The following is a 136,381-nucleotide window of genomic DNA, read 5'->3' as shown; positions in this document are numbered from 1 at the left end:
AGCCACAACGGCAAGTCCAAAATGTAACTCGTTTTACACCCACTTTCCTACATATTCATTCTCTCAACTGAAGGATTCTCTTTTCCCCAAAGGATACTAGAATAATATTCAAGAAGATAAATAAAGATTTCATAATCTGCAAGCATTTTTGTTCTAAGGTCTGCAGCTTATTTTCAAGCCTAGCAATCACATTGTTTAGTATAAAAAATCAGATTGTTTCATTTCAAAATGGACTATGATTTCATATTAACTTTTTTTTTTTGCATGTATGTTATATAATAGAGCATATTACCTCTGTTTGTGAACGCTCTCCTTCAGAGGGATTCTTTTAAGGAAATTTGGCCCCACATTTTTGTATAAGAAATTATACACATCAACGCTGATGCATGAAAGAGAAAAAGCAACTGGAGCCATTTCCATCAAAGGTTGCCTCATAACAGATAGATTTAAAGAATTCAACAAAGGGGCTTTAGGATTACTCATAAATATGAAATTTCTTAAACTGTAGGTTACTAAGGAAAACTGCAGTTTCCCCGGAGACCCTGAAGAATAGGATGAAACTTTTCTACAGGAAGGACCACCCTAGAAATCTCTTGAAGTATGCAATTATAGTGTTCTGTGTATCCCGCACTTAGACGTTTAGAAACTTCTACCAACAAACAGCGCACAGAATGAACCAGAGAATCAAAGAATACAACTATCAAAAGATTTGATTGCATCCTCCAATGAAGAGAGTGGAACGCACTCCAACTTTCCCACTAGGATGCTGACTTTCAACTTGGTACAAATGATAGACTTAATTTGGCAAGCATGGTTATCGGTTTGCAGTAGCCATGTTCAATCGTTGTATTTTTCCAGTGGACAGACTATACAAGTAATAGGCCAGAGAGTGTGGAAAGGGATAAAGAGGGAAGAGTTTCTTTCCTCTGACTGGAGAGGCTGTTGAGTTCTGGAAAATTCCCCAGCCATGAGGAAAGCACAGTTCTGGGGAATCACGCGCAAGAGCAAAGATAAACCCATCATCTCCGTGGGCCTCCAGGGATTTGCAGCTTGGCGAGGTTAGGAAATAGGGGATACATTTTGGAAAGATTGCAGTTAAGAAGAGGTTAAGTGGTTATGCTTTCTAACCTTTGGTATTGAAAATAGTAAGCTTTGTTTCTTTTTCAAAATGTACAGATGTGAAGAATCTCTTTTCTCAGTAATGTCTGATCAGTCATCTTCAATTATTTGGTGTATCAGTTGTTCAAGATGTGACTAAGGCAAAGATTCAGTGGAAATAGTATCTCTTATACACTGTGAATAGCACTGTATAGCAAGATTTATCTTAAGACCAGTTACGCCTGTGTATTAAGAGTGTGATCTTAGGCCTTCCCTAGTGGTCTCCCAGGTAAGGACTGGTGTTTTCAAAGCCATGGTTTAGGTTGGGGCCGTGGTGTGGGTTTGATCACTGGCCTGGGAACGCCAGCATGCTGCTGGCATGGCCAAAAAACAAAAGAAAAAGAAAGTAATCTTAAGCATAGAAGGAGGGGGAGGTTTGTGGATAATGACTGCAGCCCCACATATGGTAATGTGCAAAGAATGCAATAATTAACAAAAAATCAATAATATTATGATTTTCCCAGGCTGCATTCTTGATTGCAAATGCTGAAAACTGACAATATTAAGCAGGAAGGGAATTTACTGAAAGGACAGCTGACGGCACATAAAATTGAAGAAACAGCTGGAGAAAATGGAGCCAAGGACAATTTTACATCTAGGTGTATGGCCAAGATCACACTTCAGTAACAGGTTAGGATGCCGATGCTGGCTGTGATAGACACTCGCCATCATTCTATTAAGCTCGGACTGCCTCTGCATCTTGTGTCACTTTGTCATGACTCAACACCCCTGGTAGAAATGTCCAACTGGCTGAACTTTTTCATGTGCCTGGCTAAGATGAGATGAGAGAATGTCCACCCTCTGGAGCTTTTGTCTTTCTTTCTTTCGTCCTTTTAGGGCTGCACTCATGGCATATGGAGGTTCTTAGGCTAGGGGTCCAATTGGAGCTGTAGCCGCCTGCCTATGCCAAAGCCATAGCAACATGGGATCCAAGTCGAGTCGGCGACCTACACCTCAGCTCATGGCAATACCAGATCCTTAACCCACTGAGCAAGGCCAGGCATTGAACCCCTGTCCTCATGGATGCTAGTCCGGTTTGTTAACTGCTGAGCCACGACAGGAACTTTCTTTCTTTCTTTCTTTCTTTCTTTCTTTCTTTCTTTCTTTCTTTTCTGGCCACACCTGCAGCATATGAAAGTTCCCAGGCCAGGGATCGAACCCAAGCCACAGCATCGACCCAAGCCACTAAAGTGACAACACCAGGGTCTTAACCGCTGTGCCACAAGGGAACTCCCTGGGTATTGGTAGCGGGAGAAGAGGCTTGCCTCTGCCTATCTTTGGTAGGAAAGATTTTGCTGCCAGGCATCAAAGAACTACAAATGTCTAATATAGCCTGCCTCTTTGACTTCCTAATATTCTAATACATTCCTTTTTTATTAATGTACAATTGATTAACAGTGTTGTGCCAATTTCTGCTCATACTACATTCATTAACCATCTTTTCTTCTAAATCAAAAACAAATGTTTCCACCAAATGTAATGTTGCATTCGCTCAGCCATCTGAAAGCATGTCCCTTGACTTCAGGGGAACCAACCCAAGGTCTCATCATTCAGTGCCTCCACCTCTAAGGCTGTGTCTCCAGCTGTACTCCATTCCTTTTCCACTTCTCTTATAAGTCTGTCTTGATGTCCTGAACTCAGAATCAAAATGATAAAGTTCACCACCAATGTATACTAAGTACAGCACCGTGAGGGGAGAGAATGGGAGACTTGAAAAGTTAAATCTATTTCATATATTATAATAGAAACATAAGCACATATACAACTTTATGCATTGAGAAGCACAGATTGAGGTTGCAGACTTTCATTTCTACAACTACTCAGAAAGCTGTAGTTGGAATTTATGATCTTTTTTTTTATCTTCAGCAAGCATCTCTTTGCCAGGAAGGGGGAACCCAAACCTTCTTTCCTGAGGATTCTGAGCCATGGAAAGAAAGTCCTGCATGGATGAGGTAGAGTTTTCTTACATTTTCCCCTGGGACACGGCAGGCCTAGACTGTCCAAATGCCATTCACACCCGCCCCTCCCTGCTGCCACTGTGCATCAGCAGCACTATTTCTCTTTAAGAAACAAGATCAGTTACCTTAGTCAAAATTATAATCCCCCCTTTTTGGGGCCTGTTTATCCTTTAGCATGAGGATCCTGAAAAACTGGAAATTGGTAAGTGTTCCAATTCAGTGGAACAACTGTTGTGTCATCAAGTGAAAACGTACTTCCTTAGAGACAAGAGCCCAGAGCCCCAGGTACGGAAGTGAAATTTTGCCTGTGAGTCATTGAGATATAACTGTGAGCTATGTCATGTTTTCCCACTCTTGTTTTTAGATCCTTATACTCTGCTTATAAGATGCTTGATCAGCTTTCCTGGTAGAAGGCATGGCACTGCCTCCTAAGGAAGATAATTTGATGTGAGTTGGCAAGAAAGAATTAAACAGAGTATGTAAAGCAGGATAGTCAACTGATAATATGATTAGAAGATATATTTCCATTTTTCCTATAAAATATTTGCATGCATCCACGTGCATCCATTTCTTTTGCCTCTATTATAATTATTCTAATAGTTTCCTAAATTTGAGTTAAGTGAATGCTCCATCAACTACCCAGTCCTGGGAGATCTGTTGAGGTTTCTGAGGAACCAACACAAAGACTACACTGAATTCTGACCTCTCAGAACAGGGGGTGAGGGAAGGGCAGGAGCTAGGAGCCAAGGTCACTGGGAGTAGTGACCAGGCCAGTAGTGCCTGAGACTGGAGGATTCAATAGTGGAAGTGGGCAGAGAGGGTCTAAGACACTGACTGTGGAAGGCAGAGCAAGTTGGTGGACCACAGGCTGGATAGATCACGCAGGATGTGGGAGGGCCAGGAAGTGTGAGGAAACCCCGTTACCATAGACCAAGTAGAAACATTGCCACTTGGAGTTCCTGTCGTGGCGCAGTGGTTAACGTAATCCCACTAGGAACCATGAGGTTGAGGGTTCGGTCCCTGCCCTTGCTCAGTGGGTTAACGATCCGGCGTTGCCGTGAGCTGTGGTGTAGGTTGCAGACACTGCTCGGATCCCGTGTTGCTGTGGCTCTGGCGTAGGCTGATGGCTGCAGCTCCGATTCGACCCCTGGCCTGGGAACCTCCATGTGCCGCGGAGCGGCCCAAGAAATAGCAAAAAGACAAAAAAAAAAAAAAAAAAAAAAAAAAAAGAAACATTGCCGCTCATCTAGGAGTTGATTATGAAAATCAGGAAAATCCTTATGAAGACTGGAACCCACATAAGGTAGCCAGTGTGGTCCACCGAGGAAACAATTCTCTATCTTTGCCTAAATCAGAAACTAGTCCCAGGTGAAGAGCTGCTTAGGGTGGGTAGGTGAGTGCAATTAGCCAAACACCCAGGAGGCAAAAATGAAGCAAAGGAAAACCCAAAGCAGATCCTGGAGACAACAAATGAGCTTGATGGGGCACAGGCTAGAAAAGGCTGTTCAATATCCAGTTTCTTTCCTGTGGCAATGGTTTCTCCTCCACGGTTTAACCAGGCATGGAGCTGACCACTTGGAGAAACCAAATTTCTCAGCCTCCCTTGCCATTCAGTGCAACCATGGGACTAAATTCCACCCAACAGGATATTAGTGAAAGTGTTGGGTGTAACTTTAAGGGCACAGCCTTAAAAGGAAGCTGTTCAGAAATAGACTCCCAGACTCACAGACATAGAAGATAAACTTAGAGTTCCCAAAGGGGACAGGGAGATGTAGGATAAATTAAGAGTTTGGTATTAACAGATACACACCACTGTGTATAAGATAGATAACTAGCAAGGACCTGCTGTATAGCACAGGGAAGTATATTCCATATCTTATAATAACCTATAATGGAAAAGAAGCTGAAAAAGAATAGATATTTATATATATATGAGTGAATCACTTTGCTGTACACCTGAAACTAATACAACGTTGTAAATCGACTACAATTAAAAAAAAAAAAAAGCAGTTCGCCCTCTGTGGTAGGCAGAATAATAGCCCTCCCAAAATATTCACATCCTTGTCTCGGTAACCTGGGAGACTGTGTTACCTTACGTGGCACAGGGAAATTAGGGTTAAAGTCAAATTAAAGGGCTAATCTACTCAGGTGACCTGGCCATGGGGCAGGCAGCCTGGATTGTCCAGGTGGCCCCAATGTAATTAGAAAGGGTCATAAATGTGGAATAAGGAAGCGGAAGTGAGAGAGACGTCAGCCTGAGAAGGGCTTGGCTGACGGTGTCTTTGAAGCTGGAGGCTGAAGACCCTTGGAGCAAAGTGGGTCCTCGATGCTGAAAAGAAAAAAAAAAAAAAAAACACACAAGGAAAGGGAGTCTCCTCCACTGGTTCCAGAAAAGAACACAACATGGGACACCTCGATTTTAGCCCAGGGAGACCTGTGTCCCCCGACTTGGAACGCACAGAGCTGTAAGGTAAAGCTGTGTTGTTTTAAGCCGCTGTTTGTGGGGAGTGGTTACAGAAGCAATAGGAAGCACATACACCTTGCATTTGTTTTCGTTTTTGGTTTTTTCATTTTCATTTGGGCCAGAGTGTGGTGAGCCAGATGTAGCCATGGAAGTGAGGCTAACACGGGTGGAATAAGATGGATGCAGCACGGGTCCCTGGAGGACTGCACGGGTCAGGGTCCCAGCAGGAGACAAGGCTATGAGCTGGGAGTTTTATAATGGGTTATTGACAAAGATGTGGACAGGGTGGGGAAAGCCACAAAGGACATGCAGCCTCCTAGATCTAACACCAGGCAGGGGGGCTATCACCAGCCTTGGACAGGGGTGAGGGGAGAGGGGAGAGGGGGGAAACTACTAAGTGAAGACGGACTGTGAACGAGGGGCACTCAATTGGCCCTGTGATCTTTGGTTGAGGGATGCAGCCAGCTGTTGGCCCGCTACAGAGGGTCTTGGGGCATAAACACGCTGCTGTCATGCTTTTCCCCAGGACTGATCTCTTGCCAGTACTTCCTATTAGCCAAACCAAGGGATCAGGTTGATGGGCCCAGGTAGGTGAGCCTCCTGGGGCACAGTGGAGGCACAAGTCACCCTGGAAAGCTTCCATGACCTTGTGGAGGAAAGCTGTCTGTGCTGAACTGCTCTGGATTACCTGCTGGCTTGAACTTGCCCATGAGAGAAAAGCAAACCCCTCCTATTTATTTCACTCTGTTGGTCTCTATTTAAACAGCTGAACCATTATCCCCATTAGTGTCTTTGGGGTGCTAAGAGGACGCCACACTGCCCAGACTGCTCCAGCAGTCCCCTCTCTGCCCCATGCTATGGGAAAGGGGACCTAGGGGCAGGTGTTTAGTGCAAATCCTGGTTTGTTTCTACATGACCCTAGGCGATTCACAGCCCCTCTGAATCACAAGCCTTCATTTCCTTCAGCTGTAAAATAGCAATAAATATACCTGAGCCAGTTCACATGAAAGGGATTTAAGAAGAGTGAGGTGTTACTGAAATCCTTTAAGACACAATTAACACGTTTTATGTGTTACATCTGCATTTCCCCTCTGCCATTGCTCCTGGCTCCTGCAGAGTTGCCCTCCTGGCCCCTGTGAAATCCCAGTTGTTACCTCTTCACTAAATGGAATCTTCCTGAAAGGAAACCACTTTACCTGAAACCCTGCCCCACCCTCACCTGGCTCAAAGCCTTTCCTCTGAAGCTCTCTTATGTTGCCAACCATCTGATCTACCTTGTCTAACAAGATTGCAAGTTGCATGAAGACAGAGTAGGTCTTCAGCCACATCTGTGTCCCTAAGAGAACTTAGCACAGTGCAGAACAAGCTAAATATTTGTTCATTTACATACTACTTCCATAAACTGATGCCAAAGGGTTGGAAGTCAGGCAGTCCTTGGACCACTGCTAAAGTAGACAGCAATAGAAAACCAGCTCACCATATGGTTCCACTTTCTCAACACGTATTGGAGAAAATTCAAACCTTCACTCTTTGGAAGGGGAAAAAAAATGTCACAGCGGAATAGGATACCTAAGATGCAAGACGTCCTCTTCCTCATCTCTCCCCTCTCTCTAACCCACTCCAGAGCAGCTGTTGAAAATCCAGTCCAGGAGTTCCCACTGTGACTCAGCAGGTTAAGAACCGAACTAGTATCCATGAGGATGTGGGTTCGATCCCTGGTCTCGCTCAGTGGGTTAAGGATCTGGGATTGCTGTGAGCTATGGTGTAGGTTGCAGATGCAACGCAGATCCCACATTACTATGGCTGTGGTTTAGGCTGACAGCTGCAGCTCAGATGCGGAAAAAAGAAAATCCACTCTGCCCCCACTCAACTCCCCCAAGCCAAGGTCATGACACTTAGACTCTGATCTATTCCCTCCACTGGCCTCTCAAATCTAGTCTCTTCCCTCTGCTCTTGATCACTCTTGCTTTTCCCTGGCCACATAGGTTTATTTACAAGGCTTAGATAGGTTCCAAGTCACACGGCCATAAGTGAGGGTGAGCCACTCCCAAGTGGAAGGTCATGGCCTCCCAAAGGCATGGGCTCCGGCTCGGCTTCCTAGGCGGAGCCCACAGATGCCGGGTGGAAGTCAGCCTCTCCTCTTCATTCAATTAGGCTTTGTCTGGAAAAGGCAATTGCTCTAAGTGACGAAGCATAAAATGCTAGAGGACACACTTGAAAATATAACTATAAATACTGATGACTTAAAGGTTTCAATATATATACTTGAGATGTAGGCAACATTTATATAAACACAAATAGAATTTACTAGTGGGTTTCTCCTAAATCCTTAGTCATTAAACAAGTTAGTTAAATCAAACCCTCATATGGACAAATTCCTATCTCCCCACCCCTGTACACATGTGCCCACTCCTCTTCCCACCTTGCCAAGCCCCTCCCCAACCAAGCTTGAATAGAAATTTTTTCACTGACTTAATACTTCTAACTCAGCATTCTTTCCCAGCCCTGATTCTGGTGCTTCCGAAAAGTGAAGAATTGAAAATCTTGGACCAAATTTGTCCCAGGCTCTTTCCATTATAGGCTTTAAGGCTTTCAGTAAAGAGCTGCCTGCTTATGATTTAGCAGAAGACAGTCTGGTTTCTTTCATGTTTCCTGCCCTCAGCCCTAGTACTCTGTTTGCTCTGTTATGAGAGGATAAAAGAAGGAACGTATCTTTTTCTTTGCCTGCAATATAAAGCAGCTGAAGCGGAACTTAACACCTGCTCATCCGTCAGCACCTAGCTTTCCTATTCTAGAGGATAACTTGAACCTCTTTAACTTGATTCATTAAATGCTCTGAGTGGCCATTCTGGAAGGCTTCTACTGCTCTAGCAACATGCCTCTGATTCAGCCTGCCAACTGAATGAACTTTGTTACACGAAGCAAGTTTAACACAATCTATAGTAAACATATTAATCAAAATGCATTGAGTTCCTGAGCAGGGAAGTAAAGTGTTTTCTTCGTGGTCATGTAATTTATGATTTTTTTAATAGTTCTGATAAGTGTTTGATTTATGGTAATATCTGACCTAATTCCATATGCAACCATAGTTCTTGTTGATGATAAGCACCAAAGGGTAGGGGTAGTTAGTTAGCTGAACTTTCTCATATTCACTAGGTGGTAACAGATGAAGGGTATTGCCTCTCAAAGCTCACTGTAGTCACCCAACGTGGCACCAGAATTAAAATCTAATCTTGAATACTGGTACTTCCTTGCAGCAAAGACTTTGAAATATTTAGCCCACAAAACAGTCACAGTAGTGTAAAAAACAAAGCAAACCAAATATAAACAAACAAACAAATCCCAAACAGTAAAATCTACCAATGGCAGAGATTACCTCTGATGGGAAAAGATATAAAATAACTGTCAAAGGTACTAGATGCAGCTGGGCAAATTCTCAGAAACACATTGCAGGCATCTCTGGAGCTCTCGTACAGAATATTCTCTCTGATGCTGCCTCTTAGGAAAGAGGTTTAAGAAATGCAAAATGCAGGCACCTCGAGGTCCCATCCCCCCATTTTCTGGAGAATGAGGTTAACTTGGCTAGGGTCACACAGCAAGTTGGTAGAAATGCCAAGGCAGGTGTGAGAGGAGATAGATCCCTCTCTTTCACCCTCTCTTTCAAGATGACTTGCTCTTTTAACTGGTCTGAGTCTCTATTTAATGGACCATCAAATCCAGCAAAACATTTAATTAAAATGAACTAACTCATTTCTTTACATTAGTGGCTTCTCTTAGGAAGTAAATTTTTTTTTTTTTTTTTTTTTTTTTTTTTTTTTTTTGGCCAGCATGTTCAAGTTCCTGGGCCAGGGGATCCAATCCAAACCACAGCTGTGACCTATACCACAGCTGCAGCAACATCTGATCCCACTGTGCCTGGCCAGGGATCAAACCTGTACCTCAGCAGCAACCTAACCCACTGCAGAGACAATGCCTGATCCTTAACCCACTGCACCACAGAGGGAACTCTAGAAGTTTGGTATTTTTAAAAATGTTTTCATTACAGTTGAGTTACAATGTTCTATGAATTTCTGCTATACAGCAAAGTGACATGTTATACATACATTCTTTTTCTCATAATATCTTCCATTATTTTCCACCACAAGTGATTGGATATAGTTCCCTGTGCTATACAGCAAGAACTCATTGCTTATCCACTCCAACTGCAGTAGTTTGCATCTACTAACCCCAGACTCCCAGTCCATCCCATTCCCTCCTCCTCCTGGACAAACACAAGTCTGTTCTCTGTGATGTGATTTTGTTTCTGTTCTATAGATAGATATGCACCTTTTGGGGCGGGGGAGGGGGGGGCTGCCCAGAGCGGCATATGGAGTTCCCAGCCAGGGATCAGATCGAAGCCACAGTTGTGACATAAGCTGTAGCTATGACAACACTGGATCCTTAATCCACTTTGCCAGGCCAGGTATTGAGCCTGCATCCCAAGGCACCGCCAATCCCATTGCACCACAACGGAAACTCCTGTACCATATTTTAGATTCCACATATAAGTGATATTATATGGTATTTGTCTTTCTCTTTCTGACTTATTTCACTTAGTATGAGAATCTCTAATTGCATCCATGTTGCTGCAAATAACATTATTTTGTTCATTTTTATGGAAGAATAGTTTGGCCAGTGTGTATATGTACCATATCTTCTTAATCCATTCCTCTGTCAGTGGACATTTAGGTTGCTTCCCTGTCTTGGCTATTGTGAATACTGCTGTTATGAATATAAGGGTGCATTGTCTTTTTGAATTATAGTTTTGTCTGAAGATCTGCCCAGGAAGGGGATTGCCAGATCGTATGGTAGTTTGATACTTAGTTTTCTGAGGTACCTCCATACTGTTTTCCGTAGTGGTTGTACCAATTTACATTCCTACCAACAGTAAAGGAGGGTTCACTTTTCTCTACATCCTGTCCAGCATTTGTTATTTGCAGACTTATTAATGATAGCCATTCTGACCAGTGTGAGGTAGTACCTCATTGCAGTTTTGATCTGCATAGGAGGTTTTTTTAACATTAGTATCTCACAGTCTCTGCTTGAATGAAAAGAAAGGTCAAAGTCGCTAACCAAATAGAAATACTTTATCCTAGTGAACACAAATGTATGTGCTTTGGAGACTACTGTGTATTTTGAGAATAGCCACTACATAGCATATCTTTGTAGTTACTAAACACATTCAACTGAATTATTTTCAGCCCTCAAAACGTTCCATGTAGCTTTTTAAAGAATAGAACTATATTGTAACTTAGAAGTAGCAAGGGAGGCCAAATTTAGGTAAGAAGCCTTGTTTCACCTAAAATTTATTATCATATATATTTGATAAATTTGATTATGTAGGGGAAAGAAAATAAACCTAACTGCTAAAAGAAGCAGTTTGGGAGAATGAGTTCTATATGCTGCAAAAATTTCTAGGGCTCTGTAATAATCAAACAGCCATCCAGATCCTTACCTCTGTTAAAGAGAGTATGTAAAATTAGCACATGCTTTCTTTCCTGATGCTCCGTTAAGTTAATAAAAGTATCACCATACTGTGAACTTCCAGAAAGGAGTAGAAATGGAAGTTAAATGGATCCTGAACAATCCAGGCACCAAACTAGTGTTCACAGTTTCCAAGGGTTCATACCATGGGAAGAAATTCAAACCTTGGAGAAACTGTATAAACATTCCTTATCTAAAGATAAGCACTCGGGATCTTTATGGCCTTCAGGTTTGGCTTTGCTTTGGCCATTACGGCATTCTGACTCATCCAGGGAAGGCAAAATATGCATGAGAAAAAGAAATCAACCATTCAGGATTTAGGGACCAATTGCTTTTCTTGAGAAAGAGACAGTATAACATTTCTAGTGAAAAAATGTTTAAAAATCAATCTATTTAGATACACGCTTTACATTACAATTTTTCCTTTTTATTTGTTTTATTTGGCCAAGCCCAGGGCATGTGGAAGTTCCTGAGCCAGGGACTGAATCCATGCACAGCAGTGACCCAAGCTGCTACAGTGACAACACTGGATCTTTAACTGGCTATGTCACAAGAGAACTCCAATTTTTCCTTTTTAAGGTTCTAATTCTGTTCTTCACCAATTTAAACCACCATCATACATACTAAACAAATGCAGAAAGACATAGAAACTAAGTTTTCCCCTTAACAAACTCAGTTTTTTCAACCTATTTTGAGAGGCAAATAAAATACCCAGACAATTTTTAAAATTTTAAACTTTAACGTAAACACACTTCTCTAAGAAAAATTAACATTGTTTAAAATTTAAAAATGCTCTATTGCTAAAAAAATGTTAATGATGATTTGACCCTTCAGAAATTTGTAATCTTTTTGCAATAGTAACATCAAAAATTCCTGCTGTGGTGCAGTGGGTTGACTCTGACTGCAGTGGTTTGGGTTACTGCAAAGGTGTGGGTTTGATCCCGGGCCTGGTGCAGTGGGTTAAAGGATCCACCTTTGCCGCAGCTGTGGCTCAGATTCAATCCCTGGTCCGGGAACTTCCAGATGCTGCAAGGGCAGCCACACACAAAAAAAAAAAAAAAAAGAAAAAGAAAAGAAAAAAATCTCTGACCACAGATTACTATAAAAAAATATGAAAAGGTGTGATATATTGCAAGAATTACTAAAACTTGAGATAGAGACGCAAAGTGAAAAAATGCTATTGGAAAAAATGTTGATAAACTTAATGCAGTGTTGACACACTTTCACTTTGGGCGGGGCGGGGGGGGGAACCCCAGACAGTATCTGTGAAGCAGAATAAAGCAAAGTGTAATAAATGAGGTATGTCTGTAAATAAAAGCGGACCATTAGACGGACACTTGTATTTCAGTGTACAGTTTCTATGTAGACAAAAATAAATAGTTCTGAAGACAAAATGTAACATACCTAATGGTGTTAATAGCTTAAAATGCTTTAATATTTGAAAAAGGTAAAAAGTATATTCTAATAGTGCTCTTTGCCTACTGAAATATTTATATCCTCGTTGATAGTTCTGTGGTCATCAACATTATGGTGTTTGTGAGTCTTATGTCCATGAATTTTTCAGAAGAAATTTCTTTATTCCAATTTCTAATCAAGACTGAAAATGCCTTAAAAAATCAATACCTCAGAGTTCCCGTTGTGGCTCAGTGGTTAACGAATCCGACTAGGAACCATGAGGTTGCGGGTTCGATCCCTGGCCTTGCTCAGTGTGTTAAGGATCCTCGGTGTTGTCGTGAGCTGTGGTGTAGGTTGCAGATGCGGCTGGGATCCCACGTTGCTGTGGCTCTGGCGTAGGCCGGCGGCTACAGTTCCAATTCGACCCCTAGCCTGGGAACTTCCATATGCCGTGGGAGCGGCCCTAGAAATGGCAAAAAAAAAAAGGAAAAGAAAAAAATCAATACCTCATTTCAGTCAAATATCAGTGGCATCTGAGGTGTTTTCTTAACCTCCTATCAATTTTTTTCTTTCGCCTTTTTTGCTTGTTGTTTGTTTTTAGGGCTGCACCGTGGCATATGGAAGTTCCCAGGCTAGGGGTCGAATCAGAGCTATAGCTGCCGGTGTACACCACAGCCACAGCAACGCTGGTTCCTTAACCCACTGAGCGAGGCCAGGGATCGAACCTGCATCTTCATGGATGCTAGTCGTATGCATTAACCGTTGAGCCACGACAGGAACTCATTCTCATATCACTTCTGTCCCAAAGTCCAATCAAGTTCCTGGATATGCTTTCCCCTAGCTTCAAAGTTAACATCATACAGAGGAAAGCTACTATTATGAAAACTAAGATAATACTATTAACATGGGCAAAATAACATCCCCTGGATCACATTGGCAAAAAAACTAATAACTAAATTACAAAATGTATGTGGATTTGACCGTCTTTCCCCTATTGTCCTTTTTCATCTTCCAAGATCCAATCCAGAAACCTGCATTGCATTTTGTTGTCCTGTCTCCTTAGTTGCCTCTGGTTTGTGACTGTTACTGTCTTCAAGCTGCTTTAACAGAGACCTCAAATAACAGTGCTTTAACCAAAGAGTTTATTTGCTTTTCTCACAATAATCCAGGTATAAGCAGGTCCGTGTTAGATTGGTGACTTAATGGTGTTGGAAATTCAGTTCCTTCTCTTCTTTCACCTCCATCTCTAAGCTCTACTTTGTCTGCATGGTTCAGTGCTCACCACCACCATAGTTGCATTCCAGCAAGAGAGAATCCAAAAAAGGAAAGGGAATTCACAGCATGAGTTAAATGTTGCATGTATATTTTTGTGTATGTATTTTTCCTGTCACATACCATTGACCAGGACTTAAGCACCTGGCCACAGCTAACTACTAGGGAGTATGGGAAACCTCTAGCTATAATTTTAGGGCTTTAGGAGACCAAAACAAGGGGTCAAAATGAATCTCTAGTAAATTTACTTGCCCTGTGAGTTTTAAAATATTTTCTTTAGTAACGTTATAGTCATGACCTCATGGTTTTATTCATTTTTACATAACCTTCATCGCAGGTGGGAGGTGACAGACTTAAATGTAACACCAAATATATACACATGTGCTTGTGTGTTTTGGTAGGTAGGAAAAATCAACTTTTAACTGTGAACAGGGCTTACCATATTTCAATTAGAACATAAGAGCAAAGGAAGTGGTTTAACAAATGAATCGTGGCTGCTATAACAATGCATTCAAACTCAGACAAACCATAACACTTCCTGCTCTAGTTTCTGTCAAGTACCTACATATTTTAAGGGATATCCGCAAGCTTGATTTGCTTTTCCTCAGCCTCGGTGCTGAGAACACAGACCCTTTCCTTAGAGTCGTGAACACTGTCCAATATCTCCATCTAGACTGCAGAGTTTATTCAAGTCAACTTCACTTCTAAACAGTCATGTTTATACGCCCATAGGAAAGCAATTACTGGAAACTAGCTGAATTTTGAATTTTTAGAACAAAGGTTATCCATGAGGGAAATGGGAAAATATCAACTAATATTTGGGCCTGTATATACGGATAATTCCTGGGTGGCCCCTCTTTTTAATCTCTCGAGAAATATAAGATACATACACTTATTTTTCATAGTTGGAGCCTGCTTTTTCCTTCCATTATATGGTAGAAATAGACCCCATCTTTTTGAGGCTACTGTGAGTATTCCATTACAAGGGATCTAGCATAATTACCCAACTAATCCCTTAGGGGATGCCCACTTAGTCTCTTTCCAGTTCTTCTCTTACAACACTGTAAATATCTTTACATGCATAATTGGACATATTTTTCCAGAGTCAAAGTTACGTATATGTCAGATGTTAATAGAGATTGCAGATTGCCCTCCAGAAAGGCACCCTTTTACCTTCCCAACAGTCACTTACACTAGTGCCCACGTGAACTTGACTATAAGCGATGACATATGGCTCGAGGACATGAACCATCATGTCACCACCACCTTGCAGCTTCTCCCATGGTTGTGAAAGTGGAGTCATTTCTTGGCCATCCTCATGTAAGTTTATATTCTGCACGTTACAGTGCAGGGCAAGTTTATGTTGAGTGAATACTGTATCTTGATTAATCCTTCTTGTATCTAAATCACAGCAAACTGCTCACTTCTGCATATTTCCCATGGAATAAAATGGTACATACTATTTGCTCTTTTAAAGTACTCTTGTATATGGGCTATGACTCATTCTGGCTAAAGAACTACCTGGGAATGATGGCTTCCCCAGAAGGCACAGTGGACACGTGCCAGGCATTTATTGAATGAGTGCAGGCCACACAGAACCTGCGGAGGTCTGTGCTCAGTGCTGGGGAAAATTATAGGATGCTCTCAAAACACTTGAAATTTAGCACACACAGAATACATTCATGCACTAACCACTTACTTTCTTAACACTGATTATTACACACTTCTGATGTGCTCTGTGCCATGCTGGTGTTGCGGGTAAGGCAGTGAGTGGGACGGGGAATGTGTGGCCTCATACATGGCACATCTGTTCTAGAACAATCTAGAAAAACCCTCTCCAAAGGGTGTATGTCCAAGTACTGCACCTGGGCAGCGGAATTGAGAAATTTCCACAGGTGAAGTATCATCAGAGGTGGCATTTGAACATGTAAAAGCTGGCTTGACATAAAAGAGGGAGAAGACTTTGTAGGCAGAAGGAACTAGATGAGCCATAAAACGGGTTGGGCTTAGAGAATGGCAAGTATATCCAGACTAGAGCTTAGTAGGGGTGGGAGGCTGATAGGATGAGAAGGCAGAGATGAGATTATATAGGGGCCAGATTACAAAGAGCCTGCAGAGCATGCTAAGGCATCTGAACTCTGTACTCTTGTTACAGATAAGGAAATTGAGGCGCACAGCTGTGCGACTTCTAAGGTCCCAATTCAAGACCCTTGTAACATCATTCAGTAAACCCGCTAGTGACTAGAAACACTGAATTTTCATTCTATTTATCTTTGATCTTATAGTTCGAGATAAGACCCCCAATTTAGTCAACATTTATAGCATGCTTTAAAGTGTTACACCTAAGGAGTTCCCTGGTGGACTAGCAGTTAAGGATTCAGTGTTGTCACTGAGGAGACTTGGGTTATGGCCATGGCTCAGGTGGAATCCTGGCCAAGGGTATAGCCCCCCCCCAAAAAAATTATACTTTGATTATACTTCAGAAAAGACTTTGGGTTAGATCTGCTGTGTTTAATGATACCAGTTGTAGATAAATGCATTCTCCTTATTAAAAAAAGTTAAAACATTACAGATAACACAGATGGTCCCTTTAATTCCCATCCCAATACAATCCCTGTACTTTTCCTTCCCATTACCCACTATTATCCATGTGCTCTGCCTCCTTCTAGAACTTCATCATTGTCTATTCCTGTGCATATGTTTATGGAAAGAGACGTGTCATGTTTCTTAATCTTAGACCTTGTTGATCTTTACCAATAATGTACACATCTAAGACAACCCCAGCCTTCTCTAAATGGAGAATATATACTATGCGTACATAGCAGTGCTCGGCACCTGGTAAATGCTCAAGATACTTATAGAATGAGAGAGACTACCTTGCTAAGACTTAAGGTACTCATTAGGCAGAGGGAGTTGCCCATCAGAGGTCAACCAATGAATAGAGATTATCACCACCCGGATTAAAACATCCTCTGAGTAAAGGATTCCATTGTCATCCATAGTTCACAACTTCCAATTAGGATCACTAGGGAATCATTGAGTCCCAGAGGTTGATACAGCAGCCTTTTTTGAGCCATCTTGTAGGGCCAACGCATCCTACAACTGCTTTGTCTGGCAAACCGCCCAATAGGTGAGACAGCATCTAATCCTGGGGGGAGACCGAGTGCTGACTTGTTCCTGATGTGATAAAAATGCAGCCACAGCGCTCTGGGTGGGCTGGCCGTCCTAAAACTGATTAGCAGCCTTGGTGGCGGCAGCACAACCACCATAGAGAAAGCGATGCTCTTTCCAGAGGAGCAGGTTTATTCCTTTAGCAGGACTGAAGTATTGTGTGATTGCTTCAAGACAGCCGTGGCATTGTGGCTTGGGGAGGCAGGCAAGACCACAGCTCTCTGAGAGCAGCTCTTGACTATCAATTTGAAGACAGACCTTCTCCCAGGGTAAAAATGCTAGACTGAGAACCATCATCGGCTCCCAGGACAAGCCATGAATATCAGTAGAACATTTAACTTGCTAATTAAATCCAGTTTCCAGGATCACCCTATGTAATAATTAACAATCCAGAACTATGAGGTAGATTTGCAGGCAGAAAGCAAATAAGAATACTATGTCAAGCCTCTGGTATAAAGATACTGCCTGAACCTTGCCAGGTTCAATTATAGGTTAAATAAGAAGTGCTTTTTCATTCAAGAAGTGTTTCCTAAGGACCCACTATGAGCCCTGTAAGGGACTAGGAATGCATGGGGAAATGTAGCAAGGACGTCAGAGGCTCACTAGAAGTTGAATTTGCCCTTTTAAATGGAGAAAGACTCTGGATTAAAAAAAAAAAAAAAAAAAAAAAAAAAAAAAAAAACAGTGGAGATTCCTTTGTGGTACAGCAGAAACAAATCCAACTAGAAACCATGAGGTTTCGGGTTCAATCCCTGGCCTCACTCAGTGGGTTAAGGATCCAGTGTTGCATGAGTTGTGGTGTAGGTCGAAGACGTGGCTCGGATCTGGTGTCCCTGCAGCTGTGGCATAGCTACAGCCCCGATTAGACCCCTAGCCCGGGAATCTCCATATGCCTTGGGCGCAGCCCTCAAAAAGACAAAGACACACACACACACAAATAAAAATAGAGAATAAAGGAGGATTTAAACAACCATTGGAATATAGAAAGTCCATTTTTCGTCCTCTGGCTTATGCTGACTTTCAGTATCCTTAAAAAGGTGAGGGAAGCAACACCACCAGCTGAAATGCAACTTGTCAAATAACCGTTAAAATACGATTTTAGGTGGATTGTGGTAAGAGATGATCTTCCTCTAATTAAGGAGTCTTTCTAAAACTTAATAACCATCAACACTGAGTGTTAGTTACCTACTCAATTTGACATCTGTGACTTTCCTTTTTTTGAAAGGTCTTTCTTCCTTCCTTTCTTTCTTTCTTCCTTCCTTGTCTTTTCCAGGGCCGCCCCTGCAGCATATGGAGGTTCCCTGGCTACAGGAAGAATCAGAGCTGTAGCCGCCGGCCTACACCACAGTCACAGCAATGCCAGATCCAAGCTGCATCTGTGACCTACACCACCGCTCATGGCAATGCTGAATCCTTAACCCACTCAGCGAGGCCAGGGATCGAATCTGCATCCTCATGGATGCTAGTCAGATTTGTTTCCACTGAGCTCCCAGGAACTCCCATAGGTTACTCTCAATAAACTTTTTTTTTTTAAAGTAGTCTTAATATACATCAAATGTCAGGTGCTAGTGTGTTTAGTCTAAGTATCTTATGTAAAATATCTTAAATGTTTCTATAGTAAATTGTTATGGTTATTTCTTAACCTTCCAACTATACAAATAAAAATGTTTGAATATAAACTATTAGAGGTGACAAAAAACTGACCAGAGAAACAGACCAAAACACTCTTTGCTTTTGAGGGCCATGAATCTTAGTGCAAACTGGCAAGTATTTGTATTTTTTAATTCATAACTGTCCTCCTTTAAGTAGAGAACTCATGAATGAAAGTAAAGATAGGATACACCAGAAAAGTGAAAATTGGGCTCAGGACTAGTCTTCAAGTCTTTAGGTGTTTAATTGACTACTGCTGCTATGAATCTTTTTTTTTTTTTTTTTTCAGTGTGCTTATTTGTTTGTTTATTTATTTATTTTGTCTTTTGTCTTTCCAGGGCCCCACAAGTGGCATATGGAGGTTCCCAGGCTAGGGGTCTAATTCGAGCTATAATTGCCAGCCTGCACCACAGCCACAGCAACGCCAGATCCGAGATGCATCTTCCACCTACAACAAAGCTCATGGCAATGCGATCCTTGACCCACTGAGCGAGGCCAGGGATCTAACCCACAACCTCATGGTTCCTAGTTGGATTCGTTTCTGCTGCACCACAACAGGATCTCCTATGAATCTTATTTAAAAAAAAAAAAAATTTAAGAGCACTAGCCTTACCTCAGACATTAATCTCTCTTACTCATCTTTAAATGAGGTTAGCAACCAGACGCTAAAATCCACAAACAAAAAATAAACAGTGAACTGAGAGAGCTTGCCCCATCTAGGGTGTTTCTATGGCATCCCTATTAAATATAGATTAGAAATTTAAAAAAAAAAACCCAACATTGGAATTCATGGGCATAGATAGGAAGGCACTTGTTCCTACCCATCTCCCATTGGATCTAAACGATGATCCTGCTACCTTCTTGCAGGGGTGTGAAGCCTTGCAGAAAGCCCATGAAGAGGGGTGACGCCTTCTTCCACCTGTTTTAGTGACTGTCTTATATATTGACTTGGGTACTCTCTCACTGTGACAGTTCTTTTGAGATGTTTAAGAATAGAAAGATGAGGGAGTTCCCGTCGTGGCTCAGTGGTTAATGAATCCAACTAGGAACCATGAGGTTGAGAGTTCGATCCCTGGCTTTGCTCAGTGGGTTGAGGATCTGGCGTTGCCGTGAGCTGTGGTGTAAGTTGCAGATGCAGCTTGGATCCCTCATTGCTCTGGCTGTGGTGTAGGCCAGCGGCTATAGCTCCAATTTGACCCCTAGCCTGGGAACCTTCATATGCCACAGAAGCGGCCCAAGAAATTGCAAAAAGACAAGACAAAAGAAAAAAAAAAAAAGAATAGACAGATGACTATATTTTAAATCAGTTTTATTGGCATATAGGTGACTTACGGTGTTGTGTTGGTTTCAGGTGTGTGGCAAAGTGAATCAGCCATACTTATACATAGATAGCCATTCTTTTTCAGATTCTTTCTCCATATAGACCATCATGGAGTATTGAATAGATTTCTCTGACCTATAGGGTAGGTCCTTGTTCCTGATGGATTTTATGTATAGTAGGATGTATATGCCAGTCCCAGCCTCCCAATCTATCCTTCCCCTCAACGTTTCCCCTTTGGTAACCATAAGTTTTTGAAGTCAGTGAGTCTGTTTATGTTCTATAAGTTCATTTTTATCTTTTTTTTTTTTTAGATTCCATGTATTAATGACCTCATGATACTTGTCTTTGACTTATTTCACTTAATACAATAATCTCTAGGTCCATCTGTGTACTGCAAATGGCATGATTTTATTCTTTTTATGGCTGAGTAATATTCCACTATAAATATGTACCACACCTTCATCCATTTACTATCTTGTAAAGGGACATTGGGGTGCACGTACCCTTGTGAATGGTTTTCCCTGGCTATATGCCTAGAAGTGAGATTGCTGAGTCATAGAGTAGTTCCATATTTAGTTTTTTAAGGAACCTCCATACTGTTCTCCAGTGGTTGAACCAACCTACATTCCTACCAGCAGCGTAGGATGGTTGCCTTTTTTCCACACCCTCTCCAGCATTTATTATTTGTAGACTTTTTGAAGATGGCCATTCTGACTGGTGTGAGGTGGTATCTCTTAGTTTTGACTTGCATTTTTCTAACAATTAGTGATAATGAATATTTTTTATGTGTTTTTCAGCCATCTGTCTGCTTTGGAGAAATGTCTATTTAGATCTTCTACCCATTTTTTGATTGGGTTGGTTTTTTTTTTTTTTTTTTTTTTACAGTTAATTTCTCATTCATATTTATTTTACCTTCATGGGTTTGCAAGGATACTCTCTATATCTTCCTCATTCCTTTTTTTTTTGTTGTTGTTGTTGTTGTTGCTATTTCTTGGGCTGCTCCCGCGGCATATGGAGGTTCCCAGGCTAGGGGTTGAATCGGAGCTGTAGCCACCGGCCTACGCCAGAGCCACAGCAACCCGGATTGTTAACCCACTGAGCAAGGGCAGGGACCGAACCCGCAACCTCATGGTTCCTAGTCGGATTCGTTAACCACTGCGCCACGACGGGAACTCCCTGGTTTTTTAATATATGAAGTTTATGAGATGTTTCTACATTTTGGAGATTAATCCCTTGTCAGTTGTTTCATTTGTAAAGATTTTCTCTCATTGTGTAGGTTGTCTTTTTGTTTTTTTAAATGGTTTTATTTGCTGTACAGAAGCTTTTAATTTGGGCCTATTTGTTTGTTTTTATTTTCATTACTCTGGGAGGTGGATCCAAAAAGACATTTTTGCAGTTTATGTCAAAGAGTGTTCTGCCTATATTTTCCCCTAAGAGTTTTATAGTTTCTGGACTTACATTTATGTCTTCAATCATTTTGAGTTTATTTTTGTGCATGGTGTAAAAGAATGTTCAAATTTCATCCTTTTGCATGTAACTGTCCAGTTTTCCCAGGAGCACTTGTTGAAGAGACTGTCTTTTCTCCATCATATGTCGTTGGTTCTTTTGTCATAGATTAATTGACCTTTGGTGTGTGAGTTTATTTCTGGGCTTTCAATCCTAGTCCATGATTTATATTTCTGCTTTTGTGCCAGTACCATACTATTTGGATGACTGTAGCTTTGTAGTAAAATCTGAAGTCAGGGAGCCTGATTCCTCCAGTTTTATTTTTCTTTCTAAAGATCACTTCGGCTGTTCAAAGTCTTGGTGTGTTTCCGAACAAATTTTCAGTTTCTTTGTTCCAGTTCTGTGAAAAATGCCATTGACAGCTTGACAGGAATTGCACCAAAGCTGAATATTGATTCTTCTAATTCAAGATCTTGTTATTTATTTCCATCTGTGTCATCTTCAATTTCCTTCATCAGTGCCTTATATTTTTCAGAGCACAGTCTTTTGACTCTTTAGGTAGGTTTATCCCAAGGTATTTTATTCTCTTTGAATCCATGGTATTGGGTATTGTTTCCTTAATTTCTCTTGCTGATCTTTGATTGTTAGTGTATAGGAATACGAGAGATTTCTGTATATAAATTTTGTACTCAAACTTTACTGAATTCGTTGATGAGCTCTAACAGTTTTCTCGTAGTATCAGTAGGATTTTCTATGTCTAGTATCATGTGTCTGCCAACAATAGCTGTTTTACTTCTTCTTTTCCAATTTGGATTCCTTTTATTTCTTTTCCTTCTCTGACTGCTGTGGCTGGGACTTCCGAAACCATGTTGAATAAAAGTGGTGAGAGTGGAATTCCTTGTTTCTGATCTTAGTGGAAATGCTTTCAGCTTTTCACCATTGAGAATGATGTTAGCTGTGGGTTTGTCATATATAGCCTTTATTATACAGAGCTGGGTTCCCTCTATGCACACTTTCTGAAGAGTTTTTTTAGTCAAAAAGGGTGTTGAGTTTTGTCAAAAGCTTTTTCTGCTTCTATTGAGATGATCATAGGGGTTTTCTTCTTCCGTTTGTTAACGTGGTGTATCACACTGATTGATTTGCCGATATTGAAGAGTCCTCGCATCCCTGGGATAAATCCCACTTCATCATGGTGTACGATCCTTTTAATGTATTGTTGGATTCAGTTTGCTAATATTTTGGAATAATTTGTCCATTGCTGAAAGTGAGGTGTTAAAGTTCTCCACTATTGTGTTATTGTTGAGTTCTCCTTTTATGACTTACATATTGAGGTACTCCTATATTGGATGTGTATGTATTTACAATTGTTATATCTTCTTCTTGGATTGATCCATTGATCATTTTTTAATGTCCTTCTTTGTCTCTTATAACCTTCTTTATTTTAAGGTCTATTTTGTCTGATATATGCATTGCTACCCCAACTTTCTCTTGATTTCCATTTCCATGGACTATCTTCTTCCATCCCTTCACTTTTAGTCTGTATGTGTCCCTAGCTCTGAAGTGGGTCTCATGTAGACAGCATGTATACTGGTCTTGTTTTCATATCCATTCAGCCAATCTATTTTTTTTTAATTAAAGTACAGTCGATTTACAATGTTCTGTCAATTTCTGCTGCACAGCAAAGTGACTGAGTCATACATGTATACACATTCTTTTTTATATTATTTTTCATCATGGTCTGTCTCAGGAGATGAGATATATTTCCCTGTGTTATACAATAGGACCTTATTGTTTATGCATTCTACATGTAAGTGTTTGCATCTGCTAACCCCAAACTCTCTGTCCCTCCCACCCCCCTCCCTTTGGCCACCACAAGTCTGTTCTCTATGTCTGTGAGACTGTTACTGTTTTGTAGATAGGTTCATTTACGCCACATTTTATAGATTCCACATGTAAGTGATATCATATGGTATTTGTCTTCCTCTTTCTGACTTATTTCACTTGGTATGAGAATCTCTAGTTTCATCCATGTTGCTGCAAATAGCATTATTTCATTCTTATTAATGGCTGAGTAGTAGTCCATTATAGGTACCACATCTTCTTAATCCATTCATCTGTTGATGGAGATTTTGGTTGTTTCCATGTCTTGGGTATAGTGAATAGTGCTGCTCTGAACATAGGGGTGCATTATCTTTTTGAGTTACAGTTTTGTCTGGATATACACCCAGAGAGTGGTGTATTGCTGGGTCATATGGTAGTTCTATGTTTAGTTTTCTGAGGAACCTCCATACTGTTTTCCATAGTGGTTGTACAAATTTACATTCTCACTAACAGTGTAGGAGGATTCTCTTTTCTCCTCACCCTCTCCAGCATTCATTATTTGTAGACTTATTAATGATAGACAATCTGACTGGTATGAGGTGGTACCTCATTGCAATCTTGATTTGCATTTCTCTAATAATTAACAATGATGAGTATCTTTTCATGTGCATACTCAGCCAGTCTATATCTTTTGGTTGGAGCATTTAATCCATTTACATTCAAGGTAGTTATCAATATATATGTGGTTATTTCCGTTTTCTTAATTGTTTTGGATTTTTTTTTTTTTTAGTTGGGCTTTTTCCTTCCTTCTTCTTTCTTCTCTTTTCTTGTGATATGAAGACTATCTTTAGAGCTGTGTTCAAGTTGCTGTTTCTCTTTTTATGAGTATGTCTATTGTAGTTTTTTGGGTTTTTTTTGTTCCTATGAGTTTTTTTTTTTTTTTTTTTTGATGTAGCATTCTACATATATACAAAATTGTTTTAAGTTGCTAGTGGTCTCTTAATTTCAAATGCATTTTCATTTTTCTGCATTCATGCTCTCTTCTTAAGATTGCTGGTTTTGGAATTCCCATTGTGACTCAGTGGATTACAAAACTGACTAGTATCCATGAGGATGCAGGTTCGATCCCTGGCCTTGCTCAGTGGGGTAAGGATCTGGCATTGCCTTGAGCTATGGGGTAGGTTCCAGATGTGGCTCAGATCCCTCATTGATGTGGCTGTGGCATGGTCTGACAGCTGTAGTTTGAACCCTATCCTGGGAGCTTCCATATGCTGCAAGCGCAGCCCTAAAATTAAAAAAAAACCAAAAAAACAAAAAAACATTGCTGAGGTTTTTTGTTTTGTTTTTGTCTTTTGCTTTTTAGCGCCACACTCCCAGCATATGGAGGTTCCCAAGCAGGGGTCCATTTGGTGCTAGAGCTGCCAGCCTATGCCACAGCCACAGCAACATCAGATCTGAGCCACATCTGTGACCTACACCACCATGCCCGATCCTTAACCCACTGAGCAAGGCCAGGGATCGAACTAGCAACCTCATGGTTCCTAGTCAGATTTGTTTCTGCTGCACCATGACAGGAACTCCAAGATGGCTGTGTTGATATCATATTTGTATGTGGATAATTTCCTACTTTCATGTTTCAACCTAGTGAAGTTCCTTTGGCCTTTATTGTAAAGCTTGTTTGGTGGTGGTGAATTTTTTTAGCTTTTGCTTGTCTGTAAACCTTTTGATGTCTCCATCAAATCTGAATGAGAGCCTCACTGGGTAGAATATTCTTGGTTAAAGATTTTTCCCTTTCATCACTTTAAATATATCTTGCCATTCCCTTCTGGCCTGTAGAGTTTCTGCTGAAAAATCAGCTGATAACTTTAAGGGGGTTCCTTTATATGTTATTTGTTGCTTTTCCCTTGTTTCTTTTAATATTTTTTCTTTGTATCTAATTTTTGTCAGTTTGGTTAATATGTGTCTTGGCATGGTCCCGTTTGGATATATCCTGTATGGAACCCTGCACTTCCTCAACTCTAGTGTTTTCCATATTAGGAAAGTTTTCAACTATAATCTTTTCAAATATTTTCTCTGGCCCTTTCTCGCTCTCTCCTCCTTTTGGGACCCCTATGATGCAAATGTTGGTGTGTTTAATGTTGTCCCAGAGATGACAGATGACTATTTTTAAGACTATTGATAAAGAGCTGCCTGAACCAGTCAGAATCAACTAGAATTTATTGCAGTTAAAAAGATAAAAATCTCCCAGATCTCAGGCTAAAAACAACAAAGGTTTATAACTCTCTTAAACTACATATCCAGAAAAATTGATTGGCCAAGGTAATAACTTCTGGCTTCAGGCGTAGCTGGATCAAGATACTCCCAGGTGGTCCTTAGGGATCTGCCCTATTGCTTCCCTTAGTTCTGCTTTCCTCCATGTTTGTCCTGTTTCAAAAGAGCCTCTACCAGTTCCAAGCTGACATCCATATAACTTCATGTCTGGGGGGAGAGGTTTTCTTTTGTCCCATGAAAATCTCAGTAATTCCCACAAAAATCTCAAAAGTCACCCTAAATGGAAAATTTGAGTTGCATGCCCATCCTTGAACCAATTACTGAGAAGGAGGAGATGGAAATGCAAGGATTAGTCTGGAGCCCATGAAAGGATGCACCCTATCCAATGATGTATGCTGAACATGTGAAAGAACTATTCACCTCAAACCTAGGTGCTATTACCAGATAAAGGAATGTTAATATCAGCCCAAGCAGCAGTTTCTTTTGTAAGGTCCCGGGCTGAAAATACCTGACTCAGGCCCTGATGGTTTCCATTTTATACTACTGGTGATATTAATGACACGTGCTCTCTTAATGGTTATAATTAAGGGTTATTCAATTTTACATATCCAACAAGTAGATACTGAGTATGTACAATACACCAGAAATTGCCACCTTATGGGAATACAAATTCCTTAAAATACAGTCCTTGCCCTCAAAGAGCCCCTGAGAGGCAAGGACACTTAACACAGAAGTATAAATTTCTGGAGTTCCTGTCGTTGTGCAGTGGTTAACGAATCCGACTAGGATCCATGAGGTTGTGGGTTCAATCCCTGGCCTCGCTCAGTGGGTTAAGGATCCGGCGTTGCCGTGAGCTGTGGTGTAGGTTGTAGACGCGGCTCGGATCCCCTGTTGCTGTGGCTCTGGAGTAGGCTGGGGCTACAGCTCCGATTCAACCCCTAGCCTGGGAACCTCCATATGCCGCAGGAGTGGCCCTAGAAAAGGCAAAAAGACAAAAAAAAAAAAAAAAAAGGTATAAATTTCTACCTGACATAAAAGTATCTAGATAGTGTTGTGATTTTTGTCCTGAAGTTTACTGGTCATTGAATTTTTCCACATGGATTCTGAATCTCAAAGTATACTTCCATCTAATTTTCAAAACAACAAACACATGTTATTCATGAGAACAATGTTATGTAAAAAGCCAGGTTTTAAGACCTAACGATCAAAGCCTAGAATGTGAGGTCCTTGTTGTATCTTTGTCAACGCAAGATTTTAAATGAGACATACAGGTGTCATTCTAGACTTTAAAGGTGATCTTTAAAGCACTTCTTGGTTTGTTTGTTTGTTTTTTAATTTCCTCAAATGAAAATATGCCTCAGGGAGATAACTGTCACATATTCTTGGTGATGGAACAGCCAAAAGTTTGCAATCCCCTCTGCCATTCAGATGCTATAGGACTCTCCAGTGCAGACTGCCTTATGCTGAGGCCGATAATGCCAGGTAAGCACAGGTGGAGGACGAGAGACTCCTGTGGGCAGTAGTAAAGCATCCATGGGCTTCACTAATGGATTCATGCCTCCTAAACTTGTAACATCTTCAGAAGTCAGAGGGGAGTTCTCATTGTGGCTCAGTGGTTAACGAATCCGACTAGGAACCGTGAGGTTGCAGGTTCCATCCCTGGCCTCCCTCAGTGGGTTAAAGATCTGACGTTGCTGTGAGCTGTGGTGTAGGTTGCAGACACAGCTTGGATCCCATGTTGCTGGGGCTCTGGTGTAGGCCGGCGGCTACAGCTCTGGTTAGACCCTTAGCCTGGGAACCTCCATATGCCATGGGTGCGGCCCTAGAAAAGGCAAAAAGACAAAGAATAAATAAATAAAAAGTCAGAGGAATTGGTATAAAATCTAACAGAGAAAGAATTTGTTCATGGGTGAAATTTGGAAGTATTCCTAATATCAACTCAAGTCTGGTAATATAATTTTGTCTTTGGCAATTTGTTAGGTGAACGTGGACACTTAGAGGTCTTCAGATTTAAGAAAGTTTTTAAAACAGGGAGACTAGACTTTATTTACTTTGATTCCAGAAGCATTTATTGAGCACCTAAGATGTGTCCCACGTCACATCAGACAGCACTTATGCACAAAGGAATGTTACACAGCACTGGTCCGTGTCTCACTGTCTAAAGAAGGAAGATAAGGGCATAAACAAATAGTTAAACGATTATGTCACGGATGCTAAATAGTTTTACAAGGTGCTGGTAGACAGAGTTGGGGTGCAAAAAAGGGAGGAGAGGAAGTCATGTTTAAGTGGGGGCTTCAAAGATGCTCACTAAAAATACAAAAAAAAAACCCCCAAAAAAAACCCAAAACCCCACAAAGACACTAAGTGATGAGGTCACTGCAAGTGCAGCCCCCCAACCCCCAAAAAAGATACAAAGAAAATGTGTAGAGGGAAGAGGGAAAAGCTGGAGACAGACCCTTTGGGAGCACTAACGTGTAAGGGATCAGGGGATGGAAAGAGAAATGGAATAGGGGACGAGGTGGGGGGTGTCAGTCCTGTGGGAGAGTTTTTTAGTCCCAGGGAATTGTGTCCTGGGAGCCAAGGAAAAGTCTCAAGAAGGTGGAATCATGCGAAACCCATGCCAAAAAATGTTCAAATAGAATATCCATTGCGTGCGGCAGTTTGAGGGTTGAGCGTCGTTACTGAGACCAGTGGTGGAGATGGAAGCCTTCTGACACGGAGATGGAGGAGAAACCAGGAAGAAACCGAGTGAGTGCAGACTGTCCGCTCAAGAACCTGGGCTAGGAAGTCAAAGGGAGGAAAGGAGTAGATGTGCAGAATAAAGTGTTTGGGGTTCCCCCCTTAAGTTGGGGGAAATCAGCAGGTTTGCATGTGACAGCATTGCTCCCAGGAGGTGAGAGGAGGGCACAATTTTCAGGGCAGAAGTATAAGAAGAGTAGGAATAGAGACAGATAAATTCATAGATGGAGTGCTCAGAAGAAGAGTTATTAAACCCCACCAACCGTATCCTTGAATATATACACGTAAAAACAAAACCCTACACACCTGATTTTTCCAGCAGTGTTGTTTGCTACTGAAAGTGGAAAGGTAAGGAGAACAGGGATGTTAGAAGGGTGTTGAAGGCGCTTGTCCTCTAGGAGGAGAGGACTCCAGCCAGGGACAGACAGAATTGCCAAGCAGCTGCGACGGCTCTACTGCTGTGAGGTCAGAGGCTGGTCTCCCAGCAGAGGCCGCAGCGAACATTGCCTGCAATGTGTATGGATGAGAAACTGTAAGCAATGTTGGCCCGAGGTATCAAAAGTTCCACAGAGGGACAGACATTTGCCTGTGAATCTTTTTTAAAAAATTAAGTTTTGGAGTTCCCGTCGTGGCTCAGTGGTTAACGAATCCGTCTAGGAACGATGAGGTTGCAGGTTCAATCCCTGGCCTTGCTCAGCGGGTTAACGATCCGGCGTTGCCGTGAGCTGTGGTGTAGGTTGCAGACATGGCTCGGATCCCGAGTTGCTGTGGCTCTGGCGTAGGCTGGCGGCTACAGCTCCAACAGACCCCCTAGCCTGGGAACCTCCATATGCTGTGGGTGCCGCCCTAGAAACGACAAAAGGACAAAAAATAAAAAAAATAAAAAATAAAAAAATAAAAAATTCTGAAGACCCTCCATCAAAATCTTGGACCCTCACAAGAGCATTCAGTGCTCAGGGCTGCTGAGCCACAGCCCCAAGGAGCCTGAGCATTGGACGGAGGCAAAAATCTCCCCAGGTTGCAGCAGGGCAAGTGCTGATTAGGTGAATAATTAATATATCACCAAGACCTGAGGCTGCGGCCTCCCTCAGTGGAAACGATGAGATAAACTCAAAAAGCAGCTTACTCTATGGTCTAATGATTAAACTTCCTGGGCCCTATCTCATTACAGCTAAGTTAAATGCCTACCAACTGGCCACTTAAACCCTTCCCCCCGGGATGATTAATTAGAGAACAAAATCTCCTGACTGGATTAACAACTAACTATTCTCCCTTCTCAGAGGTGGGGGTTGGGGGGGGTACTTTTGTCCAGAGGACAAAATAGAGCTCAAGGTCTGATTCCATCCATTGCTAAGGCAGCAGAAGTGGGCTAATTCGCAGGAAGGGGGAATCACACCACCAGCCTTTCTTCCCTCTCCATCCCCCAGGAGCTGGGTCAGAGCGTATTTACCCCTTATTTAACTAGACAGATCAACCACATTGCTGCTGGAGACCCGTCCTTAGCGGACCCATCACCCACCTCACCATCTGTACACCGCGGAGTTCCTCTGGAGGATTTGCTAGACTGTGCTTCGTGGAGGAGTACATCTCACTAGAGACCTCCAGGTGAGCGGCTGAGCCCACCCTTTCATGGTGAGATGAGAAAAAGCATCACTACCAACAGTATCATTCGAGAAATTACCTGAATTGAAGCCATCTATCTGGATTGGGGTAAAAAGTAGATGGGTAATTCAATGCGGTGGCCACCTGGGTGGCAGGAGCTCCAGGCTCGTCCTAAGTTGGTGCGTAGCCGAGAGCACTTCCTTCGAATGAAGACATCAGATGTCGAGCTCAGCCTCAGCGATACCAGGCGTTTCGGGCTTCGCTTCTCAGGAACAAACCAGACAACCGGCTTTCTAAAGGGTTAACTGGCCTTGCCCGAGCGCTCAGAGAGAGTTTACAGCATTGGGCACCTTTACGTGACTCACTCCTTACAAATGTAAATGCACGAGCTCGCGGTAGGTCCGGACCAGCCCCCTCGCCCGTGAGCAGACACCTACCTCCCGGACCAGCCCGGACGCCTCCCGCCCCCAGCGCACTGCTCGGGACGCTCACCCGGAGGCAGCCTGCGCTGGGAATGGGAAGAGCCACAACCCCATCGCGTCCGCAGATGCAGCCTTAAAACAAAAGAGGTACGGGGGAGGGTGGGATCTGGACCTCACCCACTCCCCGCCAAGTAGGGGGCACCCGCCCCCTCCGCCCGGCTCCCGGTGTGCGCATGAGCAAAAGGCGCCTCCCTAGGTTCCTCCCAGGGCGAAACTTTCTAATTCCCTTCTTTGGGCTCCGGGGCTGCCAGGCGCCGGGAGAGCGCTCGTCCTGCCGGGTGAGCAGAACAAAGTGGCGGCTCGATTTTTCTCTTCCCACTCTCCCACCCCCTGCTTCCGTGGGAGCGGCAGGAAATGCGAGGGCCGCTCTCCTCTCTCTGAACATTTGCCTTTTTTCTCTCCACATCTCCAGAAAGGAAGACGGGGAAAAAGAGCCGGCGGCTCGGCGGCGGTGTCCTCCCCTCCTCTGCCGTGTCCCCTCGGTTGCAGGCACTGGACATGGGGCGGCTCCAGGTGTTCGCGCTGAGTTTCCTAGGTAATTCCGAGGAAGAGGTGGGGAGGGGGTGGTGGGCTTAGACGTGGAAGAAGAAAAACCAAGCGGTTGGACCCAGCTTCGTGGAAGCCGGGGGGATCAGGAGAGGGACTGGGTGGCAATTCTGCGCTGGAATTAAACAACAGCTCCCTCGGTGGTGGCCGAGGGCTGCGCGCGAGGATCTCGGGCGACCGACCGCTTCCCCAGGGGCTGTGCCCAGAGCTCCCGGTGCTCCCGCGGTCACTGATCTGTGCTTTGCACCTCTGGCCCTTTCTCGGTGGGTCTCTCCATTGCTGGGATCGTTCTCCATGGTGCGGAGGGCTCTCCAGGAGCCCATTTCCCGGAAAAGTGCCCAAGCTGAGCACAGACTAAGTAAGTCCTGGGAACAGATTGGGGCCATGTGGCTTTAATTAACCATCGCCGTTTGCCCCCGGATGGCGCCAGAAACAGCTGGACGGGGAGCTTCCCTGGAATGACGAATTGTTGAAGCCGATCCAAAGCCGCAGGGACTGTCCACTCATCCCTCGAGAAAGTGGCGTCACCGGCGAGCCCCAGCATCTCTCTTCCCCCGGCGAAGTGCCTGCAACCTCTGAGCGTGCACACACACACTAGCCCCTCCACTCATAAATTTCTGTGTGCGCAATTGCGCAGACACCGAGGATGCACAGGCTGCCAACCGCGTGCAGGCGTGTGGTGTTTGGCCATCTGCCTCCCTGAGCCCAGGTGCAGGCACCTCCAAGTGGCCGGTCTGCCCCTCCACCTTGTGTGGCTGATGCTGCTTCCCGGGACAGATCAGGGTGGGCGCGAGTGTGGGTGGGTTTCCAGGGACCAGTGCTGTCCACTGCTGGGCAAACCTGATGTTCGTTTGTTCTGTTTGGTTCTGTATCCTCCTGTCCACATCCTGCCTTCCCCGGCCTCGCTCATCTCTCCATTGTGTTTCTTTTCTGTGTATTCTGCGTTTTTCTGAATCTACTCTGTCCCCGCCCCTGCCTTTCCTATGGCTGGGACTCCCGCTCTCTGCTTGTGCCCTATGCTGTTGTCTGCCCCTTCCACAGCCCTATGCGGAGCCCAAGTGAGCGCTCAAGAACCCGAGTTCAGCTACGGCTGCGCGGAGGGCAGCTGCTACCCGGCCACCGGCGACCTTCTCATCGGCCGAGCGCAGAAGCTCTCGGTGACCTCGACCTGCGGGCTTCACAAGCCGGAGCCATACTGCATCGTCAGCCACCTGCAGGTGAGGGCGGAGAGATGGCTCTAGGCTCCGCACGCCTCCTCCAGTCCAGACCAACGGGGAAGGCCCAAGGGACTCCGCATCCTGCCAGCTCTCCAGATAGGAAGCTCGGCAGCCAGGGAGCCCCGGGATTAGGCTGGTAGCTCGCCCTTTTGCCACATCTCAGTTTGCACAGTTGCATCCGCCAAACATTTCCTGCCGCCGCCGCCACACAGTGTGGAAAGACAGGGCTGCAGACAGAACGGGCCCCTGCCCGGTGCCCTGACCCAGAGCCTTCAAAAGCCCCGTGTCTTGTTTAGTTTTGTTTTTTAGCCTTTCCTCTTTGAAACTGTGTATAAGAGGTGATTTATCTTCTTCTTTTTTAAATACTGAGTAGTTACCTTGGGTTTTTCCCACGTCTTTCACTTGGCTGGAGGATACTCCAGCACTGAGAGACGCTTAGCAAGGTCGCTCTAATCACTGTACCTGTTTTTCTCTCCTCCTTTGGTGGTGTTCCCATCTACCTCCATTAGATACCAGAAGCAGATGCCTGCTTTTTCAAAATGCCCTGGTTGCCATGGTACCCTGATAGAGGAGGACCAAAAATGAAATTTCAGAGTGTTATCTGTTTCTAAAAGTAGACCCAGATCTTAGATTTAAAAGGGCGCATTTTAAATAAAACTAATTTCTTTTTAAAAGACACAAAGTATAAACTACCCAGAATCAGAATCCCTTTCCTTTGTTTTTAAAAGGAGACTGATATCTGGCCTTTAAAGAAAGTCGAAGGGCTTAGTCTCCAGTGCAGGGCAAGTTCCAAGCCAGTTGCTCTAAATTTGGTCACTTCACAGACCTATATCTGCCCTTCAGGAGGAAGAGCAATGTTGTGTGGTTTGCATATAGATGCCTTAAAATGGAGTCACTTTTGCAAAGCAGAAAGAGAGCCCATTCTGTAGACCTGAAAAATTAAACCAAAGGAATGTGGTAAAGTGGATTCCACTCATTTGCTTCCAGGTTTATACAGAGATGTCTAGACTGCTTCCTCCTGATTAGAATGGAGGCTATAATTAAACTTTTTTTAAGTTCTGGTAATTGTTCTCTGGTATTAGTTTCCTTGACTACGAGTTAATGAAGGCAGTGGATGTTACCTTTTCTAATATTAGCATGTAAATTTTACCTAAAATGTTGTGCTAACATTTAACTCAAAGGCCAGGACATCCTGTAAATGAATCACCAGATCCCGAAACCAGCCTTGACCAGACTAAGAATTCGACTATTTGTCTTAAAAGCAAGTCGAGCCAGACTCTCTATGTTCATATGATCAGCCAGGAAACCATGGCATGCACTTCGCAAGTATCAGAGCCTAAAGAAAGGGACTTTGCTCAAGTACACTGAGAAAGTGTACTTCTCTCAAACGCTGAACAGGTATAAAAATTGGGGCAGGAAGCATAAGTGTTTTGTCCAGGGTCGTATTGCATCCCTGACTCCTGGCCTCAGTTTTCTAGTTAGAACATCTTGCCACTCTCTAGGTCCTTTAAGGAGGAAGGTGATAACTCATAGCTAGCTAAATAAATACAGATGTAAAAATATAGTGAGTTGATACTGTTCTTATAAAGAGATCACTATTGTTTAAATGTTGTTTGTTGGCATTCCTGTCGTGGCTCAGTGGTTAAGGAATCCGATTAGGAACCATGAGGTTGCAGGTTCGATCCCTGGCCTTGCTCGGTGGGTTAAGGATCTGGTGTTGCCGTGAGCTGTGGTGTAGGTCGCAGACGCGGCTTGGATCTGGCCTTGCTGCGGCTGTGGCGTAGGCTGGCGGCTACAGCTCCGATTAAACCCCTAGCCTGGGAATCTCCATGTGCCACGGGTGCAGCCCCGAAAAGACAAAAGACAAAAAAAATAATAAATAAATAAATGTTGTTTGTAAATGTATGTGGGTCTTTATAGATTTCAGTCTCAGCATCATTTTCAGACTTAAGATGCATTTTAGGATTTCCCATCGTGGCTCAGTGGTTAACGAATCTGACTTCAGGTTTGATCCCTGGCCTTGCTCAGTAGGTTAAGGATCCGGTGTTGCCGTGAGCTGTGGTGTAGGTTGCAGATGCGGCTTGGATCCCGCGTTGCTGTGGCTCTGGCATAGGCCGGTGGCTACAGCTCCGATTAGACCCCTAGTCTGGGAACCTCCATATGCTGCGGGAGCAGCCCAAGAAATGGCAGAAAGACCAAAAAAAAAAAAAAAAGAAGATGCATTTTAGAAAAACCGAGAGGGGAAGTTCCCACTGTGATATGGGTTAAGAACCTGACTGCAGCAGCTCTGGTCCCTGTGGTACAGGTTCGAGAACTTCCTAGTGCAGTAGGTTAAAAGATCCAGCATTGCCGCAGCAATCCCTGGCCTGGGAACTTCCACATGCTGTAGGTGAGGCCATAAAAAAAAAAAAGCAAAGAAAATTGAGGGAGAGAGCAACAGTTGATGTGGTGAAAGGAACTAAGGGATGCGGTTTATGATTCGCCATGATGGAGTGGAAAGAGGACTCTTTTAACTTTCCTGACCAACTGCCAGGGTGGCTGTGACCCCATTTTAGGGGAGAGGAAAATGAGAAGCGAGAAATTCAAAGCCACTTTAAAACTATTTTATTAAGTCTGTCTTCATTCCGGTTTAGGTCCAATTTGGTATTCTTTGAATTGGTCCTCGTTTCCAGTGCTCCCAACGTGGCAGGACACGTTGGGAAGGCTCCTGGTGACCCCTTCCCAGATATTCTGAGCAGTTTGTAGGTTGGCCTGCATGCCACAAGCCTGATTCACTGCTGAGGCAGAGTAGAAGCTAGGAAATCTTGATCTGTAGTTCCCAAAGCTGCTTAAATATGTCTGCCTAATACTTGGTTTCTGTCTTCTATAGGTTTTAGAAAATCAGGCCAATTGAATTGTTCTTTTTTTCTTTCATTTTTAGCTTACTTTATGTCTGCAAAAATTCTCTTAAGACCTCTGCTGCATTTTGCTTTAAGAGTAAGCTTCTCCAGCTAGTCATTGAGATTAAGGCTTAAGCCTAGAAATTTCATTTTGATTAAATTAATAGCTTGTGGAAACAATGCCTTCTTTTACTTTTGACCTTGAATTTGCAAGAGTAGAGGAAAATTTCAGGAGTATTTCATACTCAGCAAGTTAAAAAAATGAAAGATGTGATATGTCATTTAAGTAATTTTGGCACTTTCACTTCTCTTGAAACAAGTAGGTTTGGTTTTGGTATTGTGGGCTTGATTGTGTGTGTGTGTGTGTGCGCGATTGCTTCCTAGACTCATGAAACCAACTTTACTTGCAGGAGGACAAAAAATGCTTCATATGCAACTCGCAAGATCCTTATCATGAAACCCTTAATCCTGACAGTCATCTCATTGAAAATGTGGTCACCACATTTGCTCCAAACCGCCTGAAGATTTGGTGGCAATCCGAAAATGGTAAGTGGTTGGTGTGGGAACAAGCCCTGTGGAGTGTGATTGGTCACCTGGAAGGGGCTGACAGGCTCCTGGGTGTTTGTAATTACCACTGGTTTCTCTATCCTGGAATTACGGCCTTTGACAGATTTACTGCCTGAAGCCCTAACTTCTCTTGGTAAAATCAATCATTCTTCCTGAAACATGCCCTTCCTATAAGAAAGAAGTCTTTCATGCTAGACCAAAGGAGTATTTCATAGCCTTCATCCCAAGGGGGCTTGGGGAGTGTGGGCATGTGCTGGGGGCAGCCCTGGGAGGGCGTGGGAAGGCCCTGCACTGTCTCAGACCCTTCTTCCTCCATGAGACATAGTATCTTCCATTTTGATCTATCCCAAAGCCAAGGGCAGAATCAGTGCCTCCCACCTTCCTTCCATCTAGAGGACACTTAATTATAGTACTAAGAACGTGTGTTAATTTTCTTTTTGACTCTCAACATGGATAATGGCCCCAAGTCAATGTTTCCAGTGAGTGTGTAAATACAATCCTTTTTCTTTTGATTGCCTTTTGGGTTTTGGTCTAATAAACCCGTCAAATATGATGTTACTATGAGTGGTGAAACTCAGCCCAAATTAGTTTTGCATTTGTTTCAAACTTGAATGCTGAAATTTGGGGATGAAAGGGAAAGTAACTGAGTTTGTTAATGACCAGTGAATGTACCGTTAGATCTTTTTTTTCTTTTTCTTTTTTAAAAAAGCATTCTTGAGAAATATCTCAAAGCAGCGAATCTAAGCCTGGCTGGGGAAAGCATGGCCACTGCTAGATGCCTTTATTAGATGCCCTATAAAGCTGTTGGATGTTTTGCAGTCATTTATTATTCTGTAAAGAGGAACTCCCTTAAAAGACGTCTTTGTCATTGATTATGAAATTGCACATGCTTTCGAAAAAATGATTGGTTTCTGGAAACTTGGAGCCTTGGGACCCCATTGGTTATCAACTTGATGGAGATGGACTAGACCTCAGAAAATATAGCCATTAGTGCCTTGTTAATTCTTAGAGGAGGACATCTTAGTTGATAATTGAGTGTGAAAGGGCAATTTCTCTATATCTGCACTTGAATCATGGGGGACTTCTGCAATAGCAGAGAGCTTATTACAAACGTGGCATGTTTCCGACTGTCCATGTTCTTGCAGTGACATGGGAAGACAGTTATAAGGACACCCCAGAGTTCGCTGGTGGCTCAGCAGGTTAGCCATCTGGCATTGTCGCTGCTGTGGTGCGGGTTCCATCCCTGGCCTGGGAATTTCTGTCATGCCTCAACATTAGTATTGCGTTGATAGACAGTCAAATAGTTCATCATGGGCAATGGTTCTAGAGGAGGGTTTTTCTTGGTGACACGAGGAGCGAATCAGTGTCTACAGCTTTGTGTTTGTGGGGCAGGGGAAGCCAAATGCCAGAAAGGAGATTTTCAAATAGAGGGGCTTGAGGGCTCTGTCACTCTGTCACAAGAGATTAGATGAGATTAGACTGATGGAACTTAGTCTTTAGAAAGCCAGACCAACTGTTACTGTCCCCTGTCATCTCTATGTCGTCTGATAGTTCACAATGGGAGACTTTCTTTATGAATGCGATTTTATCTATTTTCTGCGTGCTGTCCACGTGCAGCTTTGCATGACGCATTAAATTATTGATGCTCAAGCTCAGAAATGGGCTGGGCATGTGCAGCTACTTTTAACTTCACATTTATGATGCTTTTTTCCTGGGTCTGACAAAAATCAAATACACCGTAGAAGAATGATCTCGTTTCTTGACTCCATGGATTTTTCTTCCCATATTTAAAAAAAACCCCAAAATCCCTGCAGTACTTTATCAGGTTAGACATCTACAATGGAATGTTCTTTCAAAGCTCACATGGCCACATATGTTCTTCTGTTACAGAACAGGCCCCAGTCTTTCTCCTACTTTACATTATTTCGTTATCTCTTCAGTTTAAGCAAATAGCGCAGGTTTTTCAGAGCTTGGGAAAGGAGAGGCAGCGTTGCTCCGCTAACATTTCGCTCAAAAAGATACACTGAGAGTAAATTTGCAATACGGCTCTTTTTAATAAGTGAGATAAGGTTAGTTCGTGTGATGATAATGTTTTTCTTTAACATTCCAACTAACTCATATCCGTTCCAGGGACCACTTCCCCCCTCCCCCACCCCCACCCCCAATTGGCTTGGCAGTTTTCCAGTGGGAGAGTTTATTTCAAAAGTCCTACTGATTTCCTGAAAACACACCAGCCTGTGACATGATTCATTCTGACACATTCCTGTCTTCCTGCGTTTAAGACTTCTTTTGCTCCAATAGATGGACCCCCAAAAGCTCTCACGAGCACGGGAAGCATGCAAAGGTGTCCTTTTCCAAATGGGCAGGCTTGAGGGCCCAAGGGATTGGGGAGGAGGTGTTTTCTGTCTCAGGAATTCCAGTGGCCTTTTACGCCTGTTAACGTAGGACGGGTCGACCCCAGGGCATAGTGCAAAGGCCCATTTGTTTGTTCAGGCTCTCCCCTGAAAGGGGAGATATTAGTATTTGTTCTGGGCCAGTTTATTTATTTGACCCAGTCTTTGTCTCTTTGGCGTTGTTTTTCAACGGTGGAAATGCATCCAAAGGCTTCTCCATCGGGGATAGGTTTTTCTAAACTGGAGTGGAGCTAACATATGTGGTGGACTTGTATTTGTTTTCTTTGCTGCTGCGTAGAAAAAAGCGAGTATTTGTGTTTCTGTTGGAAGAGGACTGTGACTCTGTGCCTCGGACTCCAAGCCGAACCCCTCCTGTGCACAGGAAATGCCCCTTCTTGTTTCCCCTTTGAGAGTCCTTTGGCTTAGAGGGTTGGGAAGACTTCATTTTTTTTTTTTTTTTTCCCTGACCAAAAGAGTCTTTCTTGATAGCAACTAAATGCATTCTGGTTCAGGTAGCAGATTGAGTATGTTGCATGATGTGCAGGCAACTGAAGAATCATTCTGACATGTGCTTTATCACCTAAGTAGAGCCAGAGGTTTATCACTCCGTTATCATCAGCTGACGATGGACTACAGAAAGAATTTCTATGAGGAGCATAAAGATAGTTTAAGAAAATCATCTCAATTGTTCACAGATATTGCTGTTTACCTTGCTGTTTCCTTTTGTCTTTTTAAAAAAAAAAAAATCTTCGTAGGTGTGGAAAATGTAACGATTCAGTTGGATTTGGAAGCAGAATTCCATTTTACTCATCTCATAATGACCTTCAAGGTAAGGAATCCATGGCTTTCCTACCAATGAGAGCCCTGTGTAATTCCTCTTTCTAAATGGATGGCTGGGAGTTCCTGTCATGGCGCAGTGGTTAACGAATCCAACTAGGAACCATGAGGTTACAGGTTCGATCCCTGGCCTTGCTCAGTGGGTTAAGGATCTGGCTTTGCCGTGAGCTGTGGTGTAGGTTGTAGACACGGCTTGGATCCCACGTTGCTGTGGCTGTGGTGTAGGCCGGTGGCTACAGTTCCAATTAGACCCCTAGTCTGGGAATCTCCATATGCCGCGGGAGCAGCCCTAGAAATGGCGAAAAAGACAAAAAATAATAATAATAATAAAAATGGATGGCTGTTGCAAGTTGGTCTCAGTAGGAACTTAAACATTATTGTTGCTGTAAATTGGGATAAATCAAGCCACTTTTAAAGAAGGGCATGAATAACTACGCTTAACAGACACTCTGTCTTGATGGCAATAAGAGAGCCACTTTTCTAAGATGATTTGACTCGGAGTTCCCATCATGGCTCAGTGGTTAACAAATCTGACTAGGAATTCATTGCAGGTTCGATCCTTGGCCTCACTCAGTGGGTTAAGGATCCGCCATTGCCGTGAGCTGTGGTGTAGGTCGCAGACACGGCTCGGATCTGGCATTGCTGTGTCTCTGGCGTAGGCTGGTGGCTATAGCTCCGATAGACCCCCTAGCCTGGCAACCTCCATATGCCATGAGTGTGGCCCTAGAAAAGAGACAAAAGACAAAAAATAAAATAAGATGATTTGACTGGAGACTTTTTATTAGCTATCTTTTTACTTCCCCATGGAGAGAGGCAGCTCTGACTTGCTCCCAAAACCACAATAAAACATCTGGAGGGTAAATCCCTGCTTCCTTGTGTTGATGTTTTAGTGCCGAGTTTGGAAACTGAAAAGGAAGTGTGTTATCTTTAGTTTTCAAGGTTTTGCACAATTTGTGGGAACAGCCTTACAGTTCCTTAAGAAATGTGCACGCCTCCTTCACTGTGGCGTTTTCCCATCCTTTCTCTTTTGGAGATGTAAAATGACTCCAGGACTAGGGAATGTCTCGGTACAAAGTCCCTTTGTTTCGTCCTAAGCAGCTGCCTGGAAATGACAGGCCTCACATGGCTTAAAGTACATGTTGGCGCACACGAAACCCATGATTTACTTATTGCTTCTCAGATGAAGATCACATTTGAATCGTTTTCAGTTGGAGGTGGGGGCCTTATCTACACCCTCTCAGGTATGGAAAAAGTGCCAGGGGTAGATTTCCCCAGTGGGCGGGTAGCCTCGAACGTCTCTCTGCTATCCTCTGCCCAAACCCGGAAGGCCAAGGGGCAGGGGTAGATGTGGCAGCGGGAACGTGACTAGGAGGGATGCTGGGTGGCCAGTCCCAGGCCTGAGCGCTTCATCCCCTTGCTTCTCTCCAAGGAACCTGCTCTTGCTGCTTGCGTGTGTGTGTGTGTGTGTGTGTGTGTGTGTGTGTGTGTGTCAGGGGGTGGGGAGGGGGCGGTTACTATGACACTTGAGAGGACTTTCTCTAAACCACTTCTTGGCCCATCTCTGGCCATGCCCTCAGCCTGGCAGAGTTGAGACTCAGCCCTGGGTTGTTGCTTTCACGTTTTGTGATAGCCAACCATTGGTGCTCAAGTAGGAGGGAGCCACCTCCTGTATCCCAGGGTCCTGGCTGGCAGTGTGACTCAGAGAGGTTTTCCTAACCACATCTCTCCCCTTGCTGCCAACTGTGCCACCTTCTGACGCTGCTGCCTGAGAGAGTCTGTCCTGAGACGAGGAGCTCCTCTCTTCCAAAGGGCATCATCTGGACTCTTTAGAATCAGAGGTTCAGCCATGAATTGGAAAAAGATTAGAAGCAGAAAAGCACAGTGAGGTCCTGCTGTATAGCACAGGGAACTATAGCCAATCACTCATGATAGAACATGTTAGAAGATAATATGAGAAAAAGAATGTGTGTATGTGTGTGTGTGTCTATGCCTGGGTCACTCTGCTCTACAGAGTCAATTGTAAATCAACTATAATAAAATTTTTTTAATGAAAAAAAGCTCTCAAGAATTAGGATGCCCCCATTTAAAAAAGAAAAAAAAGCACAACAGTAGAAGACAGGGTAAGGAAAGGGATGCATCAACACTTAATGAGATGGGGGGAAAAAAAAGGGAGATCCCGTCGAGGCACAGCAAAAACGAATCCGACTAGGAACCATGAGGTTGCAGATTCGATCCCTAGCCTCCCTCAATGGGTTAAAGATCCAGTGTTGCGGTCAGCTGTGGTGTAGGTCACAGACGTGCCTCGATCTGGCATTGCTGTGGCGTAGGCCGGCAGCTGGAGCTCCAATTAGATCCCTGGCCTGGGAGCCTCCATATGCTACGGGTGTGGCCCTAAAAAGGAAAAAAAAAAAATTAAAAATTTAAAAAAGCTTACTGAGATGGCTATACTTCAATTAGAAAACAAATAACAAGGAACTCATGTATAGCACAGGAAATTGTAGTCAATATTCTGTAATAACCTATGGGAAAAGAATCTGCAAAGGAATATATATATATATACTGAATCACTGTGCTGTACACCTGAAACTAACAGTATTGTAAGTCAGCTATACTCCAAATAAGTAAATAATTTTAAAACACATAAAAGTAAAAAGTAAAAATAGCAAAAAAAAAAAATCAGTGGGAAGCAATGAATAGGTGAAGCACGAAAGATGTTTAGAGCAGTTAAACTCTATAATACTGTAATTGTGGATATGTGACACTTTGCACTTGTCAAAAGCCACTGAACGTGCAACACAAAGGGTAAACCCTAATGTAAACTGTAGACTGGGGTTAATAATAGCACATTAGTATTATTACAATCAATATTGTTGGAATCAATCATAACAAATTAAGCACACTGATGCCAGATATTGATAACAGGGGAAGCTGGAGGTGGAATGGTCGTGAGCTCTCTATTTTCTGCTTAATATTCCTGTAAACCTAAAACATCTCTAAAAATAAAGTCTGTTGATAAATAAAATTGAAAATAAAAACATACAAATTTCAGTACTGCAATGTCAACCCAGATGACAAAATATGTTCCCCCCCGCAAAAAAAAAAATCACTGAGATGTACAAGCTAGGGAATTGGAAGGTGACACCGCTGAGAGTGGTGGGAACAGGAAGAGGATGAGGAAGAGGGGTGTGTTTGCAGGGAGATGGCTGATTCCTGCGTGGGTTGGGTTTTCTTAGACTCACAAAGTCCACTTAGCACATCCACAGTCTGTTTTTATACATCACCAGATGTTTCCAAACTCGGAGTTCTTTTATTTAGTATTAGTTCAGAGGTGGCCCTGCGGCCATGTGAGGCCTGAGAAGGTTCATGACTCAGCAGAGAGTGTGGAAAGTCTTCTGTCGTGTAGGTATAATATGTTGTCTCGGTTTCTAGCAGCTTCTTGACTCCACAGGAAATTGGGTAACTCATCAATGGCTCTTTGGGATTCAGAAGGTCCCAGAAGGGAGGGAGAAGGAAGCACAGCCAGGCAGGACTGGCTGTAGGGCTTTTTCCTTCTGCCCCCTTGCGACACAGAGATATTAGCTAATCTGAGTGTCACCACCCAAGAGGCAAGTCCTGTGGTGAGTTTGCCCTGGTTCATTTTGTTAATGGGTTTTTTCCCCTCTTAGTTTAAAATTCTTAGTCTAATACCCTCTTGGGTTTTATAAAGTATCATTTTATGTTTCTGAATTGGCAACAAAATCAAACCTAAGCAACTAGTAAATGTAGGAGTCAAAGAATCTATCAAAATGTGACCTTCCATTTTCTTACCCTTGTTTCCTTTTATCCATGAGCAAAGCTATCAGGATTATTAAAGAAAGTGCAAGGACACGTGGGCATGTACTAGTTTTCACCATTTCATTATCACCCAAATTTGTGTTGAACATTGGTTTTATTTTTACGTATTTTCTCAGTCCTGTTCAAATACTTGTATTGGCCACCATGGCCCCTTAACATTTGATCTCAAATTATTTTTAGGGGTTCCCTCTTTGGCTCAGTGGGTTAAGAACCTGATGTAGTCTCCATAACGATGCAGGTTCAATCCCTGGCCTCCCTGCTGTGTAGGTCGCAGATGCGGCTCAGATCTGGCATTGCCATTGGCTGTGGCGTAGGCCTCAGCTGCAGCTCCGACTCAACGCCTAGCCTGGGCACTGGCGTATGCCACAGGTATGGCCACAAAAAAGAAAAAAATGTATTTTTATACAGTTTTTAAAGATTACTTTTCATTTAGAGTTATTACAAAATATCGGCAGTATGCCCCATGAATACATCCTTGAGCCTGTCTTACACCCAATAGATGGTACCTCCCAGCCCCGCCCCTGCTCCCCACTGGCAATCACTAGCTTGTTCTCTATACGTGTGAGTCCAGCATAGGTGTGAATTCAGAAGTGAGTGTCTGCGTTCAGATTGTTTGCTAGGTCACCTTAGCTTTCTTGATCTTCCTCCACTGCCATCTGACTGCACTTCCCAGAATACACCTGCTCATTGCTGTGGAAGTGCTGCCTATTTCTAGTGCTCATTCTGCTTCATATCTTATTTCCAGTGGTCCTGCTTACCACACCCTCCTAAATCTCCATCCTGCGTCTATTTCCAGGATTCTTGCCTCTGTCCTCCTTCCACTCTGCCATCTATTTTTCAGGCTTCTCTGATGCCATTAGCCAGCGAGGCAGAAAGATCTTGGGCTTAGCCTGTGTTTGAAATCTCTCTGCCAATAGCTGGCAAGTTAGTTAATGTCTCCCAGCCTCAATTTCCTCGTCTGTTGGAGAAATGGGTTGCAAAGATGTATTCGTTTCCCGAGGAGCTGCCATAACAAAGTACCACGGACGTGGGTGGCTTAAACAAGACGAATGTATTTCTTAGCATTCTGGAAGCATGAAGTCTGAGATCAAGGTGTTGGCAGGGTTGGTTTCTCCTGGGGCCTCTTTCTCTCCTTGGTAGCAGATGACTGTCTTCTCCCTGTGTCTTTGCCTGGTCTTCCTCTGTACTTGTCTGTGTCCTGATATTATCTTATAAGGATACCAGTCATACGGGATTAGGGCCTACTGTAATGACCCATTAATGACCCTTTAAAGACCCTGTCTCCAGATACAGTTAGATCCTGCGCTACTGGGGGTTAGGTCTTCAACATCAGAATTTGGGGAGGGGCATTCCTGCCTTGGTACAGTGGGTTAAGAATCCAGTGCAGAGAGTTCCTGTTGTGGTGCAGCAGAAGCAAATCCAACTAGGAACCATGAGGTTGTGGGTTCGATCCCTGGCCTTGCTCAGTGGGTTAAGAATCCGGCGTTGCCATGAGCTGTGGTGTAGGTCACAGACATGGCTCAGATCTGGTGTTGCTGTGGCTCTGGCAAAGGCCGGCGGTCACAGCTCCGATTAGACCCCTAGCCTGGGAATCTCCATATGCCACGGGAGCGGCCCCAGAAAAGACAAAAAGACAAAAAAAAAAAAAAAAAAAAAAAAAAAAAAGAAAGAAAAGAATCCAACTGCAGCAGCTTGGATCACCCCAGAAATGCAAGTTCCATCCTCAGCCTGGGGCAATGGGTTAAGGAAGGATCCAGCATTCCCGAGGTTGCAGCAAAGGTCACATCTGTGGCTTGGATTCATTCCCTGGCCTGGGAACTTCCATATGCCACAGGTAGAGCCGTAGAATTAAAAAAAATTTTTTTTAAGTATTTGGGGAGGACACCGTTCAGCCCGTAACAGAAGGTTAAATGAAATAACGTGGTTGCAATTCCCAACATTGCTCTTTTGTCTTCGTCTAGCCTTTTATTGATGCAGTTTCCCAGAGCACCAACTTTGGCTTTCTTTTATCTTGCCCTTTTCTTTTTTGGGGGAAAAGTGCATATTTGGAGGTTTCCACATTGTATGTTTGTAGCGATTCCCAAATCCATAGTGCAAGCTCCATTTTCGAAGCTGTGTCCAGACCACTGTTGCCAGCTATCCGGTGGATGTCTCCATGTGGGGAACTTACCTGTAACTAGACGAAATCCATTGCCTTTGCTTCTCTTCTGTGTCCGTTAGTAGCAGCACCCTGCCCCAGCTACCCAAGCCCTAAGGTTCCTGTTTCTTTCCTCTCCTTCCCTTTCTACTGGAATCTAATTGATCACCAAGAGTAATTCAATATACTTTACTTTCACTTTCAGAGTGGTCAGTTCCATCCCTCTCTCGCTATCCCCACTGTAATGCTTGAGTTAAGACCTACATCTTTCTCCTGTCACTTGGTTCCCTTGTTTCTTGTTCTGTCCGTGTCCAAAAACCCTGATAGAGTTATTTTGCTCAAGTGCAACCTGATCATTGCATTCTGTTCACTTAAATGTTCCCTTTCATTGCATAAAGATAAAGTGACAACCCAGCTGCCAAAAAAAGATAAAGTAAACCCCTTAGCAAGGCGACAAATTCCTTTCTACCCTGCCCCAACCAACCCCTTTTGCCACCTGCAACCACTTTCACCCACTGCCTGGAAAACACCTAGTTACCCTTTCACCATTTAGTTTGATGCTATCTTTGCTTTAAAGTATTCCGTAGTTCTGGAATTCCCATTGTGGCTCAGCAGTTCACCAACCCAACTAGTGTCCATGAGGATGTGGTTCGATCCCTGGTCTCCCTCAGTGGGTTAAGGATCTGGCATTGCCATGAGCTGTGGTGAAAATCATGGATGAGGCTCAGATCCCGTGTGGCTGTGGCTGTGGTGTAGGCTGGTGGCTATAGCTCCAATGGACCCCTAGCCTGGGAACTTCCATATGCTTCGGATGCGGCCCTAAAAAGATAAAAAATAAATAAATAAGCATTCTGTAGCTCTGTATGTGTGTGTATGCACGCATTCATGCTCACGTGCATGCTAAAATATATCTAACATAAAATCTGCCTTTTAAGCCATTTTTTACGTGTGCAGTTCCAGTGACAGTTGGTTTATTCACAATGTTATGCAACCATCACCACAATCTTCCAGAACTTGGTTGTCACCCCAAATACAAACTCTGTACCCATTAAGCAATAGTTCCCCATCACCCCCTCCCCCAGCCCCAGTAACCCCTGATCTGCTTTCTGTCGCTGCGTACTTGCCTCTTTGAGACATTTCATATACATGGAATCATTTATTATTCTTTTGTGTCTGACTTGTTTGACTTAGACTCATGTTTTCAGGATTCATGTATGTTGTAGGAAATACCAGAATTCCATTTCTTTTTATTGCCTGATAATAGTCTGTGGCGTGTATCCAACCACCATTTGTTTATCCAGTCATCCATTGATGGGTGCTTGAGTGATTTTACTTTTTGGCGATTTTGAATGATGCTGCGGTGAAGGTTCACATTCAAGTGTTCATCTGAGTCCCTCTCTGCAGTCCTTGGGAGGACTACAGGGTTCTCCAGCTTCTTGAGTTAGTATTTCCTTCGTCTTGTTTTCCCATAGCCCACCGCATATGATTTTACTATGGGGTCTGACAAATTGTATTATAAATGATTTCCACCCATGCCTGTACCTCATTGGACAAGGTCCAGCACTCAGACCCCTGTCAGGTACTGCGTCACAGACATTACACATCTGCTGAATGATTAAATGAACAAATGAAAGCAAGAGCACTCAAACCAAGGAATCACATTATGGGCATGGTGGCTAAACATGCCCACTCTCAAGGCCTGTTTATAATCAGCTTCTAAAGAGAAACAGCTTAAGTCGTCTCTGGTAGGGTGGAAGAAAGTGCAAAATTTAGAGGCAAGCCACTTTCCCTGCAAAAGAGGCTCCACACAACAGCTTGAGGTATTTGAAATCTGGCCCCAGTCTGAAATACCAGCCGCATGCAGTCAGGGTTTGGGTCTTACTGTTGAGGGATATTTTCCTTGGAGACTTTTTTTCAAATGCAGATTATCAATAAAAAAACATCTAATGCGTCTCTTCTGCCCTGCCTTTAGACATTCCGTCCAGCCGCTATGCTGATAGAACGATCGTCCGACTTTGGAAGAACCTGGGGTGTGTACAGATACTTTGCCTATGACTGTGAGAGCTCATTTCCCGGCATTCCCACTGGCCCCATGAAGAAAGTCGATGATATCATTTGTGATTCCCGATATTCTGACATTGAACCCTCGACGGAAGGAGAGGTTTGTTGGCCCATTTTGTTTGCCATTCTATCTACTGAAAAATCTAGTGTTTGATCGTTGCAAACATACCCATTACTCTGCTGTCTATTTGTAGGTGATATTTCGTGCTTTAGATCCTGCTTTCAGAATAGAAGACCCTTACAGTCCAAGGATACAGAGTAAGCTTGTTTTCAAATGAAACTTTGTTGGAAAACAGCAGTCATGGAAGAATGCTTACCCAGAATCTAAATATTCAGTACTGGAGTTCCTGTCGTGGCAGAGGGAAATGAATCCGACTAGGAACCATGAGGTTGCGGATTCAAACCCTGGGCTCTCTCAGTGAGTTAAGGATCTGGCATTGCTATGAGCTGTGATGTAGGTCGCAGATGCAGCTCGGATCCCGAGTTGCTGTGGCTGTGGCGTAGGCCAGTAGCTACAGCTCCGATTAGACCCCTAGCCTGGGAACCTCCATATGCCGCAGCTACAGCCCTAAATATTCAGTACTACCTCTACCCTCTTGGTTTCCTTCTTTCTCTGCCACATTGCACCAGAAGCTCTTGAAATGGACAGTAATCAAAGTCCTCACTGATGGGGAACATGTTTGGATAAGAGTGAAAGACTCGTGTCATAAGTCCTCAAGCAATTAGGCTGGTCATAGTATCTTATCACTCTGTATCATATGAGTATATTGTATGTATACATATATGTATAGTATATGTATGTATAAAGTAATATCACCCGAAAAGTGCTGTTTCCCCACTTAAATTCATTTTACACATGGCCAGACTGTCTCTGGCTTGTCATTTACCCTTTCATTCAGGCCTGTGCCATTTCAGAGTGAGCTCTGTGAGGCTTGCCCTCCTGGCTCTCAAAATCCAGTTGCGAGAAGTGTCCACTTAGGTTCTGTGACCAACACCTCCTGGGTCCCCCAAAGGACTCATGGTGAAATTTGAGGTGAAATTTTCGGGACTTGGAGAATGTTGCTGCCATTTTCATTCTCTTGTCTTTGGCTGTTAAATGATAGCAGAAAATCGATTTCTATCCTAAGGAGGCACCCACTGTTAACTGCTCATGCTTTGGATGTACTTTTATAATCAAGGGAACAATATCTCTTTAGCTGTCCTTATTGTTAAGGCCTCTGGGACTCACTTCAAAAGTGATTGTGCCTCTTGGAACCACAGTCAATACGAGGCTTAGATGTTAAATATGGCAGGGGAATGAGGAGGGAGCATATTTGCTCTTCTGAGGGCTTCCACAGAGATCAGCTCAAGGGTTTCTAAATACTCCAGCTGCTCTTCAAGTTTGTTGTTTGGCCTCTTGTCAATAGGCGCTTGTGCTCATTCTATGCAGCAGCGTTTGTGCAGGAGGAAACGTTGGCATTCATAAATTCCATTCAGCTAAGTCGTACCACAGTGTCTCTGTTTAGTTTTCGCTTTTACAAAGAGCCTAAGTTTAATGCATGGACTCATGGACTTTCTCTTTCAACCTACGGCTATTTCTATAGTGTCCATTGTAAGCTATGCATATAAATGCTTAAAACTGTATCTGGGCTTTGAAAGTATCCAGTGCATTTGGACCAATGCCCCCATTGTCCTGTGTTATAGTTTATAAGACTCCATCAGCAGAGATGAAAGTAAAGCTTAGGAGCAGTTTTAGGCCATAGAGCTAAAGGGAGGCGGGGTGGACTAATCAGTTTTGGGGGTTCCCTTCAGCAAGAGCAATGTAGTAATTCTAGAAAATACTGGTGAAGAAGGTTGAATGATTCTAGGTTTATCAAGTAATTAGAGAATATATTGACAGCCCCACTCCATAATAACCATAGACCTATAGACCCAAGAAAAGGATGAAAAGAAAATAAGAGACATCGGTCTGGGGGAAAAAAAAATAGCTAAAAAGGAGTTCCTGTTGTGGTGCAGTGGAAACGAATCCAACTAGGAACCATGAGGTTTCAGGTTCGATCCCTGGCCTTGCTCAGGGGGTTAAGGATCCAGTGTTGCAGTAAGCTGTGGTGTAGGTCCCAGACGTGGCTCGGATCTGGTGTTGCTGTGGCTGTGGCCTAGGCTGGCGGCAACAGCTCCGATTAGACCCCTAACCTGGGAACCTCCATGTGCTGCAGGTGCGACCCTATAAAGCAAAAAAAAAAAAAAAAAAAAAAAAAAAAGAGAGAGAGAGAGACATTGCTCTATAAGTAACTTCTATTTAGGAAAAAAATTAATTTGCCCCAACATCCCAATACTAAGCTCCTTTATCCTTATGCCACTATATGTTACTAGCAATTATATTGGTAGATTGTGTTGTAAAACTAGGACCAAAAAAGTTTCGATTGTAATGGTGCTTCAAAACTTGGTTGAGATATTCAGTCTCTGGGTTGTGGTTATTCTGGAGTGCTAAATCTATTTTAGTAACTTGGATTTTATCTAAACGGTGGGAAATTTCAGATAGTATTTTCCTCTCCAAAAATAAGCACAGGAGTTCTCATCATGGCTCAGTGGAAATGAATCTGACTAATATCCATGAGGATGCAGGTTTGATTCCTGGTCTTGCTCGGTGGATTAAGGATCTGGCATTGCCACAAGCAGTGGTGTAGATTGCAGACACAGCTTGGATCTGGTGTTGCTGTGGTGTAGGCCATCAGCTGCAACTCTGATTAGACCCCTTAGCCTGGGAACTTCCATATGCCATGGGTGTGGCCCTAAAAAGGAAAAAAAAATTAAAAATAAATACAAAAATATTTCTATCTTTAATAATAATGAGAATTGGAGTGCTTTGATATATTCTTTCCCACCTGGAAGGAATTTTCATTTTCTTTTTTTTTTTTTTTTTTTTTTCCTGTCTTTTTGCCTTTTCTAGGGCCACTCCTGCAGCATATGGAGGTTCCCAGGTTAGGTCTCTAATCACAACTAGAGCTGTTGGCCTACACCAGAGCCACAGCAACACAGGATCCTAGCCACGTCTGCAACCCACACCACAGCTCACGTCAATGCTGGATCCTTAACCCCCTGAGCGAGGCCAGGGATCGAACCCGCAACCTCATGGTTCCTAGTCGGATTCGTTAACCGCTGAGCCACGACAGGAACTCCATGAAAGAAATTTTATGACTTGGGGACTGATACTAATTGCTGTGGAAACCAGATGGTATGGCAATAGTCTAGATTATTATGTGCCCACGGGTTCTGGCCATCATGCAGCTGTACTCAAATTTCTCTGCTTTTGCCCTTCCTCCTGAAACATCAGTCTGCCAACAGATCCAGCACAGAAAAGGCCTTCTCATGAAACTGAACTTTCTTCCAGAGACTGTCCCATTAGGTTAAATTTTACTATGACGTGCATGTAGGTCATGCAAAGGGGGGGTAAGCTTGACTTAAGCCATTTTTATTCACCATGCCTTTCTCGAAAGAGAAGAGTTGTTGTCTCATTGGAAAAGAATTCCTGCTTCTTTGATCAAACTTTTCATCTTCTTGATGACCTCTGTAGATCTCTTAAAAATCACCAATTTGAGAATCAAGTTTGTGAAACTACATACTTTGGGAGATAACCTTTTGGATTCCAGAATGGAAATCAGAGAAAAATACTATTATGCGGTTTACGATATGGTGGTTCGAGGAAACTGCTTCTGCTATGGCCATGCCAGTGAGTGTGCCCCTGTGGATGGATTCAACGAAGAAGTAGAGGGAATGGTAAGTGCATGCTCGGGGGCACTTTCTCCTTTGTACAGGTGATTCTGAAAAGTAGACTGAGGAGTTCCCGCTGTGATGCAGAAGGTTAAGAATCCAGCATTACTGCAGTTTGGATTCGATCCCTGGCCCTAGGAACTTCTATATGCTATGTATGGATGCAGCCAAAAAATAAAATAAAATAAAAAGCAGACCGAAGCTAGTATTTCCTTAAGCCTTTTTGTTTGGGGTTTTATTTTTTCAGACTTCCATTTGGCCCCTTGTATCATTCTGGTGGTTGATTTTTTTTGTTTGCTATTCACTGACTTTCTTGAACTGGGAGCTGTAAAGACTACACGTTTCACAGACACTGAATTAATATTGGGAAATCGTGGCTGCAAGCTTCTGCTAGTGGATATTTTAATCAACAATGATTAAAAAGTTTTCTGAATAACAATCACGTTTTCCTTTACTTGAGGGAAAATTAAAACCCACAAGCATTCCAGCCTTCACGCTAGAAAGCATACATTGCTCCCAGCCCAGAGAAACTAGATATCTGAGCCTGGAATCACTGGATATCATTTAAGAATCAAATGGACTTTGGTTTTTGCTGTTGTTGTTGTTTGCCTTTTAGGGCTGCACCTGCAGCACATGGAGGTTCCCAGGCTAGGGATCGAATCGGAGGTATAGCCGCCAGCCTATACCACAGCCACAGCAACGCAGGATCTGAGCAGAGTCTGCGACCTACACCACAGCTCACAGCAACAACTGGATCCTTAACCCACTGAGCGAGGCCAGAGATCAAACCTGCAACCTCATGGTTGCTAGTCGGATTTGTTTCCCCTGCACCACGACGGGAACTCCTGGACTTTGTTTTGATATCTTCTAACTTCATTCTTTTCCCACTTTTATGCTGTGTTTTCAAATTATGGAATTTTAGGTGATTCGCCACATGGTTAAAGTGAGGCTACTTTACCAGTGTCTTCGTGAGTTGGTAATTGTTATTAGGGGAGACCCGAGTTTAAGTAATTTGCCAGAGGGCCCCTAAGTGGGTACATGGCAGATGAGTATTCAAATGTCCATCTCCTTACTCTGCACTGGGGCCTCCTCTTTTATCAAAGATCGGCCTTGCTTAGCTGCTGTTTGCCTCATCTAAGAAGGCGAAGTTGTGGGACCGAGTGTATTCCACTGTTTAAAACTTCTGCCTGGAGTTCCCGTCGTGGTGCAGTGGTTAACGCATCTGACTAGGAACCATGAGGTTGTGGGTTCGATCCCTGCCCTTGCTCGGTGGGTTAAGGATCCGGCGTTGCCATGAGCTGTGGTGTAGGTTGAAGACGAGGCTCGGATCCCGAGTTGCTGTGGCTCTGGCGTGGGCCGGTGGCTGCAGCTCTGATTCGACCCCTAGCCTGGGAACCTCCATATGCCGCGGGAGTAGCTGAAGAAATAGCAAAAAGACAAAAAAAAAAAAAAAAAAAAAAAAAAAAGTTCTGCCTTCCCTTTACTCCAGTTAGAACATGTATGGCACAGACACGGTTGAGTTTTTAACAGAGGCTGGAGGGAAAATACGTACTTCTAATCTTTTTGCCCCATCTTTCCGAGAGTGTGGTGAGATGTTACTTACTTTGCAGTGGGACAAATCCTGTGTGTAGCCAACCTCAGGTAGTCATGTCACTACCGCGCGTCTGTACTGTTGATTCAGACACAACAGAGTCGTGCGGGGTAGGCTTCAGGACTGTTTTTCAGTCTGTGTGAAACGACCGTCTCATGAGAGGATTTTAGTCTCCTGCCAGCTGTACTCCGGTCGAGGTGGGTCCAGGGTGGACCTGTCTGTCCTGTTTCTGAATTCCAGTCTGTAGAAACTCCAGTCGAGGTGACCCATGTACATGCATATTTGCAGGAAGGATTGATGTATCATTTATGTGCCTCAGGGGCTTCCGTGTGACGGGCACACAATGTGAAAGAGCCCCTCATAGGTCCTTCATAAAGCAAGATAATCTGTATCTTTTTCTGAGACTTTCTATTTCTTTAAAAAAAAAAAAAGTACGTGATTAATTTTTAAAATCTCATTTTTGGTTGAAAAAAAAAATTGTTAAGTGCTGAGCCTGAGGTCAAAAACCAAACAAAGCATGCAGACAGAAACCTTTCTTTGATACAGTGTGCTGGTAAAAGTTGCGATAATGTGAGTTGATTCCCGGGTGGTGTACACACATTTAGTTCTCCATTATGACCCTTGTTAATTTCTATCAGAATAGATTTTTTTTTAGCTCTGAAGTAACTAGTTTTTAAAAAAAAAAAAAAATTCTTGAGTGACTAATTTTGTTCTGTTTCTTTGATTGATACTTTCATTAAATTTTTTTTTTTTTTTTGCTCTTTTAGGGCTGCACTCGCGGCATATGGAGGTTCCCAGGCTAGGGGTCGAACCGGAGCTACACCCACAGCCACAGCAACTCCAGATCCCAGCAGCCATCTTCGACCTACACCACAGCTCATGGCAACGCTGGATCCATAACCCACTGAGCGAGGCCAGGAATCGAACCCTCAGCCTCATGGGTCCTAGTCGGTTTCATTTCTGCTGTGCCATGACGGGAACTCTATTAAATATTTACTGAGTATCCATTAGATAATAGGAACTCTTCCCAGAGATGAGAGTTAAAAGCCATCAACAAGACAGGACTCATGGGGGGAAGGGACAAGGAAAAACAACCCCTCATTGTGGCGAGCTAGAGATTAGGATTAGCATGAAAAGGGGTTTGTGTTTCGGGGTTTGTGTTTTCCATTGACGATGGGGAAAGTCTGGCCACTAATATATCTCTTACTTTTCTCTTTCCTGTTTTTATAACTTTCAAGGTTCATGGCCACTGCATGTGCAGGCATAATACCAAGGGCTTAAACTGTGAACTCTGCATGGATTTCTACCATGATTTACCTTGGAGGCCTGCTGAAGGTCGAAACAGCAACGCATGTAAAAGTAAGTCTCAGCCAAAGATATGCTTTGTTTTTTGTTTGTTTGTTTTGTCTTTTGGGGGCCGCGCTTACGGCATATGGAGGTCTAATAGGAGTTGTAGCTGCGTAGCTGCCGGCCTATGCCAGAGCCACAGCAACGCCAGATCTGAGCCGTGTCTGCAACCTACACCACAGCTCATGGCAACGCTGGATCCTTAACCCCCTGAGCAAGGCCAGGGATTGAACCCGCAACCTCATGGTTCCTAGTTGGATTCATTTCTGCTGTGCCACGATGGGAACTTCCCTAAAGGGGTGTTTTGAATCAATTCAGACTCCAGTATCCATTTTCCAAGTAGAGGTTCTATAATCCAATACTTTTAAAAAAGAGGGAAAGTGACTCTCCTTTTCCTAATCTCCTAATACTCCTAGGAAGCCACTCTCCCCTCAACTGAATTAATCAGCTAGTCTTTATGGAGCGGCACCTATGGACTTGGCAGATTCATTAGAAGATGGAGAGGCCACCCCTGACATTATACCTGACATGTTTGTTTGTTTGTTTGTTTTGTCTTTTCAGGGCCACACTTGCAGCCTTTGGAAGTTTCCAGGCTAGGGGTTGAATCAGAGCTGCGCAGCTGCTGGCCTATGCCACAGCCACAGCAATGCCAGACCAAATTGCTTCTGCAACTTACACCCCAGCTCACAGCAATGCCGTATTGTGAACCCACTGAGCGGGGCCAGGGATCAAACCTGCCTCCTCATGGATTCTGGATGGATTCTGGTTGGGTTTGTTACTGCTGAGCCACAGTGGGAACTCCATAGCTGATATTTTTGAGACAAGATGACCAGGAGAGAAAAATGAATGAAAATGAGTACATGAGTAGGGGTACATGAGTAAGGGCTGAGAGAGATAGTGTACTTCTCAGCCTTGTTTTTGTGCCAGCCCAGCTGCTGCTGCGGTACCCTTCTGTCCATCCTTCCTCCCTCCCAGTGCTATTCTCTGGGCAGAGAGGTCGTTTGAAATATCACCACCCTCCCTACCCCACACAGTGATTCTGGCAGGTTGTCATCCGTTCGAGGTGTGCCTGCCTCTGTCCCCAGTGAGGATTATTCTACGAACTCAGAAATCAGGGAGGGCTGCAGTGGCCAAGGTTTTGTTTGTAAGGACAGCCAGCTGGCCCTTAACGAATAGTTAGGATGGTTTAGGTAAAGAGAAGAAACAGGGATGGGAGGGAGTTTAGATAAGAAAAGCATAAACCACAAGGCTCCAAGGACATTCTTGAGACACTGCAGCGTCTGTGCTGGGAAGCGATTCCAGGATGTAATTCAACCACCGTATCCAGGGCAGTCCTTTGCTAGGCATCGAGGAGAGGATACAGTCCCCTGTACAGGGCACTGTGGGGGCAGTGGGCAGACAGATAAGTCTGGTGTGAACCCCGTGAGGGCCCAGCTGAGTTAAGCTTCATTGGGAGACGATGTGGCTGGTGGAGCATGAGCAGGAGGTGGCGAAAGCTGGGTTGCAAAAAGAGGATTCTGCTGAATAGACTGGAGGAGGGACAGACCCAAGAAGGCTGGCTCAACGGTTGGTAAGATCTGCTCAGCTGAGCCTGGCCTGTGTGGTGGTGGGAATGGGGACGGGAGGATTCCGGCCTGCAGACCCCGTTCTCACAGCCGGTAGCCCAGACCGGCGTCCCCAGGAACACCTTGCCCAGAAGATGCTGTGCAGTGACCCATTCCCCACCCCCCCAGGCATGACCCAAACGCAGGGCAGCCATCCTGTGTGTAAGCGCCCAAGGGGGCTCCCGCCCAAGGTTTTCAGCTTTTTACAGCCCAGTCTCTTGCAAAGAGGGCAGGCGATGGAGGTGATTTCATAAAGGTCCCACTTGGAAGGTTGCCAGGGTGACGTAGGGTCTAAAGCGATGTCATAAGCAGAGGTGGTCGTTGTCACCGCCCACGCCTTCTTGTTAACTGCCACTTTGCCTGACCTTCATCCCGGGTTTCCGAGATGCGCTTCTTTCCTGGCAACCTCATCCACCATCCGTAAGTAGGTTAAAGAGGCCTTTTCTTGATGCTGGTCTCTTCCCGCAGAGTGCAACTGCAACGAACATTCCAGCTCGTGCCACTTCGACATGGCGGTTTACTTGGCCACCGGCAATGTCAGCGGAGGGGTGTGTGATGACTGTCAGCACAACACCATGGGGCGCAACTGTGAGCGCTGCAAACCGTTCTACTACCAGCACCCAGAGAGGGACGTTCGGGATCCTAACCTCTGTGAACGTACGTGGGGGCACGGTCACCAGGGGGCACCTCCGTGGAGGTCACCTTTCTGCCTGAATCATCGGCGAGGCACCCTCTTTCTCTCAGGGCTCAGACCCAACCTTATTGTAGCTGCTTGATGGGAGGCTGGGGGTGGAATTGACTCGGGGCTCCAGCCTTTTTTCAGTCTATTGATGTGACATTTGGAAGAATGAAGGGACCCTTACACACACACACACACACACACACACACACACACACACACACACACACACACACACACATACACACACACACATTGGGTGACCTGTGTGCTTCTCATTCTTAGCATGTACCTGTGACCCCGCTGGCTCTCAGAATGGGGCATCTGTGACGGTTACACGGACTTTTCTGCCGGTCTCATTGCTGGCCAGTGTCGATGTAAATTACACGTGGAAGGGGAACATTGTGACATCTGCAAAGAAGGCTTCTATGGTTTAACCGCTGAAGATCCATTTGGCTGTAAATGTAAGTACGTGTGTTAAAAAGTTGGGGGTAGAGTTTCCGCAGCGGCTCAGTGGGTTAAGAACCCAATTAGTATCCATGAGGATGTGGGTTCCATCCCCAGCCTCACTCAGTGGGTTGAGGATCGGGCATCGCCACAAAGTAGGTTACAGACGTGGCTCGGATCTGGCATTGCTGCTGTGACATAGGCCGGCTGCTGCAGCTCTGATTTGACCCCTAGCCTGGGAACTTGCATGTGCCTCAAGTGTGGCTGTAAAAGGAAAAAATATATATATGTAGTTGGGGAGTTTTCCTGTGCACATAATTTCTGTTTTACTTTGCAATTCTTAATCCAGCCGGACTCACTTGGTTTGTTTCTTTACTTCATTTTATCTTCAATGAAGCTTGCGCTTGCAATCCTCTGGGAACAATCCCGGGTGGGAATCCTTGTGATTCTGAGACCGGTTACTGCTACTGTAAGCGTCTGGTGACAGGACAGCATTGTGACCAGTGTCTGGTAGGTAAATCCAAATGACGGGGGGTGAGTGCTCGGGGAATGACGTTTTCATAGAGAATGATTTCCACTGTTGTAGGTTCTGGCATCAACCTTTTAGGTAAATATTTAAAACCACGAGTAGACATTTCACAAAAGAGGCATTACTCATGAATTATGGTGGCAAGATACACATCATCGCTGTTAGAATTACAAAATAAAACTACAGTGCAGTACCGTCTTTATAGACAAAGCCAACACAAGTTTTTTAAAATGGGACTGTTAACTATTAAGTGAGGACAGAATTGAGGGCTGGTACTCGTGTGCTGCTGGTGGAAATGCAGATGGCTTCATACCTTGCAAAAAAAAGTATTGGAGACGGGTTTCCTTAGCCTGTGGAAGTGTGTATACCCTTTGACCCAGTAATCCCACTTCTGAGAATTTATCCTGATGAAATAATGAGAAGACTAGACAGAGTCATAGTCATCAGAAGACTCACTGTATTTTTTAATAATCATAGCAAAAAAAAACCTCGGAAGCAACAGTGGGGAAATATGTTCAGTAAATGTAGGGGCTTCTCTACATAGGATATTCGGTTGCCATTGAAAATGACAATAATATGAGGAAATGCTTATGCTGGTGTGGAAAACACACACACACACAGGATGTGAGTAGTATCTTGATTATGGAGAGAAAAAAATTCATCTAGAAAACCAAAATCTGAAAGGAAATACACCAAAAAATTCACTATAGTGATTCTAGGCGGAGTAGTTGTGAGAGTAATTTTTAAAAATTATTTTATGTCTTTGATAACATTCTTGTGATTGCCTTTATAATTTGGGAGTGGGGGCGGGGTCCACTGACCCCAAGTTATGTTTACTACCAGTAACTGTGTACCTTTATGTATATCCTGATAGACTCTTCAAGGACATTTCTGTACGTCTGGATTTAAATCAATGAACCCAGTTTTTATCTGCTTGTCAGGAAATACGTTTAGGGAATTTGTTGGGAGCCAGAAAGACCTTCTCTCCTTTGTTGGTTTTGGCCCATTTTTAAAAATGTCTGGAATGTCCGTTGTGGCTCAGAACCTGAGCCTCAGAACCTGTAAAAACCTGACTAGTATCCATGAGGATGCAGGTTCAATCCCTGGCCTTGCTTAGGGGGTTAAGGATCCAGCATTGCCACGAGCTGTGGGGTAGGTGGCAGAGGCAGCTCAGATCCAGTGTTGCTGTGGCTGTGGTGTAGGCCAGCAGCTGCAGCTCTGATTCAACCCCTAGCCTGGAATCTTCCATACGCTGCAGGTGTAGCCCTAAAAAGAAAAAAAAAAAAAAGCCCATTTCCAGTGCTCTGGGCCTCAGTGATCTCGTCAGCTTTCAGTTGTGAGAATCATCCTTGCTTTGCGCTGTGTTTCCGCGTGGCCAGATCCTTGGGGAGCTTTTGTGGTGTTGACGACAGGGACTGAACTTGGGGAAAAGGTCAAGCCCTGCCAAATGTTTGCCAAAACTCTCCCTACCAGAATCATTCTAAATGAAGAAAGTTGACGTGCTTGCTACTCACTCGTGTTAATTCTTGCACGAGGGCTACTCGCAGGGCAAAGAAACCGCTCCGAGCTGGGGTTACCATGTGGTTATGTGCAGCCTTCTCTGCCCACAGTGACCCACAGCTTGGGTTCCTGATTCCGGAATACTCATACTCAAGCCTTTTGTGGGCTTTCTGCTTACATGATGCCAGTGAACGTTTGCTGGAACATCCCAAACACGCCATAACTTGCTTCTTGCTGAATCTATTGTGTAATTCAGGAACCCCCCCTTTAGATGTTGAATCTTTTGTTCTGCAGCCAGAGCACTGGGGCTTAAGCAACGATCTGGATGGATGTCGACCTTGTGACTGTGACCTTGGGGGAGCCTTAAACAATAGGTGAGTGGAGCTGCGCTGACACTCTCACACTCAGTGACCTCTGTGACAAGGGAGACATTGAACGACTCTTAAGAAGACAGGCAGAGTGCATTCACCTTTGCTTTGATGCCTGACAGTCATTTTTACCTGTGCTGTGCAGGTTTGCAAAGATTTAATCATTCCCCAGGTTAGCTTTGAAGCCTTCTCCAGTCTGTTTATGTTTCTTGGTTTTTATCTGTGTTACTTGTTTTGTATTTACTTTTCAATATGTTTTAAATTATGGGAACAATGTACGCCCATGGTTTTTTAAAACATTCAAATGGTTCAGGAAGGTGTCCTGCCTTTTTTCCCTGAGCTGCACTCCCTTGAAGTGCCACTGTTAACAATTTCTAGTATCTCTCTAGAAATTAATGATAGCGTTTATGGGAGTTCCCACTGTGGCTCAGCAGTAATGAACCCAATTAGAATCTATCAGGACACAGGTTCGATCCCTGGCCTCTCTCAGTGGGTTAAGGATCTGGCATTGCTGCGAGCTATGGTGTAAGTTGCAGATGTGGCTCAGAACTGACATTGCTGTGACCATGGCATAGGCCGGCGGCAACAGCTCCAATTAGACCCCTAGCCTAGAAACTTCCATATGCCAAGGGTGCAGCCCGCAGAAGACAAAAATAATAGTAGTGATAATTAAAAGAAAAGAAAAATAATAGTGCTCAGAATATCTGTTAAAAATAGCACCTTTTTTCCTCTCATTTCTTTTTAAATAACATGTTAGGTTTTATTTAAAAAAATAAAATAAAATAAAATAAAATAAAAATGGTCCATGATTTCCTACTTAGTTCTATGGACATTTTTCTTTTCTTTTCTTTTTTTTTGGTCTTTTTGCCATTTTTTGGGCCGTTCCCGCAGCACATGGAGTTTCCCAGGCTAGGGTCTAATTGAAGCTACAGCTGCCGGCCTACGCCAGAGCCACAGCAACATGGGATCCAAGCCACATCTGCAACCTACACCACAGTTCACGGCAACGCCGGATCCTTAACCCCCTGAGCAAGGCCAGGGATCGAACCCGCAACCTCATGGTTCCCAGTCAGATTCGTTAACCACTGCACCACAACGGGAACTCCCGGACATTTCCTATAAGTCAAAGTAATCTGTGTATGAACACTACTCTGCATCTTGCTTTTTTTATCAAGAGATCTTTTTTCACCTCAGCATGTGTTCATCTATTCATCTACCTCTTTTTTTCCTATCATGCGAGAATGCCATCCTTTATTTATTTCTTTTTTCCCCTTGCTTTTTAAAAATGCTGCAGTGAATTTCTTTGTAGAAGTATCTTGAATATTTGTAGATCGGTCTATAGATTGAGTTCCTGGTGATGGAGCCTCTGCGTCCAAGTACATGTGCATTTTCTCTTTTCCTGGAGGATGCCAGACTGTGCTCCAGACAGATGGTGCTGGTCTATTTTCCTCCCAACTGGCTGTAAAGTACCTTTTCTCCCATCCCCTCCAGCAGCTGGTACCGTCAAACATTGCATTTTTCACCAAGCTTGAAGACACAAAATGGAGTCCCCTTTGGATTTGTGCAAAGAATCTTCTCCTTTTCTTCTTCTTTATGCAACTTCCAAGTACATTAATGAAAACAGCCTATACTAATTTTAGTTACTTAAATATGTTGGTATTCCTTGACGAGATGAGACATGACACTCTCTCCCAATGGTCAAAATACAGCTTTTGGCAAGATGTGACATTTGTGGGAGTTTGATTAATGGCCTTTGCGTTAGAGAGAATTGGAGCCTCTATTTGTTACTGGATCTGATTCAGAACATCTGGTAAAAATAGTGTAAGTGACTGTTGGGAGAATAGGCAGATGTTTCCTTGTGGTCCTGAATTGTCCCGGGAGAGCATGCTGAATCCATTGAGCAAGCTTCATGGACCCAAAAACTGACTCCCTCACCAGAAGGTTTCCCAGCAGCTCAGGAGTCTGCTTGAGAAGGGATGCGATTTTAGGCAGCAAAGAACATGTTCTGTCTGGCATCTGCATTCAGATTTGTTCTCTTCCACATCATGCAGTTAACTCAGGGCAGCCTGGAGCCTCTGAAACGCCAGGCTCAATTCCTGTTCTTAGAAAACCTCCAGAGGGGAGGAAGCGAGGCTCATTCCCTAAAAGCAGGAAGAGAGACAAACTGCTCTCGGCTTAAGAAATCACTTGTCTGACTTTTCCTTTGTGACTCCCAGAGCACATGCTGATCCCTTGAGCAAGGGATTCCTCAATTCAGAGCTGTCACCACTCCGAAAATCCTTCTTGATGAGAGGAAGGCAGCATACGTAATTCTCCAAATTACATCATAAATGGAGGAATGTCCTATGTTCCCTTTACCCTAAATGGTTTCTGTTACTCAGGCTGCCTTTCTGTCTCTCTCTCCCACACATGCTTCCTGTTTCTAAATCCACCCCCACACAACCCCTGGCCTGCCCTTCGTCTCTCCTGCAAAAATGTATAAAAACCAGAATATCCTCATCAAGAGGGTTTGTGGAGCCCACTGTTTTCATGAGGATTTTAAAAGCAAGTAATTGGATCTTTGTAGCATGATGGTTGGCATGCCTGATTTTGGGGGATCGCTGACGGGGAAAAAACAAACTTTAGGATGCCTCTGGTCTTGCGATTCTGCAGTGTTTTGCAGTGATCCTTTTCAAGGGGGGTTTTCCCCTATAGGGACTTGCAGAGTCCCAAAGGGGTGATAGGACCTTGTCTTTTAAAGCTTTGATGCTACCAGAATGCTTGGTGCAGAGCAGGCACTCGGGGTCATACTTATTCAATGATCGATTTGTTGCAGACATTCATAAATATCTTCCACCCAACAGTATTACTTTGCTTTACTTTAGACACATGTCGTGTGAACATTGATTGAGTAAAAATGTGAGAAAATTGAGTAAGAGTTTGAGAAACCAAAGATTTTTACCATCTGAAAATGTGACCTGCACTTCTTGGGATGGGCAGTCTGTAAATCTATCCCAAACATTCCTTAGTTACTTTGGCCAGGACCAGATGAAGTATAAAATCATGAAGTGGAAAAAGTTATAAAATGTTTTGTTTAATGAGCCGAATGGCTTTTGGTAGAACAAGAAAAGTATAGTAATCCATGTCTATTATGTTGACAGCTAATCTGGACTTTGGAATATCTTTTTTTTTTTTTTCTTTTTTTAGGACTGCACTTGCGGCATATGGAAATTCCCAGGCTAGCGGTCAAATCAGAGCTATAGCCACTAGCCTATGCCACAGCCACAGCCATGCGGGATCCGAGCTGCGTCTGCGACCTACACCACAGCTCATGGCAACGCCAGATCCTTAACCCACTGAGCGAGGCCAGGGATCGAACCTGCGTCCTCATGGGTGGGAATCAGATTCGTTTTGGACTTTGGAATATCTTCAAGGAAGACCTAATTGATGTAAATAATGTGGCTTAAGCCAGGCTAATCAAGTTTTGCCTAGCAGATAACCCGCCTTCATGAATAAATAAGCATGGTTGCTAAGTAAACAGCACTGGCAAATGTTTAAAAACATCGAAAAATAGAAACAACTTTACAGCATCCTTGGAAATGATTTTATCGGTTAAATTTAGGACTTTCATAGCTGGCTTGAAGCCCACCACTTTTGTGAAGACTTCTCCTTCCTGGACTGAAGTCCCCCACCCTCCTTTCTGGGACAACATATTATTTCTGCATCTCTGCCAGCATGGATTCTGCTTTGCATTATAGCTGTTTGTTTTTGCTTTTTTTAGGACCACACCTGCAGCATATGGAAGCTCCCAGGCTAGAGGTGGAATTGGAGCTGTAGCTGCTGGTCCACACCACAGCCACAGCCACGCCAGATCCGAGTCGCATCTTCGACCTACACCACAGCTCATGGCGACACTGGATCCTTAACCCACTGAGTGAGGCCAGGGATCGAACCTGTGTCCTCATGGATGCTCGTCAGATTCATTTCCACTGAGCCATGACGGGGACTCCTGAAACCCAACTCTTACTTGTAATCAGAACTGTGGAGGATATATTGGCATTGAACGGAGTCGGAGTCCTTAGGAATGGTGCTTTTTATCCTTTGATATTTTTATTTTGATTAATTTCTTAGTACTGGGGAAAAAATTGAGATTGTACACTATTTTTCCTGCTTATCACTGTTTAAATGAAAGAGTTTTCCTTTCAATAGTTCTTAATTTCTGTATGTATGAGAATTCTATGTTTTTGAGAAATGACCTTGGCCTTCATCCATACAAATTGCCATGACACAGTGGCTCAAAAAGATGTAAGTTTATTATCTTACAGTTCTGCATGTCACACTCAATCTCAGAGTACTGTCTCCTCAGTCAGAGGGGCGGTGTCTGCCTCTCACCCGTAATTCTTTGCCCTTAGCTCCATGTGGGCACTTCCTGCACTTTCGTCTGTTGCATTGGTCATTGCTTTATTGTTTATCCTGCCCCCAATTAGATCAGAAGTTCTTTAGGGCAGGAACTATTTTTTCTTCCATCATTCTTTCTCTGTATCACTGAGCTGGAAATCAGGGACTTGACAAGGAAGTAAAGGTCAGTTCAGAAGAAAGCTGATGATGGACTAAAATGTGAGAACACTGACACCAGAAAGCACAGCTGTCGGGGCCAGTGTTTGCTCAGTAAATATTTGTGGAAGGGTACGACAGGCGTGGGTCTAGGCTAAAGCCAAGGTGGGTACAAGAAGAAGGAACAGCTGTTTTCAAAGGACAGGTCACAGGGGGCTCCTGGAAACCAGGCAGAGGCACCTTGACTTAATAGAAGAAGAAACCATTGTGGGTTTTTGTGATGCAAGGAAGGCAATACTCTGGGAATGTTGGTTTGCCAGTGTAGACCTATGGACTCGGCAGGGGCGAGAGAGGAGCTGGAGAGGTCAGGCTAGGGGGTAGCTAGAGTAGCAGGTGTGGGATGATGACATACAGGACTAGGGTAGTGGTCATAATAGTGAGAAGAAACAGCTGAGCTGAGAAAAATCTTGAAATAAGATACGGATGTTGAGGATAAAAGAAAGGGAAGATGATGTCTTACCTTTTAAATCTGACAGAAATAGCAGAGCTGAAGATCAGTCAGTGTGTGAGGTGATGAACCATTTGGGAAAAGATGAATTAGATGTGGCAGTCATGGGAATGTCCCATTCCTGGAAATGTCCCGCCAGAGCAAGGTTCTGAATAAGAACTGAGAGCTATAGGCGAGGCCAACATGGGAGCAGGTAAAACCCCAAGAAGGAGTTCACCAAAGGGTAGTTAAGAGTTGAATGGGACCCATGCCTTTTATGACAGCAGTTCAGGGGTGTGGACACTGGCGTGTGGCTGCTAGGCTGACAGGAGGGGAATTTACACGATCAGGTTCTCACGGGTTGTTCCTTCTTGAGAATCGTGCTGCGAGTCAAAGCGTGTCAGGAGTCTGCCCACTGTCTTCACCCTCACCTTCATTTGCTTGTTCTCTGGTGGTGGATGGCTTGAGAAGAATCTGGATATTTTCTTCTTTGGTGATTCGTGTTTTGGGACATTGGTTTCCTCAGTCAACGCCTGCTAGGGAGGCAAGAAGGTTTTTCTTTTGTCCATATGATGTCATGTCTGATGCCTGAATTATGGCCAGTGGCTTTTGCTGGTGGATTGTGTCATAAGAGGGATAGGTCCTAATTGGAAACAAGCTTTCCTCCTCTGGGAATTGGCTACACAATGTTGAGTATTCTTATCCCTGAAGGATAAAAATTATTTACGTGACCTACAGGAAGAAGACCTCAGCTGGCCCATGACAGAGCTGCTTGGGGGTGTTTTTAATAAACCTCTGAGTGTTCTGTCTTCCTGTGAGTTGTAACTTGCCTTAGGTACTTGGTTGAAAATGAACTTCGGGATGAAAAAAGAAAAAAAAAAAGAATGGGTTTAAAATAGCAATTCTAAACCATACCTTGATTTTAATGAAGTCAAAATGAATGCCTGTAATTCCACTTTTGTTTTCTTTTTTCTTTTCTTTCTTTCTTTCTTTTTGTTTTGTTTTGTTTTGTTTTGGAGTTGTAGCTGATTTGCAGTGTTTCAGTTATACAGCACAGTGATTCCATTATACACACATATTCTTTTTCAGGTTCTTTTAAATTAGAGGTTATTACAAGACACTGAATATAGTTCCCTGTGCTATACAATAGGTGCAACCCTAAAAAGAAAAGAAAAATATATCAAAGCAGGGTATATGTAGAATCTACAGAAAACCCCAACATGGCATGGGTGGAGCATGGTAAAGAGAGAGCAAGGGAAATAAAGCTGAAAGATGAGATCAAAGAGAGCTTTTTCCCTCAGGAGTTTGGGATTCATTCACAGGCAGTATTTTTTCCGTGTACTTTTGTGAAGGAAGTTAAAATAACTGTATCTAGGTATTTCACTTACCTGGATATTTCACCCCCTGTACCGTTGAATGGGAAGCATGGATCTGTGTCCAGTGGGTTCGTGTATGAATGTGGTGAGCGCAGCTGACCAGGCTCTGCTTCCTCTCCAGTTGCTCTGCAGAGTCAGGCCAGTGCCTGTGCCGACCCCACATGATCGGACGTCAGTGCAACGAGGTGGAATCCGGGTTCTACTTCACCACCTTGGACCACTACATCTATGAAGCCGAAGAAGCCAACTTTGGACCTGTAAGTAGGGAGGTGCTTGCCCAGTGGGTACAAGAGTTTGGTGGGGGCGTGGGGAGAGGAAAGTAGTGGTATGTGCACATTTTGCAAAGAGACCATTTAAGAAGCATCTTGTCAGTGAGCACAAAATAAGGACCGTGCCTTCTTAAAAACAGTCATATTTAAAACTATGCATAGGAGGTCCCGTGGTGGCTCAGTGGTTAACGAATCCAACTAGGAATCAAGAGGTGGTGGGTTCAATCCCTGGTCTCGCTCATGGGGTTAAGGATCCGGTCTTGCCATGAGCTGTGGTGTGGGTTGCAGACACAGCTCAGATCCCATGTTGCTGTGGCTGTGGTGTGGGCTGGTGGCTGCAGCTCTGATTGGACCCCTAGCCTGGGAACCTCCACATGCCGCGGGTGTGGCCCTAGAAAAGACAAAATAAATAAATAAATACAACTAAGCATAGTTCATAAAGAGACTTTAGATCATCCACTAACAAGGCTTTTGGTGTTTTTAAGCGAGGCAATTGTTTTTCTTCCTCAGTTCTTCTCTCTACTGATGCTCCAAATTGACTAAGCTAGTGTAGTAGAGTGGATAGTGTTTCAGTTTTCTATTGCTGTGTAACAAACCATCCTAGGAGTGGCTTCAAATATTTGTCTGGCACTTCAGCTGGGATGGCTAAAGCAGCTGGAAGCTGGCTGGGCCCTTTTCTCCAAGCAGCTTCTTGAGCTTCCTCACAGCATGGAGGAGTCAGGATGGTGAGATTTCTTTTTTGTTTTTTTTTTTTTTGGTCTTTTTGCTATTTCTTGGGCCGCTCCCACGGCATATGGAGGTTCCCAGGCTAGGGGTCGAATCGGAGCTGTAGCCACCGGCCTACGCCAGAGCCACAGCAACGCGGGATCCAAGCCACGTCTGCAACCTATAGCACAGCTCACGGCAACGCCGGATCGTTAACTCACTGAGCAAGGGCAGGGACCGAACCCGCAACATCATGGTTCCCAGTCAGATTCGTTAACCACTGCGCCACAACGGGAACTCCAGGATGGTGAGATTTCTTACATAGCATCTAGCTTCCAAGACAGAGAAAACAAAAATTGCCAGATCTCTTAATATCTGGGCTGAGAAGTCCCAGAATATCGCTTTCTCAGATTTTACTGGTCACAAGGCCAAGCCGGATTTGAGGGCAGGGGAACATAGCTCCTTCCTCCCCTGGATGGGTAAAGCTGCACACACATAGTACAGGGAATGAAGGACTTCGTTTTGGGGATGACTAATGCCAGGTATTACATATAATCCCACCAGAGTTAAGCAACTTCTTTGACTGTTACATGAATTGAACTCCATTTCAAGTAAAGCAATACCCCTGTCCCTTTGTCCCCAGGGGGTCAGCATTGTGGAACGGCAGTATGTCCAGGACCGGATTCCCTCCTGGACTGGTGCGGGTTTCGTCCGAGTGCCTGAAGGGGCGTATTTGGAATTCTTCATTGATAACATACCGTATTCCATGGAGTACGACATCCTCATTCGCTATGAGCCACAGGTAACTGCTCGGTGGCCTCATGGAGGCAGGGGATATTGGTGGCAAAGTCTTTCTTCTAAGGGACATGATGTCTTCATGAAATGTGGAGGCTATGCTGGAAGAGAGGAACCTCTCTGATTTTCTCTATCCCTCGTGGAAGTGAAATGTCCATTTCTCTTGAATTCGTTTCACAAACATTTAATGATCTCCTTGTCAGGCACTTGGCCTTGCAGAGAACTGAGGTGGTGAAAAGAACATGCCAGGTCCCCTCCTTGCTCCCATGGGCTACACTGTCCATGGATGGACACATGTTCTACCTGCTGTCAGGGGTCAAATGTGGGAAGTGACACAGCAGAGCCATAAACGTGCTGGGAGATAAGAGGTTCATACCAGCAGAGCTGAGTCAGGGGCTGCCGAAATGTTTCCTAAAGAGTCACTTGTATATAAATGTAATACATTCATTGAGTAATTTAAAAAGTTTTTTTTTTAAAAGTGTCAGTTGTAGGCCTTAAAACAGAGATGGAATTTTGACACAAGAGGAAGAAAGAGCATGAGCAGCCAAAGCGGGAGGTGAAGGGTATACCCTTCATAGCCAGGTGAAGAGTATGGTTGCAGATGCCGTTAGGAGAAATTCTGGGATCAGTAAATGCACTTGGACTCTATATTAACAAGGAGCTTTCACAGGGTTTGGGGCAAGGGGATTGTTATCATCTAAGTTGTATTTGGGGTTTTTTTGGTTTTTTAATCTTTATCTTGTTTTTGTTGTTTTTTGTTTTTAAATCAGACAAAGACAAATAAGATAGGATATCACTTATATATGGAATCTCAAATATAATAAGTGAACTTATTTATAAAACAGACTTACAGACGTAGAAGACAAACTTATGGTTACCAAAGGAGAATGTGGAGGGAGGGATAAATTGGCAATTTGGGGGGATAAATGGGGAATTTGGGGTACACAGATACACACTACTATATATAAAATAGATAAACAAGAACCTACTGTATAGCACTGGGAAATATATGCTCAATATCTTGTAATAACCTATAATGGAAACAAATCTGAAAAAGAATCCCTTGACACATTGTAAGTCAACTATACTTCAATAAAAGATAATAATAAGCTGTGTTTTAAGATGGATGGAAAGGAACATTGAGAGAGGCAGAGAGAATGGTGGGGAGGCTGTTTCAGTGTCCAGATGCAAAGGGGTTCAGGCTAGAACTGGGGTAATAGCGGAAGAAATGCTAAAGAGGAAGGGAAACTCCAGCGAGTGTTTCCCATTTAAACTTGGCAAATGATGCATCTGGAGAGGTCTTCACAAACAAGCAGGCAGCAGCAGGTCCTTCTGATCATCTGTTTTTCACTCTAGCTCCCTGACCACTGGGAGAAAGCTGTCATCACGGTGCAGCGACCTGGGAAGATTCCAACCAGCAGCCGGTGTGGAAACACTGTTCCCGATGATGACAACCAGGTTGTGTCCCTATCGCCTGGCTCCAGGTCAGTGTGGCAGTGCTTTGTGGCTCAGTGGAACCAACATGCAAATTCATTCCTTTCCTGGTGGCTCGCCTCATGTGTTGGGCAGTTACCATTTCAGAGCCAGAGCTGAACGTGGACTGCTGATTTCCTTCCTTTGGGATGATCTACCTAGAGCTTTGGTTGGGTACTTAAAGGGGGGACCTTTGTGGTTACAGTTCCTCTTTTGTTTTGGGGCAGGTATGTGGTCCTCCCCCGCCCGGTGTGCTTCGAGAAGGGTGTGAACTACACAGTGCGGTTAGAACTGCCCCAGTATACTTCCTCCGACAGCAGTGTGGACAGTCCCTACACGCTGATCGATTCTGTAAGTAGAGGGCTGGGCAAAAAGCATGCATCTGCTTCCCCAGACAGTTTTGTGGAGGGTAATGCTGAGAGATGAGGCAGAGTCATTCTTTCCTGCCTCTGAGGCCACTTTGCTTATTTATGTCAACAAAATTCCACTCTCTGGCAGGGATCTACTCAAGCTGATTCTTTATGAAAACATGAAGTACCTTAACAATGACATTTTATTTTATTTTATTATTTATATATTTATTTTATCTTTTTGCCTTTTCTTGAGCCACTCCCATGGCATACATGGGTTCCCAAGCTAGGGATCTAATCGGAGCTGTAGCTGCCTGTCTACACTAGAGCCACAGCAGTGCTAGATCCGAGCCGTGTCTGCGACCCACACCATGGCTCATGGCATCGCCGGATCTTTAACCACCTGAGCGAGGCCAGGGATCGAACCCTCAACCTCATGGTTCCTAGTCGGATTTGTTAACCACTGTGCCACGACGGGAACTCCAACAATGACATTTTAAAAACCATCAAACTAAGTCTGGGATAGCTAAATAATTTTTTTTCTGGCAGGAATATTTATGAATGGGAAGGTTTTCACTGGAGTCAATGAGTCTTGTTTTGTTTCGTTTTTTTTCTTTTCAAGAGTCAAAGAAGCATTTGGGGGTGTTATGTGTTTACTTGTGTTGATTGATAACTGAGGACACCTCTTGTAAGAACAGTGTGTTCTTCTGGTTTCTTCCTAGCTTGTTCTCATGCCGTTCTGTAAGTCACTGGACATTTTCACCGTGGGCAGCTCAGGAGATGGGGTGGTCACCAACAGTGCCTGGGAAATGTTTCAGAGATACCGATGTCTGGAGAACAGTAGAAGTGTCGTGAAGACACCAATGACCGACGTTTGCCGAAACATCATCTTTAGCATTTCCGCCCTGTTACACCAGACAGGCCTGGGTAGGTGTGACCACTGCTGCTCCTGCCCTTTGTTTCTCAAGAACCACAAGTACACTTGGCCTCTCGAGGTACTTTGGCGGGTGTGTGCCCTGCAGGTCTGAGTTAGGCAGTTGGCACAAAGGAAATCATGTCTCAACTACAGTTGGCCTTTATTTTATTAAGAGTATATTAGTGGAGTTCCCGTTGGGGCTCAGTGGTAGCCAACCCAGCTAGAATCCATGAGGACTCAGGTTCGATCCCTGACTCCACTCAGTGAGTTAAAGATCTGGCATTGCCATGAGTTGCGGTGTAGGTCGCAGACACAGCTTGGATCTGGTGATGCTCTGGTTGTGGCATAGGCCTGCAGCTGTAGCTCCTATTTGACCCCTAGCCTGAGAACTTCCATATGCTGCGGGTGTGGCCCTAATAGGACAAAATAAATAAATAATAAAGCTTTCCCTAAAAAAAAAAAAGAAAAAAAAAAGAGTATTTTAGTGACAGAGCACTGCTGACATTGGACTGTTGTCAAGAAATACACAGAGTACAGGGGACCAGAGAGAGGTCCCTGAGACTTTGCATACGCCGGGCCGGGAGTTGGAACGGAATCAAAGGAGCCACCCACACCTGAAATTGATGTTGTTTCTCTTTCAAGGGTCACTGGGCTTGTGTTGAAAGTCTTGTGAGAGTTGAGCTTTGAAGGAGAGAGAAAACCTTAATGACATCCCTTCTAGAGAAACTGATTTCATCTGTCACTTCTGGTCCAGGCTGTTTCCCTTGCACCCATCTGGGGGAGGATGGGGCTTTAAATGGGAAAGGGGAGTTTTGACTGAGCCGAGGTCACAGCAGAGGGATGGGAGAGCCTACACAGACCTGGGTGGGACAAGCTGTGCTCATTCCTGGAACCAGGAGCGTGGGAAGTAGGGGGGAGGCTGCAGGGGGCTGGGGGTGCTGCCCGGGGTCACAGGCTCTCACCTCTCTCCTTGCAGCTTGTGAATGCGACCCTCAGGGCTCACTGAGTTCTGTCTGTGACCCCAATGGAGGCCAGTGCCAGTGCCGGCCGAACGTGGTTGGAAGAAAGTGCGACCGGTGTGCCCCTGGCACCTTTGGCTTCGGCCCCAATGGATGCAAACGTAGGTTGATGAGAAGAACTGTGACATGTTCATTCAGGTTATCTGATTCATACCAGCCTGGGTTCCATAGCTTCAGAAGGCATGCTGCACCCTAGCAATTGATTCCCGGGGCTCCGGAGCGTGCTGCCCTGGGCAGGGGGCTCCTGGGCTGGATAGGGGGTGTGTTTGAGTTTAATGAGTTTCTCACCACAGTCGCTTGGTTGCCTGCTTCTGCAGCCTGTGAGTGCCATCTGCAAGGATCTGTCAATGCTTTCTGCGATCCCGTCACTGGCCAGTGCCACTGTTTCCAGGGGGTGTATGCGAGGCAATGTGACCGGTGTTTACCTGGGTACTGGGGCTTTCCAAGTTGCCAGCCCTGCCAGTGCAATGGCCACGCGGAGGACTGCGACTCAGTGACAGGGGAATGCTCGAGCTGCCAGGACTACACCACGGGTCATAACTGTGAAAGGTACGTGGACGAGGCCTCTGGAAAGTGAGGGGAACGAGATTGGTTTTGGCTGAGCAAACAGCATCGTGGACAAACCACAGGCTGCATCTCTCCCAGGCTCCAGTCGGCGCCTTCATTTCCAGCTACCTTGGGACGTTCTAGGAACTCACTCGTTGACCCAGTACCTGTTTAGTTCGCAGCTGCTGTGTGCCAGGCACTGTTCTGGTGCTGGGGATATGGCCGAGGACAAAACCGATGTGAATTGCCCTCTTGGCGAGGTCCCCTTAGAGGTCCCCTTAAGGCTGTGCAGAAATCATCAGTCTCAGCACATTCTGGCTGAGAATGAGAGTTGTGCAATGGTAGTGCTTAATTCAGGTCAAAGTGGAAACCAAATCCAAATGGGGATTAGTCATTTTTAAATGGCTTTGTTTTTCGAAACGTTTTTTGCAAGGATAGTTTCCAGGAGCCCACATAAAATGTGCTAACGTAGACCTGTTCTCCAGTTAGCAAATGTTAATTGAGTAATTATTGTGCATGTAGGATGCTGTGCCAGGGATGGTAAGAACGGGACATAGAATGTGCCTCTAATAACATTACAGCCCAGCTCAGGAGATAAGAAATAGGCTGTGTAAAAAATTTACATACTGGAGTTCCCATCATGATGCAGTGGTTAACGAATCCGACTAGGAACCATGAGTTTGCAGGTTTGATCCCTGGCCTTGCTCAGTGGGTTAAGGATCCGGCGTTGCCAGGAGCTGTGGTGTAGGCTGCAGATGTGGCTCGGATCCAGCATTGCTGTGACTCTGGCGTAGGCCAGCAGAAGCAGCTCTGATTGGACCCCTAGCCTGGGAACCTCCATATGCTGTGGGAGCAACCCTAGAAAAGGCAGAAAGACAAAAAAAAAAAAAAATTACATACTGATTTACACTATCCATTATTAATACAGACAGACGTGCTATTAAACCTGCTTGTTTGGGAGTGTTTGTCTCCACCTTACACATCAGTAAATCTTCTCTCTTCTAATATACTTCTGTGCTTTGAGAGATTTTTGTTTAAAATTTTTCAATAGATGCTTTAGCCAATGCAAGAGTTGCTCATCAGTTGAAGGAAAAATTGTTAGTGAAAATTGAACGTGTGACCACCTATGGCATGAAGATATGCGTGGCAGCAAATATGTCCCACTTGGCTCTATGCTAGATGGTATTCAAGAGTTGGGAGTTCTCTTGTGGCACAGTGAGTTAAGGACCCAGTGCTGTCACTGCAGCTGAGCTCAGGTTGCTGCTGTGGCACAGGTTTTGATCCTTGGTCTGAGACCTTACACATGCCATGGACATGGAGGGGGGGAAGGGGAGAGGGTGGCAAGGTGGGTGGGGGGAGAGGGAGAGAGGGAGAAAAGGAAGCATAATTTAAAAAAAAGAATCTGGAGAGTCCAGGGAGCTATTTCTTGGAGTAGAAGTCAGTCCTTCCAACCACAAAATTGGGTTGTAATAAGATAAAAGGAAACAATTATACAAGATTGAGAAGGAGAAATTAATATATTCCTATCATCTGCTGTTTTCTGCATTGTTTTTCATTACTGTTCTTTTGATGGGAGATGGGCAATGAATTTGAGAGAGAGAGAGACAGGCGATGAGAAAATCAGCTGAAAAAGGGAAAGAGGTGGCTGGGGAACACAGGTAAATGGTGGTTGTCCCCAAGGCCGATTTGAAATCAGGCACACTGTAAATTTTATTTGTAAAACAGCTTGGTTTCTTTCAGGAGAGCTTGGAAGGGTATAGGAAGAGAAAAGACTTTTAGCCTGAGTATGGATGACAAAATATCATTAACGTGTTTGAGATGCTGCTGTTGCGTTTGAGCTGATTTCTCATCATTCTTTTCCTCGTTCCGAGATAGTCAGTTTCAATCCCATGAATTTCAAAAAAAGTTCTAGGCTGATTTTTCTCCATGTGTGTAGCAGGGAAGAAGGAAGTAAATGAGGGCTGCTTTTCTATTGTGATGTATGTGGATTTATTTCACCTAGAAAACCCGTATAAATAACTTTCTCAGAAACTGTTGCTCAAAATTGCTTCATCACTGCCAGTTCCCACAGCATGAAATTGGGGCACATGTTCTTGTATTGTGTCTGGGTTGAATTAGAAAGTTAATTTCCTCTGAACAACTTTCCCCTCCTATTTCTTCATTCTTTCCCCCTCTCCATTTGAAAAATACCACCTCTAAAAGAAAAGCAAAAGAGAAAAGCAAACTGAATTGGAAGTTCCAGGCCCAGGTCTGCTTCTAAACTGCTCTGTAACCGTGGGTGAGGTGGCTCACCTCCCTAAGGATCCAGCTTTCTGGTAGTGGAATAACTAGGTTGAACTAGAGGATATACAAAGTTCCTTCAGGCTCTTATGTTACAGGAAGTAAAAAAGTAACCCATGGAGTTCCCACTGTGGCTCAGTGGTAATGAACCTGACTAGTATCCATGAGGACATGGTTCGATCCCTGGCCTTGCTCAGGCTCAGTGGGTTAAAGGATCTGGCGCTGCCATGGGCTATGTTGTAGGTCGCAGTTGTGGCTTGGATCCCGAGTTGCTGTGGCTGTGGCATAGACTGACAGCTACCACTCTGAGCTCTGATTCAACCCCGAGCCTGGGAACTTCCAAATGCCTCAGGTGCGGCCCTTAAAAAAAAAAAAAAAAAAAAAAAAAAAAAGGAAAGAAAAAGAAAGAAAGAAATCTAATTACCAGTCATGTTGAGAAGCAGCATGACATTGTAAAAGAATTCCTGGCTAAAAGTCAGGAGGCTGAATTCAGATCCTGGCTCATTACCAATTATTTGTGTAAGCTTTGGAAATCATTTAAGCTCCACGGATGCCTTATCTGGAAAGAGAGGAGATGGGACCTGTTGGGTTTGGAAACTAATAAATAATACCTCTCATCCCGGAGAGACAGACACAAGGGTCATGCAGGAGAGTATCCTTAACAGCTTTATTACTGGTAGAGGCTGGATTGCAGAATATGCCACCATGGGCTTGCTAACAAACTGCCCTTCCCAGGCATATGCAGAGAGAGACCACCGTAAGCTCTCTTTCCCCTGTGCCCCTCCCCATACTCCTTAAAGCAAGGAAGGAACTGGCCAGAATGCCAGGGCAGGCAGCTAACAGGGTGATAGGGTACCTGTAGGGAGATGTGTGTCTTCCTCTGCAGAGGAGGGAATGAGGGTTCAGGTGAGGCCAGGGGTGTTACCCTAAGTCTGTGGTCCTGCAAGTGGGATTCCTGGACTAGGAGCATCAGCATCACCTCCTCAATCAGCAGTGGGGGGAGGGGCCCAGTAATCTGGGTTCTAACAAGCCCTCGAGGGAATTCTGTTTGGAGCCAGCGCTGGAGCCACTGCTCTCCTGGAAAGTCCTCCATGTAGAAACATGAGGGTTGGGGAATGGTGTTCCCAAACAGAGAGCGGGGTTTCTTAGAGTTTTTTTTTTTCTTTCCTTGTGATAGATTTCTTACTGCTATGGTCCATGATCTTCTCTCTTCTATGGTCCATGATCTTATCTCTTCTATGACTGATGTAGGTGCTTGGCCGGTTACTATGGAGATGCCATCATTGGGTCAGGAGATCACTGCCGCCCTTGTCCTTGCCCAGATGGTCCCGAGAGTGGACGCCAGTTTGCCAGTAGCTGTTACCAAGACCCTGTTACTTTGCAGCTTGCCTGCGTCTGTAATCCTGGATATATTGGTAAGTAATGTGCGGACTTGGCAGAGGACAAGAGGTGTCTTTATGAGGTTAGTTGGTACAGGGAGAGAAGAGATGAGGAGTGAGCCAATTTGGTTGCATTTTTAGGATCCTTAATTAAAAATGAAGCAAATCTGAAATATAGAAGATGCTCTTTTCCTGTTTGCCATGTGGGTAGAGTCAGTTCTTGTGTCGTTGTGATAATCATGTTATAACACGGAGCCGGATAGTAAGTTCATTTACTGTGTCTCTGTTAACGTTTTTCTGTTCTTAGCCAGTAGAAAGATTCATTTACATTTGATTTCTCCCTTCCCTTAGCCAGCAGCTAGTGGAAGAGTCTCAAAGTAGGGAGGTGGCCAAAGTGTGGGTAGAAGAAAGAAAAGACTATCCTCTGGGAGTCCCCAGACAACAGCGCTGGTCAAAGCTGGATTTATTCTTCACTGTTTATTATACTCGCATTACCGTCAACATTCATGGATTGTAGCTCATTGGGAATACAAACTCTGTTTGATTTCATCCTTGATGCCACTGTTTGAAATCTTCATTATTCTTAGCCATGACTCAATTTGCATGTAGTTTCAGGATTCCCTTCTGTTTTTTTTTTTTTTATAAGATCAAATATCGTGTTTGTTCTTCTTTTGATGTTTTAAACATGGTTCCTGTTTACACAGTTTTAAAGGTTACTTTTCATTTGTAATGATCACAAAATATCGGCTGTATCCCCCGGGTTGTACAATCCATCCTTGAGCCTGTCTTACACCCAGTATTTTGTACCTCCTATTCCTTCACCCGTGTAGTGCCCCTCCCTCCCTCCCCACCGCACCCCCGCACTGGTAACCACGAGTTCTCTTGTATCTGTGAGCCTGTTTCTGCTTTGTTATATTCATTTGCTTTATTTTTTAGCTTTCACATACAAGTGATAACACAGTGTTTTTCTTGGTCTGATTTATTTCACTAAGCATAATACTTTCCAGGTCCATACATAGTGGTTCAATGGTCAATTTCATTCTTTTTATGGCTAAGTAATAGTTCATTGTGTGTGCGTGTGTGTGGTATATATATGTGGTATGTGTGTGTATATATACGGTATATATGTGTGTCTATACCATATCCTCTTTATCCATTCATCTGTTGATGGGCACTTAGGTTGTTTCCACCTCTTAGCCTTTCATAGATAGGGCTTCTGTGAACACTGTGGTGCGTGTATCTTTTCGAATTAATATTTTCAGGATTTCCTTTTTTTTTTTTGTCTTTTTGCTATTTCTTTGGGCTGCTCCTGTGGCATATGGAGGTTCCCAGGCTAGGGGTTGAATCGGAGCTGTAGCCACCAGCCTATGCCAGAGCCACAGCAACTCGGGATCCGAGCCGCGTCTGCTACCTACACCACAGCTCACGGCAACGCCGGATTGTTAACCCACTGAACAAGGCCAGGGACCGAACCCGCAACCTCATGGTTCCCAATCGGCTTCGTTAACCACTGCACCATGATGGGAACTCCCAGGATTTCTTAAGAAGGGAAATTGGGAGTTGTCTTGTGGCACAGCAGGTTAAGGATGCAGCATTGCCACTTCAGTGGCTTGGGTCACTGCTGTGGTGTGGGTTCCTTCCCTGGCCTAGGAACTTCCAAATGCCATGGACGCTGCCCTCAAAACGGCGAGGCAGAGGGGAGGAGGATGGGTCATCATGGGGGGCTACATTTTTCAGGTTGCTCATGGAGGAGCAGAGATCTTTCAGTTAATATAACCCTCGGATTACGATTTAACATGAAGCTAATCTTTACCCTGTGAGATTGTTATTTCGCTCCTGGTTATCGCCATCCCTGTGTCATGAAGAGCTCAAGTCACATGTGCCAAAACTCTCAGGACTGTCCATGCCCCACCCTGGCATCGGACCCAGGCTGCAGCAGTATCACTACAAAGATGGTGCTTCCCTTACGACAAAAACCAGTCCCCCCTACCCCCCGAAGCTGTGGTCATCCTTGGCTCTGTGACTAGTGCGCTGGGGGCCTCGGCCGCACCTGGGCTGTCTCTCTGGGTGGCAGGAGCGTTGGGGACCGGACCTTTCAGTGGGCAAGCTAAAGGTCCCCTGCTGGTTTCATTGGCCAACAGGCTCCAGATGCGAGGACTGTGCTGCAGGCTTCTTCGGCAATCCCTCAGAGGTGGGGGGGACGTGTCAGCCTTGCCAGTGTCACCACAACATTGACACGACGGACCCGGAAGCCTGTGACAAGGAGACTGGGAGGTGCCTCAAGTGCCTATACCACACCGAGGGGGTGCACTGCCAGCTCTGCCGACTTGGTTACTATGGCGACGCTCTCCAGCAGGACTGTCGAAGTAAGACATGCAGCCCCTTTGCTGGCTCCTCATTTGTTGGAATGACTTCCATTCTCTTCCTCCTCTTTCTTCTCCTCTTCCTCTTTCTCCTCCTCCTCCTCATTGGGGGATTTTATTCTTCAGGGGTTTATTTCATCAGGGAAAATGCATGTTCAAGAGATCAAATTTCACTGGCTTCCAAAGAAAGATGAGGCTGGTTTCTTTTTTCCTTTAAATCTTCATTTCCTGGGAGGACTGAAGCACTGACTGTGGCCCAGAACCTGAGGGGGAACCAAAAGCTATGCGGCTGTCATCGTGACAAATGCCACCCGGTAGAGCCTATTGATTTTACGTGCTGGCCCTTGAACTTGCTGATGGGCTGGGACTTCGTATCCTACTCTGCATACCCACCTTGGTGCTTTGCTTATGTCATCGATAGGTAGCGCCTTGCAGCTTAAGGAAAAGAAAGAGATGACATCTCTGAAGCTTCTCTTTCAAAACTCGTCATTGCTCTCTTATCGAGAGATCAGCCAGCATACCCTGCCGCCCACCCCACCCCTCTACCCCCACCCCAGGCCCCTGTCTATGTTGATGCAAACATGTGTGGAATGTTGAAGACCAGCAGGACTGGATTCCTTAAAGCCTTCCTTTGCTTAAAGGCTTCTACCTGCTGCATCTCACACATCCATTACTGCCCTTACGGCCGTGTTCCCGGCCAGGAGTCTGAAATCATTAGGTAGCTCCACCCCCCCAGTTTTAGCACCGGTTCAATCCTCCCGTTTTACAGTGATTCACTAACAACTTATTAAATCAGCAATTTTGAAAACACTGCCGGGCAGAACATGTCGGTGTGCACGTCTGCCTGGGAAATGCCAGAACTGTGTAGAACGTGGTAAGAAGAGGAAGAGCTACAGTATTAGATTTTTTTCAGAAATTGCCTCCATTCCTTTCCCAACGCATTTGCATTTCCAGATCAGAATCCGGAGCGGGAAGATGGTAGTGGTTTGGTGTAGCTAACTTCTGCATTGTCTGTATATTTTCCAAATGTGACTCTGTAAATAAATCTGGCCATGTTGTTCTTTCTCAGAGTGTGTCTGCAATTACCTGGGCACCGTGCAGGAGCATTGTAACGGCTCTGACTGCCAATGTGACAAAACCACCGGGCAGTGCTTGTGTCTCCCTAACGTGATCGGCCAGAACTGTGACCGCTGTGCGCCCAACACCTGGCAGCTGGCCAGCGGGACAGGGTGTGAGCCATGCAACTGCGATGCTGCTCATTCCTTTGGGCCTTCTTGTAATGAGGTGAGTGAGGCAATGTGGCCGGGGTATGGGGGGTGGGGGACTTAAGGAACTAGGACTTGGAATCCAGGTGACAGCTCTTTGGTGGCTTGGCCCCAGTTAGAGAAGGGCAGGCCTCTGTGTGGTCACCGCTCTGCACCAGGGCACACAGCTTGGCAGACCCAGCCCAGACTGGATGTCCTCCCTCACTTGACCCCCTCAGCTAGGACCATGTAACCATACCCAGAGGACCCACCGGGAACGCCTGCAGCGCTGCAGCCTAGTTGCCCCAGCTGCAGGTGCAGACTTGCTTTCGCTGGGACAAAGGAGGCCACTTCTCTTCAATACCTGCTTGCTGAATCAGGCTTTTCCCCCTCGGCCGCACAGCCTGAAAAGCACCACCTGAGCGTAACCAGCGTTATAGACAGCGCTCTTGTTCGCTGACACACAAAACGGCAGGCGAGTTGCAGGTTGGTCTAGGCTTGTGAGCGATGTGTGAGGACACGATCGAGGACACAGGTGGATCAAGGGTGACGTGCTCCGGGCCTTCCCAGCCCCAGTTGTGGGAGAGAAGTTAGGAGATGCCAGCCTGGGGCCCTTGGCGCCAGGGACGGAAGTGAGAGTCCCTTTTCCTCGTCGGGCTATGAGGCCTTCTCAGGCAGATGGTTCAGTCCCACTCCCCTTCACTGGCCCCTGAAAAGGGCCATGCAGCCCTGCTGCTGCCCGGCAGCTCATCTGACCAGGTCTGTGTTCTGGCCGCAGTTCACAGGGCAGTGCCAGTGCATGCCTGGCTTCGGAGGCCGCACCTGCAGCGAGTGCCAGGAGCTCTTCTGGGGAGACCCCAGCGTGGAGTGCCGAGGTGAGGCGCCGGTGTCAGGGTGCCGGGTCTTGGGTCGAGCGGAGGGGGTGGTGTCTGCAGGGCTTTTTGTCAGCTCTCCAGTACAGTACAGGTGAATTTGTCTGTAAAAACTCTGCTTCATTATTTAAAAAATTCATGCTCATTGTTTAAAAACAAAAACCCAACCCATCTAGCCCTGTAGGTGGTAAAAATGGACCTGCAGGCTTCCAGCTTCAGTCCCCAAGGTCAGCATGGGCAAGCATGCATACACACCCCAGATACACACAGAATGGCTTTATTTTTAAATTACGTTTTTAATTGAAGTATAATTGATTAACAGTATTTTAGGTGTACATCAAAGTGACCAGGTTATGTATCTTTTTCAGATTCTTTTCCCTTCGAAATTATTCCCAAATATTGAGCAGCATTCCCTGTGCTGTACAATATAGCTCCTTGCTGGTCACCTATTTTATATATAGTAGTGTTTGTGTGAATCCCAAATTCCTAATTTATTCCTTTCCTTCATCCTTCCCCGTTGGTAACCATAAGTTTGTTTTCTATGTCTGTGAGTTTATTTCTGTTTTATAAATAAGTTCGTTTTTATCCTTTTTTTAGATTCCACATATAAATGATATCATATTATCCTTGTCTTTGACTTAGTATGATAATCCCTAGGTCCATCTATATTGCTACAATGGCATAATTTCACTCTTTTTTATGGCTGAGTAATCAGAAGGGCTTTTTAAACATGCTTTTAACCAGGAGTTCCCTTGGTGGCGCAGTGGTTAACGAATCCGACTAGGAACCATGAGGTTGCGGGTTCAATCCCTGGCCTTGCTCATGGGTTAAGGATGCGGCATTGCCGTGAGCTGTGGTCTAGTTTGCAGATGCGGCTTGGATCTCAAGTTGCTCTGGCTCTGGCGTAGGCTGGCGGCTACAGCTCTGATTCGACCCCTAGCCTGGGAACCTCCCTATGCCGCAGGAGCAGTCCTAGAAAAGGCAAAAAGACCAAAAAAAAAAAAAAAAAAAAAAAAAAAAAAAAAAAATGCTTTGAACCAAAATGGGCTCATATTCACCATAGAGTCCTGCAAATTGATTTTCCCCACTTTGAACAGTATTTTGAGGCCAGCTTCCTTGTCCGCACATAGAAAGCTAAATGTTCTGGTGAGATGATTGCTCCCAGTGAATCAAGCAAGTGCTCCTGACCATTCAAGCCCTTGGCCTGTAACGTTTCCATCAGCGGGAACTGGAGGTAACATCCCAGAGCCTTTGTACACAACAAGCAATAGGCGACAGGGGCTTCAGGTCTGTTAAACCCCAGATTCCCGCCTAGGCTTACGATTAACTAGGACGCAGAGGGGAAACCTACTCTTGTCTTCTAACAAAAACCTCTTATGATCATGTGAATCAGAAGGATTGCTTAATTTTTAGGCTGTTGCAATTCTTTTTTTGACCTGCTAGGTGATTTTTCCGATCGTAAAGCATTTATGGAGATGATTTTAATAGACTGTTTCTATTCTGTTTTCTGCTTCTTTTTTTTTTTCCCTCCTGGGGTTTTCTTCCCTATGTTTTACGTTCATAACTATGGATAAATATCTTCTGTAGTTTATTTGCGCTTTGATATATTTTCTTCATGACATATCTGAAATTTTAGGTCCCTGTTGGACTCTACAATAAAAAAAAAAAAATCTTTCCTTTTTGGATTCAACTGTAGCAAGAAATAATAGCATGGATCTTCAAGTTAGTGGCTCATGCATGATCTCCTACCAAAATTCAGAAGCCTAAATACTGTGTGTTCCTTCAGAGTCAGCCTGTCTCTTCATTAATAGCCAGAAAACTCAAGACAGTGGTCATGACCAGAACCAATGGCCTATGATTTGTTTTTTCATGCACAGTGTAGCTGGAAGGGTCTCTGTCAACATCTCAGAGATTAATGTTCCAACAGAGATGATAATGGCTGTGTCGATAAGTGTACTTTTCTTCCTCATCCTTCAGTCCAGATGTTGGTTCGGAATGGATTCTGATGTCCTCACTTGTGCTAGAATGTCTGTGACATGCAATGGATCACTTGCTCCAAGATGGTTTTTCTCTTCCAAGTAAAATCCTGCTTAAAACTTGGTTTCAGAATTCCCGTCATGGTGCAGTGGAAATGAATCTGACTAGGAACCATGAGGTTGTGGGTTTGATCCCTGGCCTCGCTCAGTGGGTTGAGGATCCGGCGTTGCCGTGAGCTGTGGTGTAGGTCGCACACGCAGCTCAGATCTGGCGTGGCTGTAGCTCTGGTGTAGGCTGGCAGCTACAGCTCCGATTAGACCCCCTAGCCCAGGAACCTCCATGTGCCGCCTGTGCAGCCGTCAAAAAATAAAGGCAAAAAAACCCAAACCTAGTTTCCCCCCGGGGCTCTACCCACTACTCTGTTCAATTCCTCAATCTTGTGCTGCTCCGAGGGCTTGATTTTCTCCAGATAATTGTTCTATCATTGCTGATAGCCTGATTCTGTCAGCATGTGTCATTGGCAGAATCACTTTGGCTGCCAAAGCTTCCTGACCTTTTGCTGCCTCTAAGCTCTGCGAGCATGAAAAGCCTGTTACCCGGAGTCAGAGTCAATCAGAGGATTGTTCATTTAATACTTAGAACTTTGCCCTCACCCTTTTATCTTTAAACTCTTGCCTCTACGTCTGCCAGAGGAATCGTGGCTCCCAGGAACAGTATCAACTGGCTCAGGTCAAAAGTTAGATCATGTTTTAGAAGCGAGGAAAGAAATCTCTGGCCAACGTCTTGGTGCGTTTTCTCCAAAAGAAAGGTCTGCCTGTTCTATCAGAAACTGTGGGGACCCAAGTGCTTTGGACACCCTGTGGAGGAAGCTTGAAACTTAGAGAGTGCCCAGAGAGGGTGAGGACTGGCTTGAGTTGGCAGGAGGCTTGGCCAGCTGCAGGCCTTGTGTACCCCGGGTGGCCTTTGGAGCAGGACCGTGTGATCTGATGTGGGCAGGGATAAAAATGCAGGAGTGGATGGATTTCAGGGCTCATGGTACTAGAAGGCAGTGACCAGGGGAAACGGGAGGACAAGAACTTAAGGGACATGGTCCATGGACCAGCAGGGACAAGAACAGGGGTCATCTGAAATTAGGTGGAACTATGGGGAGAAAAAACATGACCACTTTTCTCAAATTACATCATTCCTTGCCCAAGAGTCTTTAGTTTCACATCTTGCAGTTGAGCAGGGCCCACATTTAGGCTTCCGGGGACCACCTCACTAGCAGTGCGCTTATAGAAAGACGTAGGTCATTGCTAAGTAGCCTCCTTATGGAAAACGCAGTTATGTGAAAGACCAGCTCGTAGAGCCTCCGACTCCTGAATTGTTGAATGTTGCTATTGTCCAGGCGGGTTGGGGCCCTTGGCCGACGGTGCCAAGTCTGAACAGGCCCACCACTGTGTTGGTTGGAGAGGCGCTCACCCACCCACCCCTCGTGCCCGAGGGAGCCTTGGCCTGGAGCTCTGCCCTGTGCCCCGAGGAGTCGGAGGGTCACCGGAGGAATCCTGTGTTGATGCACAGATAACAGAGGCAGGGCCTCTGGCTCTTGGGAAAGGCCAGTGTCTCTTAAAGCCAAGGCAGATTGAAAGCAGGCTGTAGGTGAGAGGTTCTAGGCAGTGGCCGTTTTTTTCATCCTCTTTGTTTCATCCTGCTTGTTTTCCTGCTTATTTCTCATTTCACATTGCTTTTGGTAGAAAACTTAAGTATATTCTTCTCGGAATTTTTCTTTTTTTTTTTAATGCTTGTCATCTTTTCTCAGTCTGGGATGCACTGACAATCACCCACCTTTTTCTTTATTTCCAGCGTGGCTCAGGAAGTCAGATTTAATTGGATTCTGTAGAGAACCACAGGTACTCTTTTAGTGTGGGAAGGCTTATCTTCGGCCATGTGCTGAATCCAGCTTGCTCCCTATGGCGGTAAAGAAAGTTTTAGTGGAGCCCAGCCACCCACCTGTTTGCATATCATCTGGGGCTGCCTTCGTGCTGTGATCCCAGAGTAGTTGAGACTGAGCCCATGTGGCCTGCAACGCCTGAATATTTACTATCTTTGATAGAAGATGTTTGCCAACTCCTGGGCCAGACAGCCAGCTCCTTTCTGCAGGTTGAAATCATTCATATTCATTCTCCAATTTTTTTTTTTTTTTCTTCTTAAGACTGCACCTGTGGCATATGGAAGTTCCTGGGCCAGGGGTTGTATCAGAGCTACAGCTATGTGTGGTCTACGCCACAGCCACAGCAACAAAGGATCCAAGCCTCATCTGCAACCTATGCCACAGCTTGGGGGCAACTGGATCCTTCACCCACTGAGTGAGGCCGGGGAACAAACCTGCATCCTCATGGACACTATGTTGGGTTCTTAACCTGCTGAGCCACACCTGGAACTCTCATTATCCAACTGTCCTTTCAAAACTGATGTTATGTTACTGAGCTCTCCCCATGTCCCCCCCCCCCAAATATGTAGGACTGGAGAAGGTAGTGAATTTAAAGAAAAAGACAATCATATTTAAGAAATGAAAAAGCATTTGTTTCCCTTAGAATAAAACCAAAATGCCCAGGTAAAGTAAGAGTTGGCCTTGGGCATGAAAGCACAGGCTGGGTTCCCTTGTTGCTTTGAGGCGAGGTCCATGGCAAGAGCCCATACACTCTGTCACCTGATTTCAGCATGGGACCAACACAAGCCTGAATGACCACCCCCTGGTGGCTAGTGAGGTGCGGATGCAGCAGAGGAGAGCGGAGCAGGAGGCCATGCGGGGCTGCTGTGTGCGGAATCTGCACGCAAGCAGTGGGAGGGCGGGAGACAAGAGGTGCTGACCTTTCAGCCTCAGAACCGGGAAGCTGGTAGGAACAGGAGTCATTGGCTGGTGTCATGGAAATGGTCCTTGGGGACCAGGAGATTTGGGTTCACTGAGTGGTTGAAAAGCCCTGAGGATGGGCTGACTTTGCCTCAACAGGCAGAGAAGGCCACAGCCAGGGAGGGAAGGACACCAAGAGAGCAGAAGAGGCACACCTGTGGATAAAGAGGACATAGGCAGGTGTTGTCCATCCTGGCATTGACTCACCAGTGTTCTCCTCTAGGTCTCCGTATCTGTAGAATGGGTACAATATTCTTCATCTACCTACCTCTTAGCGATCATGTCTTATTTTTTTTGTATTGAAGCGTAGTTGTGTACATTATTATATAAGTTCCAGGTGTCCATATGGTGATTCACATTGTTTAAAGGTTAGACTCCATTTATAATTATTGTAAAATGTTGGCTGTATTCTCCAGGTTGTTCAGTATATCCTTGTAGTTTCTTTCATACCTATTAGTTTGTACCTCTTGTTTTAAAGGATGAGAAAACAGTAAAAATCGAACCCACTGCCCACATAAACAAGAATATTTTTGCAGATGAAAGTGGGCTTCTCATGGCTCATTAAAATGATGACAGTCTCATTTGTAGAATGCAGTTCCTCATGATTTGTTCCTCTTAAAAATCAGGCAACAGGAGTTCCCGTCGTGGCTCAGTGGTTAACGAATCCAACTAGGAACCATGAGGTTGCGGGTTCGATCCCTGGCCTTGCTCAATGGGTTAAGGATCTGGTGTTGCCAGGAGCTGTGGTGTAGGTCAAAGACGCGGCTCGGATCCCGCGTTGCTGTGGCTGTGGCGTAGGCTGGCGGCTACAGCTCCGTTTTGACCCCTAGCCTGGGAACCTCCATATGCCCTGGGTGCAGCCCTAGAAAAGGCAAAAAGACAAGGGAAAAAAAAAAAAAAAAAAAAAAAAAAAAGGTCAAGTGAGAACTAACCTTTCTGCTGAAGCAGAAAAGAACCTACTCTTGGGACGGGGGCGGGGGGCGTCTTTACACAAGATTGTAAGTGCAGGCCTCCTCGTGCCTGCCTCCGAGGTGACCCTGTTAGAAAAGCACTCCTGGAAACTCAATAGACAGAAAGAAGCACATGTCCACTGGTGTTTAGCCGTTTTCCGGCTCCACTTTGAAATGAAAACCTGATGTATTTTAGAGTAGGCACCTAGTCTCCTTCCAGAGAAAGGTCAGGGTCACTGGATCCAGCCATCTGTGCACGTTGACTCCACTCGGGAAAGAGAGGGAAGGATTGTTGTCACCTGAATGGATCCTGGTCTCTGGAGAGCGCCGAAGCTCTGCCCACCCTTGGGGGTGCCGGTCTTGAGGGGCCCATAGATCAGCTGGGGCAGGAACAGGTGCCATCCGAAATTAGGTGGAAAATGGGGGGAACAAACGACCACTTTTCTCAGATTATGTAATTAATTGCCCGATATGTCTTCCGTTGCCAGTCTTTCAGTTAAGTGACTTGTTGGAGGGCACAGTTTTAGACTTTCTGTTACCTCCTCCTTAACCATATGTGTCTAGCGGGACTTACGTCCGAGTTAAGTATTCTCGCTGTGTGGGGGAAAAAAAAAAAGTAGGTGTGAGAAAGACAAACGAGGAAAGCCTTCATGGGAGGGCACTTGCCTTTTAAATCCCACAGTTTGGGGCACGTGTTTTCCCCCTAAAAGATGCCCATGATGGCAAGACATGCCCTTACCTGTGAAATAAATGAAAAATTGTTAAGAGAAACTAAGAGTAAATTCAACACATGCACACATGCCTTGCCTCAGGCATGAATCCAATAAACACCTCCTTAGGGCTGATCTAAAGTCTACCTTTGCATTATCTAGGGAAAATAAAAAATCTGAGCAAACTAAAAGCATGTGCAGCACCTGCCTCCACTGTCCTAAGCCCGAGGGAGAGACCGTGGAGTAGGACAGACCCGCTGGGCCACTGAGGTCCCTCACAGGGCTACCTGCTGGGGCCTGCAGGGCAGAAGTGACTGACAGTCTCATGCATCCCACGTGGCATCGTGAAGGCCGTCTACCAAAGCTCCTGGGGCCTGTGCATCAGCTTACATCGGTAAACTTGAAAATCAGGACTGCTCCACGCCACACACACTGGCTACACACGCTCTCACCTAACACACACATTTAACATGCAAAGGAAGGTGAACAGCTGAGAACATAAGTTAGTGTTCCTCCAAATGGGGTGTAGTGACCCTCAACATCAGCATCCCCTGGAAACTGCTAGAAACGAAAATTCTCAGGTCCCACTAATTCCAGATCTGGGGGATGGGAGAGTAGGTGAGGGAAAGGTGGTGTTCATGAGCCCTGTAGGTGATTCTGATGCATGCCTAAGTTTGAGAGGCTAGGACCTGGGTGGCCCAGGTAACTTAGAGCGTTTTGGAAGATGATCACAGGTATGTATGTCTCTATCTGACTGACTTGACTGAGTAAGATAATTTCTGAGTCCATCTGTGGTCCTGCGCATGGCTGCGTAGTATTCCACTGTGTGTCTATCTTCTTTACCCAGGCCTCTGTTGTGGGGCCTCCTCTTAAAAAGTCCAAAGATCAGCGTATTTAAGACTCACAGGGTTCTACTGGAAAAACCCTGGTTCACATTTTTTTTAACCCAATCATATCCCATACTCATTGGACTGCAGAATCTTTTTCTAGTGAAATACCTAATGACACCCCAAAAAATAGAAAAGGCCCTGGGAAAACCACTGCCTTCATCAGTTTCTACAATCAGGAGAATGGGAAGAACTCAGCTAATGCTTATATCAGAAGGTCTACACTGAGTCAACTTTAGGGAGGGATTTCCGTATCATCTGGTAAAATTGTGTTGTTTCAGGTGTACAGCAAAGTGATTCAGTTTATATATATTGTGTGTGTGTATATATATATTATGTGTATATATATATATATTATGTGTATATATATACACACACACACATACACACTTTGTTTCCAGCAATTCTTTTTCAAGTTCTTTTCCCTTATAGGTTATTTCAAAGTATTACAAAATATTGAGTATAGTTCCCTGTATTACGCAGAAGGTCCTTGTTGTTATTTCATATTTTAGTTATTTTATTTTGCCTTTTGTCTTTTTCGGGCTGCACCTGTGGCATATGGAGTTTCCCAGGTTAGGGGTCTAATTGGAGCTGTAGCCACTGGCCTACACCACAGCCACAGCAACACGGGATCTGAGCCGCATCTGCACCCTACACCACAGCTCACGGCAATGCCAGATCCTTAACCCCCTGAGCAAGGGCAGGGACCGAACCCGCAACCTCATGGTTCCTAGTCGGATTCATTTCCACTGAGCCACAACGGGAACCCTGTTGTTTATTTTATATATAGAAGTGTATATGCGTTAATCCCTAACTACCAATTTATTCTCCCTCTTTCCCCATTGGTAACCACAAGTTTGTTTTCTATGTCTGTGGGTCTATTTCTGTTTTATAAGTTCAGTTGTATCCTTTTTTTAGATTCCACATATAAGTGATACCACATGATATTTGGCTTTCTCTGACTTTACTTAGTATGGTAGTCTGTTGGTCCATCCATGTTACTGCAAGTGACATTATTTCATTCTTTTTTATGGCTGAGTAGTATTCCATTCTACGTATGAACCACATCTTCTTTTATCTACTTATCTGTTGATGGACATTTAGATTGCTTCCTTGTCTTGACTATTATAACTAGTGCAGCACTGTACTGTGGGGTGCAAAGCTACCTGACAGTATGATTCTGTTGGGTGTTGACATTACATTTTAGGAGGATTGTTTTCTTTTGTAGGGTGTGTACCTGTACCAAAAGTTGAGGATAGAGCCTCATTTGGTAAAGACAGTGGAACTGTTTGCAAGTTAACCCTGTGTTCAGAGCTGAGAATAGAAAAAAACAGTTTAAGATGTACCTCTGCCCTTGGAGTCCTCAATCTAGTTAGGAAAATAAGATACTCGGTTTTATTTTTATCCCCACCTTTTCCCAGAAGGGATTTAAGGTCAGAGATAAGATGTGTGTACAGCCCATTTGTCATTCACACACTGTACAAATACTGTGAAATGTGAAGTGTTGATACAAAGTTGGGCTAGTCACCTGAGCTTTGGGGCTGTGAGCCAGGGTTCAAGGGCACAGGTATTGCATCAGTTATCTCAGCTGCAGTCTGCTGGCTAACACCACCAAGTTCACCCTGTACTATTTGGTTCCTTTGAAGATGCCAAGCCTCTTAAGCCGGTGAGAGGTTTGGGCCTGAAAGGCTCCCAAGGCCCTTTGCACCACTGCTGATAGAAAGTTTTATGAAACCATGCTTAGTGCTGGGGGCTGTTATAATGGCAGACACCCATCACACTTAATTGAAAGCCTTGTAACCAGAGACTTAGAATTCCTGAGACTTCTCTCTGATTTAGTTTTCTTTTTATGCAGTTTATTGCATTTCACTAAGCCTTCACTGTTGTGCTCTGTGACCAGGTAGAGGATGGGGGGTGGCGGTATATTGGGAGCTGCTCATTAGTGCTTTATCTTAGGCCAGAGGCCTCAGTCATCAGGCAGTTACTTGATTTCTCTGTCCTGATAGGATTCACAGGCAGGTCAAACAAAGTAAGAGGCAGGACAGAGCTTTACGAGCACAGCCTTGGGAGCTGCAGAGTGCTGAATTAGAATCCTGGCTCGGCCAGGTCCTTCCTGGAAGATTTGGGGAAGTTGTGGAATTTCTCTAAACCTCAGTTTCCACATCTATAAAGCTGATTCTTGGCGTTCCCATTGTGGTTCTTTGGGTGAAGAATCCGACATAGTGTCCATGAGGATGCGGGTTCAATCCCTGGCCTTGCTCGGTGAGTTAAGGACCTGATATTGCTGTGGCTGTGGTGTAGGCAGGCAGCTGCAGCTCTGATTCCACCCCTAGCCTGGGTACTTCCCTGGGCCCAACAGATGTGACCCAACGAAACAAACCTGATTCTTGTGACACTAGATCCCGTCTGGTTATTGTGAGGATTAAATGAGATGATGCATGTAAACCATGTGTACAATGACAGGCACAGAAAGTGCTCACTTAAAATTTATTATCACTGTTACTGTTGAGAAGTGGTTAGCCAGGGTTGAGAGAATGTGTGTTCTGGAAGAAGCAGCTGCGGTGTCTGGGGGCTGTTGGTAAACTGTCCTGGACCACATGCAAACCTTCCCATTGCAGCAGTGGCTGAGGATTCTTAAGTGCCAAATCGCTGAGGTATGTCATCTAGGTGATCAGCCAGCACTGCTGTCTCCCTTCTAGCCTGTGACTGCGACCCCAGGGGCATCGAGACGCCGCAGTGTGACCAGTCCACCGGCCAGTGTGTCTGCGTCGAGGGTGTGGAGGGTCCCCGCTGCGACAAGTGCACTCGAGGGTACTCGGGGGTCTTCCCCGACTGCACGCCCTGCCACCAGTGCTTTGCCCTTTGGGATGTGATCATCGCTGAGCTGACCAACAGGACCCAGAAGTTCCTGGAGAAGGCCAAGGCCTTGAAGATCAGTGGTGTGATCGGGCCTTACCGGGAGACTGTGGACTCAGTGGAGAAGAAAGTCAACGAGATCAGAGACATCCTGGCCCAGAGCCCGGCCGCAGAGCCGCTGAAGAACATCGGGAATCTCTTTGAGGAAGCGGAGTAAGTAGTTGATGAGCCAGAGGAACAGCTCATGGTATTGTATCAACTTAATGAATCCGAACTGCGGCGCCTCCATCAGGGGGCAGGGTTAGTGCGGTGAGTGAAAACTGATGCTGGGCCATTCACGGTCCTGCAGTCGCCCCTCTGGACATATGGGCGAGCGAACACAGGCACATCGTGGGGACCCCAGTTGTGGGGACTGGGGTGCAGATGTGTGCATGTTATAGTCGGCGCTCTTGTCTGCAAACAGTGCTCTCGAGCAGGAGCGGAGCAAGGATGCTGAGTTTGGAGACCAAGGGTCCATAACAGAGTCGCAACTCCATACTTGCTAGGCTCGTGAACTTGAATGGCTCATTCCTGAGCCCCTCTCTTCTCTCCCGTGGAGAAGGGGAGGATGGTATTTGCCTTTCCCTTAAAGAGTAACAAAAGGATTCATCTATAAAATGACAGTACAACTGCAAAAAAACCCATAAATTGTTACCATACGTTTTGCTACCACCAAGGAAATTCCATTACCACAAATGGGATCCCTATTTCTAGGTTGTCTCCACTGCTCAGCTGTTGGTCCACTAGAGCAGTGCTTCATTCACCAAATTATAACAAATTCTCTATAACGAAAACTCCTCTTTTTAGCCCTTCCCTATAATCATCGCTCTGACTTGACAGTGTGTATTTTGCCAGTGGAAAGAGGGAGAATTGAGCTGAGTGACAATGGTTTCTCAAGGGTCAATTGTTACAGCTTCTCCAAGCCTTCTTTCTCCTGCTCTCACACATTCCAAGCTCCTTTGCCAAAAAGGACATCCCCTAAACAGCCTAATAAGATCTAGACTAAAGCACAAAACAGGAAAGGTATGAAGCATGTGTGTTCCCTCAAATGCTAGGGGTTTTTACTGTAGACTCAGTATTTGGCGTGACCAAGGGGTTGGCTTCATAGCTAAATCCTGTACATTGAGGCAATCGTACATCATGGCAGAACCATGGTAACATTTTTGTATGATTGGACTTGAATCAGCATCTCTAAGAAGCCAGATGGACTCTTTATTTAAACACTATGCATGAAAAGCAAGAAGCTGAGAGCCGACAGCTCAAGTACCTTGTAGGAGGTCCTTCCTAGACCTTCTAGATTTAAAGTAACTGGCTGGTCTCTTGACTTCAAGCCTCAGATCTTGTGCCCAAGATCATGTGGTCGACCAGGGTTTTAGAACATGTCTGATGTGGGGCGATAATGCATTTAATGAGGAATTTTACCTCATTAAAAAGACCATGGCAGCTCAGTCTCCTTACATGTAGCGATAACAAGCTTTGGAAGGCCATGGTCTGAGAACAAGTCCATTTAGGAAATAATTTCTTGGCTTTGGTGTCATGCACCTAAGGGAGAACAAAAAAAAAAAAAAAAAAAAAACTGGTATCCTTCAAGAGTTTGCCAGAAGAGCGATTACATTCCTCAAACAGCTCTGTTTCTACCTTCACTATTCATCTGATCAGACAAGACTGTAAATCAGCTCAGGAAAACTAGTTTCATTAATCTTTTCTCAACACAGTATCCAAGGACACTGTATGTTTTAGGATCCAAGATGGCATGATTTAAAAATATACCACATTAGATTTGATTTTTAAAAATTAATAACATTGTATGAGGCCTGAGAAGAAACCAAAAGCCCTCTGTGAATCAACACATTAATAAAAGCAAAGCACTGCAAAAAGAGACTAGCCTCAGGAAAAAAGGCATTTAGGTTTATAACATGTAATTTAACCCACAAATCCTTTTAAGTATTTTTTTTTTTAAAGTACTTTTTCTTTGAGCTGGGTCATGGTATTATCTCAGCCTTCAATATCATTTTTCAAATGGCCCCAACCTTTCAGCATTGCTACATTTTCCCAGTTTTTTCTACAATTATATCCCTGAGAACACTATTCAATTAGGTCATACCCAGAGCTAAGGTCTTCTCGAATATTTCTTTGTGACACAAGTACACATGTACACCTTATGTATGAGTAATAGGCAAGTAGATGCCTGCAGTACAGCTTTGGAGATGTGAAGATACAGATAATGCAGTTGGGTTTAGATTGCCAATGAATTATTGTGAAAGCTACACGGTTATCATATTCCACTCAGCAGGTAAATGAGGAAAATGAAAGGGTTGCTTTTGTTGGCATTAAGAGGAAGGTTCCTTGGGTGGGACTCTGCTCAATGGAGGCATGTGTGAAAAGCTCCCTTGGGCTACTGCTCCCACTGTCTTCCCTGGTGACTGGGGGGCTTCCTTTAAGCATGTCCCATCTTGAAGGAGATCCCTAAGATTCAGATCAGAGCATGTTTGGCAGGTCGCTGGCAGGCATACTTCTAGACTGGAGTCGGTTATGTATTCTGAGTTTGTGGGATCGTGTGGGCTGCTTATGTACAGAGCTGGGACTCCATGCTCTAGACCTGAGGTTACACCCGATATTCAGAATCCCTCCAGAGCCCATCCGATATGACGCAGCTGAGTGGTGCTGCTGTGTGTTTCTTCAGCGCCTTGGAAGAAAGAAAAATTATTAGCTTCCGTATAGTCTCTTGATGATAAGAAGTACACAACCAGTACTTAAAGATGAACTACTGCAAATTACTGAATTGGTTTGAAATTACAGAGCCATAGGTACAATATTAGCAGAAAACATAAAAACGAGATCTCATGTTTTCCCTTTGTTTTCCTTAAGTAAATTTATCCTTCTCTTTACAGGAAACTGACCAAAGATGTTACAGAAAAGATGGCTCAAGTAGAAGGAAAATTATCTGACGCAGCTTTGCAAAGCAACAGCACAGCAAGAGAACTGGATTCTCTACAGGCAGAAGCTGAAAGCCTAGAAAACACAGTGAAAGAGCTTGCTGAACAACTGGAATTTATCAAAAACTCAGATATTCGGGGTGAGCATTTTTTTTTGTGCAAACGCTTAATCCTAGACAATGGATTTTACCATCTGTCCTTTTAATGAAGGGTGTTTTGTTTTGTTTTTTGTCTTTTTTTAGGGCTGCATATGAGGCATATGGAGATTCCCAAGCTATGGGTCAAATCGGAGCTGTAGCTGCTGGGCTACACCACAGCCACAGCAAGACGGGATCCAAGCCCCATCTGCGACCTACACCACAGCTAATGGCAATGCCAGATCCTTACCCCACTAAATGAGGCTGGGGATCGAACCTGTGTCCTCATGGATGCTAGTCAGATTTGTTTCTGCTGAGCCACGATGGTAAATCCCTAGTGAAGATGCTTTTAATAGAGCACTTTCAGAAAAAAAAAAAAAAAAAAAAATGAAGTGCTTGTAGTAACGTTAAAGCTTTTTCTCATCGAGTCTTTGGCGCAAATAAGGATTAAAGTCTCTACCGTACAAATGTGGGACACAGGACGCAGAGAGACTGACACAAAAGGGGTCACATGGAGTGAGCAGTGGTTGTTGCATTAGAATGGCTTCTGTTTCTTGATCATTTTTCAGTTAGTAGTTTAACTTCTTGCCTTCTCTTAGAAAGGGGCTCTTATAATAGTTAAGAATTAAATTGATACTTCTGCAAATCCTTTTATATTCAAGAGTATGATTTGGTCAGGAAATTCTGTTTGCAAATCCTTCATGTATTGATATCACAGACCACATTATAGGAACCTTCCCCTCTCCCCTGCCACAAAAAAAAAAAGTGCAAATATGTCAGATCATCCTACCCATCCTGTTTTATGCACGACTGCTTGTTTGGGGGTTTAGATCCTTAAAGCTAAAACATGTCAGGATGCTTTATGTTTATAATATTAGTCATTTGAGTAGATCTAAATAGTCAAATGACTGAGAAAAGGGAAAAATCATCTGGCTATGTACTCTACAGTCTGCCTAATACCAATTACTTAGAAAGAACTGGGAGTTCCCGTTTGTGGCTCAATGGTTAACGAACCGACTAGGAACCATGAGATTGCGGGTTCGGTCCCTGCCCTTGCTCAGTGGGTTAATGATCTGGCGTTGCCGTGAGCTGTGGTGTAGGTTGCAGACTTGGCTCAGATCCCACATTGCTGTGGCTCTGGCGTAGGCCGGTGGCTACAGCTCCGATTCACCCCTAGCCTGGGAACCTCCATATGCCGCGGGAGCGGCCCAAGAAATGGCAAAAAGACAAAAAAAAAAAAAAAAAAAAACTGGATGCTTACCTGCGTGTAGAAACAACAGCTACATGATGGACTGAATCTTCTAATCCAGATGTTCGGCATCCTCCGGAGCCAGAGTTAGGCGCTAACGGGACCCAGCATATTCACTGATCATGAAAGGAGTTATACTTCTTCTTCAATATTTTATTCCTTGAATTTTAAAACAAAACCATACGGTCAATTTAGGGCTGGAAGACGCGAAATACAGCTGCTGCTTGATGGGGAGATTGGGTCCAGGAGGATTAACGGTGGTTAATTTCATTCCATGCCCTAGGCGCCTTGGACAGCATTACCAAGTATTTCCAGATGTCTCTGGAGGCAGAGGAGAGGGTGAATGCTTCCACCACGGATTCCAACAGCACTGTGGAGCAGTCGGCCCTCATTCGAGACAGAGTGGAAGACTTGATGTTGGAGCAAGAGTCCCAGTTCAGGGACAAACAGGAGGAGCAGGCCCGCCTTCTGGATGAACTGGCAGGCAAACTACAGAGTCTGGACCTTTCAACTGCTGCTGAGCTGGTAAGGTTTGAGGGTTTTGCCTCAAGGGTTTTCATCCTGCAGGAGAAAAAACACCCTGCATTGTCTTTAACACTGTCCACTTTGCAAATGAGTCCGCAAGAGGGAAAATTCCCAGCTCCGGTCTCTGGCCTTCCTCTCTTCTGGTGGTTTCTCTGTGGTTCAACCAAAGAGTCAAGCCTACTTTCCCATGCTGCTGAACTGACTCAGGGACTTATTTAAACTGGATCCTTTTTATATTGTGGACATTTCTTTTTTTACTTTGTTCTGATTTGAAGTACAAACTCCACCTCATTGTTGAGCAATTGGGAATCATTCTGGGAGAGACTTTCTAAAAAAGTTAAAGGGACCTAGAGAATTTTTTTTCATGGGTAGGTTAGTTAAAATGTCCCTTTGTCCCAGTAACTTTTCCTGGTGAAGATTAACCTTGAGACCAGCCTAGAAGGTATATTCATTTCCCAGAAGCTTTTAAAAAGTAACTCTGGAGCCAAAAGACATTGAGTAGTGAGTGAGTTTAATGAAAATCAGGCAGAAAGCCCCCCCCCAAAGCCAAACTAAGCCTATTTCTTCCTCTTGCTCCCTTTATTATTGTTTTTCATGGAAGAGTTCCTATCTTAAAGAATCTGGAGCACAGTTTTAATACATTTTTACTTTATAAAGCTTAGAAACACAGAGGAATAATAAAGGTAGGAAGGTGGGTGCATAGCAGGTGGTGTAAATTGCAATTTTGTCTTAGTGACAGTCCCCCCTCCCTCTCTGCCTTTTTCCCTCTCTCCCCTTCTGTGTATTGCGGCAAATTCGATTGACCACCTACAAGGTTATGTATTGATTATCTTAGGAACCTTGATGGCATCTGGTAGAAATAGGGAGTCAGGAGATCTTCTGTCACATGGAGAGCTGGAGCAATGTGTAACTGCACCCAGGGTGAGACAAAGCCACTATACGTAGGCAAGAAATGCCAACGCTCTCAGTCTTCCTTCTGTCCCGTATTGATGCTTTCCTTACAAATTCTAAGAAAAACTAGTCATCACAAAGAAAATCTTTAAAATGAAACTGAAATGAAAAACAGCTAAGCCTGCCGAAGGATGTTTGCTTGGCAGCCGAGGGCATCCTAGGAGCCGGGGGCCCGAGGACAGGTTCCTCCAGCCATAGGCGTGGGAGCCTGCCATGGGCTTGCCTTTGCATCCCTGCGGGGAACTGCCCAGGAACTCAGCTTCTTTCCTTCTCGACCTGTGCCTTTGTTAACAATCCTGCAAGAGGAATTCCCTGGCAGCCGTGTGGTTAAGGATCCTGCCTGGTCACTGCTGTGGCTCCAGTTTGATCCTGGCCATGGGAACTTACACATGCCATGGGTGTGGCCAAGGGGAAAAAAAAAAAACAAAACCCTCTGAGAACTCCCTTTATCTGTTCCATACTGCCGCTTGTGTAGAAAGACTTTTGCCCCTTTGTGTTTTTCAAGTACCTTCAGTGCTTTGTGTATATTTAGTTAGACCCATACTGTTTTTTTCAAGCCTGCCAGGCTGCTGAAATAAAACAGTTCTTCTAGTGTTGTCAGGTTTTTTTTAGAAAACATCCCTAAGGTCTCAACGCTTCTCTTCTTGATTAAGGCTCTTGTTCTTGTGTAACATGTAGAATAAACTTTGCTTTCTGAAGCTATGTGCTAGAAGCCAGATACATGAAATGCTATTATTTATTATTTCCCCAGCTCTGGTCTCTGGCCCAGAGATATGTATTGTTAAACATATAATGGGATTATAAATTATCACAAAATTACTAGGTTAAAGAATTGAGTGTATTTCTTTTAAAACTACTTTTATTTCTTAAAAGGAATTCCTGTTTGGGAATATTCTGTTAGCCAATTTTCACTGCAGTGTATCTCTTACCTCGTCAACATGAGCATTTTCCAAAAGGATAGCTCTAAACACAATTGTTCTTCCTGCTCCGCCTTTTCCATCATATAGCAAACTCGTAATTTATCAGTTTACCATGTATGTGCTACAACCAGTCCTGGTCTCTCTCTAAGTTTCTGGTAGAGAAGAGAAGAGGAGTCTGGTGGGAGTTTGGAGGCTGTTTATTTGGGCAAAGTTATACTCACCTTTGTTTTCTCTCTTCTTCTCCCATCTGGATGTCCCCTGACTCCCCCTGATCAAATCCCACCAGCCAGCACTCCTTCTCCAATTATAACAATCCTCAGTGATCTCTCCTTTGCCTTCCTTTTTTTTTTTTTTTTGGCAGCACCTGTAGCGTATGGACATTTTCAAGCCAGGAATCTTATCTGAGTCCACACTACAACCCACTACCAGGCATCAAACCGATGCCTCCACAGAGACAAGCCAGATCATTAACCCACTTCGCCACAGCAGGAACTCCTGCTTCATACTTTCCTGCTGTTTTACGTAAAGTGATCCTAAAACGCCCATTAATGGACCTTTTATGTCACCCTTTTCACCAACCAAAACAGTTAACATGGTGGCAGGTCTGAAGAAGAGTCCCAGTACCATTTTTTTTTTTTTTTTTTTTTTTTTGGTAAACCCAACCAGTTAGGTTAAAGGGGAAGCATTCTTTGGCTTTCAAATCAGCAGACTTGAGGTTGATAGAACAGATAATGCTTGTGCCCTGCACCGGGACCATATGGAGTTCACTAGACAGCTGATTATTGCAGGGTTGGAATGTATCACTGTATCTTTGGAAATACAGCAGGTTAGCGTATGTCTAAGCTCTTTGGGTCCTCTCCATCCTCAACACCGCTTTCAAGCACCCTCGCTGAGGACCACCTACACACTCTCTGGGGCCACCCAGGCCCGGCACAGCTGTCAGGGACTCACTCAGCAGACTCACTCTGCACCCTGCGCTTGCTCCCTGGCTCGTTGCAGACGTGTGGAACGCCTCCAGGGGCCTCCTGTTCCGAGACAGAGTGTGGCGGCCCAAACTGCAGAACTGACGAAGGACAGAAGAAGTGTGGGGGGCCTGGCTGTGGTGGGCTGGTCACCGTCGCACACAGCGCCTGGCAGAAAGCCATGGACTTTGACCAAGATGTCCTGAGTGCCTTGGCTGAGGTGGAACAGCTCTCCAAGATGGTAATTCAGTGCCTGACCTGTTTTTGCTGTTTGTTTGCTTTCAGTTAAGACTGGATGATCTGGAAGGGAGAAATCAATTCCAAGTGCTGACTAAAGTAAAAACGCCTAAGTTTTTGACAGGTCAGGGAAGGTTTTTATTCACAGATGGTTTAAGAATCTGCTTCTTTCTCATGACGATGATTTGAGATAAAACCATGTTACCAACCATGGGTCCAGGGTTATGAATACATCTAGGTGAATTTCAAAAGTTCTATCCTTTCTTCTGAAATGACACAGACAAATTATTAACTATGTTAACTGAAGTATTTATGTTGATACCTGAGAAAAAGACAAAGGAACCTTTTACAGGCCAAATGTTTTGGAGGAGTTAAAACTAGAAAAAAAATTGATATGCTAGCCCTAGCTCTGTAAGAAGACTGTATAGGAATCTGTATAGTGAATATTTTCAGTCTACACAGGAACATGGTTGAACAGAGACATTCATTTCTAAAAGCCATGATTCCAGATGCTTAGTTTTCAAATATCATTTTCTGAACCATTTATAATCTACTTTAGAAAGAGTGACACTGTTTCATGGGTAATTTATCCCTCATACATAGGTCTCTGAAGCAAAACTGAGAGCAGATGAAGCAAAACAGAATGCTCAAGATGTTCTGTTGAAAGCCAATGCTACCAAAGAAAAAGTGGACAAGAGCAATGAGGACTTGAGAAATCTGATCAAGCAAATCAGGGACTTTTTGACCCGTAAGAAATTTTTTCATGTTACTTTTAGACATTTTTTCATTTTTATCTTGCAATATAAAACAATTTTATAAGAGTCTGTAAGAGGCCGTAATTCAAATCTGCATTTTAAATAAAGCCAACTTCTGGCAGGGAAGAGACTATTCCCCCCAAAAAGAAATTTCCATGTTAAAACCATTTCTTACAAGGTTTTATCTATCTATACATAAATGACCTGTGATTTATGCAGATATACATACACTTGATGTGATACCCAAGTAGCAAATCAGGAAGTCAAACATACTGTGAGAACTGAATTTGGAATTTGTGTTAGATTATATATTGATATTAGAACCGTAACTTGAACTGCCTTTCGGCTAAGATCAAGTGAAGAACCTTAACTGAAAGTACAGTTTATTATGGCTTTGCCCCCAGAACTTTGTAATCGTACTGCTTACAGGATATTTATTAAACCTTTGGTTTATGTTCTATACAAAAACAGAAAATCTCTAGGATTTGTGGTCCAGCTTATAAGTGTTGCTGGTCAGTTTGAGTGTTATCAGTAAGGATGGTTTTGGCCACAAGGTAAAAAAACTCTCAACTGAAATGGACTTTAAAAAAAAAAAAAAAAAAAAAAAAAGGAGTTCTTAGTCGTGGCTCAGTGGTTAACGAATCCAACTAGGAACCATGAGGTTTTGGGTTCCATCCCTGGCCTTGCTCAGTGGGTTAAGGATCCAGCGTTGCTGTGAGCTATGGTGTAGGTCGCAGACTCGGCTCAGATCCTGAGCTGCGGTGGTTCTGGTGTAGGCCGGTGGCTACAGCTTCGATTGGACCCCTAGCCTGGGAACCTCCATATGCCGTGAGTACAGCCCTGGAAAAGACAAAAAGAGCAAAAAAAAAAAAAAATGTATTTTATAACACACAAGTTCAGTAGTAGCATAGAGCCATGGTTCAGGGATCCAGGCATTTCTTATTTTTCTGCTCTATCATTTTTAAGCCTATCAGCTTTGTTGTTAGGCTAGTTCCTCCTTGGTTGTAAGGTGGCTACCAAAGTTCCATCTTCACATAAAGATATAATAATATCTAATAGAAGAGACCACCTGTTATTTTTTTTTCTTTTGCTTTTTAGGGCCACACCCGTGGCACATGGAGGTTCCCAAGCTAGGGGTGTAATCGGAGCTACAGCTGCTGGCCTACGCCACAACTACACCAACACTAGATCCGAGCCTCGTCTGCGACCTACACCACAGCTCACAGCAATGTTGGATCCTTAACCCACTGAGCGAGGCCAGGGATTGAATGTGGAACCTCATGGTTCCTAGCTGGATTCATTTCTGCTGCGCCTTGACGGGAACTCCTGTTGTATCATTTTTAAAGAGAGGAAATCTTTCCCAGAAGCCTTTGAGACGTCATCTCCACAAATCTCATTGGCCATGCCCATGCATAGATGTCAATAACAAATGGAATGGGATTAGTCTAACTGCAAGGTACTCAGTATTTAAGTCTCAGTTGATAAGGTTACCTTACCCTAGAGGTAGCACCCAAACAAAATCACTATTCTGTTGGCAAGGAAAAAAGTGGAATGGTTAATAAGTAAGGAGCCAACTGTATTTGCTAAGGATGTTTTATGGAATCAATATTCTGTGGAAGCCATCATTCAGTCATCTTTTCCTTGGGGATCCATTTTTATCTACTTTCACAGCTTAAAAACAAAAGCTAAAAATTAATGACAATTTTAAAGCTTAAACTCTTTGGTATTTTTTTGTTTCCACGTTGGATATTTGAAACTCTTTGCTTGACCTTCTTTGATAAGATACTACCCTGATTCTCTTGCTTCTGACTGGATTTTCTCCCTTTATGTAATTTTCTGAATCCAAATAATTTATTAAGAATTTCAGCACTTACATTTGCACTTAACAGTCGGTTCCTTCTGAATCTTTCAACCTCAACTGAAAGTCTTCATTGCCTTTTAGGATCAAGTCCCAGCTTTATACCCTGGCCTCTACTGTTTGCTACAGTCTGTACCATTTGCTTCACTCACTTCCACATAACTTCTCTGCTCATCCTTTCTCTCTGTCCAGAGACATCCTCTCTTCTCTCAAATCCTGTTGTCCTTCAGACCCTGACCAGTCCCTCACCCTCCAGTCTTCCCTGATGACCCAGCCTACAGCCAATGCCAGTACACTGTCTGCATTACTTTCTCCTGTGTGTAGTTCTCATCTCCCGAGCTCAGCATAAAAATTCTTAAATAGGAAGGACCTCTGTCTTGGTGTAACTCCACCAGGCTGATCACATAGTAGGTGACCAATAAGTGGTTGAACTGAGTGAGCCATCTATGACTTTCACCTTTTCATGGGAACATCTTTGCTTTTAACAGAGGACAGTGCTGATCTGGACAGTATTGAAGCAGTTGCTAACGAAGTATTGAAAATGGAAATGCCTAGCACCCCACAGCAGTTACAGAACTTGACAGAAGATATTCGTGAACGAGTTGAAAGCCTTTCTCAAGTAGAGGTTATTCTACAGCAAAGTGCTGCTGACATTGCCAGAGCTGAGCTGCTGTTAGAAGAAGCTCAAAGAGCCAGGTATCTGAAGAACATGGCATTCAGGGGGCTTATTTCGTGTATCTGGGAGTAAAAAAGCGTGTAACCAGTGAAAGTTCTCAGAGTGACCCACGTGAAATTCTCTGGGTCATTTCAAAGAACGTTTTTTTCTGAGAAGAAATACTTTTTTTATGAACACATCTAATACTGTCTCATTTTTTACACAGCAAAAGTGCGACAGATGTTAAAGTCACTGCAGACATGGTAAAGGAAGCTCTGGAAGAAGCAGAAAAGGCCCAGATTGCCGCAGAAAAGGCCATTAAACAGGCAGATGAAGACATCCAAGGAACCCAAAACCTGCTAACATCGGTAAGCTACTACAGTCATTATAATTTGTGGCAGAAATCACTCACATAAACTCATTAGAAAAGAAATTCATTTGACAGTTACGTATGAAAATTCCTACAATTAAACACTAAAGGATTCCATTAATTAAATCTGAACATCTCCCTTAGCACAGATGCTAGAAGTTTTGTTTTCAAAGAGAAAGGACTCTGAAGACACTAACCCTGCTTTCATTTTCTTTCTTTTTTTAATGGCTGCAAACATGGCACATAGGAGTTTCTGGGCCAAGGATTTAATCTGAGCCACAGCTGCAACCTATGCTGAAGCTGCAGCAACACCAGATCCTTTAACCCAATGTACCAGGATGGGGAATCAAACCCACACCTCCACAGCAACATAAGCCACTGAAGTTGGATTCTTAACTCACTACACCAGGACAGGAACTCCAACCTCCTTCCATTTTCATCCTCCCAAAAAGCCTAGGAAAGATAAAAACACAGTTTTCTAATTCTTCAAGGAATCACCTAGATTCTACAGTCTGTTTTGTTCAGAATGCCTGGAAAACTTAATTTATAAGCAAAATACTCTTAAAGCCTACCAAGTATTATATTCACTAAGATGGAGTTCTCTTGTGGCTCAGCAAGTTAAAGATACAACATTGACAATGCAGTGGCTTGGGTTCAATCGCTGGCCTAGGAACTTCCACATGCCACAAAGTTTGCCAAAAAAAAAAAAAAAAAGGAAGAAAAATTTCCACATGGATTTAGTGCTTTATTCTGAAAATCTTCTCTTAAAAGGAATGCAAGCAATTTTACTCTTTCACAAATTTTTCTTTCTAATCTTCGTGAGGTTCATTTGCTATGACTCATTTAACCCCCATCTTCTCAAATATACTTTATAATCTATTATTTAGCGCTGTCCCTTTCTCAGGCCAACAACTTACAATGTTTAAAGCCTGGAAGATGGTTTTTCAGCCTGCTTTACCTTCCCTTGGTTGATACAAACCCATATTCCCCGATTCTGTCTATTACTCTCAGCAAAACGAAGCCAGACACTTCCTCAGCCGCCTCTCTTTGTTAAATTCTGAGCATACATAAGGTCCTTTCTTTGGGCTGCTTGTTAAAAGTTTAGAAAAACTTTTCCTACCAGACTATTTAAAGTACTGTTTTTTTCTGGCTTTAAGCTTTTTTTTCAAACTTCTCACTATGCTGTTAACATGTTAATGAACTTTATTTAGGTGACTTTTAAAAAATGTTTTAAAAAGCAAAATGGAAATTATTAATCAAATTATAGGTGAGATATTTGCCTTGATGATGTAAGTTAACAATGGTGGGGACCCTGGAGGGCAGCAGGCATTTCAACAGGAATAAAGAGAACCTTTACCTAAATCATGCAAGTAAAAGCTTGTAAGAAACTATCCACTTACTTGAAACTAAAAAGGTTATCTTCTAAGAGTATTTTCTAAGTTAATTAATGGGTAAACTCTCAGATCAAGAATCATTTTTTGGCGTTCCCGGCGTGGCGCAGTGGGTTAAGAATCTGACTGCAGCAGCCTGTGTCACTGTGGAGGTACGGATCTGATCCCTGGCCCAGCTCAGAGGGTTAAAGGGTCTGGTATTGTCACAGCTGTGGTGTAGATCGAAGCCGTGGCTCAGATTCAATTCCTGGCCTTGGAGCTTCCATATGCCCTGGGTGCAGCCATAAAATTACTGGGAAAAAAAAAATTATATATAGTTTGAAATACTTAATTTCAGCATATGTGTATACTAACCCATTAGTTCAGTTATGGCAGAGTAATTCTATGGAACAGACCCACTCTTGAAGATCATCTTTAAGAAAAATTAGGTACTCAGTCAAACTGCTACTTTTGCCATGGGTCAGACTGCTTACTTTGGCTAGCTTTAAAAAAAAAAAAAAGAAATACTGATGACACTTGGAAGACAGATCAAACGTGGACCCTCACCAGTCACAAAGATGAGATACTTTTCCCCTAAATAATTTTGAGTGTTCATAGCTTCCAGCTATAACTTTCCCAGACCATACACCACTTTACAATTCTATAAGTTTTTGGAGTTTAACATTCCCAGACTCCACTATCTTCATTAATTAGCTGAAAACACTCAAATTAATTTTCCAAGTACTTTGTGAAGTGCTGTAACCTCCCTTACTAGAGTTTAACATTTAGAGTTGATAGAAAAAAATGAAAGGTGATTCAAAAGTTATCATTTCTGCACCCATGTTAATTTAGAAATTGATGTGGAAATCCCTCTTCTCACATCTGCTTATTTGGGAACACTATTTAGCCAAAGTTTGCAGGTGTCCTTAAAATACTTTCTCAACACAACAAGCTGCCTGGAAGTGGTTCAATAAGGGAAAAATTTAATATATCTAATATATCAACTACTTCAAGTCGAGCACTTTATATCAGCTTCCTTGAAATTCTATTTTCTTTTTAGTTATTATTTTTGTTCTAGAACAAAAGAATGGCAGCATTTTTAATCTTCCTCTAAACCTGTATTCATAATACTTCCTACCAGTTCTTGAATTCATGTCTTACTGAAAGACTGACATTGTACTTCTAGATTGAATCTGAAACAGCAGCTTCTGAGGAAACCTTGTTTAACGCCTCCCAACGCATCAGCGAGCTAGAGAGGAATGTGGAAGAACTTAAGCGGAAGGCTGCCCAAAACTCTGGGGAGGCAGAATATATTGAAAAAGTAGTATATGCTGTGAAACAAAGTGCAGATGATGTTAAGAAGGTAAGTACATCTTTGTAACTTCACAGCTTTGTGGATAAAGGAGCAACTAGTCTCCTTGACTTTATTGCAATTATTCAGGGACACTGACCTACCACAGTTACTCATCAGAAAGATCCCAAGTGACCTGTTTTGAAATAGCAGTCTTCAGAGACACAGATGCAAAGGATGGGAGCGGATGTGAACATGATCCACAAGCGTGACAGGGCCTTAGAAGGGGTAGAAGTCTTAAAACAAGCATAGTGAGCTTGTATTTCAATTAGGAAGATCTTTTTTTTTTTTTTTTTTTTGGTCTTTTTTGCCATTTCTTGGGCCGCTCCTGCAGCATATGGAGGTTACCAGGCTAGTGGTCAAATCGGAGCTGTAGCCACCAGCCTACGCCTGAGCCACAGCAACATGGGATCTGAGCCGCGTCTGCAACCTACACCACAGCTCACAGCAAAGCCGGATCCTTAACCCACTGAGCAAGGCCAGGGATCAAACCCGCAACCTCATGGTTCCTAGTGGGGTTCGTTAACCACTGAGCCATGACGGGAACTCCAGGAAGATCTTTATAACAGTAATTACATAGCCCTTTAAGAAATTTTTTAAAGTGGCAGGGTAGAAAATGCTTAAAGAATTCCTAACAGAGACGAGCTAGCAGGAAACCATATCTCAACCTCTTCTGTGCTCATTTGGAATTAACCACCCCTTCACAAATTATCTGCAAAATAAAGCACCTTACAAATTTTTTGCTAGAAACCAAGCAATCACTGAAACACTCTCTTAAATTTGTTTTCGCAATTATTTATCCCTCAACAAACCTTTTTCAACATTCCAGGGGCGTGCTCAAACTGTTCAATAGTTGTAAGGGATATGAAGTCAAGATTTTGTCCTGGAGGTTACTGTGCCTTTTTGGCATTAGGTACAGGTGACTTCCCTTACACTTTTGAGTTGAGGAAAAGAACAGAACAGTAAGAATAGCTAAAACTGCCACATCTGTCTTTTTCACCGTGATCTGTAGTTTCCTGCAGGTCTGAGAGCATAAATCTCCCATAGTCTTCTTACAGAGGCATTCTGCATAAATATGATATTTGATTCCAGTAAAGAGGAACAAAACCCCATGACATGAAATTCCTATGTCAATGGCTATTGTTTGAATGGTATTTTGCAAAAGACTTACTCAGAACCATCTCTCCAACCCCACATGCTATAATCTTGCCCTTTCTTTTGTTAAATCTGCCTTTTCCCTGATTTCCTAATATTAAGTCTCTATCAGCCCTAAATTAATCTAGATCCAGGTGGTCCTCTCATTTTTTTTCAAAACTAGCTTTTTTTTTTTGCATATGGAGTTCCTGAGATCAGATCTGAGCCACCATTACGACCTATGCCAGATCCTTTAACCCACTGTGCTGGGCTAGGGATCAAACCTGTGTCCTGGCACTGCAGAGACATGAACAATCCTGCTGCACCATAGCAAAAAAGGCCCCAAACTGGCCTTTTTTGATGTCTAACTACCTGGATCTTAGCATACCTCCCTTTGAGAAAACCTACTTCTCTAATTCCCCCTCCATACAATTCTCCTACAGTATCTCCACAGAAAGGACTAATCCCCAGAGACCTACACAAGTCCATCATGTCTTGGGGGTTTTTGTGTGTGTATGTCTGTTTAGGGTTGCACCCATGGCATATGGAGGTTCCCAGGCTAGGAGCTGAATTGGAGCTGTAGCTGCTGGCCTTTGCCACAGCAAGACAGGAACCAAGCTGCATCTGCAACCTGCATCGCAGCTTATGGCAACACTGGAACCTTAACCCACTGAGCAAGGCCAGGGATGGAACCTGCATCCTCATGGATCCTAGTCAGATTCGTTTCTGCTGAGCCAAAACAGGAATTCCACCATTTCAAGTTAGTGTTTTCAATTATTTATTTACTACTGAATAGCTGGAAGCCTGAGTACCCCTGGTTGGTGGCCTTTCATTCAGAATGCTTTCCACGCAAGTTAATATCACTGATCCAAGCTTGCCACAACCATACTATTGGTCTTAAATGTAATTACAGCACTAACATTATTAACTCTTTCTGCCTAAATGTGGAACTGCAGACTCTGGATGGTGAACTTGAGGAAAAGTATAAGAAAGTAGAAAATTTAATAGCCCAAAAAACAGAAGAGTCAGCTGATGCCAGAAGGAAAGCTGAAATGCTACAAAACGAAGCAAAAACACTTCTGGCTCAAGCAAACAGCAAGCTGCAACTCCTGAAAGGTAAGTTTTTTTCACTTAGGTTCATGAAGTATTTTAAGACATTCATAGAGTTTACTTAAAAGGTAAAAATCTATATACTGTCTTAGGCACTTAAACAGAGCCTTATAGGCAAAGAAAGATCAGTATTTGATTTTGAGATCATAGTATAACTGCTCAGACCTTTTCTTTTTATTTCCCACAGATTTAGAAAGAAAATATGAGGACAATCAAAAATATTTAGAAGATAAAGCTCAAGAATTAGTAAGATTGGAAGGAGAAGTCCGTTCACTCCTAAAGGATATAAGCCAGAAAGTTGCTGTTTACAGCACCTGCTTGTAACAAAGGAGGAGAGGCTGTAAGTAAGACAGCTGAGGTGACCAAAGCAAAAAATCACTACATTTTAAAAACTGACTTAATGATCTTGAAAATAAAACTCATTATCTATTTAATGTTTTTAATCACAACCTTTTGTATGGAGTTAAATAAAGTACAGTGCTTTTATATAAACAGAGTATAATTCTTAAATTGTCACTTTTTCTAATTTAGTATTCATGAATGCCTTTAACAAAGAGTATTATGGGGAGTTCCCATCATAGCACAGCAGAAACGAATCCTACTAGGAACCATAAGGTTGTGGGTTCGATCCCTGGCCTCGATCAGTGGGTTAAGGATCTACCTAGTGTTGCCCTGAGCTGTGATGTAGGTAGCAGACTCGGCTCGGATCCTGCAGAGCAGTGGTATAGGCCGGCAGCTGTAGCTCCGATTCAACCTCTAGTCGGGGAACCTCCATATGCCACAAGTGTGACCCTAAAAAGCAAAAAAAAAAAAAAAAGTATTCTTTTTCACTGAAAAGATGGATTTATAAGCAAGTTGATGACTTTTGTGGAGATGCTAATTTCTGTTAGGTCTGTAAACAAACTATTAACTCATCTGTTTGGCAGGTCAATATCCTCTGTAAATCCACCTCCAAAAATCACCTCCCAGGTGGAGATTAAGGAGGAAGGATGTAGCCTGAGCTACTAACTTCACTATTTCAGTGGCTATGCAGTTGGTCTAATCTCTACCAACTCCTCTAAGTATTCCTTGCTCTAAGAAAGAAAACAAAAAAGCAACTTTTAGGAAAATGTGACTTTTAAGTATTAGCATCTAGAATAGGGCTAGGGTTGCTGAGGGGAATGTTTAAATTGAGCTTAAGTTTAGGGACACTGCTTGTGTCACATGAGCAGTGCTATTCCAAGTACAGAAGAATGCTATAATTTCTCAGATTTGGTATTTTACTTGATTTCACAATCATAGAACAATCACTTAGGCCACTGGATGAAAAAAATGGCTGGAATACTATTGCCAAGCCTGCGTCAACTTGATAGCTGAGATAGCTGGCTAACAGGCTAGGCCCTAAGAGGTTTTTCCACACATCCTTCTTCGAGCAAGGCTATTCTGTGTACCATTTAACAACCACCCACACATCCAACACAGCTGCACAAAAGTTATGTAAACAGCTGTAATCTCAACAATAAAGGCAACTTCTCTCTGGTTCAAGGCAATTATTTGTCGCTTTTATTTAGAAATCCTAATAACTAGCAAAATAGTTGTACGGCAACTAAGTCTTTTTTTTTCCTCTTGATTATAATTCTTTTTTTTCCCTCTTGATTATAATAAGTATTTTACTTACAATTAAATAGAAGAAGAAACCTTTATGACTCTCATTCCTTTTTCAGCTAAACTACAGATCTCACTTTGAAACTACATCAGCTCAATGAAAGGGCCAACTAACATCCCCGTCCTTTACAAGCCAAGAGAAATACTTAGAACTTACCAACATGGCAAAATTTTTTTAGACTCAGGACTTCATTCCCAACCAGCTATATTTTCATTCACATACTGGTAAAGTTGCATTAAAATGCTATTTTGCATCTATGTCTAGGATTTTGTACTAAATTATATTTCACTATTCCCTAATCAGAAACTTTCTCCCTAGAGTAGGGGGCATGGTTGAGATTTAAACCAACTAGCACTTCACATTCATATTGAGATTTCCAATTCTAAAAAGATATGGAGTTCATTACCAATAATGACAGACAGCATATCTCAAACCAACACTCCTATAGAAAATAACTGAAAATTCTGAATAAAATATACTTTGTAAAAGTAAAGGTACAAGAAGGCAGGGAGGAGGTGCCCTCAAAGAACAGCACTGGGTTAAATTCCCATTTTTAATAGCTTTTCACTTGAGGGGAGGTCCCAGTAGGTGGCAAGTTGGGCAGAAGCAAAGCTTTACTGGTTAAGCAGTATGAGGACAGAACTAGGGGCAACCAAAAGCAACACAAATACAAGGGGCTCCCCCAGAGGAGGCATTAAATTCTGTATATCCCTTGTCCAATCTCTGGCTGACCCATGAACTACACTGTGCACGACCAAACTTTAGGGAGTCCACGTAAATCTCAAAGAATTGTGTCCCTCCCCTCCACAGAAACACAGCAAGGGTTTGGAGTCTAACCAAATGAACTACCCATTAAAGAAACAGTATTTTTCAGAGCTACATAATAGAATCCAGAGCCTTTACACTGGATCCATTTATAATGACCATAATACAATTCAAGACGACTGGACAGGGGAAGAAAAAGGAAAATGAAAAAAACCTATGTATAAATCAATTAAAACCTGAAGATAATCTATGATCAAGCGATGCTATCTTATTCCAGATTTCTGCTAATAAATTACATTCGCCAAACGTTCCTTAAGACTACATATAACCTTTAAATTGTAATCAAGTGAATATCTGTGTATTTCCATACTTTAAAATAGCATAACGAACTGAAGAACTATTTAATGAATCTAAAATGATTTTTAAACTAAGTTACAAATGCAAAAGCCTACTTAGTATTTAATGCTTTAAGTGTTTTAAGAAACAGCCATTTCAAGTACTTAATTAATATAATTTTATACCACTTTATTTAAAGAAAGTCACTTACCCAGCCAGGATACACTGGAAATCCGCTTAGGAAAAAACATCAGAATAAAAATTCCCTTATGTTGTTTGTTGTTTCTCCCAAAGTATATGCTAAACATTTAATACTGTCCTACAATGTGGAAAAAAGATATACCCAGGCTACAAAAGCAATAATAAAGATTAATAAGTAAGAATATACAATAGGGATAGGGACAAAAAAACTAGGACCACCTTGATATCCACTCAGAATAACCAGTAAATGAGTATTTAAGACATGTTTATTTCCATATCTTCATTTCCCACCATTAATACACTGATTCTCCATTTAATATTTGCATTTTGTAAATATACAGCCTTAATTTGGTTAACTGTATAACTATACTTCAGACTGTAGACTTCAATGGAACCTTAAAAAATCTAAACACAAATTCTACCTCTAAACTCCAAGATTTGGGGGGTTAAATACAACTGAGGGACAATCCTTTTTTATTTACATCAGTTTATACATGTTTTCAACTTATTCTAATGACTGTTACCAAGGTGAAAACCAAGTTTAAAATAACTTGATCACTTTGCTTCAAACACAGCTGTTCACATGCCGTACTCCAGCTCCATCCATGTAGGTAAATCCAACTCTACTGTATCACAAACAAAAGCTACTTAACATAAATTCACTGAAGTTGAACTTTTCATAAACAGCATGAAAATATGGGTCGAAAAAATTTTTCCAGGATGCTACTATAAACAAGTAGCTTTTTTCTGCAATATTAATGCAATAAAACAAAATATTAAATTTATTTAAAATATAGATATGAGATTATTCCCTTCTGTCCAAACCTATTAAATATCTTCCAAAAGTTTCATGATTCAGTCCTAGAAATTCCTGGAGCTATGAGCATTTCCTGTTCAGAAATGTGACCGCTACAAAAGCTCCCAGGAAATTTCAGAAAAATATATCTTCTAATTTAAAAGTTGATTGCTTTGCCAAATGATGCAGCCAGGTTTGCTTCTCTAAAAGCTTCTGATAAGGTCTACAAGGAAAAAAATTTAGAATTAAAAACAAAGTAACTGTGGGTCAGAAGAAAATTTAGATAGCCATTCACTGTGTATGTTATTAACAATTACCGGATGTGCATGACAGACTCTTGCTATATCTTCACAGGATGCTCCGTATTCCAGTGCGAGAGCAGCTTCATTTATCATTTCACCAGCACCCTTTAAAATAATAAACCAAGAAGTCATTTTTTTTCCATGGCAAAAATCAACTATCTTCTAATAGGAGAGATTAGTACAGCTAACTGCCTCCAGTCAGAAAAAGCTTAACAGAAAAAAGCAGCACAGAAGTGAAGAGCTTAGGCTCTGGAGTCAGATGAGCTAGATTCAAATGCTACCACTTACTACCTTAACCTCTCAGTGACTGTGTGCTTCATTCCATTCATTCACCTCAAAAATGGGAATAGCAACACCTACCTCACAGGGTTGTGAAAATTAAAGTTAATGCATGTACTTAGGAAAAATTATTACAGAGTAAGCACTTAAAAGTTCTATTACCATTACTGATACATCAGATACCTAAGGCAGGGCATACTTCAAGATCAGTTAGAAGGTAACAGCTGAACCAAGATATGACTAATAGGCCAACAGATCTGGAGGCAGAGGATTGTACACAAAGGGTACTATAAGCACAAGGTTCTGGAAAGGGAACACATTTGGCCTATTAAGAAATAAAGGAAGGCCCATGAGACAAAGAATTAATGAGCAAAAGGGACAAGTGGAAAAGATGAGGTCAGAAAGGTAGTCAGGACCACATTTAGAAGGTCCTTGTCTATAAGTCTAAAGTTGAAAGGACCACAAGAGAGCTTTAAGCAGGCAAACAGTCCAGTCTATGTTTTAAAGGGATGATTTTAGTTGCAGCATGGAAAGTCGATGATACGGTGGGCAAGACTGACTGCTGTTGGTACCTTGCTAGAAACAATGCACAGAGGCCAGATTCAAACTTTTGCTAATAAATAATAACCTCAGAATGTAAACACCAAGTGGTTTTAAATTAATCTACTAAACAGCTATGTTTTCCAGAGATCCTGATGGGATTACCGATTTTACAATACTCACTGGTCCTATAATATGTGCTCCCAATACTCTGTCTGTTGACTTCTGCCCAAGAATCTTAACCATGCCATCTGTGTCAGCATTGGTCTTAGCTCTGCTGTTAGCAGCAAACGGGAACTTTCCAACTTTGTACTCAATACCCTGTCGAAGACAGAAAACGAGAAGTTACATAAACACTGAAAAAGCACATTCCCTTTCAGTGAAATCATCTACCATTTGTTCAGAAAATAAATCCCAAGAAGGCAATTCTTCATAAGGCATATAGAAGTAAAAACCAAAAAGGCTTGTTACTGAAATATATTTTGGGTGAAACATAAGTAAATGCAAATGTCAGTCCACCTGGACACATTCCAAATCCAAATGTAAGAGCTTTTGAATACAGGCAAGCACATGGTCTCCTTTATGACGCTAGTGAAGTAAAATATACACAAACCAACTAATAATGTTCTATGCCGTTATTAAAATGCATTAATAATGCAATAATAAATGAATTCTCAACCCCCACCCAGTGTCATTAACTCAACGCACACATTGGAGTAAACCCCTCACTGAGGATTACCTCTTCTTTCAACTGCTCTTCTGATTTGCCAACCCAAGCAACTTCAGGGTGTGTGTAAATCACTGATGGTACACAGTTGTAGTCAATGTGCACTGCGCCACCAGCCATCCCTTCCACACAGATAATGCCTTCATCCTCTGCTTTGTGAGCCAGCATTGGACCAGCAACCACATCACCAATTGCATAGATACTGCCACAGAGATTAAAAGAACAATGAACTTCTGGAATCACAGACACTTTTTCACTTAATGCCATGGAAAAAAATAAAGGTTTCCAGATATTAAGCCACCAAAAAGTAAATGAAATACAGGTCTTTAAATATCTTGAACATGGGTTCTAATCTTGGGATAATGAAAAAATTCTATTATTTCTGCTTTTCCATGTTTTAAGTTTACTATTCTTCCCCAAAGTTAATGCATTTTTTAAGCATGACAAATGTCTTATTTTCAAAATAGTGTTTGTTTAAAATAATTGAAAACGCAGAAGCGTATCCAACTTACTTTGGAATTTTAGTTTGGAATCTGGTATTCACTGGAATTCTACCTCTAGGATCTAGTTCAATTCCAAGCTCTTCTAGTCCCAAATTCTGAGTAAAGGGTCGTCGGCCGATGCAAACCAGGAGTACATCACAAGTGATAACTTCAGCTTTACCACCAGAAGCAGCTTCAATACTAGACAATGAACAGTGTATAACTGTTAAACACACATTTACTGGAACAGCTGACAGACTTGGAAATTTAAGATCAGACATTTCTCAAGTACTGATGACACTTCTAACAGTGTAAGTTTATTTTTTTATAAAAGAAACACAAGGGTCAGGCAATAACAAATGTATACATATTCTAGAAATCTACCATTAAAATCTCAAACAATAGGCTGTATAACACAGTTTAAGAACATAGGTCTTTGGAGTTCCCATTGTGGCTCAGAGGGTTAAGAACCTAACACAGTGTCCTTGAGGATGTGGGTTCAATCCTTGGCTTCCCTCAGTGGGTTAAGGATCCAGCACTGCCACAAGCTGCAAGGTCACAGATGCAGCTCAGATCGTGTTGCTGTGATGTAGGCTGGCAGCTGCAGCTCCAACTCAGTCCCTAGCCAGGAACTTCCATATGCTGCAGGTGAGGTCGTGAAAAGAAAGAAAAAACTACATTACAAATGAGAATAGTGAATTAATTTTTTTTTTTCGGTCTTTTTGCTATTTCGTGGGCCGCTCTCGCGGCATATGGAGGTTCCCAGGCTAGGGGTCGAATCGGAGCTACAGCTGCCAGCCTATGCCAGAGCCATAGCAACGGAGGATCCGAGCCGCGTCTGTGACCTACACCACAGCTCATGGCAACGCCGGATCATTAACCCACTGAGCAAGGGCAGGGATCAACCCGCAACCTCATGGTTCCTAGTCGGATTCGTTAACCACTGTGCCAAGACAGGAACTCCGTGAATTAATTTTTCTAGCATCAACACAATCATGATATTCAGCGGACTGATGTGATATGCAATACTGAGTTATGCTATACAATAAAATGGTATTAAGTTATAAAAAAACTCAATGTTTTTCTTAAACATATAGAAGGGTATCATATCAAATGCAAATATGGCATACTTACGAAACATCAATGTTTCCATCTGACTTCTTAGTAGCACCAATAACTTTTGTATTCAATTTAAATTTAAATCCTTGTTTTTGAAGGATGCGTTGAAAGTTTTTAGATACCTCCATATCAATTCCAATTCCACCAACATGACCCAAAAACTCAACTGCTGTCACATCTGCACCAAGTCTCTGCCACACTGAACCCTGAAAATAATAATTTCTTTACAAAAATCATAGTGTTCTGGAGCAAATTTTTTTTTAATCCATTTAAAAAATTTTAAAAAATTTTTTTTCTTGTGTTAATATGCTATTAAATGCTCTGAGGTTTAAAATTAACACTGAGACAAATAGCTCTAACTTCATATATTTCCTCACTCACTCAACATTCACTGAGACTGAACACCTACTACCTGCTAAGCAAAACACTGCCCTCAGGGACTTTAAATTGTGACAGGGAGACAAGTAAGTAAAATTCATGTCAAAGATAGAAAAATGCTATGAGAAAAATAAAGCAGGAAGTAGAACCAGGGCTACTGAAAGGAGAGGGGTTGTAATTTTAAGTAGTGTGGTCACAGGAAGGCCTCACTGAGAGTGACATTTGCACAGACTTGAAGAAGAGAGGGAATGAACTACACAGTAACTGCTCCAGAAAGAGGAGCAAGTGAGAAGGAGAGTCTTAAAGGGGAAGAAGTAACCTCTTATTACTAATTACTGATATCTACAAAAATATTAAACTGGCTTCATATTTTGTTTGCTCAATAGAGAAATGTTATCTTTTCATTCAAATTATAATTTAAACTGAATGCTGGCTTTTTAACTTCTTAACAATTATAATTTGCAAAAGTGGCAATATGAACATAATATTATGGTGTTAAATAACCTATGAAAAGCTATGAATATATCCTTTGCAAGAATTTATATTAAAACCATCTGGTAATTTAAAATTCACCTTATGAGTTTATCTTTCCAATTAAATTCATACATTCATTTGAAGAATTTCATGAATTCGGGGGTGAGAACTGAGTTAACTGGAGGCCACAAAGTGACACTAATTAATCCAAAAACAAGCATACACAGTAATTAACTCAAAATGGTCATGGACCTAAATGTAAAATTCACGACTGTAAAACTTCTGGAAGAAAACACAGGAAAGAATCTCTGTGACCTTGAGTTAGGTAAAGATTTCCTAGCTACAACAGGAAAAGCACAATCCTTAAGAGAAAATAGTGAGACTTCATCAATATTAAAAACGTCTCCTCAAATGACAGTATTATAAACATAAAAAGAAAGAAACCACAAGCTGGGAAGAAGTGTTTGCAAAACATCTATTTGATGAAGGATTTCTATCTAGATTATATAAAGAACTCTCAAAACTCAACAAAACAAACAAACCCAATAAAAAAACATACAAAATATTTACACAGGCATTTCACCAAAGAAAGTTGGCAAAAAGCACATGAAAATGTGCTCAACAATACAAGCCACTAGAGAAATGCCTATTAAAACAACAAAATACTACCACACACCCATTACAATAGCTCAAATCAAAAAAACCAACAATACCAACTACTAGTGAACAAACAGAGCAACTAAAACTTACACTGCAGGGAGAGGGTGTTATAAAATGATGCAGCCCCTTTGGAAAACAAGAGTTCCTTCAAAGGTTCAATACAGAATTACTCCTAGGTAAATAGTCAAGAGAAAAAACAAACAAAAAAACCGAGATGTCTACACAAAAACTTGCACACAAATGTTCCTCGCAGTACTAATCATACTAGTTCCAAACCAAGTGTTCATCAACTGATGAATTTTAAAAATGTGCTATATCCATAGAATGAAATATTACTTGGCCATGAAGACAAATGAAGTACACATGAACCCTGAGAACATTATGTTAGGTGAAAGAAGCCAGACACATAATGCCACGTACTGCATGAACTCCATTTATATGACATGTCCACAACAGGCAAATCCATAGGCAAAGGAAGTAGATTAGTGGTTTCCAAGGGCTGGGAGAAGGGAGGAATGTAGAATGACTATTAATGGGCATAGGGTTTCTTTCTGGTATGATGAAAATGTTTTGGAATTAGATACTGATAAGACATAACTTTGTAAGCATACTAAAAAAAATCACTGAATTGTACACTCTATGTGGATGAAACATACGATATGTGAATTATATCTCAATAAAGATTTTTTAAAAAAAGAACTGCTCCTCTGAACCTAATCAGAATAGTAAGAAATACTAAGACTGGAAATAAGATACATCATCTCAATGTCTATAATTCAAAGCAAGGAGCAAGGAGCATAGCAAGATAAGTGCCTACTCTTTAGGAAAGATGATTTTAAAGAGATAGAAAAACCCAAAAATATCTATCATTTATTTATAGCTTATTAGATGTCAGGCTCTGTTAATTTTCTTAAATGTATTAACAAATCCCAACAAAATCTTACAAAGGGAAGCTATTCTTATCTCCCTTAACGAATCAACTAGCTCAGAAGGTTGTGAATTTAACAAGAACATAAAGTCATTAAGAGTCAGAGCTGAAATTCAAATTTAAATATGATCCCAAAACCTATGTTCTTGAAAGCACTACATTAAACTATAATGGAAGAAGGAACATAAACTATAAAAAATAAAGGTCACAGAATAATAATCTTTTTAAGAAAGAAATACGTATGACTACACAATAAATTCTCTAATAAGCCTACATTTTTAAAGAGACATGTAAAAACTAATTCAATATAGTAACAGACACCTAAAACACAGTATCAAGATGTCTGAAATGACACCATGTTGTAAATAACCTGATGCAGAAGTGCAGAGATGGAAGAAATAAAATTACTGCTTGAGGATATTATGACCAACAAAAGAAAGTAAATCTATGTTATTCTTTTTTTCTTGCTTGTTTTATCCATCTATGAGAAAAATTTTCAAAGTAGAGTGAAGAGAAGAAATACCAAGCAAAAAGTGAAGCCCAAGGTAACTCCCAAATCTAACAAATTAGATCAGCATTTGGATAACAGTCACTCAGTGAACTCTGGGGACATTTACCATCAGAGAACTGCCAAAGGGCGGCAGAGAGGCAGATACTGCCCAGATTTTCAAAATGGAAAAGAATGGAGTCTGAATTGAGAATAGATTCTGAAATGTGGAGCAACGGTCAATCTCTGCTAAATAACTAGAATAGAAAAGATTTTTTTAATGCCGGTTTGACAATCATTAGACACTACCTACCGTAAGTGCTTCAAACAGGGCATGAAAACGACCCTTATTTTCTTTTCTGAAGGTTTTCTGGACTGGTTAATGTAGTATAACTTGATATCAGTAAGATATTCAAAAAAAGGGGGAGGGAGAAAATCTCATGATACACTTGTAGATGTGATGGATCAATGGAGACTTCAAATATGTTTATAAACTGGTTAAAAACTGTAGTATCAGATGGCTTTCATGAAAGACACCAGAGAAAGCTTGATTAACTAATTGTTGATAACATCAGATGATGGACCACATGCCTTAGTTAGCATGCTTCTTCAACATATGAATTAAAGCAGGAAACAGCTTTAAGTGCAAGAATGACAGAATCAAGACAAAGAAATAGATTGGAACAATGAGTGCAAGTGACCAAGATTAAATTAAAAGCAAGAATAGGAGTTTCCATTGTGGCTCAGCAGAAACGAACCTAACAGGTATCCAAGAGGATACAGGTGAGATCCCTGGCCTTGCTCAGTGGGAGGGATCCCGCGTTGCTATGGCTGTGGCGTAGGCCAGCAGGTGTAGCTCTGACTGGACCCCTAGTCTGGGAACCTCCATGTGCCACAGGTGCAGCCCTAAATAGACAAAAAAAAAAAAAAAAAAGCAAGAATAAAGGTTCAGGGAGTTCCTGTAGTGGCTCAGTGGTTAACAATCCATGAGGTTGTGGATTTGATCCTTGGCCTGGCTCAGTGGGTTAAGGATCCCGCGTTGCTGTGAGCTGTGGTGTAGGTCGTAGAAGTGGCTTGGATCTGGTGTGGCTGTGGGTGAAGCTGTGGCCAGTGGATACAGCTCCGATTAGACCCCTAGCCTGGGAACTCCATATGCTGCGAGAGCGGCCCAATAAACGGCAAAAGAGACAAAAAAAACAAAACAAAACAAAAAAAACAAGTGATCTTGACAGACAGGACTGAATCAAAAGGATGATGACAAAATAATGGATCTGGTATCTACAAGACCTAAGTAAGAAAAGCAATGGAGATCTAAACACAAATAAAATCCAGTCTCTGCCTTCAAAAAAATTTATGGTCCTATAAAAAAGACAAATATAAATAAATAAATGTGATATATTGTTATTAGATGACACAAAGATGCAGACAAACCAAAGACTCAGAGAAGGGGAGATGAGGTTTCTTAGACAAAAAGACTCCACTAAAAACATAACTTCTGACATTTGAGAGTTATTTATTATACCCACAAATGTTTACAGAGCAATAATAATAAAAGTTAGTATGTGAGTACTTATTATAGATCAGCCATTATGATAGATGCCAAAGACACACACAGTTAATGAAAAAGCCAGCATCTCCACCCTCACGGAGTTTATGATTTAATGAAAAAGAGAGACAACTGAACAAGTATTATCAAGAAGGCCCAATAAATGCTGGAACAAGTACAGGGGAACACTCAGCAAGAGTACCTAAGGACACCTAGGGGAGGCAGGGAAGGGCTCACACAGTGCAGACTCGTGGAGGGAAGAAAGTTCCACACAGAAGGCAGGCCTGCCTACGGATAAAACAAAGAGTGCACTTGTTCAGGAACTGACATTTCAATATGCCTTGAACATGTTTGAGAGGGAAAGGGTTAGAAGTGAAGCTAGAGATTTGAGCCAGCACCCAACAACTTATCTTGACAGCTACCATGAGTCTCTGAAGGGTTTTCAGCAGGGAAGAGATTATTACATTTGTATTACAGAAAAATCACTCCAGCCACTCTGGGGAAAATAGATCAGAAAAAGTTACTGAAGTCAGAGAAACCAAGGGCGAGACATGATCTTGGCATGAACTGGGCCCTAAGGAGATACATGAAAAGAAGAGGATATATTCATGAGCTACCTAACAGGCAACGACTGACTCAATACGGGGCATGAAGGCACAGGGGCAGTCACATATAATTCTGAAACTTCTCGTTTAGTTCGCCAGATGGATGGCAGTACCACTAACTGAGATGGGAAATGTTAGAAAAGAAACAGGATTTGGAGTTCCCATTGTGGCACAGTGGAAATGAATCTGACTAGGAGCCATGAGGTTGCAGGTTTAATCCCCAGCCTCGCCCAGTGGCATTGCCAAGAGCTGTGGTGTAGGTCACAGATGCGGCTCAGATCTGGCATTGCTGTGGCTCTGGTGTAGCCTGGCAGCAACAGATCTGATTAGACTCCTAGCCTGGGAACCTCCACGTGCCGTGGGTGCGGCCCTAGAGAAGGACAAAAGACAAAAAAAAAAAAAAAAAAAAAGAAACAGGATTTGTTTTGTATGTTGAGGAGTGAAGGAGGGAGGAAATGGTTAAATTATACTCTTAGTGAACAGATACAAATAAAGATGCTGGTAAGTGTTCTGATATAAAAGTTCAGAGGCCAGGAGAAAGGATTAGGCTGCAAATATTCATGAGTCTTTGGGTAATTGAGATAAGAGTGGAAGAGTATTCTGTAAGAAGACACAAAGGGTCTGGGATAGAACCCTGAGACAGAATCCAATGTAACAATAACAACTAAAGGGAAGGCTGCATGAAAATAGAGAAGCTGGCCCAAAGGCTAGATAGAAAACCCAACTGGGTTTCATCAGAGAAATTAAGAGAAAAGTTTCAAAAGCAAAAAAAATCAGCAATGCTGTCAGCTACCAAGTAAAACAATAAAGAAAACCGCCCATGAGACTGAGCAATAAATCCATTCACGTCCTGTCAAGAGCAATTTGATGGCACAAGAAACCATGAACCAAGAAGTGAATGGGAGGTGATGAAACAGAGTATGGGCATCTCTTTCAGGAAGTCTGGTTTTGAAGAGAAGGTAAGTGGAAAATTAGCAACTGAAGGAAGACACAGGGGCCCTGCTGTATAGCACAGGGAACTCTTACCTAATATTCTCTGATAATCTACATGGGAAAATAATCTGAAAGAGAATGGATGTGTGTACATGTATAACTGAATCACTTTGTTGTACAGCAAAAATTATCACAACATTGTAAATCAACTCTACTTCAAAAAAACTTTAAAAAAATGAAGGGATAAGGAATTTACACAGGCACTAATCTGCAGGGTATATTCTTCTCCTGTGTAGTCAACACCCTAGCTACAGCATAAAAAAGACCGGCAGGTGAATTCAACCAGGATCCAAGTTTTGCCTAGTGGGCGGGATGGAAGAGCAAGGCAAGGGACTCAAGAACATCTCTAAGAAGATGGTCAAACTGATGGACTATGGAATCCAAGCTGATTGGGAAAGCAGTCAAGACAGGAAAGGGCAGGCAGCAAAAACGCAGAGGATAAAGAGCCTGTGTACCAGGAATAAGCGAGTAAGAGAGGAAAGGAGGTTATGCTTAGAGGATAAAACATCTGGATTTGTGATTTTAGAAGCAGAGCAATTCTTGGCGATTACAAGGTAAAATGGCTCTGGGAAAGGATACCTAAAAAGGAGGGAAGACGTCACTGGACAAACAGGGAAGTCGCCAGATGGACAAGAAGGGAGAACGAGGCAGGGAGAAGGTAAGAAATAGCACAGTATTCAGAGAACAAGTAATAAGACATTTCTAAAACTTCAGAGGGATCAAGATGAGGATGCAGACAGGGAAGAACCAGCTCATGTAAGTCACGTCTTTATCTGAAACGCAATCTACTCAGAATGAGTCGTCTGCTGCAGGGGCTGGCAGGTTTTTTTTAAATCAGTCCAGTTCTAGGAGAGCAAAGAGGTGAAGATACAGGAAAGCAAATTTCAAAACATAAGAGAATGTACTAATAACTACATAAATAGGTTGTCTTGAAAACTCTTTAATATTAGAATTGTTTAAGCAAAACTCAATGCTGATCTACCTGCGATGTTACATAAAGAATCACACAGAGGACCACTCAGTCCTTTCCAACTCCATGTCAATAATGAGAGAATATACGAGGCAGAAAAAAACAGCACTCACCAATTCTACACCTATCACTCCTGCACCAATGACAACCATCTTTTCCGGAACTTTTTTTAAAGATAAAGCACCTGTAGATGACACTACTGTATCTTCATCAATCTATAATAAAAGAAAAAAGATACGATCGGAATTATTTTTAAGAACCTACTGATTTATAAACCGATCTCAGTATAATCTCTAATAATACTAAACCATTTATTTGACTCCTACTCAGACTCAATTTTAATCAAAACCCATTAAAAGTGCACACTTTAAAATTTTATCATTCACCATTTCAAATCAAAATGGTCAATTTTAACTTAATATTGAATTCAAATAATCTTAATATAAAGTGTTCTATTTCTGGTCGCCATCACTGCAAAATAAAGACAGGCAACTTCCCAGAGCTGAATGACTGTCAACATATAGTACTTCAGTTAGAGATCTCTTTTAAAGTTCATAAAGAGCATAAAGTAAGAGTTCCTGCTTTGGCGCAATGGGTTAAGAATCCAACTGCAGCAGCTCAGGTGGCTGCAGAGGCACAGGTTCAATCCCCAGACCCATGCAGTGGGTTAAAGCATTTGGCAGTGCCACAGCTGTGGCACAGGTCACAGATGTGGTCTGGATTCAATCCCTGGCCTGAGAACTTCCACATGCTTCGAGAGCAGTCACTTAAAAAATAAAATAAAATACTTTAAAAAATACATTTCTGTAGGAAGGCTGTGATAGTTGTAAAATGTGTACATACCGTAATTCCAGGAAAAGGAGTAACTTCTGAACCCGTGGCTATAAGAATGTTCTTTGTATTGATAACTTCAGTGCTGCCATCAGCTTTTGTAGCAGTGACCTGATTTTTCCCAGTAATCTTTCCATATCCATTTACACGAACAACCTTTAAAAAATAACATTCATAAATTCGAAAAGTTTAAAATGGTTTTTTTGGATAAACAAGTATGACTAGTAAAACAAACTATTAAAAAAATTCATCCAACCCAAAAATGCTTCTCTTAGTAATGCTACATATGGCACAACAAAAATTTTGTTATCAGGGCAATCTACTTCAGGTTAACGTTTCGCTTTAAATTGAATAAATATCCTCCAGCAGCCAAGTTCTAATAGCACCGCTGTCAGCATAAAGCAAAGTTTATACGGTGTATATAGAAGAAAGCAAAAATGTGAACATTCAACACACTGACCTTATTCTGTTTGAATAAGTGGGCAATTCCACCCGTTAAGGCTTTTACAGCATTACTCTTCTGCTCCATCATCTTCTCCAAATTCAAGCGAACCTCAGACACTGTAATTTGTTAAATAAATCTTTAGCTCTTAATTAAATTCCTAAAGCAACAGGTGATGTTTCTCACTAATCAAGGTCTGAAAAACTTCAGCCTAATGCTTACTGAATTGTATAAAAGGCAGTATTAAAATTTTTAATTTAATAATGGATACAATAATCATGGCTGGCAAAAAGCCAAGAGCATCGCATTACAATAACATAACCTACCACACACTGTAAAACATCTACCTTCAGGAAAAACGAAGTCCAAAATAAAACATTATACTCCACTGTGACAATACATTCTCCAAATAGCTTATGATGATTTTAAGTCTGGGAGAGATTTAAGTAAAAATGACAAAATAAAACATCACTAGAACATTTTTTTAAAAGGAAACGCTACATTAAAAAAAAACTACTAAAAACAGACATAAACTTCAAATACAGAAGCCCTTCAACTAGAGTTTAATCATTCGTTTAACTCAGAGGAAAACTCTGAAGCAACAAAGTAAGAAAATAAAGAAGCTCAACTCAATAGAACTTTGGCAGTAAGAAGAATCTCATAAATCATCTCATGCAAACAACAGAGCTCAGAATTGAGGAAACTGAGGCCCTGAGATTTGATTTACCCAAGGTCAGAGAGCTAGAACATAAAGTTTTACCTAAGGTGCTGGTCTCTGACTAACCTGGTCTCTTCTTTCCTTAGTGGGTATGGATAGTGGGTTTTGATTCTATGTTTCATCTCTTTTTCTTTAATGTATATTCATTCTTTAATGTATATTCATTACATTTTCATTACATTTTAATGTATATTCATTCTTTAATGTATATTCATTAATGTACATTCATTATTTTCTTTAATGTCTATACATCACCCCTACACCTATCGATCTGCCTACACTACAGCACAATCTTTCAGAAACCTACTGCTAGAAAGAAAGAAATGAAGGAAAATTAAATCCCCCTGCCAAGGTGTGTTTTGGTCCTTCCTGGAAGAGACTACCCTCCCGGATATATCTGTCAACAACAATAACTGGAGAGAAAGGATGAAATGAAAACAGTCCAAAAAGAACAGCAGGAGATACAACATACCAAATGAAAACGTTATGAAATGCCCTTTTCCCCTATGCTGCATCCCTCCCTCTCTCCTCCCCTCTCTTCCCGCTACCAACAACATAGGTAGATCTTCCTTCCTTCACCATTACCCACCGACTGCACTCAGGGATCCAGCGGAATCCAGCGCCCCCTAGTGATCTCTAGGTTTCAGGGAAATGAAAACTGCCCCCCCTACACAAAGGAACAAAAGATATCACAGTAGAAATATGGATTAAAGCCTTCTTTCTTAAAAAAAAAAAATCTCTCATTTTAAAGATCTTCTTCTTATTTTTCTCCCACTGAACATATATTACACAGTCACTGGACACACAAAAGTCCTTAGCCAGAAGAATCAAATGAAAACACTGCTCAATATAAAAGGTATACATACTTTCAATTCCCCTAGATGCAAAATCTTTTCCATGGGCCATATGGTAATAATGAGAGTTATTTAATAAAGCCTAAAGGAAATAAAAAAGACTAAATTATCAAATTTCATAAACAGACTATATATAATCAAAAACTTACGAAAAATGTACTTATGAAATGATATTCTCTACATGAAATAGCACATAGGAAAACACCAATTCAGTTTCTGTTCTTATGTATTTAAGAAAAACAATAACGATTTAAACATGCAACAAACAAGAATGAAAAACATTTTTACTTTCATTAAAAGCAAAGGTTGGGAGTTCCCGTTGTGGCGCAGTGGTTAACGAATCCGACTAGGAACCATGAGGTTGCGGGTTCAGTCCCTGCCCTTGCTCAGTAGGTTAACGATCCGGCGTTGCCGTGAGCTGTGGTGTAGGTTGCAGACATGGCTCGGATCCTGCGTTGCTGTGGCTCTGGCGTAGGCCAGTGGCTACAGCTCCGATTCGACCCCTAGCCTGGGAACCTCCATATGCCGCAGGAGCGGCCCAAGAAATGGCAAAAAGACAAAAAAAAAAAAAAAAAAAAAAAGCAAAGGTTATCTATTCCATTGTAAAGGAAAGCAGAAGAGAAAAAAATACTAGAGTCTGTTTGAATGAAAAGGCTAGGCATTTTGCGACGTTATTTCACGAACAGATGGCAGACTGGTCACAGTACTCAGTTTTTCCAAGGAAAAATGTGTTTTTTACCATCCATGGGTTATTTTTTGATAATTATATTAGTTTAATATTCTGATCTCAATATATCCCATTTCTAGTTGGTGGCTAATGAAAAAATATCTGCACTGTACAAAACATATGCTCACCTTAGAAGGAATACAACCAACATTCAAGCATGTTCCACCAAGTGTTTCATTTTTCTCAATGCAGACTGTCTACAACCAAAAAAATATTATTTACTGCACATAATCTGCAATGTTTCAGTTCACTAAAATTCCAAATATGTCTTAATTCTTCTACAAAACACACTACTCAAGCTGTGTCTATGAGAGTAAAAGATTCCTTTATAATTTATTACTTAAATAATAATGACTCAAATGTAAACTATTCTAAAAAAAAAATTTTTTTTAACAACCAGATACAAATAGAGCTTTTAGATCTATCACTGTATCTTCCTAAGTATGATTATAAGTCAAAACAGAAAGTATTAGGGGGAGAGGAAAAATGACTTCACTTTTCCATTTCATAAAAATACTACAATTAAATAAACCTTCTCTATTAGTTTTAGGACAAAATATAACTTATAGATTTAAGAATTCACCATTATTAATTATCTGCGAAGTATTTTATGAATATGATCAACTCTTCCCAAATGAATGAATTAACACCTAGTTTGAGCCTAAATCTTACCTTGAAACCTAACTGGGCAGCTTTAATAGCAGCAACATATCCTCCAGGACCAGAACCTATCACTGTTACATCAGCATCAACTGCAATAAAAGCAAATTGATATAAAACAGTAAATTGCTTAATACTGCCTAAAAACAATACATTTAAAAAAAAACTTAGCCTCTAACAAAGTGAAAACAACCAGCATTTTCTACACAATACTATTTATTCCTAGGTATCTGACACTCTTGGATGTAACTGAAAATGGCACAGATTTTTAAATTTCGTTTTCTACTTATTCATTGTGGTATGTGGATATATACCTGAGTTCTGTACCCACTGTATCCACTGCCCTTGCTAAACTCTACAGTTTTATTTCATGATAATGGACAGGCATTTAGTGACACATCTGTATGAAGGAAAGAGTCTGAGTTTTGGAATCTGACACACCTGGCTTCAAATCTCAGCTCTTGGCACTTAAAAGTTGTGTGATTAAGTGACTAAATTTTTCTGCCATTTATTGACTCAAATGATTGATGTTAGGATCAAATAAGCTAATTTCACGTAATACCTTGATGTTCTCAATAAATTCAAGACTAATTACACTCTTTTCAGGTACTTAAATTTTAAGATACTACAACTCAGCAGGACCCTGTAGGGCTCCTGGGCAGATGAGCCTTTCTGTGTCTCGACTTCTAGTTTTTAGAGAATAAGCTTCAGCTGCCATGACCTTCCCTAAGCTCTAAAGGACAGGTTCCAACAGCTGCTAATCAGAGAAGGGAAGGGATGCAGAGACCAGGGAGGAGCTGTCAAGAGATACTACTACAGCCTTGGGGGCAGTGTCCTGGTTCCCCCTCAAGGAATACACATAATAATATCTTTGAGCTCTTCTGCAGAACTAAACCCCCAACAAATGGAAGACGTTAACTACTTGATGAAGCATTCTTCATTCCAGAAAGAAGGTGGACGCCCAGAACCAGTCCTGGGGCCCCCAAACACCAGCTCTGAAAACCAATGCAAGCCTGACTCTACCCTGATCGTTATCTGTAGCCCTATTTTCCACTTCCAAAACTATAAAACCACTTCCTAATCTTTCCCAAAGGAGGACACATTCTTTAAGGCATTAACCTGCTATGGCCTCCCTTGCCTGTCAAAACAATAAAGGTATCTTTTTCTCCTTCACCCAAACTGTGTTTCTATTAGGCACCAGCAGACAGAGACCGAATTTCAACAACATGGGGGGGGAGAGGGGGGTGGGATGATTCCACTTCCCTATAATACAAAGCAGATAGATACATTTTGAACTTCATTTGAATAATGATAAATCTTGCATAGCTTAAGATAACAGGCTAAAGAGAACATTCAATAAGCTATTCTAGACATTTACCATATACAGAAACTGAAAATTTATCAGTAGCAGTAGGACTACAGAAATGTAAACATAAATCCAAGTATTCTTCTCAATCCAACATCAAATAATGCAACAATAACTGCTGAAAGAGTCAGAGAGTCTCCCTTCTCCCCGCTCCACCATCCTTACAACTCAATTACTGGAGCATTTAGCAGTTAATAAAACACTTTTACATACACTATGTTTGATTCTCAGAACCTCCTATGAGGAAGGTATAAAACACTGGGTTCAGAGAAATCAATTAACTTGCCCAAGGTCATCTAGCAAGCTGTGGGAAAGACAAATGAAGCGTTTTGTCTCTCCCTCCAGTGGTCTTTCCATTATTCAGTACTACATTTCTCAATTTCGACTATCCCTGAGAGCAATAATCAAGCTTTCTAATTACTCTGGCTATCTGACATCAGGTGAGTAATTTAACCAGCTTCACCTTCGGTTCCTCATCTGGAAAATAAAAGGCATACAAAAATCTACCTCTCAGGGTCATAATATAGAACAAAAAACCTATGTAAGTAACTTAGCACAGTACCTGGAACCTACACAAGTATTCACTATATAACACCTTTGTTCTCACCAAACTTTTTTTTTTTTTTTTTTGCTTTCTTATCGTCTTCTTCCCAAAACACAAATGGCCTCAGGGGATGGGAGTGTAAAGACCTTGGCTGGCCCCATCGAATCACAGAACCTCTGTGTTGGAAGACTACAAGTTATTAAGCTCAGTTATCCACAAAATCTAAAAATCTTCCTACTTGAATAAGTATTGACTCTCCTTGGTTAAATCGATGATAACTGGGATTAACCAATACAGGAAAAAAAATGGAGCTAATCCAACACACGACAAGAGCATTGCTTCGATTTTTACTAATTTGCGTTTTTTGGCCACACTGCTTGGTTCACTCATTCATATTCAGAATTAAGTGTATACTAAAATGTACTTCTATTTTTCAAGTCTTGAACCAAATGATGACCTAAACAATATTCCTTAGATGGGTACTAATTCTTTAAATTTCACAGTAACATAAATACAAGTTACGAAATAGATTTCTTTGCTGAATTTTTAACATACAGGTTTACTGAATAAATTTAAACACAGAAAAGCAAAAAAACACTTATTTTATTTCCCAATTTACTGTGATCTCAGGTCTTTTTAAAAACTGTGGAAAATAGGAAAAACATTTCACCTTGTACTGAAGATGTACCACACCATCAAAATCCCACTGAAGTGCTAGGAAGCACAAAGATGAAGTAAAAAAGAAAAGTCTTCCTCTAAGGACTTGTCAGCTGAAGAACAGGAGGGTATGATTCAATGCAAAGCTTCAAAAATAAGCCATTATTTAAGGGAAGTATACTAATACCTGTAATTTACTTTGAAATGCATCAAAAAAGATGAATGGATAGACTGTATATGGATGAACATATATGTGACAAGTAGAGTAAAATGTAAATAATGTATAGGTGTTCAATGTAAAAGTCTCACATTTTTTTCTAAGTGTTTACAATTTTTCATGATAAAATACTGGAAAAACAAACCAGCTAGCTCTCACCTTCACCAAAGGCTGCTTTGCATGTGAAAGTTTACAGCACATGATTCTGACTCATCATCTCCTTGCCAAGAAGCATCTCTCAATCTGGTTCCCATACAGTTTTAAAAATTAGGAGATAGGAAAGTAGTTAAACAAAACACATTAATTTAGGGAACACCTGATGGAAGACTTTACAAAATTAGCATCAGCCTTTAAAAGTGAAAAGGAAATACTGAAAAGGGAGTTTCCATGGTGGCATAAAAGAAACAAATCAGACTGGTATCCTTGAGGATGCGGGTTTGATCCCTGGTCTCAATCAGTAGGTCAGGGATCTGGTGTTGCCATGAGCTGTGGTATAGGTCACAGATGTGGCTCGGATCCCACATTGCTGTGGCTCTGGCAAAGACCAGCAGCTGTTGCTCCAATTTGACCCTTAGCCTGGGAACTTCCATGTGCCTTGCGTGTGGCCTAAAAAAAGCAAAAAAAAAAAAAAAAGCAAAAAAAAAATTGAAAATGATATACCCAATAACAGCATAAGAGAGAGGTAACTACGTCAGCAAAATGGCAAAATGCAACTGAATACCAGTATTCATTCAGGTGGCAATAAAATACCAGGAGAAATCTGAAAGGCTAATACTTATACTGGTCAATACCATGAAATGAAAAGACAAAAAGCAGGAAAAAGTGCTCTACAAGTTACTCTATAAACATTATTTACATCAGTATGAGAAAAATAAGGAAAGCATATGATCAAGTCTACCGCTGAAATAAAGGTATCAAGAGTTCCCACTGTGGCTCAGTGGTAACAAACCCTACTAGTATCCATGAGGACACGGGATCCCTGGCCTTGCTGAGTGGGTTAAGAATCCAGCATTGCTGTGAGCTGTGTCTAAGTGGCAGACATGGCTCAGATCTGGCGTTGCTGTGGCACAGGATTCAACCCCTAGCCTGGGAACTTCTATATGCCACGGCCCTAAAAAGACAAAACAAACAAAACAAAACAAAAAAAAACAAGATGTCAGGTTACAAATCAATTATAATCATCAACAAACTGTACTGGGTATTAAGAAGTCAGTCTGCAATATTATCTGCCACTTGGGTAATCCACTACATGCCAGGCAGTGAGCTAAATGCTTCCTACTGTCTCATCTAAGTCTCACTCAGGACATCTCTTAACATAGTTATTACTGCCATTTAACAAGGAGAAAATAAGGCTGAGAATAACTAAATAAATGCATAAGGTTGCACAGCTAGTAAACAATTCAGCCATGATTCAAGCCAAGTTCTTTAGATTCTGAAGCCTGTGCTCCTCCACCATTATGCCTTCCAAACCCTAAGATGATCCCGTAACCTCCAAGGCAATCAGGGACTCTAAAATGACATGAAGTTCTTCATTATCAGAATGAAATCAAATTTCATGAATGTCTACCCTATGAGAAATTCATCACTATCTTCAAAAACCTTACATCATAGTTATGGAAAATATGCACATACCAAAATGTAGATAAATCGAAGATTTTTCTTTTAAAAAAAGGAACAGGAAAAGAAGCATCATAAGGCAATAATCATTAACTACCAAATTCACTAAACGAGTGTAAGAGCTACTTCTGTAAGGTTTATTTGTTATTGTTTTGCTGGGAGGGTGGGGACAGCTGTTTTAAAATTATCAATAGCCTTATTTTTCAATCTTATTTCCACTGTCACACCCTATACCCGTGATCACCCAAAGTGCAAGGCTTCACTGTCTGATCACCTCCTAGTTCCTAAGGAAAGAGACACATATTGAAAGAAAGGAAGAAAGGAAGGAAGGAAGGAAGGAAGGAAGGAAGGAAGGAAGGAAGGAAGGAAGGAAGAAAGAAAGAAAGAAAGAAAGAAAGAAAGAAAGAAAGAAAGGATTTGAAGTAAAACAAACCTTCTTGGGCAAATTACTTCAACCTTTCTGGGCTCTGATGCAACACAGGGATAATAGAAATGATAACACCTGCATCCCAGGGTTGAGAGGTCAGAGATAAGGTCTATCAAGACCCTAGGAGGATGCCAGGTGCATTATTAGTCAGTCAATAAATGTTTCTTCCCTTCCCAGCTCCGCCTCCCAACTTTAGTTTTGCAGCCTCCAGTCTCACTCCCACCCTCCATAACAACTTACACAGTTACCGCAATGTTACCCCTGCCAAAACCCAACTCAGACCACATTCTTGTGCTCCTCACTGGTTTCTCTATCTCTTGTTAGATAAAGTTCAAGTTCGTAAATATAGCATCCAAATCTCTCCAGTAACTTTCTCCAGCCTCATCTCCCACCACGTTTTGGTCATCCACCAATACCAGGCAGTTTAAGCTTCAGCAATGATGATTTACTGTTAGCTTACACTCACAGAACTGTGCTGGCCTACCCACATACATTCTATCCCATCCTCCTAGAAGTAAATGCTGACAGCAGGCATTTCACATTACCGGCACTATTCTAAGCTCTTGGGCTACCTATAAAATGACAGAGCCCTGGTTCTCACACTCTAAGGAGAAAGAAAAAACATTAGAACAAAAACTCCAATCTGCAACCAAAATGAGCTTTAAAAACAAATATGATCATCTCATGCCCCTGCTTAAAACACTTCAATGACCTCCAACTGCCCTTAAAATGAAGAGCTAGGGTCTTCCATAATCAGGATCTTCAACACATTTCAGTCACACTGGCCCTTTTCAAGCTCCTCAAATGCACTATGTTTCTTTTCATATCAAAACATTCCCATGCACCGTTCTTTCTACCTGGAACATATCTCACACCCAACCCCACCCCAACTCTTTTCAGATATCCACATCATTTCCTTAAGCAAGTAACCGTAACCATTCCCGATCCATATACAGATATTATAGCTCCCTATGCTTAGCATGTGGAGTCTTTATCACAATAATTTACTGGATGTTTGTCTTCCCCAAAAGACTGTAAACTATAAAGCTGCATCTTATCTGTCTTGTTCTCTCCTGTATCCCAACAAATAGTCTAATAACTGGCACATAGTAGATACTATCTGTTGAAATATGAATTTATAAATGAATGAATGGAAGCAAATATGACTAAGTGTGACAGTCTATTCCTGCCATGGAATGGGTCATATCAACAATAACACACAATACTTTTCAAATCTTGATGAGCTTGGTTCATATTCAAACATCTCCCAGGTGCTCTAACAGGGAGATCATAAGCTTTGAATTTCTCAAGCTGGTCAGCCAATAGTCATCTAAGGAAACAGGCCAGGAAGTTCCAATGGCACAGTGGGTCAAGGATTCAGCATAGGTCTCAGCTGCAGATCAGATTCAATCCCTCGCCTGGGAACTTCCACAGGCCGTGGTGCAGCAATTAAAAACAAAACAAAACAAAACACAGAGTGCAAACTCTAGGAGTTCCTGGGTGGCTCAGGACGTTAAGGACCCAGTGTTGTCACTGATGTGGCTCTGATTACAGCAGTGGCACTGGTTTGACGCCTGGCCCAGGAACTCCCATGTGCCACAAAGTCAAAAAAAAAAAAAAAAAAAAAGACTGTAAGCTCTATAGTCAGAAGAATTTTTCCAGCTCTGTCATTTTCTAGCTAACCTCTTCTTTTTTTTTTTTTTTTTTTTTGTCTTTTTGTTGTTGTTGTTGCTATTTCTTGGGCCACTCCCGCAGCATATGGAGGTTCCCAGGCTAGGGGTCGAATCGGAGCTGTAGCCACCGGCCTACGCCAGAGCCACAGCAACGCGGGATCCGAGCCACGTCTGCAACCTACACCACAGCTCACGGCAACGCCGGATCGTTAACCCACTGAGCAAGGGCAGGGACCGAACCCGCAACCTCATGGTTCCTAGTCGGATTCGTTAACCACTGCGCCACGACGGGAACTCCTTTTTTTTCTTTTTAGGACCACATCCATGGCATATGAAAGTTCCTAGGCCAGGGGTCGAATCAGAGCTGCAGTTGCTTGCCTACACCACAGCCACAGCAATGCTAGATCCAAGTCGAGGCTTCAACCTATGCCACAGCTTGCAGCAACACCAAATCCTTCACCCACTGATCGAGGTCAAGGATTGAATCCGTATTCTCATGGATACTAGTCGGATTCATTACGGCTCAGCCACAACGGAAACTCCTCCTAGACAACCTCTCTTAACTCAGCTCCTCCATTTACTAAATGCAGAAAACAGCAGCACATACCTGGGAGGACAGCCTCAAGGATTAAAGACTGTGCCTGAGATAAGGTAAGCCCTCAATGTGTCAGTTAATATTACTGCTGCTACTGCCAGGTACTTCCTACGTACCAGGCACCATACTGGATGCTTGTGATGGAGCGAAGCTGAAACAGTCATGGCCCTAGGGTCCATTTATTTAATCAATACGTACTGAATACCTACTGTGCCATTTTCAATGCTACACAGTCACAGTCATGGCCCTAATATTGTATGTGCACTTGAGGAAAACACAGCCACTAAATAAACACCTCAGATGAATACAAATATGTACATGAAATGCTTGTTAACTTCATCCAACCAGATTTTATACAGTTATCTACATGGATACAAAAGGATTTATAATTTACAAAAGGGATAATTAAATTATTGGATTCATGAGTGCTCAGTTATCCTCCTTTCATTACAAATCTAAGTTCCTGCTCAGGAACTGCTTGGCAAATAGAAGATACCAAATAAATCTCTGTTGAATATATAATAACATATATGTAGAGCGAGCCATGAGGTCTTTCACTGCATGCTTTGGAAATGAAAATCTGTCGAGTTGAAAACATAACATTCCTATTTAACGAAAGAGAAAAAGGGTATATGCCAATTACATTTCAATAAAACCAAAAATGGAAAAAAAGCGACAAAGGGTATAATGGGTCCAACTCTCCTCCAACCCCATCAAATTCCTATTTCTTAAAGGATCTCTTGACCTGTTCAAAACCAGGATAGGTCATTCACTGTTGGTCGTTAGTGACCAGAATTCTCCTTCTATCCTTTCTTCTACGAGTAAAACATAGGAAAAATTATAATAGTTTGACAACAGTCTAAGGATACAGGACAAAATTATTTTACAGGATACATGGAAAATGATGGTCATAGTTCCCCTTCAGCTAATGGTTTCTATAATGAAGCTTTAAGACATCACAAATGACTTTACTTATGATTAAAGGAGTGATTCCAGTAAATGTCAAAACACATAATTTCAAATAATCAATAGCCTTAGTAGTGAGAGACCAAAGTATCTTACTATAAATCCATTAACTTGCTGCTTTACATACTCTAAAAAATAAAGTACATATCCTTTATAGAAACTTCAAAAATACAGAAAAGTATAAAGAGGAAAATATCAATAATTCACAGCTTCCTTTTAGGATACATCCTTCTAGTCTTTAAAATGTGCCTTTGGAATTCCTTTCTGGTGCAGAGGGTTAAAGACCTGGTTTTGTCACTGCAATGGCTTGGGTCACTGCTGTGGTGTGGGATCAATCCCTGGCCTGGGAACTTTCACATGCTGTGGGCAAGGCCAAAAAATAAAATAAAATAAAATGTGCCTTTGATAAGCCCATCAAGATTTCTTTCCATTAAGCATGCAAAAACGTCATCTCACCTTCTAAACATTGTTATAAACATTGTTAAGCAACTAACACACTCAACCTTACCTTTTTTATTTTATTTTTATTTTTTGGCTGCCCCACAGCACATGGAGTTCCCAGGCCAGGGATCAGACCCAAACCACAGTTGCAGTCTACACTGCAGCTGTGGCAACCCTGGATCCTTTAACCCACTATGCCAGGCCAGGGATCGAACCTGTGTCCCTGGCGCTGCAGAGACCCCACGACCACTCCTGTTGTGCCACAGTGGGAACTCCCAGAATTAACTTTTTAATGTAAACATAGAATTGCTCCCCTGCTCAAAACCCTTCAGTGGTTTCCCATCACTCTTGGGAGTAAAATCCTCGCCTGGCTCATAAAACCCTCCACAATCTGATCTCTGCCTGCTTTTCTGATTTTACACTCTACTGGTCTCTGCTCCAGCTACACTGGCCTTCCTGTAATTCCTTAAACCTCACAAAATAATTCACTTCAGAACCTTCCCACTGCTGTTTCCCTCTGCCTGAAACAATTTTCTTACTCTCTCACTTCCTCAGGCCCTTGCACAGAAAAGTCCTGACAAAACAGTCAGTCGCCTTTCCTCATAATCACCAACTACGTGATTTTCAATCCCTTCCCCAAATTTTTCCCTATGTGTGTACCATTCGTCTTTTATCACCAGACCATAAACTGCATAATACTAGGGCTTTGCCTAGTTTACTACCTGGAACACAGTAGGTGCTCAATAAACATTTAAGTTAATAAATATAAGAACAAATGAGTCCTATGACTGATTATTATTACTTGAATATTCACTTGCTTTTACACTGAAACACAAAGGAAATATGAACTAATTTGAGGAAAACCTATTTTTCTAAGTACTTACTTGGTTGATCTGCATAAGTTCTCAGCGGCACTGCAGAAACTCCTTGCAGACCATGAGCTATTCGATTAAAATGGCCCCTCTGAAAGAAAAAAAATATTCCTATTGTGTAAAACAGGAATTCAAAACAGAAACTACTGAAGGTCCGTGAAAACAATGAATTTGGGCAAATATATCAAGCAACGATTACTAATTTATCTTCCACTGCCACACAGAAATTACATATCAATTTCTCCCCTTCTGTAACAACAATCAGCTTGCCATACTTTTTACTATGAATATTCAACAAACCGTCTCACATTTAACCTAATTCAAATATGTTACTCAATGGTGTTACACTTTATTGAATTCTCAGAAAGCATGGCTAATTTTTAGTGCCACGAATCATTTTAATGTCATAATTAAAGTTTTTAAAGTTGCAGCTTAAGTACTTGAATAATCTGCATTACGACAATCCTTTGATATGTAACTATCGTTTACTAACTCAAATCTACCATGTAAAGTCTATGAAGATATTCCTGAACTGCCCACCAGGAATAGAAAATGAGACAAGATGCCTTAGGAAAATGCACTAATGTACTCATATTCAAGAGCTATTACAGTTCTCCAAACTGGATCTCAATCTCCACAACCTCTAAATACGGATGGCTACTATCTCCTAAGAATGATGAGGCACAAAAAAACACAGCAAATGGCTCCTACGACAGCACGTAGATAGGAGGCAGTGACAAAACCTACACCGATCTAGTAATGTTGTCTATTCCAAGGCAATTCTTGCACCTGAGGTCCCTACAGAGGACAAAGAACAAGTGACTAAATAGCAATCCTGAGTTTTAGCCCCAGCTCTGCCTCTCAAAGTATAAACTCTGACACACGTTACATTAACTTTGGGGCACACATGCTACTCATCTTTGAAACAAAGACAAAGGAGTTTGATCGCTGCATAACTTTTAAAGTCTCCATCAATATAGTATTCGGCCACGATTCCACATATGTACCGTCTGGCTGTATTTGGTACACAGATGAAAAGGGAAAGCTATATTGACCATAACTCCTATAATAAAATATAAATGCTTCTACGAAAAAAGCCAATAGACGTTAGCTTAAAGCAGCAGGCACTGAAGGTATCTTTGAGGAATTCCTAGAGCTACCCGCTGGGGGCTGACCCGGTCTGGTTCTTTCAAGCGGTAACCCCAAAGTTACCTGCCCACTGCACAAAAGCCACTCAAGAGCCAGGATTAGGAAAAGGTACTAAGAGTTAACCAAAAGGTGCTAAGGCGACACATACTCCCCGCCGTCCCAAGATCCCATAGGCCAGCTGGGGGCTTGGGAGGTGACCATGTGCAACTGCTGACCACCACACAACTGAAAGGGCCTCCCCACAGCCCGGGCCTTTGCTTCCCAGCCTCCGTCCGGACTATGCCGGTTCAGGGGCGGAACCGCTGGTGGTCTCGGCCCGGCCGCCTGCCGCTCCCACACCCACCACTTAGGTAGCGTTCGGGACCGCGTCACCGGGCCTCTCTGCACCTCTGGCTCATCACGAACCTACCCAGTCGGTCCTCACCTTGGCCAAGGTACAGTATACACGACTCCAGCTTTGCATCTTGCCGCTGTATTGGCCTTTGCGCCAACTCCTTCACCTCCGCTAAGCACCTCCGCCGACTCGCCAAGGTCTTCCCGGCCTGCGCATGCACGAGCGCGCCTACGTTATCGGTCCGGAGCAGCGCGATTGGCCCGCGAGGGGGGTGCCGTCCGGCTCAACGTCGTACACTGTCGTAAGGAGCATAGTGCTTTGTGGTAGCAGGGAATGAGGGACCATTTTAGGGATAAAAGAGTGCTGGGGGTTACAGAGTGCGCTTGTTTTTGGAAAGTGGAGTAACTAAAGCTAAGGTTTGCTTAATGCACGGTGCAGAAAGTAAAGCTTCACAGGTTCTTTGTTGTGTTAGGCTGAGGAATCTCAACATTGTCCGGGCCTTATCTCACTTTTGTCCTTAACTATATGAAGGATTACTAGTATTTCCACTTCTTAGATGAGGGCCTGAAAGATTAAACAATACCCTCAAGGTCTCACAGGGGACCGGTAACTGCAGCCCTGAGGTCAAAGCTTTTCATCCTAATTCCTGCTTTATAATTCCTCCTGTAGATCAAAGGCCATATAAAAGATGGGGTCACATACTTTGGTATCACCAGCATTCTGCTCTAAGTAAACTACCTGGCAATACGTAGAAAACACACTTTTCCCTGCCGCCTCAGTTGGGAGACACATCTCCTTGTCAGAGCAAATAAGAATGGGTGGGGTGGTGGATGAGGTTACAGGTTCTCACATGAGACAATGGAAAAATATTGTCTTCAAGGCTGAGCACAGAAACCTAAAGTCTGATTTTTGCTTTGCCATAACTATACATGGGATAAAATTTAACTCTGTCTTGAAAGTTTACTGCCCAGGCGCTATTCCGGGCTCTGTGAATTTAAATACTAATTAGAAATTACTCCCTACCTAGTTAAGCTGCTTTAGGGGAAAAGATAATGATCTTTAG

The 136,381-nt window shown here is 42.8% G+C and overlaps 2 protein-coding genes and 1 long non-coding RNA gene across 3 annotated transcripts; 1 reads left to right on the top strand and 2 right to left on the bottom strand.

The window, feature by feature from the left end:
* On the top strand, positions 30,397 to 107,519 carry LAMB1 (laminin subunit beta 1). The gene is given in 35 exon segments (XM_003130269.5): positions 30,397 to 30,551; positions 30,686 to 30,808; positions 31,861 to 32,036; positions 35,326 to 35,461; positions 38,631 to 38,704; positions 46,656 to 46,844; positions 46,939 to 47,002; positions 50,298 to 50,500; positions 53,324 to 53,444; positions 55,505 to 55,693; positions 56,001 to 56,030; positions 56,033 to 56,179; positions 56,560 to 56,672; positions 58,486 to 58,565; positions 65,077 to 65,212; positions 66,573 to 66,731; positions 68,081 to 68,208; positions 68,425 to 68,548; positions 69,270 to 69,474; positions 70,440 to 70,583; positions 70,800 to 71,031; positions 74,560 to 74,723; positions 76,829 to 77,053; positions 78,120 to 78,334; positions 79,073 to 79,169; positions 89,280 to 89,649; positions 92,367 to 92,551; positions 94,081 to 94,322; positions 97,193 to 97,396; positions 97,996 to 98,140; positions 100,494 to 100,701; positions 100,887 to 101,028; positions 103,587 to 103,763; positions 105,842 to 106,001; positions 106,183 to 107,519. Coding segments are annotated over 34 exon segments (5,358 nt in total). The 5' UTR covers positions 30,397 to 30,551; positions 30,686 to 30,771; the 3' UTR covers positions 106,320 to 107,519.
* On the bottom strand, positions 89,033 to 94,540 carry LOC100623096. Its single transcript, XR_305640.3, has 2 exons — positions 93,810 to 94,540; positions 89,033 to 90,060 (listed from the first exon to the last, which is right to left on the bottom strand). It is a non-coding gene; the product is annotated as an uncharacterized LOC100623096 (long non-coding RNA).
* Positions 109,196 to 135,510, bottom strand: DLD (dihydrolipoamide dehydrogenase). Its single transcript, NM_214062.1, is given in 14 exon segments — positions 109,196 to 109,961; positions 110,056 to 110,145; positions 111,043 to 111,180; positions 111,599 to 111,788; positions 112,099 to 112,269; positions 113,203 to 113,393; positions 120,342 to 120,443; positions 121,072 to 121,215; positions 121,520 to 121,620; positions 123,086 to 123,155; positions 123,929 to 123,997; positions 124,473 to 124,552; positions 133,848 to 133,926; positions 135,409 to 135,510. Coding segments are annotated over 14 exon segments (1,530 nt in total). The 5' UTR covers positions 135,448 to 135,510; the 3' UTR covers positions 109,196 to 109,895.

The sequence above is a fragment of the Sus scrofa genome, chromosome 9, assembly GCF_000003025.6.
Source record: "Sus scrofa isolate TJ Tabasco breed Duroc chromosome 9, Sscrofa11.1, whole genome shotgun sequence".
Classification (NCBI taxonomy): domain Eukaryota; kingdom Metazoa; phylum Chordata; class Mammalia; order Artiodactyla; family Suidae; genus Sus; species Sus scrofa.
This window is presented reverse-complemented; position numbering and strand designations above follow the sequence as displayed.